Source organism: Ornithorhynchus anatinus, chromosome 16 (genome assembly GCF_004115215.2).
Source record: "Ornithorhynchus anatinus isolate Pmale09 chromosome 16, mOrnAna1.pri.v4, whole genome shotgun sequence".
NCBI lineage: Eukaryota > Metazoa > Chordata > Mammalia > Monotremata > Ornithorhynchidae > Ornithorhynchus > Ornithorhynchus anatinus.
In genome coordinates this window covers 43,094,881-43,216,776 of record NC_041743.1, presented here as the reverse complement: position 1 = coordinate 43,216,776, position 121,896 = coordinate 43,094,881, and the positions used below count along the sequence as shown (strand labels likewise).

Below are 121,896 nucleotides of genomic sequence, written 5' to 3'. Positions count from 1 at the left end.
GGAGGGGCGCCTTCCTCTTCAACGGGCCGATTATTTGGCCAGCGCCCATCCCCTCCCAGACAGTAGGCCTTACATTCCCAAATCCAGGTTTGGGACCCCTCCCTCCACATCCCACGTGGGCCCAGGCACCGAGCCGCCACACACCCCACAACGCGTACGTCTCCTCGCGCTCGGAAACTAAAAACTTTCCCGGCCGACGTGAATGGAGGCGAACGCAGAGTCCTCAACCAACACAGAGAAAGGGCCGTTTAAGACTAAGTTGGGACCCAAGGTTAGCGCAGCTATAGTGGGGAAGATGAGGGAGAGGAGAATGAGGGGACACCCGGTGATAAATGAATGAAACCCTCACGCACCCGGGGCCCGAGGGCGGGCGGCTCATTCTCTCTTGGTGTGCTCGAAGACCCGGTAGGGAGCCGCAGAGACGCCTCTGGAGCTGTGCTCCTCCTGCCTGACCGGCAGCGTGGCCGGGGTGTAGATCTCAGAGACGTTGTCGTTGCTCTCCAGAGCGCCGTAGGAAAAAGAAGATTTCAGGTCGGGCTGGACCGTCATTCCTTTGTCGTGCATATTCTGCATCCCTGGAAGAAAAATCCATGTTTTCAAAAAGGGGAGGAGGCGAGGAGAGTTCGAGAGGGGGAGGAGGTATAGAGGGCGGAGGGGAGAGAGATCTCCTCCGTCTGGCTCCCACCTGACAGAGCATCATCATCCTCATCATAATAATAGTAATAATAATTGTGGTATTTGTTAAGCGCTTACTATGTGCCAGGCACTATACTAAGCACTGGGATGGATACAAACAAGTCAGGTTGGACACAATCCCTAGCCCACGTGGGGCTCACAGTCTCAATCCCCATTTTAAAGATGAGGTAAGTGAGGCCCAGAGAAGCGAAGCGACTTGTCCAAGGTCACTCAGCCGATAAGCTGCTTAGGAACAAATCGTGGGCATTGTCAATTTCCTGAGTTCTCTGGCTTCGGAAGGGAAGACCCACAGATACGCTCCGGAAACGAGGCTGCTTAGCAACGGGGTTTCGGTGCGCCGGTCGGCCGGAGTCGATGCATCGGCTGGCCGTCGGCACGGTGCGATCGCATCGGGATTACCCTTCCCTTGCTCTCCCGCGATCAAATCTGGGGTGGACTTGGATTAGAGATAATCTCTCCCTGCCATCATAGTGAATACTTGAGCATCAGTCCACAGGTATTTACAACCACCTGGACCAGTTAGAGCATTAACAGCATTTATTGACCATCCACTGGATGCAACCCACTTGTGAAAGGACATCGGCACCTCTGTCCATGGTGATTTTCAACCTTTGCTCTTTAAGCACTTGTTTTTTTTTCACCCATCCACCATCTGTGGGTCCCTCTAAGAGTCCCTCTGGATTGTAAGCTCCTTGTGGGGAGGGATCAGTTCTACCAACTCATAGTAATAATAGTGGTATTTTTTTAAGAGCTTACTATGTGCCAGGCACTGTCTAAGCGCTGGGGTAGATAGGAGCCAATCGGGTTGGCCACAGTAGTCCCTGTCGCACACGGGGCTCCTAGTCTTAATCCCCGTTTTACAGATGAGGTAACTGAGGCCCAGAGAAGTGAACTGACTTGCCCAAAGTCACCCAGCAGACTAGTGGCAGAGCCGGAATTAGAACTCAGGTCTTTCTGACTCCCAGGGCCGTGCTCTATCCACTGAGCCATGCTGCTTCTCGTGGTTAAGGCAGTATGAATGGGAAGTCCACATCTAGAGTAGGAAATGTATCACATTCTCCCTGCTCTGTTTAGCACGTGAAAGAAAACAGAAAAAATACCACCAAACCTCTCCAGTACAGTACCGATACGCAGGTTTTTATAGGCGAGGGCTCTCCTTTTAGGTGGAAAGAACAGAGAGCCAGAAGGTGACATCAGACTTTTGGGATTTTTAATATTACCCGGCATAGCATCCATGGAAATGTAGGGCTCGAATGGGATGGACTTTTTCCTGTTCCGGGTGATTAGGAAGACGCCTACGAAAGCAATGAGGCACCTGAGAAAAGAAGATAAGTGTGAAGACGGTGGCAGGGGTAGGGAGAGAGTGAGGAGACCAGGCCCTTGAAGCAAGATGGTGCACTGAGCCCTCTAAATCTAAATGCATCCACCTCCACATCTAACAGAAACTCCTTACCACCGGCATGAAAACACTCAATCACCTTGCCCCCTCCTACCTCACCTCACTACTTTCTTATTACAACACACCCCACACTTCGTTCCCCCAATGCCAACCTACTCACTGTCCCTCGATCTCGTCTCTCTCGCCGCCGACCTCTCGCCCACATCCTGCCTCTGGCCCTGAACGCCCTCGCTCTTCATATCTGACAATCACTCTCCCCCTCTTTAAAGCCTCCTTGAAGGCATATCTCTTCCAAGAGGCTTTCCCTACGTCCTCTTTTCCTCTTCCCCTCTCTTTTATGTCGCCTGACCTGCTCCCTTTATTCATCCCCTCTTCCCAGCCCCACAACACCCATGTACATAGCCATAATTTTATTTACATTAGCATCTGTCTCCCCATCTCGACTGCAAGCTCATCGTGGGCAGGAAATGGATCTGTTATATTGTACTCTCCCAAGTGCTTTGTAAGACTGTGAGCGCCATGTGGGACAGGGACTATGTCCGACCTGACTACCGTCTATCTACCCCAGCTCTTAGATCAGCGTGTGGCACATAGTAAGCGCTTAACAAATACCATCATTATTAGTATTACGGTGCTCTGCACCCAGGAAGCGCTCAATAAACACAAATAGGTGTTGCTTGGAAGGTGAAATTGGCACAATCGGAAGGGATGAGAAGTGGGAACGTGACTAGACAGCCGGCGTGTCCCTAATCAGCAGGGAGCAGGGCGGCAGGTTGGATAATGACGGTGGGCGCAGTGTTCTACTCTCCAGTTTGGCCCAGACACTCATCGGAATAAATCAGCCTTTCCCTTGACACGGCTAATCCGCTTTTTGTTTTCTTCCCAGCCCTGGCATCTTGCCGCTGTCGGATGGAGACTGGCAGCGGGACTAATCGGCATCGGCCTCGCCGGGCCCTGTGGTCTGGAGGCATAAGTGGATAAAACGTTCTCGCCTGGATGTCAAGTGCTCCCCTAAGAGGAGGCACATTCCCAGTTCTCCGTGGCCTTGCTGGCCCCCTGGAAGAGGAGAACTGCCTTGGGCGGATTCTTTTTATTTGTCCAGAAAGGCTGTGGAATCCAGCCCGAACCAGAAGCTGTAGATGAGCCTACCGGGCAGGGAATGTGTCTATTATATTGTTCTGTTGTACTTTCCCAAGTAATAATAATATTGGTATTTGTTAAGCGCTTACTATGTGCAGAGCACTGTTCTAAGCACTGGGGTAGATACAGGGTAATCAGGTTGTCCGACGTGAGGCTCACAGTTAATCCCCATTTTACAGATGAGGTAACTGAGGCACAGAGAAGTGACTTGCCCACAGTCACACAGCTGACAAGTGGCAGAGCCGGGAGTCGAACCCATGACCTCTGACTCCGAAGCCCAGGCTCTTTCCACCGAGCCCGCTGTTTCCCAGCAGGTGGTAGGTAGAACAGTGCTCTGCACACAGGAAGCGCTCAATAAATACAACTAACTGACAGGAGCCACCGGCTCTGGGTTGGCCACTGCTCCCTCACCCTTCTGGTTGCCTCTGATTTCACAGGCCCAAGGCCTGATGCTGATCGCCTGATGCTGGGACCCGTCTCCCAGAAACTCCTGGGGCAACTGGGCATACGTTCAGTAACTTTTCCCCAGGACGGGGGCGTAGAAGGACTCCTGGATTGTCAGGAAGCAGATTGGCCACTCTCACTCCCTCCTGGATCATCCTTTCTTCATCTCCCCTCCCATCCCCACAGCGCTTAAGTCCGTATCAGTCATTTATTTATTTCTATTAATGTCTGTCTCCCCCTCTACACTGCAAGCTCAACGTGGGCAGGGAACGTGTCTGTTTACTGTTCTAGTGACCTCTCCCAAGCGCTTAGTACAGTGCTCTGTCCACAGTAAGCGCTCAATAAATACAACCGAACGAATGAAACAGTCCTTGCGGGTGGAGAATGTGGGCAGCCCGTACTCACCCTAGGGCAAACATGCAGATGTGGAGAACGTCTTCACCCATGAAATCCAAGTAAAACGTTGCTCCTGAGTCACAGAACAAGCAAAAATAGGTTGCAGCTTCTCCCGACTTTCATTTTCCAGGTCACTTGGGGTTGAGCTAATCTTCCCTCACCACCTCACGCAATATCATGCCAAAACCCAAGGACTGTGACTGACAGACCATAAAGAGGGACGCAGCCAAACTCTAATTTATTCTTTTTTGGCCCCGTGCTGTCCTCCCTTCTTTGCTGGAGTTGAATAACTGTCACGGACAATTGGGATTTAGTATTTCCGGAGCAGGCCGGGGTCGAGGGAGACGGTAAGCGGACAGACTGGGCGATAACCAGATCCCAGAGGAGAGGACGTCTTATGATTGAGGAGTCCGAAGCGGAAGGCAGGACCCTAGCACAACGAGTGCCGACCCGGAGGATGGAGATGATGGGCAGACGGTTAGGGCCGGGAGAGAATTAAGTGGGAGAGATTATTATTATGCTGGTATTTGTATCGCTATTGGAGAGATGAGGGGCCGTGGCTCTGGTGACCGGCCCTGCTGGGAGACCAGCACTCAGGGACTGGAGATTTTTCAGCAAGCTCCTTATGTGCAGGGAACGGCGTCTGCTAATTCTGTTGTACTGTCATCTCCCAAGAGCTTAGAACAGTGCTCTGAACACAGTAAGCGTTTGATAAATACAACCAACCGTCTGCAGTTAGGCTGCCCTGGATGTGGGGGTGTTGTGTGTGAGGCTGCTAGTTCACGCCAAAGACTTTAGAAAAGAATCCCCCCGCTCACCGCCCACCGTTCCGGCCCCCGAGCCTTTATTCTCAGGAAAGGTCATTTTGGTGGTTGGTGCCTTCGGCAGTTGGTGGAGGAAAAGCATCGTTGGGAGAAGGGGCAGAGAGCGGAAGTCTAAGGATGCGGCTAAGGGTCGGAACTTCGAAACGATTCTGAAATATCTCGCTTGGGCCGGATGGGCGGAGAGAGGCACAAAAGGTGCAGCTTGGCTTAGGGCTAGACTCTAGTTTCCTCATCTGTCTGCTCTGTGCAACCTTAGGTGAGTCCCATCGCCTCACTGGGCCTCGGTTCCCTTCCTGGAAAAATGGAGATTCAATCCCTGTTCTCCCCCTACTGAGACTGTAAATCCCATGTGGGACTTGATGGTCTTATATCTATGGTCTTGTATCTACCCCAGTGCTTAGCAGAGTACTTGGCACATAAGCGTTGTCCCGGAGATAACGATGATCATAATCATGGTATTTGTTAGCCGTCCGCTTTGTGCCAGGCACTGTATCAAGCGCTGGAGTGGATACAAGCAAATCGGGTTGGACACGGTCCCTGCCCACGTGGGGCTCACAGTCTCAATCCCCATTTTCCAGATGAGCTAACTGAGGCCCAGAGAAGTGAAACGTTCACAATCTTCATCCCCATTTTCCAGATGAGGTCCCTGAGGGCCAGAGAAGTGAACTGCCTGGCCCATCGCCACACAGCAGACAAGTGGCGGAGCTGGGATTAGAACCTGTGACCTCCTGACTCCCAGGCCTGTGCTCTATCCACTCCGCCATGCCGCTTCTAAAACAGACCCACCCCGATCAACCCCCAGATCAGCAAGCTTACCGGCTGTGATGGCAACCGTCGTAGACAGGATATAGCCCACGCTGGCAATGAGGGAGGTGTCGTACAGCTGCGATGCTTGATTTAAAAACCTGCGACCGAACGAAAAACACGTGTCAGTTCCCGCGGGGACAGGTTAAGTTCAGTTAACGTTAAAACCCAGCTGACTTGAGGTAAACAGTCTATAGAAGGCCAAGACGTGCTATAGCTGAAGCACGGAGTTGGACAGAAACGACAGAAGCAGCGTGGCCTGGTGGACAGCGCAGGGGCCTGGGAGTCAAAAGCCCTGGGTTCTAATCCTGGCTCCTCCACTTGTCTACTCTGTGAACTTGGGAGTCACTTCACTTTTCCGTACCTCAGTTATCACATCTGTCAAATGGGGACGGAGACTGTGAGCCCCACATGGGACAGGGACTGTCCCCAACTCGATTTGCTTGTAGTCACCCCTGTGCTTAGTACAGCACCTGCACATAGTAAGCGCTTAACAAACGCCATTATTATTATTAATAAAATAGGCATAAAGAGTGGGCGCCCCACGAGCAACCTGATTAGCTCGTATCTAGCGTTTAGAACAGTTTGATACAAAGTGAACACTTAAATACCATCGCCATTATTATTATTATTGAAACTTCCTTCCCCCCCGCAATTCTCTGCTGCTTCATGCTCGCCCCTGGCGCTCTGAGAGGCACCGAAGCGCGTCTTGAACGTACACAACTCCACAGGTGGGCCCGGCGGGGCGAGGATACTAACTTACGCGGCCTGATAGACGGCTGTCGCGATCATGCATACGAGCATCACGTAGAAGATGGGGTAGTCCAGCTGGAAGTTGCCCTGTATTGATAAGGCCAGCATCCCTGCTACTGCTTTCACAGTCACCACCGTCATGGAACCTGGGGATCATTCACACGGGTGGGTTGGAATCATTAACACGGTCTCTGCCCCACGTGGGGCTCACGGTCTCAGTCCCCATTTTCCAGATAAGCTAACTGAGGCACAGCCAGTCAGCGGCCGCCATTTTTTTCTTTTTTTATTTAAATGGTATTTGTGAACCGCTTACTATGTACCAGTTATTGTTCTAAGCGCTGGGGCCCTGTGAAGCTCTTACTAAGCATTGTTCTAAGCACTGGAGGAGATGCAAAGTAACCTTGTTGGACGCAGTCCACGGCCCACAGGGGGTTCATGATCTTAATCCCCATTTTAGAGATGAGGGAACTGAAGCACAGACAAGAAGTGAAGTGACTGGCCCAAGTACACAGAGCAGACAAGTGGCAGAGCTGGAATTAGAACCCAGGTCCTTCTGACACCCAAGCCCGGGCTCTATCCACTACATCAGCCCCTCGATACCTGAGAATTTCTGGCTCGCCCTCCATAGCTCCATTCCCTTAAATATGTAAAGCACGGGCCTGGGATGCAGAGGACCTGGGTTCTAATCCCGGTTCCACCGCTTGCCTGCTGTGTGACCTTGGGTAAGTCACTTCATTTCCCTGGGCCTCAGTGACCTCATCTGGAAAATGGAGATTAAGACTGTGAGCCCCATGTGGAACATGGACTGTGTCCAACCTGATTAACTTGTTTCTCCCCCATTCATTCAATCGTATTTATTGAGCATTTACTGTGTGCAGAGCACTGTACTAAGCGCTTGGAAGGTACAATGCTTAGTACAATGCCTGACATATAGTAAGCACTTAAATACCATTTAAAATCCGCTAAGGAATTGAAACACAAGTCAAACATTCTTTCCACGGGAAGGAGACAGAGGAAGAAGGAGAAAATAGGGAAGAAGGGGGACTTGAAAGTCCTCTCCCTTCCCCTGAAGGATTTTGGGAACAACAAGAAAAGTTGGGAGCTGCCAGCTTCCTGCTGTTCTTCTGGATCTTATTTCCAACTGGGGAGGGGGCAGGAATGAGGAAGTAGAGCGGGGAATCGGGAACCACAGTGCACCTTTCTGTCTCTCTCCAAGGGAGAAACCCGACCCGCTGCAGAAAAGAGATACCAAGTCAATGGTTCTGGGGACTCAGTCCACCCTTGCCTGAACTAGGAGAATAATTCTCAGATCATTGATCCCGTGACCTGAGAATTTATGTCTGTATAATGATCTGTGTGTATCTGTCGTTTATTTACATATTTGAAATTTTTATTGTCTGTCTCCCCCTCTAGTCTGAAAGCTCATTGTGGACAGGGAATGTGTCTGTTTACTGTTGTATTGTCTTCTCTCAAGTGCTTAATAGAGTGCTCTGCACACAATAAGCACTCAATAAATAGGAATCCATTGACTGACTGACCAACTGTGGCCTAGTGGATAGAGCACAGGCCTGAAAGCCAGAGGACCTGGGTTCTAATCCCTTCTCTGCTGCTGCCTGCAGTGTGTCCTTGGGCTTCTCTGGGCCTCAGTTCCCTCATCTATAAAATGGGGATTAAGACTGAGCACCATGCGCCACAGCCTGTGTCCAACCTGGTTCCTTCCATCTACCCAGTATTTAGGACAGTGCCTAGCTCATAGTGCTTAAGAAATACCATTAAAAAAAAAAAGAAATAAGTAGGGCTCTGGGGGTCGGCTGAAATCCTAGGATGTGTTTTTTTAATGAAAAAATAACTTTCATAAGAGTGTTTTAATTAGCACAACATTTCTAGCAGTTGGTAGACAATCAAAAGAAAACACATTGCCCATTATCCCAATAGGCTATCAACAAACTAGACTGGCACGTATTTAGGCTATTTGTTGCCTGCTGGCAGAGTTAAAGCTTTCTTTAGGAACACATGACGCTTCCAGCAGCCTCCTCCAGAGTACATAAATGCACGCTGGGGTGGAGGTGCGTCTGTTTCATTTAGGAGTCTGTCCTCCCTTTTGATGCCTAAAAGGAAATAAAAATGGGGGTAGATTTGTCCTTTGAATCGGCTGCTGAATTGCATCCAAGTCCTGGAGATTTTTCCATGGAAATATTAAGGGTTTAATTAGTGTGATTAGCAATTCAATAAAAAGGAAGAACTTGACAGTTCTATAAAAGCTTACTAGCTGGGGCTGGAGGAGGGGGATGAAGGAAGTCCAATCTGAACTAGTGAAAAGTCTAGACTTTTTTAAAATTCTGCTTATAAAAGAAACATTTAGGCCTCAGTTCTCTCATTTGCAAAATGGGGATTCGATCCCTGTTCTCCCTTCTACTTACACAGTGAGCCCAATGTGGGACCTGATTATCTTGTATCTACCCCAGCGCCTAGTACAGTGCTTGGCATATAGAAGCACTTAACAAATACCCCTGTTATTCCTCTTCTTTTTGTAATACACCGAGGCCAACATCAGAGGAAAAGGGAAAATTGTCAATACCGAAAGTCCCAGGCCCTCTCTCTCTGGTAATATATACGGTTCCTGTCCAGGGTCTAACGAACAGAACCGTAACAAAACTTCAATTTCTCTTAGCCTGATGAAAAAATTCCCCCGATCGATAATGCAGCCTCTGGAATTCCACACTTACCTAGTAAGGCTACCAGAAGAAGAATCACCACAATGTAGTTTATGTTTTTCTCCTTGTAGAAGTACAGGAGTAGACAGAACACAATGATCTCTATGAGCTGAAACACAGCAATCAGTCAGTCAAGAGGAGAAGCAGCGTGGTCTAGTGGATAGAGCATGGGCTTGGGAGTCAAGGGTCCTGAGTTCTAATCCCAGTCCTGCCACTTGTCTGCTGTGTGACGTTGGGGAAGTCGCTTCACTTCTCGGGGCCTCAGTTACCTCACCTGTAAAATGGGGATCAGGAGTGTGAGCCCCATAAGGGACATGGACTGTGTCCAACCCAATTATCTTGCTTCTACCCCATCACTTAGTTCAGTGCCTGGCACATAGTAAGCGCTTAAATAGCACTTCGCTTCTCTGGGCCTCAGCGACCTCATCTGTAAAAAGGGGATTAAGACTGTGAGCCTGACGTGAGAGAGCCCGATTACCTTGTATCTACCCCAGAGTCCTGCACATAGTAAGCGCTCAACAAATACGACCGACTGGCAAACAATTCTCAGGATGTGTGTGGGGGTGGTACAGGAGCCGCAAAATAAATCAGAGCCTCCATTTTCAGACAAAATTCTACCCCCGTGGGCGTTTCCTAAGCCAAACATGGTGGCTCGTCTTACCACGTACAGAAGGAAGGGCCAGCTCACTAGGTGCTTGGTGATGTTGTCTCCCGTCATCTTCTCATGACTGTTGGGCCCGAACGTTATCAGTAGGTAAGTGCCCACGATGGCCAAGCCGCAGCCTACAAACGATAAGACATAACGCCCTGTGGGGAAACCAAGCACGGGAAACAGAAGACCGGGATGAGTAGAAGCAAGGGTGGGGTACGGTTTGGTCAAACAAGGCGACGATGGCTAGTGGATGGAGCGCGGGCCTGGACGTCAGAAGGACCTGGGTTCTATGTCCAGCTGTGCTACCTGTGAGAGTTACTTCATTTCTCTGGGCCTCAGTTAACTCATCGGGAAAATGGGGATTAAAACTGTGAGCCCCATGTGGGACATAGACTGTGTCTAACCAGATTAGCTTGTAACCACCCCAGACCTTGACCCATAGTAAGCACTTAAATGCCATTATTATGATTATTGTTCCTCACAAAACTTGTTGGGTGGCTGGCCTGCACTCCACAGGAAAGGGAATAAATACAGAAGCAATGTGGCCTAGTGGTCTAGTCTAGTTAGAAGACCTGGATTCTAATCCCAGCTCCTCCATTTGTCAGCTTTATGACGGCATGTCGCTTCACTTCTCTAGGCCTCAGCTACCGCATCTGTAAAATGGGGATTAAATCCACCTTCCCCCAATTTAGGATACGAACTCCATGTGGGACAGGGACTGTGTCCAATCTATCTTGTATCTACCCCAGTGCTTAGTACAAGGCTTGACACAAAGCAAACGCTTAGAAAATACCATTTAAAAAAAAATTGGAATTTCAGACTGGTTTGTTGGGAATGGTTCCAGGTTTTCCAAGAAATTGTCAATCTAAATGTCAAGATCAAAAGAGGTGAATAGAGAAGTGCAGCCTAGTGGCAAGGGGTCTTGGGAGTAAGAAGGCCCTGGGTTCTAATCCCGATTCTGCCACTTGTGTGCTGTGTGACCTTGGACATGTTACTTAAATTCTCTGTGCCTCAGTTCCCTCACCTGCCAAATGGGGATTAAGACCAGGAGCCCCTTGTGGAACAGGGACTGTGTCCAACCCGATTACCTTGCATCAACCCCATTACCTGGCACGTATAAAGCGCTTAACAAATACCTTAAAACAAACAAAAAGACAGAAGCAGGTGGGGGTGAGAAGGAAGGGTGAGTCAAGTGTCCGGGTGGACACCTCCCTTCCGATTTTCTGGCGGCCCGGGGTGATTCTGACTGCTAGCCCTGGGATGTGGTGTCATGAGGACTGCCATCTTCGATCGGAGGGAGTTGGAGAGAATTTGTGGGGCCGACCTAGAGGTTAACGTGCTGCTCTGGGGGTGTTTTCTGGGTGGGCGGTTGTAAGCATACTGTCGGCAGGGAATGTGTCTGTTATATTGTACTCTCCTAAGCTTCCCAATCGGATGCCCCCGATTTCCTCATTACCTCTCGATGTGACACCTTGTCTGCGTCACCTGCCCCACTGATGGGCACAGATGCTTGGTTTCCGGATTTTAACCGGGTGGATGCTAGCCAAGGGCAAAGGGAATTGTTTGGGGAAGCTTGGACTATGGAACGTAAAACTGTGGAGTGAGAAAACTTACTCAAGAAGTCTTTGGGTTTCCATTTTTCCTTAATGAATATTATTCCGATGATGGCGCTGGCTGGAAAAGGAGACACAGGGAAAAGAGAAATGATGAATCTTCGATCAGCTAGACCAGGTCTCCCATCGTCTACTTCATATCAGATAATGACTCTCCCTCACCTTCAAAGCCTTAGTGAAGGCCCATCTCCTCCAAGAGGCCTTCCCTGACTAAGCCCCCATTTCCTCTTCCCCTACTCCCTTCTGCGTCGTCCTTGCACTCGGATTTGCTCCCTTTATTCACCCCTCCCTCAGCCCCTCATGTTCATATCCATAACTTTATTTATATTAATGCCTGTCTCCCCCTAAACTGTAAGCCCGTTGTGGGCAGAGGATGTCTACCTACTCTCTTACATTGAACTTTCCCTAGTGCTTAGTACAGTAGTCTGCACCCAGGAAGCAACTAAGCTTGTATTTGGCACTCTCCCAAGTGCTTAGTACAGTGCTTAGCACACAGCAAGCGTTCAATAAATACGACTGACTAGTTGGTCGATCTACTCGATGTATTTGGTTATTTCAGGGTCTTTTCTGACCGTTCCTAATCCCCAAAACAGCTAACATCTCAACGTGTCTGCTAATTCTGTTGTACTGTACTCTCCCAAGTGTTTAGTACAGTGCTCTGCACGTAAGCAGCACTCAATAAATATCACAGATTAAGAAGAAAGGGGGTTGTGAGAGGGAAAGTTCTCCATTCTCTGCTCACAATCCTCTCTCTCACCTCCCCTTCTCTATGCTCTTTCCTCTCTCCCACCTCTTCATTTACACTCATGCTTACTAGCAACACAGAATTAATATGCGAAGCAATGTGGCCTAGCGGAAATAACACGGGCCTGGGAGTCAGAGGACCTGGGTTCTAACACTGGCTTTGCCTCTTGCCTCCTGTAAGGGCAAGTGGCTTCTTTTCTCTGTGCCTCAGTTCCCGCATCTCTAAAATGGGGGTTCAATACCTGTTCTCCCTTCTACCTAGACTGTGAGCCCTACATGGGACCTGATTATCTCATATCTTCCCCAGTGCTTCACACACTGGGGAATAGTATGGCACATATTAAGCATCTAAATACAATAATTGTTATTATTAATAATAATAATCAGCTCTGCCACTTGTCTCCTCTGTGACCTTGGGCAAGTCACTTCACTTCTCCAGGCCTCTATTTCCTCATCTGCAAGTGGTGATTCAATCCCTGTTATCCCTATGAGCCTGATGAGGGAGATGGACGACGTCTGCCCTGATTATCTGGTGTCTACCCCACAGCTTAGTATAAAGTAAGCGCTTAACGTGTACCACATTACTGTTATTAATATTACTGCCCTATTGCAACCTAATTTGCCTCAGGACTCTGCAATTTTTACCTCTTATATGACATAACTGACAGGACCAAACTATGAGAAGCAGTGTGACCTAGTGGAAAGAGCCTGGGCCTGCGAGTCAGAAAACCCGGGTTCTAATCCCAGCTCTGCCAAATGCTTCTGGGTGACCCTGGGTAAGTCACTTCACTTCTGTGTCTCTGTTCTCTCTCCTGCTTAGACTGCAACCCCCATTCAGGACAGGGACCTTGTCCAACCTAATATACTGGTGCTCAGAACAGTATTTAACACAGTAGGTGCTAAACAAATACAGTTTTTAAAAGAAAAATTAAAATTCCCAAAAGTCGCTCCCCTAAGCACTGAGCTTTTGCGTATGGAGTTTGTTGATCTTACCTATCACAGACACGGCGCTGAGGGGCACGATCAGAGAGAGTGGAGCAAAAGCATAGGAGGAAAAAACTCCCACCTCCCCTAGCAGCATCAAAAATAGGCCAAACCACCATGTTTTAGTTCTGAAGTATGCCCGGGGATCTTTGGAACCTGCTAGTCGGATATGACTGTACTTCTGAAAAGTAAAATAAAACGACAGACAGTAAGAACCTGCCAGTGGATATGACTGTACATCTGAAAAGTAAAATAAAATGACAGACAGTAAGAACCTGCTAGTGGATATGACTGTACTTCTGAAAAGTAAAACACAACAATACACTCTAAGAACCTGCCCGTGGGATATGACTGTACTTCTACGGTCAGTCGATCGTATTTATTGAGTGCTTACCCTGTGCAGAGCCCTGTACCTAGCATTTGGGAGAGTACAACCATATAACACACATTTCCTGCCCACAAAGAGCTCACGGTCTAGAAAGTAAAACAATACACAATAAGGAATGTCCAGTTGGATATAACTATACTTCTGAAAAGTAAAATAAAATAGATAGGAGAGACCTGTCAGATATGAATGTACTTTTGAAAAGCAAAACAAAAGACTGTAAGAACCTGCCTGTCGGATACGACTGGACTTCTTTAGAATAAAACTGTAAACTCCTTGAGGGCAAGGATCATGTCTATAATTTTACTATATTGTACTTTCCCAAGCGCTTAGTACGGGGGTCTTTTCAAGGAAGAGCTCAACTAATAACCCTACTTATGAAGTGAGAAACCCAACTACAGCCTTAGCCCTTAAGTATCGTATTCCTTATTCGTATTTATAAGTTTTACATATTTGGATAGTTAACGATCGATTCGGCTGTTTAATCCTTGTTCTTTCTCCTGCTCCTATCATCTGTAAATGACTTTCGTCTCTCTGGAATCCCTACTTGATCATGAGCTCCTGGTGGGCAGAGAATGAACATCTTACTTTTGCTATAATCATCTCCTCTAGACTGTAAGCTCCTCGTGGGCAGGGGATGTGTGCTCTTGCAAACTTTTAGTGCACACTATAAGCGCTTAATAAATACCACCGATTGACTGATTAATCAAGTGCTTTGCATTCAGTAGGGACTCATTAAGTATTAGCATGGTGTAGTGGAGAGAGGTGGATAGCGGGAGTCAGAAGGTCATGGGTTCTAATCCTGGCTCTGCCACTTGTCTGCTATGTGACCTTGGGGCAAATCACTTCACTTCTCTGGGCCCCGGTACTTCATCTGGAAAATGGTGACTGAGACTGTGAGACCAACATGGGACAGGGCCGGTGACCAATACAACTTGCTTACAAGTACACATAGTGCTTAAAAAATCCCATAATTTTTTTTTTTAACGTTTGATTGAGAAAAGTCACCGGCCAGTTTAAACATTAAAAGGAACTATGTACTTATGACCACTTAAAAAAAAAACCATAATCAAACATGCACCTGATGTTTGAGAAAACTGCATTCTAGAAACAATCCCCAAGCCAGTTGAACCGGCTCCCTCGTTGTGCAGTGCCCAGAAAGGAAACAAAGTGGCAGGAGGGACTTTACGGACACCGGGAAGGTTTGAGTAGGGTGGGTGTAGTACGCGGTCCTTCAGATGTCATTTCCTAACAAAGGAATCCCAATGATATTACAATCCTCAGCGTTTTCCTTCTGCATTCATTTTCCTTTTAAGAGAAGCAGGGTGGCTCAGTGGACAGAGCACGAGTCTGGGAGTCTGAAGGGCCTGGGTTCTAATCCCGGCTCTGCGACGTCTGCTGTGTGACCTTGGGCAAGTCACTTCCCTGGGCCTGTTACCTCATATGTTAATATGGGGATTAAGAGTGTGAGCCCAATGTGGGACAGGGACCGCGTCCAACCTGACTGACTTGTATCTACTCCAGTGCTTAGAACAGCGCTTGGCACATGTAAGCACTTAACAAGTACTATAATTATTTTTATTACACCACAGACAGCTTTAATTTCGAACAGGAGTAAAAGGAGGTCCCAGTGAAGTTGAAGGGCATTAGCCCTAGAGACTCTGTAGATTCCCGGCTTTTTCTATTGGTCCTGCATTTTAAATTCCTGTGGCTTGTTTCCAGCTCTTCAGAGACTAATTCCGGCAACTCTGCTCTACTGAAGGGACATGACTGCTGAAGGGGAAAGGTCGTCAGTCACTGCTTTATGATGTACAGATCAGGAGGGCCAGTCTACTTTAAAAAGCACGGGCCCACTTTTCATTTAAAGCACAGGGGCGAAAAGGAGGCAGGCATCGTAGGGGAGAAGGAGTCAGGGAGGGGACGGGCTTCGAAAAGCCAACAGGCTCTAAAGCCACCAGCTTGGATCTTCTCAGACCTGACTGGAAGTCCTCAGGTCTCCTCAGAGAGCTGGGCTGAGGTTGGGAGGCCGGATCAAGAGGACTTAATTCCGATCCTTGCGGTTGGCAACTACGGGTCTAGCAGAACCAAGGGGGCACTGGGCAATCAGGCCACTCAAGTGGCAACAGCGGGGAGGATGGAACAGTTCGGTCTCGGAGGCATCGGAGGCTGGCCACGACTCACCTGGAGATTGAGCGCGATGCTGACGACGAGATGTCCAAAAATGGCCAGGAGGGCACCGATCAAGTTTTCCTGCAGAGACAGTAAAATATTCGTTCGTGTTTATTGAGCGCTTACTGTGTGCTCAGCACTCTAAGCGCTTGGGAGAGTACAATTTAAAAATAAACGGACACATTCCCTGCCCCCAGCGAGCAAGGATGAGACTGACTTTTGTTGACGGAGGCTTTCCGGAGAGCCCTCTGAGAAAAAGAATATTCCGTCACACCCATGGCTCTTAATTCCGCATCAAACCTGGAGTATTTCCAAGAGAAGTCGCGTGGTCTGGTGGACAGAGCACGGGCCTCTTGGAGTCAGAAGAACCCGGGTTCTAATGCTGGCTCTGCCACTTGTCTACTGTGTGACCTTGGAGAAGTCATTTCATTACTCTGGGCCTCGGTTACTTCATCTGTAAAATGGGGATTAAGACTCTGAGCCAACCTGATTAGCTTGCATCTACCCCATCACTTAGTAAGGCACTTGACACAAAGTAAGTGCCTTAAATACAAAAATAAATTAAAAATTATAAAAAAATTCCAGAAACACTGCATTAGCCTAAATTTACATTCTAATGCTTACCGATCCAGTTGGAAATTAAGAACACTGTCATTCTAAACACAATGAGTTTTCCCTGTAGATGGTAAGCTCCCTCTGGGGACTAATTCCCCTTATATTTTAATCTACAGAAAACAAAAGGTGTCAAACTAGTAAGAAAAGTACTTTCAATTCCTTGCTCTAATTGAAGGATTCTGTAATATAGATAATTGAAAATAATGTACGTTTTTTTGTTTGGTTTTACAGGGTCACAATGATTCTACAAGTATCACAGGGCAAGCTGTGGAGTCCTAGACCTGTGCCTTTTTGCTTGAGAGAGGTCATTTTTATTGTCCATCTTTAATAATAATAATGATAATAATAACTGAACTAAAGGGCTCAAATACTCACCAACTGGCCACTGCCTGATTAATTTTTCGGCCCCCTACCAGCCCCCTGCTCACCGGTAATAATTCCACCAGTTTAACGCAGATTTAACGTTGCTAAATTGGAGCGGGCATTTGTTTAAGACAGCTGACTTCCTGTTTGGAGCCACTGAACCAGCTCCAGATGGGGTCTGCTGTAAATTGAAGGGGTTTCCCCTCCTGCCTTGTTTTTCCCAGCGCTTAGTACAATGCTCTGTAAGTCCTTAATATTTGCTTTGTTGCTGTTTTATGGCACTTGTTAAGGGATTATTATCCAACCCAAGCACTGCACTACACGCTGGGGTGGATGCAACTTTTGGGAAGCTGGGCCCACAGGAAATGCTCAATAAATAGCATTGATGAATTAATGAATGCAAGTGGCAAGGCTGAAAGGAAACGTAAGCAATGGCCAAAATCCTTGGCTTGGGAAAAAGATTTGGTAATTCAACCTGTATAAAATCTCTTAGGCAGACTAAACCAAGAGGGTAAAAAAAAGTCATACGTTAATGCTTAGCCTAAGAGACACCATAAACTGGTACCAGAAAGAGATTCTGTCCTACATGAATACCTTGAATCTACCCCAGCGCTTAGCCCAGTGCTTGACACAGAGTAAGCACTTAAATTCATTCATTCAATCACTTAAATTCATTCATTCAATCGTGTGCTTACTGTGTGCAGAGCACTGTACTAATAACGTTGGTATTTGTTAAGCGCTTACTATGTGCAGAGCACTGTTCTAAGCGCTGGGGTAGACACAGGGGCATCAGGTTGTCCCACGTGGGGCTCACAGTCTTCATCCCCATTTTACAGATGAGGTAACTGAGGCACAGCGAAATGAAGTGACTTGCCCACAGTCACACAGCTGACACGTGGCAGAGCCAGGATTCGAACCCATGACCTCTGACTCCAAAGCCCGGGCTCTTTCCACTGAGCCACGCTGCTTCTCAATACTAACTGCATGGCAAGTAAAATTCAGCAACAAAGAGAGACCATCCCTGCCCACAACGGGCTCACAGTCTAGAAGGCGGGAGACCGACATCAAAACAAGTAAACAGGCACCAATAGCATGAATATAAATAGAATTATAGATATGTATGCATCACCATAATAATGCTAATATTATTACTTTCCAAGGGACTCCTACTGTAGGTGAGGTTAATAATTCATCAGTTTCATTTCTACTGACAGCCAAACTGATCCATCCCCCTAATAACTTCTTTCATTATCCAACAAGTGATCGTGCGTAATAAGCATATATAAAAGTTGCCCCCTCTCATCCGTGGATTTCAAAGGATTGCCTAAACATTAATTATGCTTCACAATTATGCCTTGTGAAATGGTGATTTTTCTGGTTTCATAAACGTAGAGGGGTAGGTGCAAAGAGGAGGGGCTTGGCCAGGCTCATACGGCAGAAGAGAACAAGAGTAGGAACCCCAAGAATTCAGTTTCTGATAACCTCAATACCAACCAGAGGAAAACCAGGCACTTGCTCTTCCTCCAAAATTAGGGACCTATTTAGTTTGAGTTTTCAGTAACCCCTCATGAAAATATATATATATATATATTTTCCAAAATAACTTACAATTTAGAGGGACTGTACCTACCTCTCTGCCTCAGACTATGAGTCCTATTTGGAACACAGACTTGATCCAGTCTGATCATCTTGGATTCATTCATTCAGTAGTATTTGAGTGCTTTCTGGGTGCACAACACTGTACTAAGCTTTTAGAGTTTTGGATCTACCCCAGTGCTTAGCGCAGTGTTTGGCACGGAATATGCACTTTTCAACACCATTATTATTACTACTAATAACCATCATGGAATTTAAGCGCTTACTATGCGTCAAGCACTGCTGTAAGCACTGGGGTAGATACAAGGTGACCAGATTGGACCGAGTCCCTATCCCACTTGGGGCTCACAGCCTTAAACCTCATTTGACAGATGAGGGAACTGACGCCCAGAGAAGTGAAGTGACTTGCCCAAGGTCACACAGCAGACACGTGGCAGAGCCGGGATTAGAATCCAAGCCCTCTGACTCCCCAGCCCAATCTCTCGCCACTAGGCCACACTGCTTCCCACACAGAATTACTCTTATTCTCATTTTAAGAGCAGGGTAGATGAGCTTCCCCGAGACGGGGGAACTTTTCCATTCCGTCTCTAAACTCGGATCATGTTCTCCCAGGATCACGAGACTGAGGTTTTGGCCAAGACTTATCCGTTGTCCTCCGGCTTGGAAATTGAGCAGCTGCTCAAAGGCACGCTAGGGGACAGCGAGGAAACAGTAACTGTGACTTGCTTATCTCGAGGTGTCTCTAGGCCAACTGGCCTCACTTTCAGGGTCAACAAGCCTTTATTAAAGGCATCATAAGAGCTGCCCAAACCCGGGGAAACGAGAAACTGAGGTGGAACTTGGGAGACAGAGCTCCAGTTTTACCACGGACTCGCTGGGCTGGGCTGCTCATGGCCAATTGCTGCCTCTCTGTGACCCCTTCGGTCCTCTCCAGGAAAGGGAAGGATGATTCCGTCTCGTTTCCAAGCACCTCAGGGACTTTTTGAGGAGACTCATGGAGCCCTCGGAAGTCTCGGGAACAAAGCTGCTATGTCAATTCAGTCCTCCTGGTTGACTGAAAATCCTTTTTTGGCTTTTCTTCCTCCACAAAGTCACCTCTTTACTATTTCTCCTGAGGGAAATGCCCCGAAAGAAATTCCCAGGCTGGGCTCCAAATGCCCCAAACGAGATTCCCAAGATGGGCTCCAATTGCCGCCTTGGATGTCATAGGGAGAGAGAAAATAAATCCTAATCTCTAAGCTAAACAAACCCTGAGAGGCCACCAGGCTTCTGAAGATTCCCCCTTAAGGACTGTTTCAGTGTGGCCCAGTGAAAAGAACACAGGCCTAGGAGTCAGAAGACCTGGGTTCTAATTCCGGCTCTGCCACTTGCCTGCGGTCTCACCTTGGGCAAGTCATTTCACTTCTCTCGGCCTCAGTTCCCTCATCTGGAAAATGGGAATTAAGATTGTGAGTTCCATGTAGGGCAGGGACTGTGTCCAACCTGATTAGCTTGTATCTACCCTGAGCTTAGAACGGTGCCTGGCACATAGTAAGCACTAAAATACCACGATGATGATGGTGATGATGATTATCAGGGCTCAGAACAGAATTGGCTTGGAGTCCAGTGACTCAGCACAGTGTCCAGGAAGCCAGAAGGTAGACACTTAGGCCCAGAGCGAGCACATCCTGATCATGAAAAAAAACACCCAAACATACAGTGGATCAAAGAACCTGCTACTAGAATAAATCTTATAATAATAATATTTATATATCATACCCAACATACCCAAGCTATGGTTGAGGTGGACATACATTAGGTAGACTGAACACAGACTTGGTCCTACACTGGGTTTGCAGTTTAAGAGAGGGAGGAAAGGCATGTTACCCCCACTTTGGAGGTATTTTATCCCCAAGATCACACAGCAGGGATGGGGCACACTAGGGATTAAAACCTGGATTTCCCACCTCCCAGTGCCACGAGAATTCTACTACCCCAAGCTGAGATACCGTCCCCCGTCAACCCACTCCTGGGCTTGGGAGGCAGAGGACATGGGTTCTAATCCCGCCTCCACCACTTGTCTGCTGTATGACCTTGGGCAAGTCACTTCACTTCTCGGCACCTCAGTTACCTCATCTGTAAAATGGGGATTAAGAATGTGAGCCCCGTGTGGGACAACCTGATTACCTTGTATCTACCCCAGCGCTTAGAACGGTGCTTGGCACATAGTAAGCGCTTAACAAATACCATTATTATTATGTGGTACCTGTGGCAACCACACAACTGCCGGAATAACGGGTTTAAAACAAGTCCTTGCCTTGTACGAGAAGGAAATCTCGTTCACGGTAATGGCGGTGGTGGAGGGCGGAAGTTGGATCTGGAAATCCGGGCCGTTTGCTCCTTCCATTGCAGCCTATCCACGCATTTCCTTCCGGCTCTCCCCGATGACTGGGACGGCTTTGGGGGCCGGAGACTTAAGCGGGACAGATACCGGAGGACATCTTCTTAGGGGATTTTCACCTCTTCTGGGCAGTCCACCTTCTGGCCTGAAGGGAAATCCAAAGGAAACTGGGCAGAAATCCGTCGGCTGGTCTGCCCACCTCCTCTGCCCGCCCGATAGGGACGGCTTCGGTCGCTTCGGTCAGCAGGACGGCCTCCGTAAGCCGCTCTGTACTACTCGAGATGCTCTAGGAAAAGAGGACATTATTATTATTATTACATTTTTTATTTTTATGGTATTTGTTAAGCACTTACTATGTACCAGGCACTGTTCTGAGCACTAGGGGAGATACAAGGTAATCAGGTTGTTCCACATGGGGCTCACAGTCGTAATTCCCATTTTACAGATGAGGTAACTGAGGCCCAGAGAAGTGAAGTGACTTGCCCAAGGTCACACAGCAGACGAGTGCCGGATCCGGGACTAGAACCCAGGTCCTAACTCCCAGGTCCGGGTTCCATGTGCCAAGCACTGGGGTAGGTCAAAGATAACCAGGTCAGACACAGTCCCGGTCCCATCCGGGGCTCTCAGTGTAAGGAGGAGGGAGAAGAGCCATTGAGTCCCCATTTTACAGTTGGGAAATCGAGGCCCAGAGAGCTTGAGCGACTTGCCCAAGGTCACACAGCAGACAACTGGGAGAGCAGAGATCACAACTAGGTGCTCCGACTTCCAGGCCCGGGGCTCCTTCCCACTAAGCCACACTGTTCCATTAAAAAGGCTGGCACCTGGAAAACAGCCTTAGCCTCTTGTATTCAAGGACAGTGTTCTATTTAAACCAGGTCCAATTTCAGATGGCACAGGAGACAAGCATACATTAGCCTGCCATTAAAGTACATTAAGCGCTCAATAAATACCATTACTCTGTCTGCATCGCTCCTTCATTGGCAGATGCTTGGCCCAACCTCCCATTTTCCTAATTCCTTGCTTCTCTGCATTCAAAATCCAACTTCGATGCTTCCTCCACCAAGTCTTTCTCTCTCTCTTTTTTTTTTTTTTTTTTACAGTGCCTAAGGAGCTCACTATGCGCCAGGCACTAAACTAAGCACCGGGGTAGGTATTAGATAATCGGGTTGGACACAGTCCCTGTCATTCATTCAATAGTATTTATTGAGCGCCTACTATGTGCAGAGCACTGTACTAAGCGCTTGGAATGGACAAATCGGTAACAGATAGAGACAGTCCCTGCCCTTTGACGGGCTTACAGTCTAATCGGGGGAGACGGACAGACAAGAACAATAGCAATAAATAGAATCAAGGGGACGGAGAAGCAGCGTGGCTCAGTGGAAAGAGCCCGGGCTTTGGAGTCAGAGGTCATGGGTTCGAATCCCGGCTCTGCCACTTGTCAGCTGTGTGACTGTGGGCAAGTCACCTCACGTCTCTGTGCCTCAGTTCCCTCATCTGTAAAATGGGGATGAAGACTGTGAGCCCCACGTGGGACAACCTGATGACCCTGTGTCTACCCCAGCGCTTAGAACAGTGCTCTGCACATAGTAAGCGCTTAACAAATACCAACATTATTATGTCCCAATGTCACAGTCTAAATCCCCATTTTACAGATGAGGGAACTGAGGCCCCGAGAAGTAAAGTGACTTGCTCAAGGTCCCCCGGCAGACAAGTGACAGGGTAGGATTAGAACACAGCTCTTTCGGACTCCCAGGCCCGGGCTCTCCTAGGCCATTCTGCTTCGTTAAGCCACCTGCCCTTTCCTGGGATCTCAAAGCACTTTACCAACCCTAATGGGAACTAAGAGGAAGGGAACCATTTTGCCAAGGGAGGTGCTGTGAAGTCCTGATCACACATAGCTAGAAGATGAAATCACCTTTCTCCTGGGCCTCACCCTCTTGGTTATCCCTCCCGTAGCCTTTAGCCTCTGCAAGGTTACATTTCCCCCCTCCACTTAGCTATGTGTCATACACTGTTCTAAGCACTGGGGTAGATACAAGCTAATCAGGTTGGACACATCTCTGCCCCCCATGGGACTCTCAGTCTCAAATCCCCATTTTACAGATGAGGGAACTGGGGCACAGGGAAGGGAAGTGACTCACCCAAGGTCACACAGCAGACAAGGGGCCGAGCCGGCATTAGAACCCAAGTCCTTCTGCCTCCCGGGCCCAGGCTCTACCCACTAGGCCATGCAGTTTCTCAAGGTTCAATCCCCTGTTGCAGTAGGTAGGCTCGGGCAATTAACTGGTCAACTGGATTTATTGAGCGCATACTGTGTGAAGAAGACTGTACTGAGCACCTGGGAGAGTGCAACCCAGTACAACATATATATTCCCTGCCCACAAAGAGCTTCCAATCTAGGGTGCCCCAGGTCCAGAACTCAGTGTTTGGAGAAGACAGACATTAGCAGCAGAGTCGTTAGTTATGCAAAGGTGGAGCCCAAATTCTCCTTTCCCCTCTTCACATGAAGAGGGATAAATGAGGGATTTCATTGGACAATCAAAGAGTTATCCTATTTCACTTCCTGGTTGGGGGGGAAAAGAGGGAGACCAGGCATCATCCTTTAGCATGACCCCTCTCCCCCCAACAAACACACACACAGGGGAAACACAATCTGTGGCCCATCTTTTGCAAAGGTGGCTGGATTTAAGGAAGGAAATGAGAAATGCAACAGAGAGGGCTCAGAGTGCATGAACTCTCTGCCCCTCCAAAGCTAAATAAATCAGGAAATAAATGATTTTTTCATGCAATCCCCCCATTTAAGGCTTCAGATCTACTCACCAGCCGCTCTCTTCCTTTGCACCTTGGGTTAAAGCTGCAGGGCAATGATGGGGACTTAGTTGGGATGCAGAGCTCAGGAAAACCTGGCTCATTTCGTCCCCCTAACAAGTCAGGGGCGGATAAGCCTGATTGCAGGGCTGGGCTCCCCGGCCGCCTTTGCGGGGCTCTGATTTGACAGCTGACCTGTCACTCAGGGAAATCCACGACGCCATTGGCTAAATCTCCAAAGGCCCGGAGAGCCTCCCCGTCCTATTGGCTGAACCTGGACAAGCTTGGTTGACGCGCGAGGCTTGGGGAGGAGGAACTAGTGACCTCTAGTGGCCGCCGCAAAGGACTGTCTGAATAAATGGGTTTTGCTGGAAAAGCTCAGCTAAGGCACAAACACCAAGAGGACAGGTTTTTTTCCCAAAAAATCCCATTTAAAATGGTATTTGTTAAGCGCTTTCTATGTGCCGAGCGCCAGGATAAAGTAATCAGGTTGAACACAGTCCTTGTCCCATAGGAGGTTCATAGCTTTAATCCCTTCTCTGCCCCTTGTCAGCTGTGTGGCTGTGGGCAAGTCACTTCCCTCTTCTGTGCCTCAGTGACCTCATCTGTAAAATGGGGATTAAGACTGGGAGCCTCAGGTGGGACAACCTGATTACCCTGTATCTACCCCAGTTCTGCACATAGTAAGCGCTTAACAAATACCAAGATTATTATTATTAATCCCCATTTTACAGATGAGAGAACTGAGGCTTTAATACCCATTTTACAGAGGAGGGAACTGAGGCGCAGAGAATAATAATTGTGGAATTTGTTAAGCGCTTTCTATGCACCAGACACTGGACTATGCGCTGGGATAAAAACAAGATAATCAGGCTGGACATAGTCCCTGTCCCACATAGGGCTCACAGTCTTAATCCCCATTTTACAGATGAGGTAACTGAGGCACAGAAAACCAAAATGACATGCCCAAGGTCACACAGTAGTGAAGTGACTCCCCCAAGGTCACACAGCAGACAAGTGAAGGATCAGGATTAGAACCCAGGTCCTTCTGACTCCCAGGCCCGGGCTCTAGTCGCGAGGGAAGACTGCCTGGACGGTTTCCTCTGAAATGAGTTGCGTTTTGAGACGGCGGCCTCCACGTTCGGCTTGCAAAACCGGGGGCACAACAAGAGTGGAATATTGCCATTACCCACTTGGATGTTATGGGGAAACAACTTTTCTCTACCACCCTAATTCGTTCTCTTTATTTCAAGTTCAAACCCGTGTGATGCCAAGGTCTTGTGAGTTTGATCAACCTGGGCCGAATCCTCCTGGGAGAGATTGTTAGCACCTGTGGGATTTCACCCTGGTAAATGAGTGAGAGCTTTCTCAAGGGACTTTCTGGATCCCCGCCTAGCAGATATAAAAAGGGAAGCGGTATAAATAGAAGCAGAAGTCTTTACGAAAGTTACTTCCGTGGGTAGGGGAAGCTTTTCTCGGGCTTCGTGTGCCCGTGGTCTATTTTTGCGGTTCGTTCTGGGTGACGTCGTGTCTGGATGGTCGCCGCTCTTGAATTACAGCATCTCAATCCATTGAAAAAATAAAATGACGATTAAGTTTGTTGGGAAATGTGAGTGAGGAACTGTCTCTCAGCTGGAAGGGAGATTCTGAAATCTATTGAGAAGCAGCATGGCTTAGTGGAAAGAGCCCGGGCTTGGGAGTCAGAGGTCAAGGGTTCTAATCCCGACTCTGTCACTTGTCTGCTGTGTGACCTTGGGCAAGTCACTTCACTTCCCTGTGCCTCAGTTACCTCATCTGTCAAAATGGGGATTAAAAAATGTGAGCCCCATATGGGACAATCTGACTACCCTGTATCTACCCCAGAGCTTAGAACAGTGCTCTGCACATAGTAAGTGCTTAACAAATACCATAACTACTGGGGAAGCAGCGTGGCTCAGTGGAAAGAGCCTGGGCTTCGGAGTCAGAGGTCATGGGTTGGACTCCTAGCTCTGCCACTTGTCAGCTATGTGATTGTGGGCAAGTCACTTAACTTCTCTGTACCTCAGTTACCTCAACTGTAAAATGGGAATTGACTGTGAGCCTCACGTGGGACAACCTGATGATCCTGTATCTCCCCCACTGCTTAGAACAGTGCTCTGCACAAAGTAAGCGCTTAACAAATACCAACATTATTATTATTATTATTATTGCTGGGAAAGGAACCAGTCATTCACGCATTCAGTTGTATTTATTTAGTGTTTATTGTATACAACAATAAACACATTCCCTGCCCACAACACGCTTACAGGCTAGAGAGGGGAAGAGACAGCCCTGAAAAGAAATACATAAACTACAGATATGGACATTAGTGCTTTGGGGTTGGGAGGGGGGATAAACAAAGGGAACAAGTCAGGGTGTCACGGAAGGGAATGAGAGAAGGGGAAAGGGGGGCTTAGTCAGGAAGGCCTCTTGGAGGAGATGGGCTTTCACTAAGGCGTTGAAGTGGGGCAGAGTAATTGTCTGCGCGATTTGAGGAGGGAGGGCGTCGCAGGCCAGAGGCAGGACGGCGGCGGCAAGATGTACGAGATCAAGGCACAGTGAGAAGGTTAGCATTAGAGGAGTGAAGTGTGCGGGCTGGGTTGTAGTAGCCCAGCCTCCTAAAATCCCATATCTGGCTCTAGGCCCATACGTGGTTTACTTACGCATGCTAGCCTGAGGGAAAAACCTATCGGAATTTTTTTTCCAGGCATCAAATAAAAGTAAACAGTAAGGCTTCCTTTCAGAAGAACCCCCAAGGTTAAGAGAACTTCAGTCTCTTGGCCTCCGTGACATCAGCTCTGTATATGATGCAACTAAACCTATGAGTTTCCTTCCACGTTGTGGTTCAAATTAAAATCTAGCCCGCGGGTTCTCCCTGGACTCTGGACCAAGGACAGGTTGAGGGGGTCTGGTGATCTTTGAGGATGACGGATATAGGTCGGGGGATGGGAGGACTTGTCCCCTCACCGACCCGGATCTGGTTTACCCATGGAGTATTAAAGTGAATCCTCAGGGGATCTTGGCCGAGAGACTCCTTAAGCGGCCCAGGTGTTGCTGAGTTCAGTCGCTCTCTGGATCATATTTCAGCTTACTACGTGCCGAGCGCTTGGAAGAATACGATAGAACAATATAGCAGGCACATTCCCTGCTCCAAACAAGCTTGTAGTCTAGAGGAGGGGACACTCATTAATATAAATAATTTACGGATATGTACACGAGTGCTTTAGGCCTGGGGAGGGGAGGGGAGTTGAATAAAGGGAGCAAGTCGGCAGAAGGGAGTGGAAGAAAAGGAAATGAGGGCTTCGGCAGGGAAGGCCTCTTGGAAGAACTGTGGTTTCAATAAGGCTTTCAAGGTGGGGAGAGTCACTGTCGGCAGGTTGCTGTCTGCCAATTCCTCAAGAATCTCCCATGGTTGCCCACCCACCTCTACAGAAACTCCGTACTATCAGCTTTAAAGCACTCGATTTGTTTGCCCCCCTGCTACCTCACCTCACTCATCTCCTACCCCACCTCACTCATCTCCTACCCCAAACCCAGCCCGCTCACTCCGCTCCTCTAATGCCAACCTGCTCACTGTACCTCCATCTTGTCTATCTCGCCTCTGATCCCTTTCCCCCATCCTCCCCCTAGCCTGGAACTCCATTCCCCCCTAAGAACACCACTCTTCCCCCATCTTCAAAGGTAACACCTCCTCCAAGAGGCCTCCCGGATTAAGCCCTCTTTTCCCCGGCTCCCTCTGCATCATCTCAGTGCTCTCTGCACATAGTAAGCACTCAATAAAAACTATTGAATGAATCTGTGACCTTTGGGCATTTGATAGTCACCCCTCCCTCAACTCCCCAGTACATAATAATTATTATTATGGTACTTGTTAAGTGCTTACTATGTGCCAAGCACTGCTCTAAGCATTGGGGTAGATACAAGTTAATCAATTTGGATATAGTCCCTGTCCCACATGGGGCTCAAGCTCTTAATCTCCATTTTACAGATGAGGTAACTGAAGCCCAGAGAAGTTAAGTGACTTGTCTAAGACCACACAGCAGTCATGAGGCAGACATGTCTATATCTGCATATTATGTCTCTATCTGTTATTTATTTATTTATATGAATGTCTGTCTCCCTGTCTAGACTGTGAGCTCATTGTGGGGAGGAAAGTGTCTGTTTCTTGTTCTTTTGTACTCTCCCAAGTGCTTAATATGGTGCTTTGCACACACTAAGCGCTCAATAAATACGATCTGAATGACTGGGGCCCAGCTGGGTTTAGAACTCAGGTCCTTCCGACACCCAGGCCCATGCTCTCTCCACTCAGCCAGGCTGATATCTCCAAGTCATACCTTATAAATGATTTAAGCCCATCATTGGGCAGGGATTGCCTCTATTTGTGGCCGAATTGTACATTCCAAGCGCTTAGTACATGCTCTGCACATAGTAAGCGCTCAATAAATACTACTGAATGAATTAATCTGTTTCCCCCTCTAGACTGTAAACTCACCGGGGGCAGGGAATAAGTATGCTGACTGCTGAACTGTACTCTCCCCACCGCTTAGTACAGTGCTCTGCACATCGTAATTGCTCCATCAATACCACTGATTGATTGCAAAGAGGAAATCAGGCATGAACATTACCAAACAAGCTGCTTAAATAGCTCAGCATTTTGAAACCAGCTCTTTAGGGCCTTCTTCCCCGGATACCAACCGGCTCCTTCGCTGGCATTTGAAACGCTTCCTGCGATTGGTCGGCTCCCCTCACCCCAGAGAAACGGCCTCTCCCATTGGCGGAGACGGAAAGCGGCGGCCCGCCGTTGCCTTAGCAACCCTATGTCGCCTCTCGGGTTCTGCCCCCCTCCCGTTGCCAGGTAAGATGCTGCTCGGGTCCTGGGCGGGGGGGATGAGGATGGGGGAGCGGGGAGGAGGACCCAGGAACCCCCTTCTCCCCCTGAGGACCCTCCCGAGACCCCCAGCTGCCCCTGAGAGACTTTCAAGGGTTATTTGGTCTAAGCCACTACCGCAAAACTGGAGTTTCCTTCTTATAATCAATCAGTGGCATTTTTTTGAAGAGTTTACTACGTGCAGAGCACTGAACTAAGTGCTTGGGAGAGTACAACGCAGCACCCGCTAGCCCTGAAGATGCTCTGCAGGCAGTAAGCGCTTAGTAAATACGATTGAAATGCAAGCGAATGAAAGTATGATCTACTTTAAGGTCACATTTTCCAGAATTTTTCAGGCCTAGTCCAAGTCTTTCATGCTGCAGTTTATGCCCATTTTCCAGACAGGGCTGAATATTGACAAAACCAAACCAAAAAACCTGCCAAGTATTAGACGCTCCTTGCCACTTTACCACCCGAGGTGCTGTTTGTCTCCCCAAATCTCCCCAGATCCAGCAGAACATAGTTCATCCAACTATTAAAGACCTAAAATCTCCAACTCCTCTAGAAAGCCTTCCCTGTTTAATTATTAAAATTATTATTATCGTATTTGTTAAGCACTACTGTGTGTCAGGGACTGATCTAAGTGCTGGGGTAGTTTCATTCATTCATTTGTATTTATTGATTGCTTACTGTGTGCAAACCATAATTAGTATTATTATTCTACAGGGCTCCCAGATTAAGAGGGAGGGAGACCAGATATCTTATCCCCATTTTGCAGATGAGCACTCCAAGGCTTAGGGTCACAAAGCAGGCCAATGGCGGAGCTAGGGACTAGAACAACAAATAATAATAATGATAATATTAATTAAGTGCTTGCTATGCTCCAAGGACTGTTCTACGCACTGGGGTAGATACAAGTTGATCAGGTTGGACACAGTCCTTGCCCCATGTGGGGCTCACAGTCTTCATCCCTGTTTTACAGATGAGGTAACTGAGCCCCAGAGAATGAAGTGGCTTGCCCAAGGTCACACAGCAGACTCCTGGCGGAGCCGAGATTAGAACCCAGGTCCTTCTGACTCCTGGGCCTGTGCCCCATCCACTAAGCCATGCTGCTTCTCAATGTTATTTCTCAAGCACTGAACTAAGAACTCGAGAGAGTACAATACAGTAGAGAAGATGGACACTTTCTCAACTGGATTATCGTTCACTTGTGTAAGCGCCCATGGGAAAGTTCATTCATTCAGTGATACTTTTTGAGGGCTCACTGTGTGCAGAGCACCACATTAAGCGCTTGGGAGAGTACACTACAACAATAAACAGACGCATTCCATGCCCACCACCAGTTTACAGTCTGGAGGAAAGTTGGAAGAATGAACTAGGATTTATACATTTCCTCCAAGCTCCTCAGGTTCAAAAGTAGGAGCCAAGAACTGTTGCGTCTCCAGTTGGAAGAACACCCTATTTTGATCTTTCAGGTAGTCCTGAGAAGAAAAAAAAATGCCTAGAGGCACTTTCAACAGACGAACGGAACGGTTAGCTCCTGGGCAACATGGACAACTTCCTGCTAAGTGGAAATGCCCCAAGAAGACAGACCAGTAAGAACAGGAAACCAAAGAAAGGTGCGGTCCGTTTTAGTCATCATTCCTCTTGGGGAGAAGGAGAAAGCTTCAGACTGGTATCCATTTCGGGCAGTGGGGGTGACTCGCTAGGAAAGACACCAAGCTCTGGGTCAGCGTCGGTAAACCTTTGGGGTTAAGCCACATTGGAAGTTGGAAAAGTTCTCATTCCCCTAATGGAAAGAGCCCGGGCCTGGGAGTCGGAGACCTGGGTCCTAATCCCGGCTCCGCCACTTGCCTCCTGTGTGATTTTGGGCCGGTTGCTTCACTTCTCTGTGCCTCGGTTTTCTCATCTGTAAAATGGGGATTTAATTAATACCTGTTCTCCTTCCTACATAGACTGTGAGCCCCACATGGGACAGGGACTGTGTCCGATCTGATTATCTTATGTTTACCTCAGCAGTTAGGACAGTGCTTGCACATAGGAAGTGTGTAACTAACTAATACTGTTATTATTATTGTTATTAATAGTAGTAGTGGATTTATCCATCACTGAAAAAAGAGACAACCAAGTCTAAATTGGTTTCCTCAGCCAGTATTTTCTTGAGGACCTCTTCCAGATGTCTGAAATCAATTTGATTGAATTATGCTATGTATTAGCACCATATACGCTCAGTGCTAAGGTGGATTCAAGATGATCAAATCAGACATAGTCTCTTCCCTACTCAGGTCTCACAATATCTTCTCCCCACTTTACAGATGAGGAAACTGAGGCCCCTATTTGAACTATGGTTTTATACCTAGGCAGAGTATGATACATACCTGCATTAGAGCATCCCCTGTAAATAAAATGGCTGATAAAAACTGAAGGCTTGAAAAATGGCCAGCCAGATTAATGGCTGAAACACCATTTTATGTCATTCTTCAGCTCTGCCAGTGGAATACAGTTCTCCTTCCCACCTAAAGTTCTTCTTTTAAATGCTAATTTTTAGGCACTTACTATGTGCCAGGCATTGTTCTCAGCACTGGGGTAGATGAAAGACCATCAAGTTGGGCAAGACGCTCATAATCTAAACTGGAGGGAGGAGGATTTAATCTCCATTTTACATTTGAGGTAACAGAGACCCAGAGAAGTGAGGTGACTTGCCCAAGATCACACAGCGGACAAGTGGTGATCACTTCACCACTTGTCTGCTGAAGCCAGGTTTAGAACCCAGGTCCTCTGACTCCCAGGCCTGTGCTCTTTCCACTAGACCACGCTGCTTCTCTTCATGTTTATCCTTATTGTGGCTGTGCTTTGTTCCCAGAATTTTAAATATTTATACAGTGTAAGTAAAAGTCAAGTCTAGATGCTGATACAATCTGGATATCCGAGTTTTCCGAAGTGCAGAATCTGGATAACTGAGTTTTTACTATATTTAGCGTAAATTCTGATGATAAAAACCTACTTTTCTCATGCCCCTCCGTTGAATTCTTTGTTCCTTTTTAAATTTAGGTATCACCTGCTCGCGTCCACCGGTGCCTTCTGACAATAGCAAATCGAAGAATTTAGTGACTCCAAATTCAGAAAGAAAAGGATTTAATTGTCAAGCCAAAAGATTCCAGTATGTCCAGGTAAAGAATTTTTAGTTTGTTAAGAACACAAGAGGGCAGTGTAATATTGCAATAGTTTATGTAAGCTTGCACTGTGCTGGTGTTCATATATATATATGTATAAAAATATATATATTCATTTATTCAATCGTATTTATTGAGCGCTTACTGTGTGCAGAGCACTGTACTAAGCCCTTGGAAAGTACAATTCAGCAACAAATAGCGATCATCCCTGCCCACAACGGCCTCACAGTCTAGAAGGAGGGAGACGGACATGAAAACAAGTAAACAGGCAGCAGAAGCATCATTATGAATAGAATTAGAGATAGATAAACATCATTAATAAATAGAATTATAGATACGTAAGTATATGCACAAGTGCTGTGGGGCAGGGTTGGGGTAGAGCAAAGGGAGCGAGCCGGGGCGATGGGGAGGGGGAGCAGAGGAAAAGGGGGGCTTCATTTGGGAAGACCTCCTGGAGGAGGTGAGCTCTCTCATTAGGGCTTTGAAGGGGGAGAAGCGTGATCGTTTGGCTGATTTGAGGAGGGAGGACTTTCCAGGCCAGAGGTAGGACGTGGGCCGGGGGTCGACGGCGGGACAGGCGAGAAGGAGGCCCAGTGAGAATAATTGAAGTTGGAAAGTTCACCTAAGCTGAAAGAAAATAATCATTGTCACTGAACCCTTAGTGGTGGTTACACCACAATTGTGCAAAACAACTTAATGAAAATCTGGTCTTAGAAGTGGTCAGTTAAGGCTCTTGTGGCTCAAAGGCAGCATGGCCCAGTAATGATAATCATAATAATTGGGATATTTGTTTTTTTATGGTATTTGCTAAGCACTTATATGATCCAGGCACTGAATTAAGCACTGGGGTAGATACAAAGTAATCAGGTTGGACACAGTCCATATCCCACGTGGGGCTCACAGTCTTCATCCCCATTTGTTCTTGTCTGTCTCCCCCGATTAGACTGTAAGCCGATCAAAGGGCAGGGACTGTCTCTATCTGTTACCAGTTGGTACATTCCAAGCGCTTAGTACAGTGCTCTGCACATAATAAGCACTCAATAAATACTATTGAATGAATGAATGAATTTTACAGGGGAGGTAGCTGAGGGACAAAGAAGTGAAAAGACTTGCCCAGGGTCTCACACAGCAGACACGTGGCGGAGCTGGGATTAGAGCCCAGGTCCTCGGACTCGCAGGCCCGGGCTGTTTCCAAAGGCCAGGAGGGCAGGAAGCCAAACCACAAAGGCCTCCCTGGGTCAGAGAGGAAGAGTTCTGAATTTTCCCAAGGTCAAAGTAGCTGCCTCATAGGTAAGAGGTCAACCTGCATCGCCCTCGCATTTTGTTATGAGCAGGGAATGTGTCTGCTAATTCTGTTGTATTGTCTTCTCCCAAGCACTTAGTAGAGTGCTCTGCATATAGTAAGCGCTCAAAACATACCATTGATTGGCTGACCGATTGCACTTGATTTGCACCCTCCCTCTGCCCCATATCGGTAATTTATTTATTTTTTATTAATGTCCGTCTCTCCCTCTAGAGTGTAAACTCAAGGTGGGCGGGGAATGAAGAGAATAGCCAACTCTGTTATATTGTCCTGTCCCAAGTGCTTAGCCCAATGCTCTGCACACAGTAAGCGCTCAATACGTACCACCGAATGGCTGAATGAATGAGAGCAGAGACCCCTCTTGTCCCCTCCTACCCGCTAACCTTCCCCGTATGGTTTTATTTCTCCATCGCCAATCTCCCCAAATCGCATCCTGTTCACTCATTAACCCCGGCGAAACCCTAGACTATCTCGGCAGAGATGGAGACGACAGAGATAACCGTTGGCTTCCCTGACCTGAGTCAACCGTGTCGGACGGGGGGGCCTAGCGTCCGCCCCGTGGGTCAGCGAGCCGGGCCAGAATAGCAGAGGGGGGTGATGGACGCGGAAGGTGCTGGTTCTCTCCAGCCTGAACTCTGCCCTCCAGTCACAGTCATATTTTTATGTATGTGTGTGTGAGAGTGAGAGAGAAAGAGAGGGAGAAAAAGAGAGATAGAGAGTTGGGTTTTCTCAAGGACAGTATGCAAAATGTGCCCATTTTCACTCATTCCTTTCGATTCAGACTGGGACCATTTTTTCACCCAATGTCTCATGATACTAGTACTCCTAATAATAATAATAATCATTGTGGCTCTTGAATAATAATAATGACAACAATAATGTTTGTGGTGTTTTTTCAGTGCTTACTATGTGCGAAGCACAGTAAATAAAATAAATAACGATGATATTTGTTAAGCGCTTACTATGTGCCAAGCACTGTTCGAAGTAGTGGGGTAGATACAAGGTGATCAGGTTGTCCCACGTGGGGCTCACGGTCTTCATCCCCATTTTACAGATGAGGTAACTGAGGCACAGAGAAGTGAAGTGGCTTGCCCAAGGTCACACAGCTAAGTGGCAGAGGCGGGATTAGAACCCACATCCGCTGACTCCCAAGCACGGTCTCTTTCCACTAAGGCATGCTGCTTCTCGAGCGCCGATACAAGATAATGTGGTCCTACATGGGGGGCTCACTTTCTAAGTGGGGGGAGCACAGGTTTCAAATCCCCATTTTGCAGATGGGGGAACTGAGGCCCAGTGAAGTGACTTGCTCAAGGTCACGCAGCAGACAAGTGGCAGAGCTGGGGTTAGAACCCAGGTCCTCTAATACCCAGGCCTGGGCTGTTTCCACTAGGTCACCCTGCCCCTTTCTGGGATTCCCTCATTGGTCATTCTCGTTCTCCTTCCAGGAGGCTGACCTCTGACCTATCTTATGGAAAATCCTGCGGGTAGCATGGCCTAGTGGAAAGAGTCCGGGCCTGGGAGTCAGGGGCCCTGGGTTCTAGTCCCAGCTCCTCCATATGTCTGCCGCGTGACCTTAGGCAAGTCACTTCACATCTCTGGGCCTCAGTTCCCTCATCTGTAAAAGGGGGATGATGACCGTGACCGTATCCGGTCTCGATTCTCCTGTAGCATTTAGTACGTGCCTGGAACAATGTAAATGCTTAACAAGTACCATTTATGAATCAAATGCAGGACTGGAAGTCAGGAAACTGAGTCCTCATCCCAGCTCTGCCACTGATTAGCTGTGTGACCTTTGGCAAGCCACTTAACCTCTCTAAGCCTCCGTTTTCTAAGCCTCAAAATGGGGACATTTTGCCGATTTCGACCGCTCTCCTTACCTTTTAGTACGTGAGCCCCGTGTGGGACAGAGGGTGCGTTTGATCCAATCGACTCTTTCGGCCCCAGCGCTTCACGTGTTGTATTGGAACGTAGCAAGCGCTTAAAACCCAGAAATGTCAACCAATCAATCAGTACTGTACTAAGAGTTTGGGAGAGTCCGAAACTCCAGAGGAGGTATAAATGATCTCTGCCCACGTGGAGCTTACGGATCAGAGGGGGAGACGGACCTTCGATGAAATTAAAGATAGGGGAAATGAAGGAGTAGAGGCCTGTTGTTGAGCAAATCGGCTGGATAATTGCTCAGCCCTCATCCACTTCACCAGGGCCAAGCAGCCGGAGCCAATAAGCCTCTTGTTGCAAGACTTACAATTACTTGTTTAAGGAAATGAGTCTCATCAATAGACCTCATTCTAGTTTCCCCGGCTGCCCCCTCAGGGCTCTCTTCTGCCCTTCACTTCTGGCAGCCTCACCCATTTTGAACAAAAAATGGGGTTTTCTCACTGGACTCACAGCTGCTGGCTCTCCCCATCACCTGTGCACACAGGTGTGGAAAAGCAGCAGGAGGGCACAAGGACTGCAGAGAGGGGGCGAGGAATGGGGCGAGGGGTGAAAAGGACTGAATTTGGGATGGAAATCTACCTTCATGGCTTTTAGAGAGGTTAGTCCGGGGCCAGTCAAGCAGGCTCGATGTTTTCTTGTGACCTCCCATTTCCTGCACAATTTCTCCACTGGATTAGCCTCAAACAAGCTCCGCTTCATCCTCAGACCCGATTTCACTTTATTTATGCCTTTAGCCTTTCGGAAAACCCCTGGGCTGAATAAAATGTTAAACTGGAAGATCTCTGATGGCAGAGTGACACCTTTTGTCGATCCATCGATCGTATTTATTGAATGCTTACTGGGTGCAGAGCACTGTGCTTGGGAGAGTTTAATAATAATTATGGTATTTGCTAAGCGCTAATTACGTGCCAGGCACTGTACTAAGTGCTGGGGGGGGCGTTACAAGCAGTTTGTGTTGGACACAGTCCCTGTCCCATGTGGGGCTCACAGTCTCAATTTTGGTATTCGGCAAGCGCTGACTATGTGCCAGGCCCGGTACTAAGCGCTGGGATAGATACAAGCAAATCGCATCAGAAACAGTCCCTGGTCCACCTGGGATTCACAGTCTCGAGTCCCATTTTACAGATGAAACCAGAGTCAAAGGAACTCTTCATCATTCAATCAATAGTATTTACTGAGCGCTTACTATGTGCAGATCACTGTACTAAGCGCTTGGAATGTACAAATCGGCAACAGATACAGTCCATGCCCTTTGATGGGTTTACAGTCTAATCGGGGGAGACAGGCAGACAAGAACAGTGGCAATAAATAGAGTCAAGGGGAAGAACATCTCATAAAAGCAATGGCAAATAAATAGAATCAGGGTGATGTACATCTCATTAAACAAAATAAACAAAATAAATAGGGTGATGAAGATATATACAGTTGAGCAGACGAGTACAGTGCTGAGGGGAGGGGACGGGAGAGGGGGAGGAGAGGGAAAGGGGGGAGAAGAGGGTTTAACTGTGGAGAGGTGAAGGGGGAGGGTAGAGGGAGCAGAGGGAAAAAGGGGGGAGCTCAGTCTGGGAAGGCCTCTTGGAGGAGGTGAGCTTTGAGTAGGGATTTGAAAAGGGGAAGAGAATTAGATTGACGGAGGTGAGGAGGGAGGGCGTTCCAGGACCGCGGGAGGACGTGGCCCAGGGGTCAACGGCGGGATAGGCGAGACCGAGGGACGGCGAGGAGGTGGGCGGCAGAGGAGCGGAGCGTGCGGGGTGGGCGGTAGAAAGAGAGAAGGGAGGAGAGGTAGGAAGGGGCAAGGTGATGGAGAACCTTGAAGCCTAGAGTGAGGCCTTGAAGCCTAGAGTGAGGACTAGGTTGCTGGGGGTGTCTCATTATGTCCCCACGCCTTTTTAAAATTAGATCATATTAGAAGCAGAAGTCCCCAAAACTTTCCCAATGTCTCACTTCCTGTCTGTCTGTATCTCTTGAGTTTCTCTCTGTCTCAATTTGGTTCTCTCCGGCTCTGCTCTTTCTCGGTTCTCTCGGGCTGGGTTATCTCTTGGTTCTCTCAGGCTCTGCTGTCTGCAGTCTGCTTCCTCTTTCAGTTCTCTCAGGCTGCGCTGTGGTGTCTCTTCTTCAGACTGGTTCTCTCTGACAGTTCTCTCAGGTGGTGATGTCTCTCTGCCTCCGTCCGGTTCTCTCTGGCCCTGCTGTCTCCCAGTTCTCTTAGGCGGTGCTGTCTCTGCCTCAGGCTAGTTATCTCTGCCTCTGCTGTCTCTCAGTTCTCTCAGGCTGCAGTGTCTCTCTGCCCGTTTGGTTCTCTCAGGCTCTTTCGTCTCTGCCTCAGACTGGTTATCTCTGGCACTGCTGTCTCTCAGTTCTCTCAGGCTGGGCTCTCTTCCTCAGTCTGGTTCTCTCATCTTCTGCTGTCTCTCTGGGTCAGGCTACTTATCTCTGACTCTGCTGTCTCTCGATTCTCTCAGGTTGTGCTGTCTCTCTGCCTCAGTTTGGTTCTCTCTGGTTCTGCTGTCTCTGGGTTCTCTCAGGCTGGGCTGTCTATAATGATAATAATAATGATAATAATAATAATGTTGGTATTTGTTAAGCACTTACTATGTGCAGAGCACTGTTTTAAGCGCTGGGGAAGATACAGGGTAATCAGGTTGTCCCTCGTGAGGCTCACAGTCTTAATCCCCATTTTACAGATGAGGGAACTGAGGCACAGAGAAGTTAAGTGACTTGCCCACAGTCACACAGCTGACAAGTGGCGGAGCTGGGAATCGAACCCATTACCTCTGACTCCCAAGCCCGAGCTCTTTCCACTGAGCCTCGCTGCTAGGCACTGTACTCGGGGCTGGGGTGAAAACAAGCCAACTGAATTGGTTGCAGTACCTGTGAGTTGGATGCAGTTCCTGTCCCACATGGGGCTCACAGTTTTAATCCCCTTTACCAAATGAGGTAACTGAGGCAAAGAAAAGTGAAGTGACTAGCCCCAGGTCACAGAGCTGACACGTGGAAGAGCCAGGATTAGAACTCAGCTCCTTCTGACTCCCAGGCCAGTGCACTATCCACTAGACCATGTTTTCTGTGGTCCCGCTGTCTCGGTTCTCTCGGGTTGTACTATCTCTGCTTCAGTCTGAGCTCTGCTGTTCTCGGTTCTCTCGGGCTCCGCCGTCTTTCTGCCTCCGACTCTCTATCTCTGCTGATCGTGGTAGCCGCCATGCCAGCCGAAAGCCCTCCACCGGCCACCTGGGCCACAGATGAGAAAATCCCTACTCTAGAGCTATTCACCTGTTCGTCTAAGACCCCCAGCAGCCCTCTCCAGATAGAGTTTTGAACTCTTGATCCGCAGGTGAGACACACTTGATTTTATGGCCAACCCAGAAGGCGGCCGCCTCATTTTCCTCCGGACTCCTCCCGCCGTGTCAGCCCCACATTAAACTCTCAGTGTCGTCGGAGGCTGAAGGGCCACTCCTGGTCAATCCCTGGGAGTTCTTAGGACACGGCCTTCCCTCCTTCCTTCCCTGCTTCCCTTCCCCTCTCCCTCCCCTCAGACCCAACCCATGACTTCGGCGCGGCCGATTCTCCCCAGAGCCAGAGTTCCAAACCCTACTGCACGTGGCCGATCGGCCATCAATCCGAGCGGCGGCCTTTACCCTTGAGTTGCCCTTCTGTCCGGAAACGACGCCGCTGACGGCCCACCGGCATCCGCGAGCGTTAGTGTTACGGAGGCGGGGAACCATTTTAGTCTCGAGAACCGAAACGGGAGCCATTTTGGCCTTGACGGTAGTCGGGCTTTTTTCCTGGCCCCTTGCCATTCGGGTGAGCCGGGCTTTTAGGCACCAGAGATGAGGAATGGAAACAACCCGTGAGTTGTTTCTGTAGCCGTGGTGATGGTTTGTGCTGAGCCAGCTCACAAGTCTCCCTGAACGGAGTGCCCACACCCAGGAGTTCGAGTCCCGGATTCTATTCCCGAATGTGCCACCCACTCCCTCCTGTGCGACCTTGGGCAAATCATTTAACCTAGCCAGGCTTGAACCTTCCCATCTGTAAAATGGAGATAATTATACACACCCGCACCCTGCCTTTTAGGCACGCTCAGTAGGTCAAGTGGATGGAAGGAAAATGAAATTCTCTGAGCTCTTTGGCAGAAATAAAGTGATGATGGTGTTGTTAGGTCACTGTAAGAAGCAGCAAGGCCTAATGGAAAGAACAGGGGGGTGGGAGTCAGGAGATGTGGGTTCTAATTCCGGCTCCACCACTGGCCTGCTGCGTGACCCTGGCACTTAACCACTCTGGCCTCAGTTTCCTCATCTGTACAATGGAGATGAAATCCTCCTCCCTCTAACCTAGATTGTGAGCCTCGCCTGGGACAGGGAAATAATTATGGTATCTGTGAAGCGCTTATTACAAGCCACGCTCTATATTTAGTGCTGGGGTAGATATGAGCAAATGGGGTTGGTCACGGTCCCTATCCCACATGGGGTTCACAGTCTTAATCCCCATTTTACAGGTGAGGGAACTGAGGCACAGAGAAGTGAAGCGACTTGCGTAAAGTCACACAGCAGGCAAATGGTGGAACGGGGATTCGAAACCGGGTCTTTCTGACTCCCGGGTCCTGGCTCTATCCACTATGCCACACAAAACCCAAGAGGAAAGCTGAATCAAGTGGGCTGCAAGGAGTGCAAATAATTCTCGCTGCCTCCACAGTGCCCTTAGTCCCAGAAGACCCCCCAGAAAATGCAGGCTTTCAGGAACCCCGAGCTTTCCCCTCCGAAGAGCTTGAAGTCCGCACTAGGGGAATGGTGGGAAAATCACGCCCGCCCCTCTAGACTGTAAATTTGTTGTGGGCAGGAAATGTGTCTCTTCAGTTGTTGTTTCGTACTCTCCCAACCCCTTAGTATAGTGCTCTGCACACAGGAAGCGCTCAATAAATGCAACTGAATGAATCCCAGCATCCGGTTGGTCCACCCAGGGCCTTGGGGTCCTGGGCAGAGCAAAGCCCGGGGAAGCCGAAAGCATTTTCCTCACAGCGTGTTCCCTCTCCTCCTCAGGACGAAAACCCAGGCCCCGGCTCTTACGACGTCGTTCACCGATCGCCCGAGTTCAATAGCGTCTCGCTGTCAAAGAAAGGAACGGGTTCTTTTCCTTCCTTGGTAAGAGGGGGCTTCATTCCTCTTCAGAGAGAAGCAGCATGGCTTAGTGGAAAAAGCGTGGGCTTGGAAGTCACGAAAAAGGGCTTTGCACGCAGTAAATGTTAAATAAATAACATCGATTGATTGATTCCAGCTCAAGACCACTTTGAAATTCAAAGGGGGCAGAAAATCCCAAAGATAAACCCCCCAAAACTTTTTATTTCTTTTAAAAGCCTGTGGTTCCTTCCATTTTCCTGAGCACCAGCCACTCCGGGAAGACCCTCAAGCAATTTTTCCAGTTTCACAGGGGGATCAGATCTGAAGCCACTACTGAATAATAATTATTGTGGTTTTCGTCAAGCGCTTACTACGTGCCAGGCACTGTACTAAGCGCTGGGGCGGATCCGAGCACATCGGGTTGGACACAGTCCCTGTCCCATTACCGAGCTGCTGCCTCTTGGGGTTGGCACCGCAAGTTGGCAGAGCGAAATTGCTCAAGGCCCAACCCGGCCTCGATCTGGGGTGAACTCCCCTGGATTGGGTGCCTGGGTGAACTCGGCCCGAGTTCAGGACCTGGGATGGGTCAGTCAAGGTGGGGGCCACACCCCGCCAGAGGCTCCGCGCTGGCGAAACGGCTCGGGACCGGCCCCGCCGCAGAAAGCAGGCCGGGAGCGCCCGTGTCAGCACGCCTTGGCACCGTGGTCAGAGGCAGAGCCCTAATCCAGGACTCTCTGGAGGCTCTCCCCGTGACCTTGACCCCTTCCTCTCCAGGGCCCCAGTCACCTCGCTCCCGCCCTTCTCCCCCTCGAGATGTGGGGCGAATGCTCCCGGCAGGGATTGAAATGGGCTGGAACATTGCTCGCTCGCTTAGTGCTCCGGCGACGGTGTGGAGCCTGGGCACTTCCCGCCGTCCCCTGAGGGATTTCTCTTGCCCATCATGGCACTGCCCGATCCCTCTCGGGGCTCCCAGCCCTCGGCCCAAAGTCACCCTCCCACCGACCTCTTTCTAACCTCTGGGGCCAGCGCTTTCACCATTTCTTCTCCGGAAGGAGTTCCAGGTCCAGGTTTCGGCGGGGAAGGAGGATGGAGATTCACTTAATAATGATGGTATTCGTTAAGCCCTTACTATGTGCCAAGCACTGTTCTAAGAGCTGAGGGAGATACAAGGTCATCAGGTTGTCCCTTGTGGGGCTCCCAGTCTTCATCCCCATTTTACAGATGAGGGAACTGCGGCCCAGAGAAGTGAAGTGAGTTGCACACGGCCCACAGATGGCGGAGTCAGCATTCGAACTCACGACCTCTGACTCCCAAGCCCAGGCTCTTTCCACTGAGCCACAGGGCTTCTCCAGCTGCCAGTTGTCGCACTGGTTACGTCCTCTACACCAAGTAGCACCTCTACAACCAGCACAGAGAGCCAACCGAAGAGCGTTTAGTACAATGTCCAGCTCCTAGGAATAGAGAAGAAGCACAGTGGAGTGGATAGAGCACGGGCCTGGGAGTCAGATGACGTGGGTTCTAATCCCAGCTCTCCCACTTATCTGCTGTGTGACCTTGGGCAAGTCACTTCACTTCTCTGGGCTTCAGTTACCTCCTCTCAAAATGGGGATTAGAGAAGAAGCACGGTGGAGCGGATAGAGCAGGGTCCCAGGAGTCAGATGATGATAATAATAATAATGTTGGTATTTGTTAAGCGCTTACTATGTGCAGAGCACTGTTCTAAGCGCTGGGGTAGATACAGGGTAATCAGGTTGTCTACGGGCTTTGGAGTCAGGGCTCATGAGTTCGAATCCCAGCTCTGCCACTTGTCGGCTGTGTGACTGTGGGCAAGTCACTTAACTTCTCTGTGCCTCAGTTCCCTCATCTGTAAAAGGGGGATTAAGACTGGGAGCCCCACGTGGGACAACCTGATTCCCCTATGTCTACCCCAGCGCTTAGAACAGTGCTCGGCACATAGTAAGCGCTTAACAAATACCAACAACAACAGAACCCAGGTCCTTCTGACTCCCAGGCCTGTGCTCTAGCCACTCGGCCACACTGCCTGCCGCGTAATAGGCGCGTTACAAATACCATTTAAAAAAAACAAAGCAAGGACTCTGAGAAATCTGGCTGGGCGACAAGAAGGGAAGAAATGTGGTCAGTTCTGGTCCTCTCTTTCCCTTGCAGTGCTTTCCCAACACCTGCCAGGGGTTCTCTGTTTTCACCACAGTTCTCTATTTAGTAGTATCAGTCAATCAACCAGTGAACAGTGGTATTTAGCACTTACTGTGTGCAGAACACTGTACTAAGCGCTTGGGAAAGTTCAACACGACAGAGTTGGTAGATGCGATCCCGGTCCACAAAGCGCTTATAATCTACAGGGTTAGTAGTGGTAACTTTGTTTACTGAGAGCCTACTTTTTTATGGTGTTTGTTAAGCACTTACTATGTACCGAGCACTGTACTAAGCGCTGAGGTAGATACGATATAATCAGGCTGGGCACAGTCCGTGTCCCACATGGGGCTCAGAGCTTTAATCTCTATTTTACAGATGAGGTAACTGAGGCCCAGAGAAGTGAAGTGACTTGCCCAAGGTCACCCAGCAGACGGATGGTAGAGCCAGGATTAGAACCTGGGTCCTTATTAATAATAATAGCGGTACTAAGTGCTTATGATGTGCCAAGCACTGTTCTAAGGGCTGGGGTAGATACAGGGTAATCAGGTTGGACACGGTCCCTGTCCTACATGGAGCTCAAGTCTCAATCCTCATTTTTACAGATGAGGTAACTGAGGCCCAGAGAAGCGAAGTGACTTGCCCAAGAGCAGACATGTGGCAGAGCGAGGATTAGAACCCAGATCCTCCGATTCCCGGGCCCACGGTCTATCCTTGTAGGCCACGTTGCTGCTCTCGGTTACCTCACAAATCCAGTAGAGGAAAGAACTTGACCGTCGGATAGGCTCAAGAGAGCCGTGATCTGGACCAGGCCAGGGACCGGGCAGGCTTCGTCCCCGTCCCCCTTTCCCCTACTGAATTTCCACCGTCCCGCTCGGAGGGCAGGGCCCGGCGGGATCGGCCGAGGATCCTCCGGGGATTGATGACGCCGTGGGAGCCCCCGCGGTTCAGCGTGCCAGGATCGCTATCGCTCTCAGATATCCTGCCGTACAACCATGGGGGATTTTTGTTTTATCGCCTCCGATACTTGCCATAGTCTCTTAGGGTAAAGAGATGTTATCGCCCAGTTTCTGTGGCTTTTGCCCCCGATCGTTTGGCAAACACTGATTTTGTTTGTTTTTGACCCGCCGATGGTGCGCTGGGGCTTCCTGGACTGGTGGGAACTGGTCGGCTGAAACGGAGCAAGAAATCCCTTGGGGGTACGGGGAAACGGTAATTAACGGGGAGTGGGGGACCCCCGGGGACAAAAGCCTCCCGAAGCCTGAACTAGACTTGGTGTCTGGGGAGTCCGAGGTCGTTACCTCTTTGATCTGGCAAGTAATAATAATAATAATTGTGGTACTCGTTAAGTGCTTACTACGTGCCAGGTACTGTACTGAGCACTTGGGGTGGATACGAGCAAATCAGGTTGGACACCGTCCCTAACTCTTAAAAAGCAAACGGGCCTGGCCTAGTGACAAGAGCCGGGACTCAGAGGATCTGGGTTCTAAACCCGGTTTCCCCACTCATTCATTCATTCAATCGTATTTATTAAGCGCTTACTGTGTGCAGAGAACTGTACCAAGCGCTTGGGAAAGTACAATACAGTAATAAAAAGTGACATTCCCTGCCCACAACGAGCTCACAGTCTCGAGGCGGGGGGGAGACAGACATCAATACGAATAAATGAAATTACAGATCGATACATCAGTGCTGTGGGGCTGGAAGTGGGAGAAGAGGAAAGAGAACAAGTCAGGGTGACATAGAAGGGAGTGGAAGATGAGGAAAACGGTGGGGCTTAGTCAGGGAAGGCCTCTTGGAGGAGACGGGCTTTCAATAAGGCTTTGAACGGGGACGGGGAGGAAGAGTAATTGTCGGATTTGAGGAGGGAAGTTGCTTTGTAACCTTGGGTAAGTCATTTCACCGCTCTGTGCCTCCTTTTCCTCAACTGTACAGTGGGATTTAATGTGTGTTCTCTCTTCCATTCTAAAGATGAGGACGCGGAATTATTTTCTTTCTCTCTCCCTAGGGGGCCCGCATCTCCATCTACAAAGTCCCCAAATTTCCTGCTGCCAACGCTTACAGTCTCCCATCGGGCTTAATTTCCAAGTGTGACTTCAGCAACGCCTATTCCAGCATGTTCCAGCTGCCCTTCTGTGTGAAAGTCCCCAAACTTCCCACTCCGGCTCCCAACCAATACAACGTAAGAGAAAAGGGGGTGCGGGAAGGACCGTGACATTCATTCATTGTTGTCTTCATTGAGCGCTTACCGCGTGCAGAACACTGTACTGTGCGCCTGGGAGAGTACAGTACACGGTAAACAGACACATTCCCTGCCCATAGCGAGCCCTCGACAGAAATGTCATGGAGCCAGGATTAAAACCCAGGTCCTCTGATTCCCAGGCCCGTGTTCTATCCACTAGGCCACGCTGCTTCTCAGCACTAGGAAGAGAACAACAGAGTTGGTAGACGTAATCCTTACCCTCCAGGAGCTGACAATCTACGGTGTGCAGAGCACTGTAGTAAGCGCTTGGGAGAGAATAACAGCTTTAGTAGACCCGATCCTGCTCTCAAGGAGCTGTCAGTTGAGCAGGGAACCTGGAGTATTCAAAGTGTTGGCCTTGGGACATTTTCCTTCTTCTTCCTTGGGGAGATTTTCCCAGCCACAGCAAAATCTCCCAGCGAGAAGCAACATGGCCTAGTGGATAGAGCACGGGCCTGGGAGTCAGAAGTTCCTGGGTCCTAATGCTGACCGTTTCTCTGCCGGGTGACCTTGGCACAGTCACTTCACTTCTCTGGGCCTCAGCTACCTCATCTGGAAAGTCTGTGAGCCCCAAGTGGGACATAGACGGTGTCCAACTTAATTAACGTGTATCTACCCCAGAGCTTAATAGAGTGTCTGGTAGTAAATGCTTAACAAATACCATTAAAAAAACCCCTTTTCTTTGTCTTAGTTCCCTCATTTGTAAAAATGGGGATTAAGACTGTGAGCCCCACATGGGACAACCTGATTACCTTATATCTACCCCAGCACTTAGAACAGTGCTTGGCACATAGTAAACATTGAACGAATACCATGGTTATTATTATTATTACAGGGCCTGGCACATAGTAAAAGCTTAACAAATACCATAAAAAGTATTTACGAAAAGGGATCTGGTCTTGCCAGCGTTTGAAAAATGCTATTTTTTTTTTCCTCCAGGGCCCACCGGCCTGCCGGGAAAATAAAAGAAAAGAAAAGAAAACGTGTTTAGTCTGCCTACAGCTCTCCTCAGTCTAAGGAAACAATAGCCAGACTGCAGGAGAGGGTGAAAATATGATAATCCTGTTAGTCACACTGTGCATAGGGTTCTTTACCATCTTTCTTTCCATTTGCATACCATGATCGCTCCCATATTCTAATCCCTCTCTTTGTTACCTTATTATTACCTCCAATTTTGTGCAGGGGCATCCCCTCCCCCTCGGTCCAGTAATTAGCCCGGACCATCTGATCTCTTTGTCTGGCCGGGCCGGCGTGGAGTCGGGCCATCAGGGCTTCGGGGAAGAGTGAATCGCACCCTTGGAGGAAACGCAGAAATCAAAATTCCATCAGCATTTCTCGAGCAATATTTCTGAAGCGAGCGACGGGTCGGGAAACAAAAAACCGCCCCGGCGAGTGGTTTCCGCGGGGCGATTAAATCCCTTCGGATGCCATTCTCGGGGGCATTTTTATCGAGTCCTTTATCTCCAGATGAGGGGCCCGTGGAGGGCTAGCGTGAGAACTATTTCTGATTTGGCTATAGCGGAAAGTACGTCTCGGGGTGGGGTGGTCAATCAATCGATGGATCAATGGTATTTATTAAAGAGTCTTATCATTTCGAAGCACGGCAAACATCCTTGGCAATCCAGAACGTCTAAAGGTCGGGCGGAGAACGAGAAGAAGCGAAGCAACTTGGCCTGGTGGCTAGAGCACGGGCCGGGGAGTAAGAAGGACCTGGGTTCTAGCGCCAGCTCCGTCACGTGTCCGCTGCGTGACCTGGGGCAAGTCACTTCTCTGGGCCTCGGTTACCTCATCTGAAAAATAGGAATTAAGACTGTGAGCCCCATGTGGGACATGGAGTGTGTCCAACCTGATTACGCTCTATCTACCCCAGTGCTTAGAAGAGTGCCTGGCACATAGTAAACACTTAACAAATACCATAATTAAAAACAAAAAACCTAAAGAAAAGAAGAGGCAAGTCAGTGTTTGCCACTGTGAACCCAGTTAATTATAACTGTAGTTCTTGGAAAGCCCTTACTCTGTGCCAAGCACTGTTCTAAGCGCTGGGGTACATACAAGGTAATCAGATTGTCCCACGTGGGGCTCACAGTCTTCATCCCCATTTTACAGACGAGGTCACTGAGGCAACCTGATTAGGGTATAAGATAATCAGGTTGGACATAGTCCCTGTCCCTCATGGGGCTCACGGTCAAAGTAGGAGAGAGTAGGATCGAATCTCCATTTTACGGTTGAGGAAACGGGGGTGCGGAGAAGTGCAGTGACTTGCCCAAGGTCACCCAGCAGACGAGCGGTGGAGTCGGGATGGAAACCCAGGCCTTATGACGCCCAGGCCTGTGCCCTCTTCACTAGACCGTGCTCTTCTGTAGCAGTCGGAGAGTGCCCGATCTGTTTGATGAGTATGGTAATAAAGATATTTATTGAGCGCTCAGTGGATGCAGTGCACTATACTGAGGGCTTGGGAAAGGGCAACAGAGGAGGAGACGGTGCTTCCTGACCACAAGGAGCTTCCACTCCTCTGCAGAATATCCCTCCAGAGTCTCCATCCTTATGGAAGAGAAGCAGTGTGGCCTAATGGAAAGAGTTCAGCCCCGGGAGTCAGAGGATCTGGATTCTAATCTGGGCTGCGCCACTTGCCTGCTGTGTGATCTCGGGCGAGTCACTTGACTTCTCTGGGCCTCAGTTCCCTCATCTGTAAATTAGGGATTAAGACTATGAGCCCCATGTGGGACAGGGACTGTCCAGCCTGACCAGCTTGTACCTCCCCCAGCGCTCGGTACAGTGCCCGGCACCTAGTAAGCGCTTAATAAATTCCACAGTCATCGTTATGATTGTGTGGGTGGCCCCCAGGGCTGCTACCAGCCTGCTCGGCAGCAAACCCAGCGAGGATTTCCCTCCCCACAGGCCTCTCTGTCCTTCTGCAAGCAACAGAACAACGTCAGTGCCCGGGCCGTGTTTTTGTCCAAGACCCAGAGAGGATTGAAGGAAGGTACAGAAAGAGCTCCGGCCCCAGGTAAGGAAAGGCTGGGGGACCCGGGGTCTCGGGGATGGAGGCTGGTAAGCCCCCCATCTCCTGGGCGGTGGCTTCGGTGGTCCTTCTGGGTGAGCGCAGGGGTGCCGCCTCTCCTCTCAATAGTCAGCAGCGTGGCTCAGTGGAAAGAGCCCGGGCTTCGAATCCCGGCTCTGCCACTTGTCAGCTGTGTGACGGTGGGCAAGTCACTTCACTTCTCTGGGCCTCAGTGACCTCATCTGTAAAATGGGGATGAAGACTGTGAGCCTCACGTGGGACAACCTGATTACCCTGTATCTACCCCAGCGCTTAGAACGGTGCTCTGCACATAGTAAGCGCTTAACAAATACCAACGTTATTATCATGACGATGGTCAAGCGTTCAGTACAGTGCTCTGCACATAGTAAAATGGGGATTAAAACTGCGAGCCCCACATAGGACAGGGACTGTGTCCACATTGCCTTGATTCTATTTAGTCGCCATTGTTTTTACGAGACGTTCTTCCCCTCGACTCTATTCATCGCCATCGTCCTCGTCTGTCCGTCTCCCCCGATTAGACCGTAAGCCCGTCAGACGGCAGGGACCGTCTCTTTCTGTTGCCGACTTGTTCATTCCAAGCGCTTAGTACAGTGCTCTGCACGTAGTAAGCGCTCAATAAATACTGTTGAATGAATGAATGAACCCCATTTGCTTAGTACAGTGCCTGGCCCGTAGTAAGCGCTTAAATACCACAATTATTATTATTATAGTAAGCGGTCAAAAAATACCTTTTTATCCAGGATCTACTAGATGCCCAATACTGTGCTAAGCACTGAGTAGCTGCCAGATAATCAGATCAGACCCAGTCCCTGTCCCCTACAGGGCACACAGTTTAAGAGGGAGAACAGGTATTTTCTCTCCATTTTCTCTTTTTCTCTCTAGAAAAAGCACTCTTCTAAGCGCTGGGGTAGATACAAGGTAATCAGGTTGTCCCACGTGGGGCTCACAGTCTTAGTCCCCATTTTACAGATGAGGTAACTGAGGCACAGAGAAGTTACCTGGCTTGCCCAGGGTCACACAGCAGACAGGTGGCAGAGCTGAGATTAGAACCCAGGTCCTCTGACTCCCAAGCCTGGGCTCTTCCCACTAAGCTGCACCGCTTCTCTGATCTCTGAATCGATTCTTGAAGGGGGCACTCATAAATACATTCATTCATTCAGTCGTATTTATTGAACAGTTACTGTGTGCAAAGCACTGTACTTAGCGTTCGGGACAGTACGAGCGCTTACTATGTGCACAAACGTGCAGAAGCTCATAGTACGGTGCTCTGCAAGCCCTAAGCGCTGAATAAATACGACTGAACGAATACAATATAACAGTAAAGAGACACATTCCCTGCCCACAGGGAACTTGCTCATAATCATAAGCATAATAACTTTGGTCTTGATTGAGCACTTACTATGGGTCAGACACTATATTAAGCGCTGGAGTATTTACAAGATAAGCAGGTTGGACGCGGCCCATGTCCCACGGAAGACTCACAGGGAGGGAGATCAGGTACTGGATCCCCGTGAGAGAAGCAGAGTTGCTTAGTGGAAAGAACCCGGGCCTGGGAGTCAGAGGTTGTGGGTTCTAATCCCGACTCCATTTATCAGCTGGGTGACTTTGGGTGAGTCACTTCTCTGGGCCTCAGTTCCCTCATCTGTGAAATGGGGATGAAGACTGTGAGCCCCACGTGGGACAGCCTGATTACCTTGTATCCATCCCAGCGCTTGGCACATAGTAAGCGCTTAACAAATACCATCATCATCATCATCCCCATCACCATACAGATGAAGTAACTTGGGCCCAGAGAATTGAAGTGACTTGCCCAAGAACACGGAGCAGGCAGGCTTCAGAGCGAGGATTAGAACCCGGGTCCTCTACCTCCCAGGTCCTGACTCCTTCCATTAAGCCACGCTGCTCATGCCTGCATCTAGAAGAACATCTCCATATTATATTGTTATATTGTCCTCTCCCAAGCATTTAGTACAGTGCTCTGCACACAGAGCGTGACTGACTGAGTGATCATATTGATCCTGCCTAGATCAGTCAGGATTATTTCCTCGGGCAAACGTGACTTATCCAAGTTCTCCCTGCCCGACAGTTCATTCGTTCATTCGGTTGTATTTATTGAGCGTTTAATGTGTGCAGAGCACTGTACTAGGCGCTTGGGAGAGTACAACACAATAAACAGGCACATTCCCTGCCTAAAACAAGCTTACAGTCTAGGGGACTTTATCTACGTTCCTCTCACTTATAGTAACATCATATACCAAGCGCCTGCACTGAATGCGGAGCACTGTACTGACCGCTTGGGAAAACACAACCGGAGCATAATCAGTCATATTTAGAAGACACGTTCCCCGCCCTCAAGGAGTTTACACTCCAATTAAAAGCCGTGTTAACGAATCTTGATTCTATTGCTATTGTTTTTGTCCGTCCGTCTCCCCCGATTAGACCGCAAGCCCGTCAAAGGGCAGGGACTGTCTCTATCTGTTACCGATTTGTACATCCCAAGCGCTCAGTACAGTGCTCTGCACATAGTAGGCGCTGAATAAATACTACTGAATAAATCGAATGAATCGGAACCAACCCGGCTGAGAAACCTCCCTCTTCTCGGTATTTTCCTCTTTAGGTTCTTATGAGATCAATGAGTCGCTGGTGACGGAGTCGCCCAAGACGCTGAAATCTTTTTTCCAATCCAGGACGAGACGGGAATTCAAGGTGGCTTCCCTCAGCCCGGGGCCAGCAGCCTATTGCCCCAGCGGCCCTCTTCAGGCCCCGAGAAGGGCCCCTGGCCTGTGAGTCCCTCTTGAATCACCCGTGGGGGTCGGGGAGGGTCGGGGCGGGGGGGCCATGCCAGCGCCCAGCGAAGACCCCTCCTGGCGAGAGGCTTCGCCCCTTCCTGCGGGTATCCGCTCTGTGCGGTCACTTCACGATATCAGGATGATGTTCGTGATGGAGTTTCCCCTCCACTGCTGGCTTGATAGCTGACTCCTGAACAATTTAGAAAAGATTATTATTAGTAGTAATAATAATAATAATGATGGTACTTGTTAAGCGCTTACTGTGTGCCAAGTACTGTTCTAAGCACTGGGGTAATAGTAATAATAATGTTGGCATTTGTTAAGCGCTTACTATATGTTGGGGTAGATTCAGGGTCATCAGGTTGCCCCTCGTGAGGCTCACAGTCTCCATCCCCATTTTACAGATGTGGGAACTGAGGCACAGAGAAGTTAAGTGACTTGCCTACGGTCACACCGCTGACAAGGGGCAGAGTTGAGATTCGAACCCAGGACCTCTGACTCCCAGGTTGTCCCACGTGGGGCTCCCAGTCTTCATCCCCATTTTACAGATGAGGGAACTGAGGCCCAGAGAAGTGAAGCGACTTGCCCAAAGTCACACAGCTGACAAGTGGCAGAGCTGGGCTTAGAACCCACGACCTCTGACTCCCAAGCCCGTGTTCTCTCCACTAGGCCACGCCGCTTCTCATTAGTAATGATTCTCATATTATTATCGTTATTCTTATTAGCGGTATATTTGCTCAGCGCTTACTGTGTGTCAAGCACCGTGTTAAGCCCAAGGTACAAGATAATCAGGTCGGACGCAGTCCCGGCCTCACCTGGGGCTCGCAGTCGAAGGGGAAAAGGGAAAACAGGTGTTTAAAACCCATTTTACAGATGAGGAAACCGAGGCCCAGAGAAGTCAAGTGGCTTGGTGAGGTCACACAGCAGGCGAGTCCCACTCGAGTAGGGGTTTTCTTCTGACATCGACGACCGGTGGCTAACGAGGGCCGCGTATCCCACCAGGAGACCTTGCCAGATAAGTGCCAGGGTCGCTCAGAATGTCAACTCCGACACCTTGATAGCCCTGTGGCTGGGCAGCGTTGGACTGAGCGGTGAGCCCGGCCTGGGACTCCTATTTGCCTTTCATAATTCATTTTTTTTTTTTAAATGGGGTTCGGTGAGCCCTTGTTATTCAATCATATTTATTGAGCGCTAACTGTGTGCAGAGCACTGTATTAAGCGCTAGGAAAGTACAAGGCAGCGATAAAGGGAGACAATCCCCGCCCACAACGGGCTTGCAGTCTATTAGGTGTCAAACACTGTTCTAAACCATTCAGGTTAGACACAGTCCCTGTCCCACATGGAGCTCATAGTCAAGTAGGAAGTAGAAGGACCTGGGTTCTAATCCCGGCTCTGCCACGTCTGCTGTGCGACCTTGGGCGAGTCACTTCACTTCTCCGGGCCTCGGTTCCGTCATCCGTAAAACGGGGGTTAAGACAGTGAGTCCCGTGTGGAACAGGGACTGTGTCCGTCCTGATTAACTTGTAGCTACCCCAGTGCTTAGAACAGTGCTTGGCACATAACAAGCGCTTAATAAGTAATAATAATAATAATGTTGGTATTTGTTAAGCGCTTACTATGTGCCGAGCACTGTTCTAAGCGCTGGGGTAGACATAGGGGAATCAGGTTGTCCCACGTGGGGCTCACAGTCTTCATCCCCATTTTACAGATGAGGTAACTGAGGCTCCGAGAAGTTAAGTGACTTGCCCAAAGTCACACAGCTGACAAGTGGCCGAGCTGGGATTCGAACCCATGACCTCTGACTCCAAAGCCCATGCTCTTTCCACTGAGCCATGCTGCTTCTCTGATTACCGTGATTATTATCGATTGGCAGAGCAGTTGGCAGAGTTAGGGTTAGAACCCAGGTCCTCTGAGTCCCAGGCCCGTGCTCTTTCCACGGGAAAACTTTGGCGGAGACGTCCACTCCCCCCGGACTCCCGCGCGGTAGGCCGAGCTGCCGGATCGTGCGGACGCCTGAGTCCTCGGGCTCCCGGAGAGGTAGCACGTGGGGTTTCTGGGGCAGGCGGGATCGCCCTCTCCCCGTGAGTCACCGTCACCGAGAGCGTTTACTAGCTTCCAAGAGGTCTTAAGAGGAGGGCTGGACCGGCCTCTTGGGTTTCCTCCCCTCGAAGACTTCACCCTCCGTCACACCGGTGACTCAGTGATCCAGGCGGGCCGGGCGGAGGGTTTGGGGAGCTCCAGATGGGCTCCCGCGGTGATGTTGCCTCACACTCTCTGGCGAGGAGACCGAGCCCTGCCTTCCTACGCCATCCCCCGTGCTACTTCCTGGAGTCTCATCAACCATCAGGCCGCTCGGACCCGAAAGCCCTGGCCGGGCCGCTGACCACACCTCCGGCCGACCCCCCTCACACCCTCCACGGAGTCCTTGGCTCGATACGGGGTGCGGCTGTCTGACCCATCCCTATTTTCATTCATCATTCGGTCGTATTTATTGAGCAGCGACTGTGGGCAGAGCTCTGTACTAAGCGCTCGGGAGAGCCCGATACAACGATAAACAGACGCATCCCCTGCCCACGGCCAGCTTACGGTCTAGGGGGGAACGCCGCAGGCTGGTCCGGCTGAGAGGAGCCCCGGAATCCTGAGGTTGCCAGGGTTTCCCGGGAAGGCCGGGAGGGGCCATTTATGGAGCGCTTACTGTGTGCAAAGCACTGTACTAAGTACAAGGAAACCCTGCCGGGCCTTTGGATCTCAAAGTGCCTCAGTCTTCTCCCCACCCCACATCTCTCCCTTGAGGCCTGTGGACAGGGTTTGTGGTTGGTGCTAGAAACTGGGGGTGGGGAGGAATCATCCCAGTGTACAATATAACAGACACATTCCCTGCCCACAACGAGCTTGCAGCCTAGAGAATAATAATAATGGGATTTATTAAGCGCTTACTATGTGCCGGGGACTGTCCTGAGCGCCGGGGTAGATACGAGGTAATCGGGTTGGGCACGCGTGGGGTTCACAGTCTCGATCCCCATTTGACGGATGAGGCAACCGAGGCCCAGACAAGCGACGTGACTTGCCCAAAGTCACAGAGCAGACAAGTGGCAGAGCTGGGATTAGAACCCATGATCTTCTGACTCACCGGCCCGGGCTATAGCCACCGGGCCACACAGCTTCTCTGGGCTCAGACCCAAGGCCCCGGGGCCGTGACCGTCAGAGGAGGGGACCCCTCCCCCCCCACCAAAAAAAAACCTGTCACCGGGTGCTGACACGCAGCCCGGCTTCTCGTTCCCCATCCAGGAGGAAGCACAGGCTGAATTTCTCCGCACCGGCCCTGGCTCTGCCGCCCCAGCCCCCTCTGCCCGGGCCCGGCCAGTACGAGATCGTGGACTTCTCCGGGCCCCCGAAGCAGGACATCTCCAGCGCCGTTTTCGTCTCTGGCACCAGGCGCTGGGCAGGGCCTCCGGGCCGGGGCACCATCCCCGGACCAGGTGAGAGGACGATCGTAGACACAAGCTCAGTGGGGAAACCGAGTCCAGAGGGAAAGCGTGTCCAACCCGATTTGTATTCACCCCAGCGCTTAGTACAGTGCCCGGCACATAGTAAGCCCTTATAAATACCACTATCATTGTTATTCATTCAATAGTATTTATTTCATTCATTCAATAGTATTTATTGAGCGCTCACTATGTGCAGAGCACTGTACTAAGCGCTTGGAATGGACAAATCGGCAACAGATAGAGATAGTCCCTGCCCACTGACGGGCTCACAGTCTAATAGCGTGATTGTTATTAAAGCAGCCCTCATCCCGCGCGGCCCAAGGGGAGGAACCCCGGGTTCCGGTCCCCGCTCGGCAACCGCCCAGCCCGGTGACCTTGGGCAAGTCACTCGATCGTTGTGACACGTTGGCTGAGTGCCTCCTGAGGACGAGGCGCCACGCTAAGCGTTTGGGAAAGTACAACACGGAGAAGTGATGTGTTTCCTGTCCACGAGGCGTTTATACTCTACCTCGTATTCCTCGTGTAAAATGGAGATACAGTACCCGTTCTCCCTATTTCACAGGTTGACAGCCCGGAGTCTGGTCTGGTGATCTCACAGCTACTCCAGTGCTCGGCGCAGAGCGAGCGCTTAAGAAATACCAGAGTTATTATTTTCTAACCGTGCCGGCCCGGCCGAGAGCGCGGCTGCCCAAACTGATCGGGGGAGTGAACTGATTTCATAGATTCGGGGCCTGGGCGGGGGGAGAAAATGTCAATGTCCGGCTGGAGGACAGGCTTATCCATCAATCGGTCAGACATTTTTACAGAGGATTTACAGGGAGAAGAGCACTGAACTGAGCGCTTGGGGGGGAGCCCAAAGGGAGTTGGTAGACCCAAGCTATGGGGTTTCGGGTTGTGGGATTTTTCCATAGCCGATTACGTATGTGCGCGTGTGCCTGTGTGCGTGCCGGCAAGAAACGATTGCACTAGCACATCGAGGCTTTTACAGTGGGCGTGAAATCAAAGCGTCCTTTTGTTCACCCACCAGCTCCCACCATCCTGCTCAAACCCCAAGTTGGCATGGCAGGTAGCCGAAAGGGTGGAAGGAGGGCAGGAGCAGGACCGAAATGGTCTTGGAGGCCAGGGGCAGGTGGCAACCACTTCCCCCGGGCCCTTTCCTCTCCTCCCATGCACACGTAATCTCACCCCCACACAAACACACCCACATAACCCGCACACGCACGGGCCCACCCGCCCTCACGGAAGAGGCTTTGGACACGCTCCGGCCCAGGTGTCGAGGGAGGACCGGGGGCGGATCCGAAACTCGGTCAGTCCCACGTCGGGCCCGTCGCCCGGAGAAAAGAGCCGGTGTCCCAGGCTCGTTCCCACCCGGGAATGTGGGCGTCAGAGTTTGGGATCCCCTGATGCCGTGCTCTGGGCAGGAGCCTCCGACCCCCGGTTCAGTCAGTCGGTCAGTAGGTTGTATTTAATGAACGCTTACTGTGTGCAGAGCACCGTGCTTAGCATTTGGGAGAGGACAGTATAGCAATATATCAGGCACATTCCCTGCCCACAACTAGCTTAAAGTCTAGAGGAGGAGGTTACAGTCTACTACATCTAGTCCTGGCCTTCAGACAGGCGTTTCCTGGGAAGTAGGATCAGTGAGGGGACAAGGTGGGAAGGGTGACCTCACCCTTCCAAAAGACCCCCGTGTGGCTCCAGAAGAGGAGGGAGCCCCACTGCCGGGATGACTAGCACAGGAGAAACAGCGTGGCTCAGAGGACGGAGCGCGGGCCTGGGAGTCAGAAGGACGTGGGTTCTAATCCCACCTCCGCCACATGTCCGCTGTGTGACCTCGGCCCAGTCGCTTAACTTCTCCGCACCTCAGTTACCTCATCTGTAAATGGGGATGAAGACTGTGAGCCCCATCTGGGACAGGGACTGTGTCCAACCTGATGACCTTGTATCTACCCCAGCGCTTAGAAGAGTGCTTGGCACGTGGTAAGCACTTAAGTGCCACAATCATTGTTATTATTTTCATTATTATCCCCCACAAGCCAGTCGGGGGCCGCAGGGACCATGGGGGCAGGAGAGAGGGTTCAGGGGGGACCCAGACCAGGCCAGGACCGGCTGCGGTGACTCCGTGATGGGGCCGCGTGCCGGGGAGATGAATGCCGCGCTCTCGCCAGCCAACGTCAGGAAGGCCAGAGTCTTTCAGCTCGAGCCCAAGCCCCACGGGGAGGCCAGAGGAGGCAGGAACGGGCCTCAGTTGCTCCCAGAGGGCAGGGCGTGCCAGCCGGGGAAAGCTCAGTCGCCAGCTGCAGAGAAACTAACGTCCGCTTTTCTGTTCTGAATCCGAGAGACAGACGACAGGCAGACAGAGCCACCTCTGGGAATCCTCCTAGGTTTCCCCACCCACCTCGGGCAGCCATCTGAGATCTCAGAATCCCCCGGGTCGCCTTCTCTGGTCAGATCTCTCGAGTCCAGCCGTAGTGTAGGGAAAAGCCCGGGTCCACCCACCCCATCATCCCTCAGCTCCCGTCACCCTTGCCCTCAAGGAGCTGGTTTATCTGTAAATTATTTCCGTGTCTGTCACCCACCCCCCAAAAACTGGAAGCTCCTTGAGGTCGGGGGTTGTGTCTACTCACTCTACTGTCCTCTGCCAAGTGCTTAAGTCCAGTGCTCTGAACACGTAGGCGCTCAGTCAATACCATCGATGGAGCGACTGTGAGCTCTTGAGCGCCCTGCCAACTCTCCTGTCCTTTCCCAAGGGCTTGGAACAGTGCTCTGCACAAAGTAGGGGCTCAATCCATTTCGTCGATCGACTGATCGCTAATGGGGGAGGCAGAGACGTACCGTGACGAAGCAGAGAAGCTGCGAGGTCTAATGGTTAGAGCACGTGCCCGGAAGTCAGAAGGACCTGGGTTCTATTCCCAGCTCCGCCGCTCGTCTGCCGCGTGATCTCGGACAAGTCGTTTAACCTCAGCGTGGCCTAGTGGTTAACAATAATAATAATCATAAAGGTATTATTAAGAGCTTACTATGTGCCAAGCACCGTTCTAAGCGCTGGGGTAGATACAAGGTAATTAGGTTGTCCTGTGCGGGGCTCGCGGTCTTAATTCCCATTTCACAGATGAGGTCACTGAGGCCCAGAAAAGTGAAGTGACTTGCCCAGGGTCACACAGCAGACAAGCGGCGGAGTCGGGATTAGAACCCATGACCTTCTGACCCCCAGGCCCGTGCTCTATCCACTTCACCTTGCTAGGAGTCAGAAGGACCCGGCTTCTAATCCCAGCTCTGCCACTTGTCTTCTGTGTGATCTCGGTCAAGTCATTTAACGTCTCTGTGCCTCAGTTACCTCAACTGTAAAAATGGGGTTTAAGACCGTTAACTCTATGTGGGATAGGGACCGTCCAACCTGATTAGCTTGTGTCTACCCCATTGCTTAGTACAGTGCCTGACAACTAGGAAGCGCCTAACAAATACCCTTATCATCACAGTGATTCAGGATCAGGGTTCCGGTCTCTAAATCCTGGAATTCTGTCTTTGCAGCGTATTACAGCCCCGAGAGGCTGGGAAAGCAGTCCTTCCTTTACAACACCGACAGCAAGTGGATTCCGGTTCTGTAGCCACGGCCTCCAGGCCCAGCGGAGCCCCAGGACCCCCCCATCCCTAAACCTGTGGAGACCCTCCACCCCCACCTCTCCTCCCATCCCGCCCCGCCAATTCCAGAGGGAGACGTAGACCCATCCCATCTGGTGCTCCCACCAGATCTCCAGGCCTGGCTCTGGGCTCGCCAACCGGAAAACGATCGGTCTCCCCCAGGTTTTCCTCCCACGGGGAGCATTCGGGGAGACTCACTGGATAACTCCGTCAAGGTTTCGTCTCAACGCCCCTCCCTCCACATGTGCTGAACCCATTGCCACCTCCCCAACATCCGGCCCACAGAGGAAATCGTCACCCGATCTTTGGGATCCCCGGGCCTGCCGGAGCCGGGTGGGCCCTCGAGGACCACTCCCCCCGGGCGCCCGGGCCGGGAGGATCCCACCGTCCCGCGGACCAAGGACGGAGGCCGCTCAGCACCTCGGGCCAGAGAAGATCGGGAGGTCGGAGACAAACCGGATCGAGGAAACGTTCGATTCTCCCGGCCCAGGAGCCCAGACAGACCAAGGTTTCCCCGACCCCTGGGACATTCCACTAACGGGATACGGGACCTGGAGCGGACAGAATTTGAATCCAGTGGGACCTGAAGCTGGAAGGCCCTAGAGCCAGCGGGGCTCGGAGCCAGAGGGACCTAGAGCTAGCAGAACGCAGAGCCGACGGGAGGACGTTTTCCGTTCCGCAGCCCCCGGCCCCGCACTTCGGCCTCGCCGTCACCCAACGGCAAAGCCGCCCGAGGTCGTCGACGGATCACCCCGGCGCTATAACGCAGGCGGTCGGCCCTCCCGCCCCTGCCTCCCTGCCGCTACGGGGGCCCCAACGGGCCGAGACCCACCGGAGCCAGGGGGTGTAGTTCTGGGAAGGGCTTAGTGCAATTACCAGGTTAACTCCTCGAAAACACAAGTGGGCTCATACTTTCACATGACCTCTGACCCGCCCAGACAGACTGCTCCATCACCCCCGCGACTGACCCTAATCTTCAAAAGGTGTCGAGGCGCTCCAGGTTAAAAGTCAGAAATGCTCGGGCGCGCTTGTCGGCCGTGTTTTACACAATCCTTAACGCACCTTAACGCGGTGATTTCCGCCGCGGGAAACGAACCCGTTCGAAACCAGCGGGGAACCAGCCCGGTGAAGACCCTCCCCCGGGAGGGAGTTTATCACAACCGGACGGTCAGAGAAAACATTCCTCCGTCCCCTCAGCCCACGGCTCCATGCAGCCCGGGACCGACGCCTTAGGCTCTTCAGGTGAAAACCCTCCCTTCCGGCCTGCCAGATGGACCCCTCAGATCTGACCCGACTCCCGCCTTCCTCCTCAGCATCCTGACACAGATATCAGAACTATTTACCTCATTAAACCGAATTTTCTATGCCGACGAATGATTTGTCCTCTCTGGGTCTTTCCAAAATAGAACTGAATTTGAAGCGATCAGAGGAGTACCGCTTGGGAATGGGTAAAACTCCTCCTCCTCGACTCCCCCGGGCCGCTCGGACGGGGAAACCGGGCTTTCGTCTCCTGAAAACGTCCAGCCGCTGGGCTGACCCCATCCGAGACACCGCCGGGGGGGGGCCTCGGCCTCGGCGGGTTCGGGGCGATCGTCGAGAAAACCAAAACGGGCGACCTCCGGGCTGCCGTACGTAGGGACTGTGGGAGGCGAAAGGTCAGGCTTAGGTTAGGGTTACGCCCGAGGGAGGGTGGCCAACGTCCCATCGAAGAGTGCCTCCCCTTGAGGTCTCGGGCGAGAGCTGTTACAATCCCAGAGCCCAGAACATTCAGATACGGGACCAGCGAGTCGAACGTATTTATTGAGCGCTTCCTCTGGGCGGAGCACTGTACTGAGCACTTGGGAGAGTACAGTGGAGCAGTGTAACAGACACATTCTCAGTCCACAACGAGCTCGCGGTCTAGAGGACCAGACTAGCCTGCCCGTTACTTAGTAAGCACTTACTATGTGTCAAGCAAGTAAGCGGGCCAGGAGCTCAGCACATAACAAAGCCCGCGCTGACGATTTTTCTACACTGGCCCCGATTGACAGCCCAAGTGACCGCGGCCCAGGTCAGTTGCCCCTTGAACCACGGCAGCTCCGGTAAGGTCTGAGTTCCTGGCGATCAGATCGCCCAGTCGGCCCGCTGGCCAAAGCAAACGGATCAAGGTTGGGAGCTGTACAGAGTCAAACCTTTATTACTAAATAAGAATATACAAAAAAAAAACCAAAAACAACAGTTTAAAAAATAATACACTGAGAAATGTGAAACAGCACATTTTTTGAAATGATAAAAATGTAACCGTGTAAAATATAAAATGTGGCATATTTGTACAATATATATCTATATATATATATATAATATAAAAGGAATCACAAATAAGAAATGTATAAAACAGTGACGTGGTACAATCAGAGTCCTGGTTTTAGAGCTATTTTCAGCGTTGTTGGCAGCAGTGTGGGTCCGCGGAGGGGTGTGTGGGTACGTGTTTGTCTGGGTGTGTGGGCGGATTTGTGTGTACGTGTCTGAGGGTGTGTGTGTAGGAGCGGGGGCCTGGTTAGGCAACCTTAGGTTTCCAACGTCGTCCCCTTCTCTGGAAAATGGCGCTTTCCACCAGCGTTTCCCTCAGAGCCGGCTGCTGTCGACGTCTCTGCCCGAAGCGGCTGAGAAGCCCCCCGCCCGGAGCCAAGACAAACGACGGCGGAACAAAAGCCGAACCAAAGCGTCCAGCCGTCGGTCCGGGAGGCGGCAGCGGACGTGGACCGGCTCTCGCCGACGGGCACGGCGACCGGGCCGCGAAGGGAAGGGGGGGGCACATCTCCGTCGCCGGAGCAACCGGATAATCCCACCGAAACCTGCAGCGAGGCCGAAGTCCGACGTCGGCCGAGTCTCGGAAGTACTTCGTGATTCGCCGAGCGCCTCCTCCGGGGGAACGCGTTCAAGTAACGGCAGTGAGGCAGTGAGGCGTGGAGCGAGGTTGGGTTCGGTTTGCTGTCGCTTCGGCGGCCGAGGGGGGACCGAGGGGACCCTCCGGCCGAGTGACGTTCGGGCCTACAGCTCCTTGAGGATGATCTGGATTTGGCTGCCCGATTCGGCCATGTCTAGCAAGAAGGCCATGTGGTTGCTGTAATGCTGGATTATGTTGTTGTCCATGTTGACCAGGATCCTGGAAGAGAATATATGACGGCATCCGTTAGGGGTTTCCCGTGTGTCGAGCACTGTTCCAAGCGCTGGGGTAGATACGAGATCATCAGGTTGGGCGGAGTCCCTGTCCCACATGGGGCTCACGGTCCTAATCCCCATTTTACAGAGGAGGGGACTGAGGCCCAGAGAACCGACTTGCCCGAGGTGGCACAGCAGACGAACGGAGGGGCCGGGATTAGAACCCGGGTCCTTCCGACTCCCAGGCCCGTGCTCCATCCGCTAGGCCACGCGACGGAGCACCTTCCTGCCGACCTCGGGCCGCCCTGAACCAGAGCTCGGGCGTTGACCCGAAAGCTACTGACGTTTCTGGAAACTTCCCCAACGACAGCGGTCTCCCACCGGCCGGGGCGGGTCCGCGCCTGCCTCGCTTTGGACCGACGGGCGTCCCTCCCGCCGGCCCCCCGTCACCGTGGGCCCGGCCACGCCGGGACTCTCCCGCACCCCCGAAGGGGCTCGGCCGAGGGGAGCGGGGGGTGATTTCAGGCCGGAAGTCCTCACCCTCCCCCATCCGTGGTTCGGCGGGAGGCTGAGCTGTGTCACCGAGGTGTGTCCCCGAGCCCGGCGTTGCACAACCAGGGAGCCCGGCAGACTGAGGCGACAAACCGAAACTTTGATCCCGCACCCTCCCTGGGTCCTTCAGTCAGTCAGTTGTATTTACTGAGCCATCCCAAGTGGGAAATGCCCACCTGCCCCCTCCGGGTACAGAGAGCGGTGGCCGGCACCTGAGAGGAAGGGCTAGTCCTGGAAGGGGACCCCGACTTGTTCATTCATTCAGTGGTAGTTACTGAGCGCTTACTGTGCGCAGAGCACCGTACTAAGCTTTTGGGAGAGTACAACAGAACAGTAAACATTCCCTGCCCACAGTGAGCTTACGGTCTAGCAGGGGAGACAGACATTAATAGAAATAAATGACAGATAGGGACAGAAGTGGTGCGGGGCTGGGAGGGGGGCAAGAATAAAGGGAGCAAGTCAGGGTGACGCAGAAGGGAGTGGAAGAAGAGGAAGGGGGGGGGCTTAGTCAGGGAAGGCCTCTTGGAGGAGATGGGCCTTCAATAAGGCTTCGAAGGGGGAGGGAATAATTGTCGGTTGGCCGGGAGCACTGGAGGAAACTCGGCCTTCTGACCCAGGCGGCTCTGGCTTTATTTCTGCCTCCCGCTGGAGTGCCAGAGACCCAGCTGAACGCCACCTTGTGCTCCCAGCCTTTCTTCCCCTCTCCCTATTGACAGCACGCCCCCCACAACCTCTCCCGAGAGGCCGAGGAACCTGACGAGAACGACTCGGGGCCTCCTCACTTGGCATCTCCGAGGGCGAAGGGGGCAGAGCGGGAGGGAATAGACTGGGACGGGGACGGTGTCCAACCTGATTCACTTGTATCTGCTCCGGGGCTTAGAACGGTTCTGTTGCCGACTTGTTCATTCCAAGCGCTTAGTACAGTGCTCTGCACATAGTAAGCGCTCAATAAATACTATTGAATGAATGAATGAATGCTTGACACATAGTAAGCGCTTAACAAATACCTTAAATAGAGTTAGAGGCAGCGTCAGTGTGGGTCGATGGACGGGAGCTGGCCGGTGCACCAAGACTCTGCCGGCAGAGTCCATTTGGTCTGGGAGCCAGGACAACTACGGTCGTTCAATCATTCAATCCTATTTATCGAGCGCTTACTGCGTGCAGAGCACTGTTCTGAGCTCTTGGGAAAGTACACTACAACAACGAACAGTGACGTTCACGGGCCTGGGAGTCAGAATCCCGGCTCTGCCACTTGCCTGCTGTGTGAACTTGGGCAAATCACTTCGCTTCTCTGGGCCTCAGTTCCCTCACCTGTAAAATGGGGGTTGAGACTGTGAGCCCCACGTGGGACAGGGACTGTGTCCAACCCGATTTCCCGGTATCCATCCCAGGGCTTAGTACGGTGCCTGGCACACAGTAAGGGTTTAACAAACGCCACAATCCTGTTGGGGTTTGGTGCCCGCTCCCTGCGCAGAGGGGCCTCTTGTCCTGTGTTGGGAGCAGGGAGCAGCGAGTCCGGCCAGGTGGTTCCTGATGGCTTGTGGCTTCCTCTCGTCCACCCGTCACCACTCGCTCGGCCCCCGTCCCAGGGAGGTAGACGCTCGACCTCCCGAGAGCCCCCTCTGTGCCCCCTCTTGGATGCAGGGAAGTGGAATTATTAATTATCATCACGGTACTTAAGTGCTTATCGTGTGCCAAGCGCTGTTCTAAGTGCTGGGGTATCCTACAAGTTAATCAGGTTAGGCACAGTCCCTGTCCCACATGAGGCTCAGAGTCTTAATCCCCATTCTACAGATGAGGTCACTGAGGCCAGAGAAGTTTAGTGACTTGCCCAAGGTCACGCAGCAGACACGTGGCGTGGCCTTCGGACTCGCAGGCCCGGGCTCTATCCACTAAGCCACGCCGCTTAGTGGAGGAGGAGGTGGCTGCCGTCTGGGTGAATCCCGCCGCAGCCCGGGGGACCCCGGGCTTGCCTGGCCGCCCCCCCGGGGGCCCCGAGAAGCCGGGGTGGGGACAGATCCGCTGTCACCAAACCGACAGCCCCGCAGAATGCCTGACCCGGTGCTTCTGCCAACGCTATTCTTCTATCTGTCTCGCTCCCCATTAAAAGCCTGGCCGCCCGCCAGCAAAAACAATGTATTAGTTAATCTTTCAAGCACTCACTGATGCCTGCAAAGCTGATTGTATCTGCCTTTGTCCAGAGGACTCTCTGTAGAGGTTTATGAAAATAAACCCCGGCAGTTGATTAGAATTTCCTGTTCATCAGATTAAAAGCGAATCGGGGCCCAAGCAAGGACGGGGCCAAGAGCTGGATCCTCCTGGCCAGCGGGCGTTTGGGAAAGTTCTCGATGAGCTCATCCGAAACGATCCACCCACCGAAGTTCTGACGAACGTACCGGGAGCGTTTCTACCTCGGGAAGGGACCGTTCGCGAGAAGCCAGCTCACCCCAGCGTGGCCGGGACGGCCCGGAGAGTCGATTTGTTCAACTCTCGCCCGTTTGTAATAATGATGTTAGTAACGATGACGGTATACGGTAAGCGCTTACTACGTGACAGGCTCTGTCCTAAGCGCCGGGCTGGATACGAGCAAATCGAGTTGGACACAGTCCTTGTCCCGTGGGGGGCTCACCGTCTCAATCCCCATTTGACAGACGAGGGAACTGAGGTCCAGAGAAGGGAAGTGACTTGGCCACGGTCGCACGGCGGACAAGTGGCGGAGCTGGGATTAGAACCCATGACCTTCTGACTCCCAGGCCCCCGTGCTATCCACCGCGCTGCTTCCCCTCTGGGTTGGGGAAACCGGAGCCCAGACGGCGGGCGATGGGTTGAAGCGAGACCCCGCCACTCCCTCTAGGCCGTAAGCTCTCTGTGGGCGGGGAACGTGTCTGTTACATAAGTATATTGGACTCTCCCAAGCGCCTAGTACAGCGCCCTGCACACAGTAAACGCTTAATAAATACAACTGACAGACTGACTGACACTCACCGGGGCTGACACCATGGCTAAGCCCCTCTCCAAGAATCCGCCTCGCCCCCCCACCACCCTACCTCGGCTAAAGGAAGAGTAGTCATATTTATTAAGCACACACTGCGTGCAGAGCACTGGACCGAGCGCTGGGAAAGAGTCCCCAGGTGGGAATCAGATCCGTACCCCCAGCCCTCAAAGGGCTCAAAGATCTACGAGGAGCAAACTCTGGCCGGTCGGGGGAGTAGGCCGGCACAAGGCGGTCGGAGCGGGAGAGGCAGAAGCAGGAAGTCAAGGGAGGGTATGTCAGGCCGGGCCTGTCGGGACAAAGCCGAGATTTGCATTCGGCCGGGTTTCTAAGTCAGCCTCAGTGGGCATGTCGGCCCAGGCTGACGCGAAACCGAAACTTCACGGCAAACCCAGCCCCACGAGGATCTCTTCCCAGAGGCCACTTCAGAGAGAGCCGGGCCGGGCCAGTCCGACTTTCGGCCCCGGGCCCGTTCGGAGCCTCCGCCCCCGCCGAGATCGCCCCCGGCCGGGGCTCTGCCGAGCCTCTGAGAGAGAAAAACCCCCGGACGATAGCCGGAGGACAAATTCTTGAGGCCCTCCCGGAGCGATTAATAAGTGAAGGAGTAGATGGTAGCGTCTCGATGCCCCGCGAGAGAGGGATTCGGCGAGCCCGATCTCAGTTTCAGGCCGTCGTCGCTTCAGAGCGGGCAGGTCTTTCGGCCCGTCTGGAAGGCCGTTGGTATTATTTACCGATAATTGCTCCTAAGCGATAATTACCAAATCAGCGATCCCTCTGTAAACGGCTCCGAATTAGGGCTTAGCGGCCGGTGGCCGCCGCTTTCCACCTCAAGCGGAGGGATTAGGAGGAAGCTGCTTTGAGGTGGCTCGAGATGGGCTTTGGCTGAGGGGAGGCGGGCTGGGCCCCAGACCTTAGTCACCGGGCCTGACCCCGGCCCGGGAGGCCGGGAACCAGGCAGGGGAGACCGGGCCCCGGCTGGGCCCCGGGGCGGGTACCTGGGGGGAGGGAGGGGGCTGGACCAGATGGAAGCCCGTCTCCTCTGCCAACAGGGAAGAGAGGGAGTTGACGGGGTCTGGTCTCATTGACGCTAATCTCCCAGGTATGTGGGCCAGACACCCCCCGATGGGTATAAATTTACAGGTTATGGGGCGGGGGGGGGGGGGCGGCGTCACCCTGCTCTGTGACGGTTGATACAGCAGGTAGTGAGGTGCGAAAGGGGAGCCGGGCCAACCTATGGTCGGACTGGCTCAGGGGTTTCTGGGAAACTCTTCAGAGGAAGGGGCCAGGATGGAGTCTCATTTTTGTTTTTTAAATGGTATTTATGAAGCGCTCACTATGCGCCACGCACCGTACTAAGCACTGGGATAAATACAAGCCCATCGGGTTGGACGCAGTCTCTTCCACGTGGGAATCACAGCCTACGGCCACATTTTGTACATGAGAGAACTGAGGCGCAGAGAAGCGAAGTGACTGGTCCGAGGTCACAAGGCAGACAAGGGGCAGAGGCAGGATGAGGACCCAGGTCCTTCTGACTCCCTGGCCCCTGCTCCATCCATTAGGCGAGGCTGCTTTCCTCTCTCCTGCACCCGGGGCTCGGTCTTTCAAAATGGACTTCGGCCCAGAGAGAGCGGCTTGACCTTCCAGCCCCACTACCTCTCACTGGGGACCCCCCAACAATCCCAGGGGAGGGGAGGCAGAGATCCCGCTCCACCTGACCTTCCCAATCACTCCAACCCCTGGAGTACTTGAGCTGGAGATGGCCAGTTTATATTTCCACTCATTCCCACGCTGCCTCCTGCCCTTGGTTCTCACACCTTTGGGTCACCGTGTTTGTCTGCCCGAGAAGCAGCGTGGCCTAGTGGGTGGAGCACAGGCCCGGGAGTCAGAAGGACCTGGGTTCCGATCTCGGCTCCGCCGCTTGTCTTCCGTGTGACCTTGGACAAGTCACTTCACTTCTCTGAGCCCCAGTTCCCCTCATCTGTAAAATGGGAAGTGAGACTGTGAGCCCCAGGTGGGAAATAGACCGTGTCCGAACTGATCAGCTTGTATCTACCCCAGCGCTTAGTAGAGTGCTTGGGCACACGGTAAGCGCTTAACAAATACCGCAGCCAGTGCTCAATAAATATGGCAGAATGGAGACCCGAATGCTGGGGAAATGGGGAACTGAGGCATGAATGTCCCAGGGGATTCTAGGACAGGCCAGGAACCACCGCTAACTAGAGGGTGTCCAGAATGGGGGATGTGGGAACCCGCACTCCCTTGGTTCATACTGACCCATCTGTGTGGGTCTGGCCCGGCCCTCGAGGGGTCCGAGCACCATCCCCGCCCACCAGACCCCGCCGGAGAGGCAGAAGCTAACCTTCTCACTGGCCCTCCATCTCCCCTATCTCACTGCTGATCCCTCGCCCACGTCCTCCCTCTGGCCCGGAACGCCCTCCCTCCTCAAGTCCGACGGACGATGACTCTCCCCACACTTCAAAGCCTTATCGAAGGCCCACCTCCTCCAAGAGGCCTTCCCTGACTAAGCCCCCTTTCCTCTTCTCCCACTCCCTCTGCGTCACCCTGATTTGCTCCCTTTATTCCCCCAACCCAGCCCCACGGCACTCATGTCCATATCTGTCATGTATTTCTTTATACTGATGTCTGTCTCTCCCTCTAGACTGTAAGCTTGTCGCGCACAAGGAATGTCTGTTTACTGTTTCGCTGTACTCTCCCAAACGCTTAGTACAGTGTTCTGTACACTGAAAACGCTCAGTAAATACGACTGACTGACTGACTGAGCCAGCAAAGGCAGCACAGAGCCCCTCCAAGGCAAAGACGTTTGTATCCAGGCCGTCCTCACGTGCGCTAAGGCTTTAAGATCCCGTTCAAGTGTGGGTGGCTGGAGGGGGCCACGTCTCGGGAAGGGGGACCCGGGGGTCGCAACCGCCCCCTCGTTCCGCTCGCTGGCTCAGTCGCTACTCACCCTCGCTTGCACTTCTTGTAGACCTTGCAGATGCTTTCTTCGGGCAGGCCGTATTTTTCCGAGATCTGCGGGAGACCGGAGTAAGGTGAATCCCTTGTAGACCGTAAGCTCCTTGTGGTCAGCTCACTTGTCCCCCAACTCCCTTGTATTTTCCCAAGCGCTGAGTACAGTGCTCCGCACACGGTGAGCATTTAATAAATACCACTGATTGATCGATTACGTAGGAGGGTTTTCATTCATTCAATCGATCTACTGAGTCCTTAACGGCGTGCAGAATACTGTACTAAGCGCTTGGGAGAGTACAGTAGAATAGTAAACGGACCCATTCCCTGCCCACAGCGAGCTTACGGTCTAGAGGGGGAGACAGACAGTAATAGAAATAGAGAAATTAAATCACAGATAAGTGCTGTGGGGCTGGGTGGCTTCCGGCCCCCCCGGCTGCCAGGTGGGTTGTTTGGGGGAGACTTTAGAAAGTGGCTTCTGTGGCCGAGGGGTCTTCGAGCCCAGGTCCGTGCCCCTCCGTCCCCTCAGCTGACGCGTCCAGCCCCCCCTCCCCGGAGCCCATTTCCCCAGCCAGGGCCCGGGCGACACTCCGAGGCCTTCGGCTTTGAGTTTTCCTTTTGGGGGGGAATCCAAGGAAATGCCGAAACCGGTTCCCGAAGCCAACAAAGGCAGAAGTCTGTCATAAAGCGGCCATCAGATTATGGAGGATTTACGGTGTGTGCTTTGGAGAGGGGAGCCACTTATCGGCCCGGCGATACCATCGCAGAGCCCCGCCGCGGGGGTTCCTCCGACAGGATGGGGCCCAGACTCCGGCCCCCGACTACGGGGGAGCCGGGAGACACTGGGCCGCTCCCGATACCATCGCAAGGAGGATGCTTTTTTCTTTCACGGGGGGGGACATGGATGCATTTGGCTGAGAGGAAGGGTGAGGGCGGGAAGCCCCGGGCCTACAGAGAGAGGAGTCTGGCCCATCTCCCAGTTCTTCCCCACAGTCGGTTAGCTACTCTGGGCCAAACACTGCGCTGAGCGCCGGGGCTAGTGGCGGCTGTGACCGGGCGGAGAGAGACACTTACTGCGTTCCTCAGTCCCTTCAGGTCTGGGGTCTTCAGCATGAGGGCATCGAACACCTCCTCCGTCTCCCTCCGGACGTACAGTAGCACTGGAAAGGAAACCCAGGAGGGTCGGAACAGGTTGTTGGGGTGGGGAAACTGAGGCAGAAGCTGAGGAGCGCAGGGATGCTATGAGGGAGCCCTGTTGGGGCCAGAAAGGAGGGCGGGGGTTACTCCGTCGCTGGTGTCCGCTTCAGGGTAGGACCAGTCACCTCGTCCAACCTGATTTGATTGTATCCACCCCAATGCTTAGTACAGTGCCTGGCACATAGTAAGCGCTTAACAAATACCACTATTCTCTATGCCTCAATCACCTCATCTGTAAAATGGGGATTTAGAGTGCGACCCCCACGTGAGACAGGGACTGTGTCCAATCTGATTAACTTGTATCTGCCCCAGATCTTAGCACAGTGCTTGACGCATAGTAAGCACTTCCTAGTGGCAGGAGCCCGCGCTTGGGAGTCAGGGGTCGAGGGTTCTAATCCTGCCTCCACCGGTTGTCTGCTGTGTGACCTTGGGCAAGTCACTTAACTTCTCTGTGCCTCAGTGACCTCATCTGGAAGAGGGAGATTAAAAGACTGCGAGCCCCGCGTGGGACAACCCGATTACCTTGTATCTACCCTGGCGCTTAGAACAGTGCTTGGCACAGAGTAAGTGCTTAACAGATACCATTATTGTTATTATTACTCTTGCTATTACTACTATCATCGTCCGCTCAACTGTATATATTTTCATTACCCTATTTATTTTGTTAATGAGATGTACATCGCCTTGATTCTATTTATTTGCTATTGTTTTAATGAGATGTTCATCCCCTTGATTCTATTTATTGCTACTGTTCTCGTCTGTCCGTCTCCCCCGATCAGACTGTTAGCCCGTCAAAGGGCAGGGACTATATCTGTTGCCGATTTGTACATTCCAAGAGCTTGGTACAGTGCTCTGCACACAGTAAGCGCCCAACAGATACTATTGAATGAATGAATATCATCACTGTCGCTGCTGCTCCTACTATTCGATGGTATTTATTGAGCGCTTACTGTGGGCAGAGCACTTGGGAGAGGACAACAGAACAAGACAGAGACACATTCCCTGCCCGCAGCGTGCTTACAGTCTATTATACAGCTCTTATGACCCAACTATTTCTATTACCACCCCGCTGAAGCTTCATCTTGCTACCGACCAGAGTGACCCTACCCTACGTTCCGCTCTTTCCCGTCCCTGCATCCTGTTCCGGCTCACCCCAGGCGCCAGACGCATCATACCGGCACCACCAAAGAGGAGGCCCTCAACGCTACTCAAGAAGACCGGACGACGTCTTCTGCACCCCTTTCTGCCCCCTGGGTCCGGCGGGGAGAGGACCAGCTGAGAACCATTCGTTCGATCCCATTTATTGAGCGTTTACTTGGTGCAAAGCACTGCTCTAAGCGCTTGGGAGAGTACAGTATAAAATCAGACACATTCCCTGCCCATAACGAGCTCACGGCCTAGAGGGGGAGGCAGACATTATCTTGATGATGTTGTCTTGTTTTGGTTTTGTTCCGTTGGGCTTTGCTGTGTGTCTCCCCCGTTTAGACTGTGAGCCCGTCACTGGGCAGGGATGGTCTCTACCTGTTGCCGAATTGTACATTCGAAGCGCTCAGTACGGTGCTGTGCACATAGTACGCGCTCAATAAATATTATTGAATGAATGAAGAAAGAGATAAATAAATTACAGATATAAACAGATAGGTGCTGTGGGGAAGGGAGGGAGGATGAATGAAGGAGCAAGTATAAGCGGTGCAGGAAGAGAGTGGGAGAAGAGGAGAGGAGGGTTCAGTCAGGGAAGGCTTCCTGGAGGAGAAGGGTGGTTAGACTGATGGCACCCTCCCACCGCCACCAAGTCCCCAGAGAGCGGGGGCGGCAGGGGCCGGGGGGGGCAGGGGTGGGGCGGTGGGACGCTCACCTCTCTGAGGGTCGTCTTCCTTGACCTGCTTGGCAGGCAGAGGGTCGAACTCATCCGAGAAGGAGGCACTGCCTCGTTTCAGCGACAACCTGAAGGAGGGGAGCAAAGGCGGCCGGGAGGTTAGAGCGCAGGAGAGATGCTCATTCATAAAGCCCCAGGGCCGGCCCTTAGTCCACGTGCAATTGTACCCGGTGGGCGCTCAATAAATGCCACCCGTGACTAGGATGATGACTGTGGGGAAGGAAGCCTAAGTCTCTCGCCTGACTCCAAAGGATCCAGGCCTCATCCTCCCCGCTCCCCGAGGGTTGGGGTAGGTCACAGCCGGCCGGGTGGCCGCCCCGCCTGGGTCCTGCGATGGAAACCTGCCCCGCCCTAAGGGTGGGGAAGACTGAAGAGCACAAGAGGAAAGGCCCTGGATTGGGATGGGAGGGGTGTTAACTGGATCTCCTCTTTCCTCTCAGAGACTGACCCAGTGGCAGAAAGAAATGACTGCCGTGAACCCGGGGGAAGCAGCATGACTCAGTGGTTAGAACCCGGACCTGGGAGTCAGAAGGACCTGGGTTCTAATCCCGACTCTGCCAAACGTCTCCTGTGTGACCTCGGCTAAGTCACTTTGCATCTCAGTTACCTCACCTGTAAAATGGGGATTAAGAGTGCGAGCCCCGGGTGGGACAGGGACTGTGTCCAACCTGATTAATTGATATCCACCCCAGTGCTTAGAACACTGGTTGGCACATAGTAAGTGCTTAACGAGTGCAATGATAATAATATTAACCCCACTATCCGGTGGCCTATCAGAGGATCGCAGGGAGGCGGGCAGCGAGTGGTAGCTAATATCTTTCCAGGGTCCTGGCTGGTAGACTGAAAGCTCCTCTTCATCAGGGATTGTATCTACCGACTCTACTATATTGTAATAATGTTGGTATTTGTTAAGCGCTTACTATGTGCCGAGCACTGCTCTAAGCGCTGGGGGAGATACAGGGTAATCAGGTCGTCCCACGTGAGGCTCACAGTTAATCCCCATTTTACAGATGAGATAACTGAGGCACCGAGAAGTTAAGTGACTTGCCCACAGTCACACAGCTGACAGGTGGCAGAGCAGGGATTCGAACTCATGACCTCTGACTCCCAAGCCCGTGCTCTTTCCACTGAGCCACGCTGCTTCTTGTACTTTCCCAAGCGCTTCGAACAGTGCTCTGCACACAATAAGCTCTCAGTCAATACCGGTGATGGATTGGTTGACTGTGAATAATTATAACGGTTATTTCTTAAGCACTTACTATATGCCAAGGCACTGTACTAGGCGCTGGGGCAGACACAAGGTAATGGGGTCAGGCACAATCCCTGCTCACACGGGGGCTCACATTATAAGGGGAAGAGAGTAGAGGTATCGAATCGCCATTTTACAGGTGAGGAAACTGAGGTCCGTTGAAGCGAGTCCCCCGTGGTCACCCGGCAGGCAATCTAAAGAGCCATCTAGGGGACCGGCCTTTGGTTCTTTTTTTATTAGACGTTGTCTCGCCGGGGATTAGCCGCCTTTTCATATAAAACCAGCCTATAAAAACCGGAGGGAGTTAAAACGAGGAGGGCGACTCTCGGCCCCGGCCCCGAGTTTGGGCAGCACGGTCCAGCCCCCGGCCATACTTCCGGGCACGGGGAGCACCCCGCCCGGGATTAGCTTGTAACCGGACACGTGTCCCGGGCTGGGGGTGAGCCGGGTGGGGGGCAACCGGGGGTGGGGGGCGCCGGGAGGGAGGGGGGGAGAGTCTGAAAGGAGAGAAGTTGATCTTTTCATACCTGTTTGCGCTGTTGGGAGCAGCAGGAGGCAGGGCCTGAAAGAGGGAAGAAAAAGGAATTTTCAGTCCATTTGGTTCCAAGACTCTGCCCCGGGCTCCTGGGATATTCAGTCAGTCAGTCATATTTCATTCATTCATTCAATCATTTATTGAGTGCTTACTGTGTGCAGAGCGCTGTACTAAGCGCTCTTGGGAGACTATAATATAAGAATATAACAGATACATTCCTATCCACAGTGAGTTTACAGTTTAGGGAGGGTGAAAGACATGAATAGAAATAAATTAAAGACAGATACGGACATAAGTGCTGTGGGGTTGGATGGGGGGGATGAATAAAGGGAGTAAGTCAGGGTGACACGGAAGGAAGTGGGAGGAGAGGAAAGGAGGGCTTAGTCCGGGAAGGCCTCTTGAAGGAAATAACGCTTTGAAGGTAGGGACAGTAGTTGTCGGATCTGAGGAGGGAGGTGATTTATTAAACTCTTACTGGGTGCAGAGCACTTGGCAGAGTACAATACAACAATAAACAGGCACATTGCCTGCCCACAACGAGCTTACGGTCTAGAGGGGGAGATTCTCCTCCCTGGACGCCCCATCCTTCCCTCACAGGCCCTAGCTGGGTGGGCGGACTACCCGGCCGGGCCAACAGGCAGTGTTGCGGGTTGAGATGCCAGTGTCCACTCCTCTCCGGGAATGGCTAGAGGCTAAAGGGCTTGGTGGGTGGAGGGTCCATGAGAAAACCTCCCTATTCCTCACAGTCCCCATTTCCCACTCCGCTCCACCCTCAATCTCTCCCTCTTTTAAAGGTTCCGCCATCTCCTCAGGATGGGCAGGAATAGGGATTAGAACACCAGTAATTATTATGAGCTTTTGATTAACCGAGGGAATGGGGTTGGGGGGCGGGCATGGCCCAGATAAAACAGGACAATGGATAATATAAAGTGGGAAGACCCACCTCCAGGAGAAAAGGTGAGGCAGCCCTGGGTCAAAGGGACGGCAAAAAGGTCCCCGTCGAAGGGGTGCTAATGGTGAGAGAAGGTCAATGGGAAGGCAGGTACCCGGCTGGTGAAAGTTTAGAAATCTGTTGCCCATAATCCACAAAGTAGATAATCGGGAGTTGACTGTATTGGCATACGTATAGGGCTCCGTGCCTAAATGCCTGTTAATAAAAGCCCTCTCACGAATAAATAATCCGGTGGCAATTTCCCTGAGCCGTGGAGATTAGCTCTCAATCCCACAATTGAGGCTTAGCAGAATGGCCTGGGCCTCACTGAGTCAGCCAGTCAGTCGTATTTAGTGAGTGCGTACTCTGTGCAGAGCACTGTACCGAGCGCTTTGGAGAGTACAGTGTAACGATACAACAGACACACTCCCCGTCCACAACGAGTTTACAGTTTAGAAGGCAAAGGTCATGCTGTCTACGCCTAGCGAAAGTTCCCAAGAGACCACTGTAGTGCTCCATCCAGGGTGGGTGCTTAGTACAGCGCTCTTCCGAAACTAAAGACCCAGTACAGCGCTCTGCACAGTGTAGGCTCCCAGTCAAGTGCTCTGTCTGGGAAGGTGCCCATTACAGTGCTCTGCCCAGGGTAGGCACGCGGTACAGTTCTCTGCCCAGCGAAGGTTCTCAGAAAATACTGGAAATGAAGATGATCTGATGCCCAGAAGGATGGAGGTGAGAACTTTCCTAGGATGCACGGACTCTGAAGGAAGCTAGGCTTTCTTAACAAGGGGAAGTGGAGGGAACAGGGGGATCTTTCTGAGTCTCTTCCCAGTATTCCAGAGACAGACTTCCTCTCCCTCACTCTCTGCTTCCAGAGGTAGGTTGACCTCCTCTCACTGGGTCTTGTGGGGTTTCCTCCCCTCTCCCCCCCGCCCCATTTCATTCATTCCTTCAATCGATTCCCAAGCCGTGACCCCAGGCTGGCGGGCTGGCCCCGTACCCACCCCTGTGGTCCGCTGAAGGCCGGAGAAGTGGACGTTGGGGATGAAGAGGACAGGCTGGGTCTCGAGGTCGGCCTCAGGCCGCAGGTAGGTGGTCTCGTTGCCCCGGAAACCTGCCAGCAGGCAGCCCTTCAGCCCTGTGAGAGGAAACCGGACCCCCACATTGAAGAGATGGACCTGTATCCCTCCCACTGGGGCTCTTCGGCCCTCCTTCCCGGCCCACCGCGGGGCCCAACACCCCCCGGTCCCCACAAGGCACACTCAAGGCTCATCTTCTTTGAGATAGAGTCCTGGAGACCCCATTCCTGAGCCCCCCCCTCAATCTCCAAGCCCCCAATCCGAGGTGAGTCAGCCTAGTGTCCCCGAGGCTCACACTGACCGTTGTGGTTGGTGTCTGGACACTTGGCTTTCCTTCTGAACTGCTTGCGTTCGTCATCTCGCATCTTCCTCTCTGCTCCCTGTTTGGGGAAAACGAGTCATGAGTCTTGAGTCAATCAATCAATCGTACTGATAGAGCCCCTACTGTGTGCAGAGCTCTGCACTTTGCACTTGGGAGAGTACAGTAGAGTTATTGGACATGCCCAACCCTCAAAGGGTTTATAATCTAATGGGGGAGACAGACTTTTTTTAATGGTATTTGTTAAATGCTTATTCTTCATCAAGCACTGTTCCAAGCACTGAGGTAAATACAAATAAATCAGGAGCGCAGCTGTATGAGGGAATTAAGATCCAATTTAAAGGCCCAAGAAGGTCCCTCCCCTTGCTCTCTCCTCCCCCCCCCCCGACCCCGCTACTGAGAAGCCTCCGGAACCTGACAGTCGGTAAGTCCCACAATCAGCACAGAGCTGTGCAGATCCGAAGAACAACAGAGTTAGAAGGAAGAGGGAGGAGAGGCTCCGGGGGGCGATGGCAGGAGGGGTGAATCGGGGAAAGCTTCCTGAAGGAGGTGGCCGAAGGCTGCGATCTGAATGAGGCGGGGCGGGGGGCGGAAAGAGGTGAGGCCAGGCGGGCCGGGGCAGGGCCTCTGGCTGACTCATGCGTTCGGGATGGCGAGACCCAGGCCCAGGCCTGTAGGAGGAAGACGGCTCAGAGAGAGGATGGAGCTGTTTGTTTTCCCAGCCAGTGTTTGGAACCTGTTAGCACGTTGAAAACGCCCCCCTCGCTCTGCTTTCTTCTTTCCCAGAGTAAGACCAGGAAGCGGGAGAATAGCCCCAGTGGGAGCCCTGACCGCCCCCACCTGTGGGAGGGATTTTTCCCTCCTCTTGTCCCGGTTTCACTGAAAAAAACAAAACGGAAAAAAAGCCCCGTCCATTGGTCCAGGGAGAGGCCCAGGGTGTTTCCTCCAGGGGGGAGTTGAAAGGCAACTCCCAGAGAGGAAGCAGCAGCGGGGTTTAGTGGAAAGAGCCCGAGCTTGGGAGTCAGAGGTCGTGGGTTCTAATCCCGGCTCTGCCACTTGACAGCTGTGTGACTTGGTGCCTCCGTCAGATGGGGATGAAGACCGTGAGCCCCATTTGAGACAAGCTGATTACCTTGTATCTGCCCCAGTGCTCAGAACGGTGTTTGGCACATAGTAAGCGCTTAACAAATACCAACATTATTATTATTATTACCATCAAGCGCGGTATCAGACTGGCTGAGTACAGGCTGTGGGAACTTTCTGCTCTGTGGGCAAGGTGCTTCGACACATCTGGACTTCCACATCATATGGGTAAAGAGAAGGAGGGGGGTGGAGAGAGGGAAGGAGAAAGAGAAAGAAAGGGAGAGACCGGGAGGGAGAGTGGAAGGAAGGGAGAAATGGAGAGAGGAAAAGAAAGAGGGGAGGAGGGAGGGAGAGGAAGAGAGAGAGGTGTCCCCTTCCATGCTGGTTGGGGAAAGAAACTGGTTTAGGGAGCAGCGGATGGGAAGAGATTGGGGAGTGACAAACACTCAGCTCCCAGCTGACGATAGCTCAATCAATCAGTGATACTGATTGATCACCTGCTGAGGATGAAGCTTCTGAGGGAACAGAAGCAGGACCCATGGACAAGTCAAGGATCAAACGCGAGGTAACCGGGAGGGAGCAGAGGAGGTAAACGGAAGGACAGTTAGCCCGTGGCTGGTCGGGGAAGGGAACGTGATTTGCCACATCTCCGTCTTTACGGGGGAAGGAAGGGTGCCGAATTCTCAGAATCTTGGCCTCCCTTCAGTCAGGGCCAGAGAAATGATCGGGGAGACCAGTTGCCCCCTGGAAATTTAGAGTCCACCAGTTGATCTCCTGCCAGCTCGTCCCTCCCCGCACCTTCTTTCTCGTACTGTCGAGGGCTGGGGGCTCCCAAGGGGAGGCCGGGGAGAGAGTCAGTCGTATTTACTGAACGCTTATTGTGGGTAAGCAGCGGGGCCTAGCGGATAAGCAAGGGCCCGAGAGTCAGAAAGACATGGGTTCTAATCCCTGTTCTGTCCCTCGTCTATTGTGTGACACTGGGCGGATCACTTCACTTCTCCGGGCCTCAGTTCCCTCATTTGTAAAATGGGGATTAAGACCGGGAGCCCCATGTGGGAAAGGGACCGTATCCAACCTGATCACCTTGTATCTCCCCCAGCGTTTAGAACAGTGCTTGTCACACAGTAAGGGCTTAAAAGATAGCACAGTTATTATGATTATTACTGAGCGCTTGGGAAAGGACAGTGTAAGAGACACATTCCCTGCCCACAGTGAGCTGACGGTCTAGAGGGTCAGTAGGCCCCACGGGGCTACCTTATCGCAGAAGATCTTGATCTGGCAGACGGCCCGGTGTACCAGCTGGCCAACCCCGGGCCCGCAGTCGTAGGTGTCGATCTGGAGGTTGAGCGGAACTCCTTTCACTCCTTTCTGAGACGAGAAGTCCGTGCTCAGGCAGTTGACACCGATGAACACCTGGGTGAGAGATGGGGATGGGAGATGATAATAATAAATAATTAATAATTATGGCATTTGTGAATAATACATATATTATGGTATTTATTAAGCGCTTACTATGTGCTAGGCTCTCTACAAAGCTCTGGGGTGGATACAAGCGAATCAGGTTGGACGCAGTTCCTGTCCCTTGTGGGGCTCACAATCAGCCCTGTTCTAAGCACTGGGGTAAATCCAAGATTAGATCAGACACAAACCCTGTCCCACATAGGACTCAGTCTAAGTAGGAGGGAGAACAGGTATTTCATCCCTATTTTACAGTTGAGGAAACTGAGACCCAGAGAAGTGAAGTGACTTGCCCAAGGTCATACAAGAGGCACGTGGCAAAACCAGGATTCGAACCCGTGTCCTCTGACTCCTAGGCCCAGGCTCTGGGAGAAGCAGCACGGCCTAGCGGAAAGAGCACGGGCCCGGGAGTCAGACGACCTGGGTTGTGATCTCGGCTCCACCACTTCCCTGCTGCGTGACCTCGGTCAAGTAACTTCACTTCTCTGTGCCTCAGTTCCCTCATCTGCCAATGAGGGATTCGATACCTGTCGTCCCTCCTTTTAAAAATGTGAGCTCCGTGTGGGAACTGATTATCTCGTATCTACCCCAGTACTTCGTATAGTGCTTGGCACATAGTAAGCACTTAACAAACGCGACAACGATGAGGATGATTTCCGCTAGGCCACACTACAGAGTTGGGGGCCCAGCTGGGCTGGGCGAGGAGCTGTTTCCTTTCCCCTCAGCGAGCGAGTCCCTCGGGGAGGAGACGGAAGGGGAGGACAGGGCAGGGCCCTGCGGGGAAGGTCAGGGGGTGCTTGGAGAAGCTAGTCACGGTGAGAGAACACAAAATCCCCTTGTCCCACCCCCTGTCCCCTTTCTCCGTCCCCTCCCCGGCCCCGCTGGGCAGGGGACCTCCAGGGCTTGTGGCATGCTCAGGCCTGGCTCTTTCCCACGCCCACTGGGCTAGGCTTCCGGGAACCGTGGCCCACGAGTCCGGCAGGCTCTGGCACGTACAGGAAACAGATGAGCGGCTCTGGACCCCTCCTCCAGCCTCCTCCGGGCAACCCTCCGGCCCCATCACTTGTCTGCTGTGTGACCTAGAGTGAGTCACTTCACTTCTTTGTGCCTCAGTTTCCTCAACTGTAAAATGGGGATTCGGATCCTGTTCTCCCTCCCACTTAGCCTAGGAGCCCTATGTAGGACAGGGACTGTGTAAGACCTGATTATCTTGTATCGACCCCAGCGCTCAGGACAGTGCTTGACACCTAATAAGCGCTTAATAAATGAAAACCAAAACGAACCAAAAGCCTCTAACCAGGTATTTGTTAAGTCCTTATTATGTGCCAGACTCTGTACCAAGTGCTGGTGTAGATACAAGTTGTTCAGCTGGACACAGTCCCTGTCCCATAATAACAATAATAATTATTATGGTATTTATTAAGCACTTACTATGTGCCAAGCACTTTTCTAAGCACCAGGGTAGATACGAGGCAATCAGGTTGGACACAGTCCCTGATCCATATGAAAATAAAATAAATTGTGGCATTTGTTAAGCGCTTACTATGTGCAAAGCACTGTTCTAAGTGCTGGGGGATACAAGGTGATCAGGTTGTCCCACGTGGGGCTCACAGTTTTAATCCCCATTTGGCAGATGAGGTAACTGAGGCACAGAGAAGTTAAGTGACTCGCCCAAGGTCACACAGCTGACTAGCAGCGGAGCGGGGATATGGGGCTCACAGTCTCAATCCCCATCTTTCAGAGGAGGTAACTGAGGCCCAGAAAAGTTAAGCGACTTCTTAAGTCAAGGTCACGTAGCGGACAAGTGGCGGATCTGGGATTAGAACCCACGACCTCTGACTCCCAAGCCCGGGCTCTTGCCACTAGGCCATGCTGCATCTCTCATAGCCCTTCGTGTATATCATCTTATTTTCATTTATTTGGTTTATATATATATATACATTTGATGATGCACCGGATTTACTTATTCGGACAATATATATTTATTCGTATCGTCTATTATTCACTGAGCGATTTCATCCTATTCCTGCCCAGAGGCGCTCCCAGCTGCCCCCGGGAGGTTTCCTGAATGCCCCATTTTTCCTTTCAGTCAAAAAGAGGAGCCCACCCCGCCTCATTCCAGGAGAAAAAACTTCATTTAAGCAGAAGGAAGAAGTTTCTGACTGTTGAGAAGTCTCCTTAAGGAGACTGTGGGGTTGTGAAGGTCGTTAAGAAAACATCAGGCAGCCACCTACCATGGGGGGGGGGGGGGCTGGACCAGATGACCTCCAGAGGCCCTTTGGCCCTCCAGAGTCCCAGCTTTTGGAGTTCGATGATATCGAGACCCACCGGTCGTCCCGCTGAAAATCCCAGCCCCGAGCTCCCTGGCTCCGGAGGGCCATTTTCTTAAATCGAGCAATTATCGAACACTACTGTGGCCCAGGGCACCATGGGAGGGATGATCAGACCCAAATCCCTGCCGTGTTCCCAGGGTCCCAATCCCTCCACCCCTCCCCGGCCTCTCCGGGACCCTCTGAGGGCGGCCCCCGGGGGCCGCTCACCTGAGTTTGGGGGAGGGAGGCCCGCCCTGCCAGCCCCGGGTCAGACATGCCGATCATACCTGCTAGTGCCACTGACTGCCTGCCTGCCGGGCCTCAGAGGGGCCTGTTAACATCTCTGGGTCGTAAAAGGCCCAAGAGGCCCCGGGGCTTAAGCGGTCTGTGAGAAAATCCCAGCCGAAACCCAGGCTAAAAAGTCCCACGGGGCCAGGCCCGGGTGGCTCGGCCTGCCCCAGCCCGGGAAACAAAGCCCGGGGAGGGCGGGAAGCCCAGGGCTTTACACCGGCATTTATTTGTTTGAATAAAGGGCCCCTCAGACGCCCCAAGACTTTGCCACTCCTTTAAGCTCCGCTCGGAGAAACGGTTTCGGCCTCCCAGTGGGCCGTGGAATCCGAAAACGCCCCCCCCCCCCGCCGACATGACGTGGCCCCTTCGGGACCGGGGACCGGGGGGCCCGAAGGCTGAGGAAGCCAGCTCTGACGTCCTTCTCGTCGACCCCCTACCCCGCCGGCCTCCCCGTTCACTCGTTCGGTCGTATTTATTGAGCGCTTACTGTGTGCAGGGCACTGTACTAGGCTCTTTCCACCGGGACCCGTCTCTCTCTTCCCCTCCATCTCCATCCCCGGGGGTCCCTCTTCTCGCCCCTGAGGAACTAACCTTGGCTTCCTCGTGGACGTTCCACACGAAGGACAAGGCGTTGTAGGCCACTTCCTCGATGTTCTGGACCGTATTAAAGTTCTCTTTGCAGTCCGCTGAAACCGTCGGGAGCCGGGGTTATTGGTAATGATAATGATGATACTAGTAATTGTGGTACTTGTGAGGCGCTTACTATGTTCCCTGCATCGTACCAAGTGCTGAGATAGATGCAAGCTAATCCATATCACAGAGCTCACGGTCTTAAGCTCCATTTTACAGATGAGGCAACTGAGGCCCAGAGAAGTGAAGTGACTTCCCCAAGGTCACGCGGCTGGGATTAGAACCCATGACCTTCTGACTCCCAGGCCTGTGCCGGATCCACTACGTCGAGGGGTAACCGCGGCGGGGGCTCGGGACCAATCACAGAGTCTCATCCCCGGCCCCACGGTCCCGCCCATCGGGCCAGAGATCTCTCCTGCATCCCGGGCTTCAAGATGGGGAAACTGAGGCACCGCTCAGGCCCGCTCATTAGGTGAGTCACAAGTCACGGTGGGAAAGCGAGCGGGAGTCTCGGGACTCGCCCAGAGCTCCAGGGAGTAGGCACTCTGTGATGCGTCTTAAACAATAGTCAAGGTTTCCAAACCGATCAGCCCTTCTAATACCCCATCGCATCCGGGGAAGAGTTCCTCAAACCTTCGTGTCAGGCAAGCAGGTTAGGGGAGATGAGTTAATGATGGCATTTAAGCACTTACTATGTGCAAAGCCCTGTTCTAAGCACTGGGGTGGAGACAGGGCGATCAGTTGTCCCACGTGAGGCTCACAGTCTTAAGCTCCAGGTTACAGATGAGGTAACTGAGGCACGGAGAAGTGAAGTGACTTGCCCAAAGTCACACAGCTGACAAGCGGCAGAGCCGGGATTCGAACCCATGTCCTCTGACTCCCAAGCCCGGGCTCTTTCCACTGAGCCATGCTGCTTCTCTGATAAAATCCCTCACCGGGGCTGTTTATCGTACCTCGTTTATCCCCAAACCATTCACTAGGGACCGAGGCCCATTTTAATCAACAGATAACAATAATAATTGTGGTATTACATAAGCCCTTCCTATGTGCCAGCCACTAAATTAAGCACTGGAATAGATGCAAGGGGCTCACGGTCTTAATTCCCATTTTACAGATGAGGTAACCGAGTCACGGAGAAGTGCGGCGACTTGTCCAGGGTCACACAGCAGACTAGTGGCAGAGCCGGGATTAAAACCCGGGTCCTTCTGACTCCCAGGCCCGTACTCTATCCACTAGGCCACACCGGTTGGGCTGGGACGGGCGGAGGGGAGAGGGAGTTGGGATGGGGAGAAGCTCTCCCCAGGAAAGGGGGAGTGGGGAGAGGGAGAGTGTTTAGAGGAGGCGAGGGGTTAGGGGCTACTCACCCACGTCGATGACCCGCTGCTTGGCGGTGGGTTGGCGGGAGTGCCAGTGTTTCCAGAACCGTAGCTGCTCCACCGGAATCTTTTCGTTGTCGAAGACGATCATGACCACACTCTGGAAGGACCCCCGCCCCGGCACCCGACCCCCGGTGGCCCGGTTAGGGTTAATGGGTTCCAACCCCGAGGCTGCCCGGCCCACCCCCGCCAATCCATCCCCACCCCCAGGGGCGAGAGAGGGGGAACCTAGGATTGTCCACTCCCAGCTTCCTCTGCCCCCCTCCCGGTTTCCAGTAGCTTCCAGCGTTGACCTGGCGAGCGTCGGGCTTCAGCTCCCTTGCCTCACCGTCAGCCCGCCCGCGGCCCCGGGCACGCGCTATGCGGGGGTGGAGTCCCCATTTAAAATTTTTTTTTTAATGGCATCTGTCAAGTGCTTACTAGGTGCCCGGCACCGTTCTAAGCGCCGGGGTAGAGACGAGATAATAGGTTGGACACGGTCCCGTGTCCCACGTGGGGCTCAAAGTCTTCATCCACCTTTTTTCAGATGGGGGAACCGAGGCCCAGAGGAGCCAAGTGACTTGCCCGAGGTCACACAGCGGACAAGTGGCGGACCCGGGATTGGAAACCTTGACCTTCTGACTCCCGGGCCTATGCTCTAACCACTACACCTTATGTTCTCTATCCGCTAGGCCACGCTGCTTCTCTGGGACTCCAGGGGCCCAGGTGGCCGCCGGGCCCTCCGTCCCGGGATCTCTGGCAACCGCCCGCCCCGACACCCCGCCCCCCCCGCCCGCCACCTCCCGCGGAGGAGCCGTTACCTTCACTCTGTCTGACGATAAGTGGAGGCCCCGTCCGGCCCCCGGTGTCCGCAGGGTGACCGGGTAGAACTGGCCTTTGTTGAGGTAGGCCATGGGCGAGTCCCCCGACTTGATGTGGATGGCTTTGGGGGAGCCCAGGGTGTATTCAAAGTCACTGTGGGAAGGAGAGGGAGGCGGCGGGGGGAGAGTTAGGGGTCCCCGGGGGGAGGCTTCCCGCACAGATGCTCCCCAGACCGTGTTCCATTGACGTCTCCCTCCCCCCCACCGGGGCCGGAAGGTCGTTGCGGGCAGGGAACCTGTCGGCTAATTGTTGTATTGTCCTCTCCCAAGTGCTTAGCTCAGTGCTCTGCACACAGGAAGCGCTCAATAAATATGATAGAATGAACGGATGATTGAATGAATTTAGCCTGCTGGGCTTGAGGCGGACGGAGGGGGGAGCCCCCCGGCCCCTGAGATGGAGCCCCCCTTGCCACCCTGCGACTGGCTCATCTGCTCCACGGGCACAGAGCGGGTGGCACCCCCCTCTAGACTATAAGCTCACTGTGGACAGGGAATGTGTCATTGGGACTCTCCCATGCGCTTAGTACAGCACTATGCACACAGTAAGCACCCAAATGCGATCGAATGAATGAATGAATGAATGAATGAATGAATGAATGAATGAATGAGCCCTGGCTCTTAGCCTCTAGCCCCAGCTCCAGCCCCCAGCCCCTGGCTACCAGTTGCCAGCCCCAAATTCCAGCCCAGAAGGAACACGGGGCCTGCCACGGTCCCACTCTCCCAACCCCTAAAGACCACGTCGCTGGCCAAGACCCCCGAAACCTCCCCTTCCGTGACATTTGCTTTCACGCTCTCGCCCCGGTAGAGTGGCCCATTTCAGTTACCCGCCCTCCTCGGTTACGCTGTCGGCTCCGGGAGGGCAGGAGCTGTGTCCTTAATTACATCCTGCTCCCCGGCACCCAGTACAGTGCTCACTCCCCAGTGGGCCCTCAATAAGTGCAACCGATCGACCGATCGTCTCCGTTACCTCTTCGTGCTGGGGTAATCCTCGGGGCAAGGGGTCTCGCTGGAGGCTTTCAGGATGTCTGGGAAGAGGAGCGGCTGAAAGGGAGCATGAGGAGAGAGTGGAGGGCTTGCAAGCTTAGGATAGCTAGGGGACAAGGTGGCCCCCGCCCTAATAATTAATAATAATTTCGGTACTTGTTAAGCACTGTAATGATAGTAATAGTAATCGCTGTGGCATTCGTTAAGTGCTTACTAAGTGGCAGGCGCTATTCTAAACACTGGGGTAGGTACGAGGTCGTCGGGTCGGACACGGTCCCTGTCTCACGTCTTGATCCCCATTTTGCAGATGAAGTAACTGAGGCCCGGAAAAGTTTAGTGACTTGCTCAAGGTCACACAGCAGACACGTGGCAGAGCCGGGATTCGAGCCCACGTCCTCTGACTCCCAGGCCCGGGCTCTTTCCTCTAGACCACGCTAAACACTGAGAAGCAGCGTGGCTCAGTGGAAAGAGCACGGGCTTTGGAGTCAGAGGTCACGGGTTCGAATCCCAGCTCGGCCACTTGGCAGCTGACTGTGGGCAAGTCACTTCACTTGTCGGTGCCTCAGTTACCTCATCTGTAAAATGGGGGTTAAGACGGTGAGCCCCACGTGGGACAACCCGATTCCCCTGTGTCTACCCCAGCGCTTAGAACGGTGCTCGGCACATAGTAAGCGCTTAACAAATACCAACGTTATTATTATAGGTAGATACAGTTCCTGTCCCCCACGGGGCTCACAGACTACGGGGGAGGAAGGATGGATAGTTTATCTTCATTTTACAGAAGAGGAAACCGAGGCACAGAGAGGCGGCGGAGCCGGGACGAGAACCCTGGTCCTCCGATTCCCAGGCCGTTTTCTTGCCGCTGGACCCCACTGCTTCTCTGGTGATGGAGTCACTGGAGATCTATTCATTCATTCATTCAATAGTATTTATTGAGCGCTTACTATGTACAGAGCACTGTACTATGCGGTTGGAACATACAATTCTGCCCCACTCCACCTTAGTCACAGCCACCGGAAACGGTGAGGGGGCCTGGGTCAGGATCCCTGAGTATCTGGGAGAGATGTAATATGGCTTAGCGGCAAGAGCCCGGGCTTGGGAGTCAGAGGTCGTGGGTTCTAATCCCGGCCCCGCCGCTCGTCAGCTGTGTGACTTCGGGCAAATCACTTGGCTTCTCTGCCCCTCAGTTACCTCATCTGTAAAGTGGGGATTAAGACCGTGAGCCCCACCTGGGACAACCTGATCACCTTTATCTCCCCAGTGCTTAGAACAGCGCTTGGCGCATAGTAAGCGCTGAAGAAATGCCATCATTATCACTGTTAGTAGTAGTGATAAATGCGATCGACTGAGAGGGCTTCGAGCCACTGGTGTGGAGGTGAATCTGCCCACGGTCCCGACCGACAGAGCAGGGCACCGCTCGGCGCCCCCCGGCCTCCCACCGCGCGTCTTCCCCGCTCGGGCCGGGCCCCCAGGCCCGGGCCGACCGGGGGGGCTCACCTCCTGGGGGTCCTCCTTGAAGGTGGTGTCGGGCTGCCAGCGTGGCTGGGCCTGGGCCATGTGCACGGCCTCGAACAGAGAGTTGAGGGAGCCGCCGTCGTACATGTCTCCGGCGGCGGGGAGCAGGTAGCTCTCCGAGGCCGCCGGGCTGGCCTCCAGCTTGCTGGGCCCCGGGGGCAGGAGGGCCGGCTTGCTCGGGACGGGGCCCCCGGCCTCCAGGCTCATCAGGCCGCCGCTCTTCTTGCCCCCGTCCGTCGCGTCCGGGTAGTCGTGGGCGCCGGAGACGGAGACGGTCTCGCTCAGGAACTTCATGAGGTGGGCGGGGCTGTCCAGGGGCCCGGGCTCCGGCTCGTACTCCATCCCGGGGAAATGCCTGGGGGGAGACGGACGAGGCGGCCTTGGCTCCCTCCCCCACCCCCGGATTTGCCGGTGGGAAAACCGGGGCATCGAGCGGAGGAATTTATTATTTCTATTAATGTCTATCTCCCCCTCTAGACTCTAAGCTCACCGTGCGTCCGTCGATTGTCCCGTCGTACTCTCCCAAGTGCTTAGTAGAGTGCTTTGCACACACTGAGCGCTCAATAGATATGATTGAATGAACGTATGAACGAAAGGAAAGGCCTACAGGCCCAGGAAGGTACACACCTACTAATGGTGCAGAGCTATCGGCTCCTTGAGGGCAGGGATTATATCTTGTCCACAAATTCTACTGTATTCTCCCAAGTTCTCAGCACAGTGCTCTGCCCACAGTAGACTGGACGCTCCAAGAGGACAAGGATCATTTCTACCGACTCTATTGTCCTCTCCCAAAGGTGTGGTAATAACGTTGGTATTTGTTAAGCGCTTACAAGGTGCAGAGCACTGTTCTAAGCGCTGGAGGAGATACAGGGTAATCAGGTTGTCCCATGCGAGGCTCACAGTTAATCGCCCATTTTACAGATGAGGGATCTGAGGCACAGAGAAGTGAAGTGACTCGCCCACAGTCACACAGCTGACCAGTGGCGGAGCCGGGATTCGAACCCATGACCTCTGGCTCCCAGTCCCGGGCTCTTTCCACTGAGCCACGCCGCTTCTCTACACTACAGCGCTCTCCACTCAGTAGGAGCTCAGTCAGTAGCCGCCGTCGACCCCCGGCCCACCTCCCGCCTCTGGCCTGGAACGCCCTCCCTCCTCAATTCCACCGAACGATCACTCTTCCCCCTTCAAAGCCCTACTGAGGTCTCACCTCCTCCAAGAGGCCTTCCCGGATTAAGTCCTCCCGTTTCCTCAGCTCCCCCTCGCTTCCGCCTCACCTCGATTCACTCCTTTGCTCTCCCCACTCTCCCCGCCCCACAGCACTTATGTATATATGTATATATCTGTAATTCTATTTATTTCTATCAATGTCTCTTGTTTTGATGTCTGTTTCTCCCCTTGAAGACTTTAAGCCCGGTGTGGGCAGGGATTGTCTCTCTTTATTGCTGAATTGTACTTTCCAAGCACTTAGTACGGAGCTCTGCACACAGTAAGCGCTCAATAAAATGATCGAATGAATTTTTTTAATGGTATTTGTGAAGCGCTTATTCTGTGCTGAGCACTGTTCTTTCTTTCAATCGTATTTATTGAGCTCTTACTGTGTGCAGAGCACTGTACTAAGCACCGGGGTAGATGAGAGAATCAGGTTGAACACGCACCCTGTTCCACGTGGGGTTCACCGTCCAAGTAGGAGGGAAAACGGGTATCAAATCCCCATTTTGCAGTTGAGGAAACTGAGGCCCAGGAAAGGCGTGATTTGCCCCATATCCCACAGCAGGCACGGTGTAGTGGATAGAGCGCGGGTCGTGGATTCTAATCCCGACTCTGCCACTTATCCGCTGTGTGTCCTTGGGCAAGTCACTTCACTTCTCTGTGCCTCAGTGACCTCATCTGTAAAACGGGGAGACTGTGAGTCCCACGTGGGACAGGGCAGCGTCCAACCCGATTCACGTGTATCCACCCAAGTGCTTAATACAGTGCTTGGCACATAGTAAGCGCTTTACAAATACCATTATTATTATTATTTTTGTTATTATGCGGCAGCGTCGGAATTAGAAGCCAACTCCTGCGTGATTGATTGGGTTCCTGAGGGGCAAAGGGAGGTGGCAACTGGAATCCCCAGACCGCTCAGCCACCTGAAAGACCCCCTGCAAGATGGCCACGTCTCCTAGCCATGCTGCCACGAGGCAGGGCCGGAGCTGGGGTCGGGGAGAAGCAACCAGACGGAAAACGGAGTCAGAGCCTGTGGGGAAGAGGCGGGGGGGGGGTCGGGAACCCACCTCCGCCCCAGACCCGCCGTGCCCCAAGGGGTCTGTGGGGTCGGGAGAGGGAACAGGCAGTCCGGGGAAGTGGAACGGCACATCCGGGGGGAAACTGGGGGGGAGGGAAAGCGAAAACGAACGGCTCAGAAGGAGATGGGCAGGGGCGATGGTCAAGGTACACAGAGTCCAGAAAGAGCTAGTGGATCCCATTACTTTCTGGGGAGGGAGGAGGGACGGGGGCAATCACAGAGGGGAAGGAGGTACAAGGGCTCCTGGACCCGTTAAGGTCTGGAGAGTTCTGACTCTCTGGGGGACACCGGACAAGAGGTATTTGAGGTGAGGGGGTGATTCTCATTCATTCATTCAATCGTATTTATCGAGAGCTTACTGTCTGCAAATCGCTGTACTAAGCCCTTGGGAGAGCGTGGTACAACAACAAACATTCCCTGCCCACAGTGAGCTCACGGTCTCGAGGGGGAGAGAGACATTAGTAGAAATACATGAATAAATAAATGACAGATATATAGATAAGCGCTGTGGGTCTGGGAGGGGGGTGAATGAAGGGAGAAAATCAGGGTGATGCAGAAGGGGGAGGGAGAAGAAAAGAAGGCTTCTTGGAGGAGCCGGGCCTTCAATAAGGCTTTGAAACGGGAGAGAGAAATGATCCGTCTGATATGAGGAGGGAGGGCGTTCCAAGCCAGAGGTAGATGCGGGAGAGAGGTCCGCGGCGAGATAGATGAGGTCGAGGTACAGTGAGAGGTCCAAATTCGGGCTTGGAGACCGTCTGCCAGTGACGGTGGGAGGGAGGTGGGAGCCAAGGAACCAGGAAGGGGAGGGTAGAAGGGGCTGAGGTGGTGGGGATTGGGAGGTGATTTCTTGCCTCTCACCTCTTTCCTAGGTCATTCCTTCCTCCACTGCCTGAGGACAGGATCCTCTTCTCTTTCGGGACCTGCAGGAGTATAGAGCCCACAGTTTCTGTTTTATTACCATATTCGTTAAATGCTATTACTAAACACTGGGGTAGCACAAGGTAATCAGGTTGGACACAGTCCCTGTCCCACATGGGGCTCACCGTCTTCATCTCCATTTTACAGATGAGGTAACTGAGGTCCGGAGACGTTAAGCGACATCGTTAACTACCCAGTCCTCCCCGGGACGGATGGTACAGTTGCCTATGTGTGGTAATAACAACATCAGTAATAAAAAAGGTATTCGTAAAGCACTTACTATATGCCAAGCACTGTGCTGGAATAGAATACAATACAATCAGACCAGTCACAGTTGCTTGTCTCATAGGATTCAGAGTCTAAGTGGGAGACAGAATAGGTATTGAATTCCCATTCTGTAGATGAGGAAGCTGAGGCCCCGAGAAGTGAAGTGACTTGCCCTGGGTCCCACAGCAGGAAAATCATGTACCAGGAAGACGCCTCCCTGGTAGTTCCGCCTGACATGTGGCTGATTCCCTCTCAGATCTCTGTTCTTACTCCTCCCACCCTCTATAAATATTTTGTCCGTTCATCTTCCGTATTAGAATGAAGGCTCCTCTGTGGGAAGGAAACGTGTGTTTGGTTTCTACTGAGCCCTCCTAAGCTTTGCCATTCGGTTGGTGCTTGATCAAATACCGTTATTATTATTATCATTATTATTATCATTCAATCGGTCATCTTTATTGTGCACTGACGGTGTGCAGGACCCTGTACTAAGCATTTGGGAGAGTACAAACAATATAACAGACACATTCCCTGCCTGTAACGAGCTTACAGGCTAGAGGGGGAGACAGATATTAATATAAATAAATTATGGATATGGACAAAAGTGCTGTGGGGCTGGGGGGGCGGTGAATAAAAGGAGCAAATCAGGGCGACGCAGAAGAGACTGAGAGAAGAGGAAAGGAAGACTTAGTCAGGGAAGGCCTCTTGGAAGAGATGGGCCTTCAGTAAGGCTTTACAGACAGGGAGAGTCACTGTGTGTCAGATATGAAAGTCGAGGGCGTTCCAGGCCAGAGGCAGGACATGGGCGAGAGGTCGGCGGCGAGATAGACAAGATCGAGGTACAGCAAACAGGTCGGCATTAGAGGAGTGAAGTGTGCGGCCTGGGTTGTGGTAGGAGGTTAGAGACGAGAGGTAGAAGGGGGCAAGTCGACTGAGTATTTTAAAGCCAACGGTAAGGAGTTTCTGTTTGCCGCGGAGGTGGATGGGCGTCCACCGGAGGTCTTGAGGAATTGGGGAAACATGGACTGAGCATTTTTGTAGAAAAATGATTCGGGCAGCAGAGTGAAAGATGGACCGGAGAGGGGAGAGACAGGAGGCAGGGAGATCAGCAAGGAGGCTGATACGGTAATCAACAGTAATATTATTATTTTTCTTAAACACTCACCATGTGACAAGCACCGTTCTAAGCACTGGGGTAGATGCAAGTTATTCAGGTCGGACACGGTTCCTGTCCCACAAGGGGCTCACAGTCTAAGTAGGAGGGAAAGCAGGTATCGAATCCTCCTTTTACAGTCGAGGAAACTGAAACCCAGAGACGTGAAGTGACTTGCCGAAGGCCAAACAGCACAGAAGGGGTCAAGCCGGAATTAATAATAATAATGATAATGTTGGTATTTGTTAAGCGCTTACTACGTGCCAAGCACTGTTCTAAGCGCTGGGTAGATTCAAGGTCATCAGGTTGTCCCACGTAAGGCTCACGGTCTTCATCCCCATTTTCCAGATGAGGTAACTGAGGCCCAGAGAAGTGAAGTGACTTGCCCAAGATCACACAGCTGACAAGCGGTGGAGCCAGGATTAGAACCCATGACCTCTGCCTCTCAAGCCCGGGCTCTTTCCACTAGGCCAAGCAGCTTCTCTCTACCGATTACTGTTGCTCTCACTTCTACTACTATTACTATCTCCAACCTGCCTACCCCAGTGCTTAGCACATAGTAAACGCTCAGTAAATACCCCATCCGACTGCCAGACTGAGTCCCCAAGAGCCCATTAGACTGTAAGACGCTTTATGAGGCGGGAAATGTCTACCGATTCTATTGAATCGTACTCTCCCAAGCGCTTAGTACAGCAACTTCGCACCCAGTCAGCGCTCGGTAAATACCATCCATCGACGGGGTTGAGGCCGTACCATGTAGTAATCATAGAGGAGGCTCAGGGCGGCGACGCTGTCGTCGTCCCCGTTGACTCTCATCATGGCCTTCGTGGCGGCGGTCAAGGGATTTTCCAAATAGTTTTTCCACGCCTCATCCTCGCTGGTGTAGGGACATTTCTGGAAGCTCACGGGGTCGTTCTTCAGCAGCCGGAAGGACCTAAAACTGGGAAGGAGAGGGGAATGAGGCTCCGGGCTTGTCCAGGAGCGAGGTAGCCGGGAGGGAGATTCGCCGGCCCACCCGCCCGAAGGGGGAAGCCTCTCGGATTAAAATAACCTGTCACGCCGTCACCAGAACTCTACCAAACCCTCTCTGCTCTCATACCCCAAAGCAGAAAGAAAGTGGAGGGAGATTTTTCCACGAGGAGGACGGCTGCTTCCATATCCCTGACCACAAGGCACTTACGCTCAATCGATGGTATTTACTGAGCTCTAACCGTGTGCAGAACACTGTACTAAGCGCTTGTACAGTAGAGTCGGTAGACGTGATCCCTGCCTTCAGTAAGCTTACCGTCTGGTGGTAGAGTTATTCACCCTACCCCCAGGCCCACAGAACTTATTTTAATATCGCTAAACTCTCCCATTTCCCCTCTCTCTAATTTATTTTAATTTCTGTCTCCCCCCCGTAGACTGTGAGCTACCTGTGGGCAGAAAACGTGTCCATCGTCCGTCAGTCGATCGTTGGTATTTACCGAGTGCTTGGAAGAGTTCAAAATAAGAATTGGTTGACACGTTCCCTTCCCACAATGAGCGTACAGTCTACTATATCGTTCTCTTCCGGGTGCCTAGTACAGTACACAGCGCGAGCTCAATAAATACCATCGGTTGACTGATTCAAGTCTACTTTTCTCTTCTTCTTCTTTCTTCACGGTATTTGTTAAGCGCTCACTATGTGCCGGGCACTGTACTAAGCACTGGGGTAGATACGAGCGAATGGGGTTGGACACAGTCCATGTCGCGCAAGGGGCTCAGAGTCTTAATCCTCATTTTACAGACGAGGTAACTGAGGCAAGGAGAAGTGAAGTGACTCTCCCAAGGTCACACGGCCGACGGGTGGTGGAGCCGGAATCAGAACCCAGGTCCTCCTTACTCCCGGGTCCTGGCTCTATCCACTAGATCATGCTGCTTCTCTACTTTTTGTGCCCGGGGCTGTCTGGCGGGGCAAACCAGTGAGATGTGGGGAGGCCCAGGGACCCTCTGGGCTAAAGTTTTGGGGGGCAGAATTGGGGGCCCACCCGGAGACGGAGGGGGAGTCCCTCAGGGGGCGAAGGTAGGGCTCGGGGAGCACCGACACGGGGTGCCAGCCCACGCCAGCCTGGGAGGTCGGGGCGGGGCTCTTCCGGTCGGCCCCGGGGAGTCGGGCGTTTGGCACGGAGTCGCGGCTGTCAGCGGGACAAGAGAAATGATAGAAACGTCCCGGTCGTTCCGGGCTAGGAGAGGGAGGAGGCCCCGGGGTTCCTGCTGCCCTAAATCAAGCGTTCTGACGGCGGTTCAGCCGCGGCCGGGCCGGAGGGCGAGGGTGGGCCGGGGGACGGTGACGGGCCTCGCCCGCCACCCGCTTCGCTCAACTGCCAGCCGGGCAGTGACGTCGACCGGCGGCTGGGCCAAGGGAAGACTTCTTCCTACATCGTCCTGACTTGCCCCCTTTATTCATCGCCCTCCTTCCCAGCCCCACAGGCACTTAAGGGCACAGAGAACCAGCGTGGCCCAGTAGATAGAGCCGGGCCTGAGAGTCGGAAGGTCGTGCGTCCTAATTCAGGCTCCTCCACTTGTCTGCTGGGTGACCTTGGGCCGGTCACTTGACTTCTCTGTGCCTCAGTTCCCTCATCTGTGAAATGGGGATGAAGACTGTGAGCCCCCCGTGGGACGGCGACTGTGTCAGCCCGATCTGCTTAACAACAAATAGCTCAGTGCCTGGCACGTAGTAAGGGCTTAACAATTACCGCAGTTATTATTGTTGTGGGCAGGGAATGTGTCCGTTTATTGTTATGTCGTACTCATCCAAGCGCTTAATACAGTGTGCTGCGTTCATGCTATTGATGCCTACCTACTTGGTCTTTTTCGTTTTGTTGTCCGTCTCCCCGTGGGAGACTGTGGGCCCGTTGTTGCGTAGGGATTGTCTCTATTCATTGCCGAATTAGACTTTCCAAGCGCTTAGTACAGAGCTCTGCACGCAGCAAGCGCTCAATATATGCGACTGACAATGAATCGCTCAATCATTCAATCGTATTTATTGCGCACTTACTGCGTGCAGAGCACTGTACTAAGCATTTGGGAGGGGACAATATAATAAACGGACACATTCCCTGCCCACAACGAGCTTACAGTCTAGAGGGGGAGACTGACATTAACAGAAATGAAAAAATTACAGATGTGTCCAGTAAGCGCTTAACAAATACCGTTATTATTATCATTATAAAGCTCATTCAACAAATACCACAATTCTTATTCTTATCTTTCCCCCTTAACCCCTGGAGATTGAGCGAGGCTCACCTGAGGGACACGGGATCAGAAACGGTGACGGACTGTATTTTCATGGACAAAGAGTGCAAGTGGGAGAGGGATTTTTCCCTCTCTAATACACGCATACTAATGGATCAATCTCCCTGTGGACAGCATGTCTATGAACTGAAGGACACCCCCCCCCCTCCCCCAATTAACTCCCCCAGGCTCCCAAAGGAGTCTGGGATCATTTTCTGGGCCGATCCCTGTGCCCCCTGCCCGGACCCAAGCCCAGAGTTGATCATTCAGTAATAATAATAATAACAACAATAATAAATAATGTTATCTGTTAAGCACTTACTACGTGCCAAGCACTGTTCTAAGGTCTGGGGTAGATACAAGGCAATCAAGGTGGACACAGTCCACGTCCCACATAATAATAATTATGGTGTTTGTTAAGTGCTTACTTTGTGCCAAGCACTGTTCTAAGCGTTGGGGTAGATACAAGGTAATCAGGTTGACCCACCTGGGGCTCACAGTCTCAATCCCCATTTTACAGACAAGGTAACTGAGGCACAGAGAAGTCAAGTGACTTGCCCAAAGTCTCACAGCTGATAAGTGGCGGAGTCGGCATTCGAACCCATGACCTCTGACCCCCCAAGCCCAGGCTCTTTCCACTAAGCCACGCTGCACATGGGACTCACAGTCTTAATCTCCATTTTACAGAGGAGGAAACTGAGGCCCAGAGAAGTGAAGTGACTTACCCGAGCTCACACAGCAGATAAGTGGCAGAAGCGGGATTAAAACCCACATCCTCTGACTCTCAAGCCCGTGCTCTTGCCCCTAGGCCATGCTGCTTAATACAGTGGTCGGCCCACAGTAAGCGCTCGATAAATACCACTGACTGATTGACCGATTGATTTGTCGCTCCAGGAATGGAAGTTTGGCAGGAAGAGTTTCCTCCAGGCGGCTCCTCTCTCTCCGAACGGTGTGTTTCTGGGGCGGGCACGGGGCTGGGTGACTCAGGTTTCACCCCTCTCAGCTCTCTCTCGGTGACGGGGTTATTTCATCTTGTTCGGGCAGGAAACCTGCCCCCATCTCGGGCCCGGCCTTTAAGATACAACTCCAGGGAAGGGACTCAGCACCGCGGCCAAGCCTGCACGCGGCGAGCGCTCAGTGAATACCGATTCGTGGTATTTATTGAGTTCTTACCGTGCAGAGTGCCGTACTGACGATAAATGCAGCTGATTGGGAATAGCGATCCGCAAACAGTGGGTGCTCAGTAAATGTCAGAATGATCGATGGATTCCCCCGGCGGGGAGAGGCCTGCGCCTGCGGACCACACCCCGTGCTTTCGGCGAACGAGCCTCCGAACGAAGAACCGATCTAGACCTGCCCGACCGGGCCGTCCCGGGAGGGATCCTCCGACACCATCGTCGGATCCGGCGGTTTTCCCCGGGCTGGGTCCGCTCCCGGAATCCCACACTTCCCGCCCCTCCGTGCCGCCCGTGGCGACAGCCGGCCCCATCCGGGTGGCTTGGGGCTGGATCTGTCCCCTTCTGTGACCGCGCGGCACGAGGGCCCGGCTCCCCCCGCCCCGGTGTCCGCACGGACCCCGTCCGGAGGAGGGGCCGGGACCGTCGGTTCTTTTCCGGGTTTGACGTCCGACGTGGGCTGACCCTAGAGTGTCCACTGTCAGTTTCAATCCAGGATGCCCCATTTTTCTTACGGTACCGCTTAGGCGCTTCCTCTGTGCCGGCTAGTCTTCTAAGCGCCGGGGTAGATACGAGATAATCCGAGTGGACACGGTCCCTGTCCCACACGGGGCTCACGCTCTTAATCGTCAGAAGCGGCGTGGCTCGGTGGAAAGGGCGTGGGCTTGGGAGTCAGACGTCATGGGTTCGAATCCCGGCTCTGCCACTCGGCAGCTGTGTGACTGTGGGCGAGTCACTTCACTTCTCTGGGCCTCAGTTACCTCATCTGTAAAATGGGGATTAACTGTGAGCCTCACGTGGGACAACCTGAAGACCCTGTATCTCCCCCAGTGCTTAGAACAGTGCTCTGCCCATAGTAAGCGCTTAACCGATACCAACATCATCATTATTATTATTGTTAATCCCCATTTTCCAATCCATTCTCTAAGGCCCAGAGAAGTGAAGGGACTTGTCCCAGTTTACACAGCAGACACGGGGCAGAGCCGGGATTAGAACGCGGATCCTTCTGACTCCCAGAGCCGGGCTCAATGCACTAGGCCACGCCGCTTCCCTTTGCCAACCACCCCCGCCCCTGACCGTCTGGAACTCTCTGTACCCGAGTTACTTCCCTCCCATCTCATTCCTTACGCACAAAACACGTGGTGGACATTCTGCTGTTGCATCCCGACACCCCGTACACCTGACGCCGGCGTCTGCCCGTCATTTCTGTCCTGCCCTTCTCCCCTTTCGACCGCAAGCGCCTCGAGGACAGCAAAGACGTGCTCTACCACTGGGGTTTACTCTCCCGAGCTCTCGGCCCGGCGTTCCTTGCTCAGAAGGTAAATGCGGCGACCGATCGGCTGGCATGAGGATGGTGACGACGGCGGGGCCGGTGATGATGGTGACGATGGTGGCGATGATGATGATGGGGCAGACCGGCTGAAAATCGGACCAAGGACACTCTAGCTGCCCCCTCTTTCCCTCCTTCCCTCCGATGGGGGCCCGGGGTGCCGTCCCTTCCTCCTCAGCGGCGGCACCATCCGCTGGAAACTAACCCCGGCGCGACGTGGAAACGGGTCAACCGGCCGGGGGGGTTAGGGGCGGTCAAGTGGAAAACACACCTGCGTTGCTTGCTTAGAACAGTGCTTGGTACGTAGTAAGCGCTAAACAGATACCGTAAATAATATTGTTAGTATTTCCCTTTCTCTTTCCTTCCCCTTTCGTTGAGCTGCGGCTATTGATCGTAACGTGTCTTTTTCGCTTTTCCTCCCCCCGCCGGGTGACCGGCTCCGCTCCCACATCCAGCTTCCTCTCCCAGGAACTAACAGGCGTCTGTCCGACGATCGTTCACTGGGGGGCCGGGACCGGGAGGGAACTTTGTGCCCCGCAAGAGGGAAGCGGCTGCCAGAACGTCTCTGGCTGGAGATGTCAGCCCCCAGGAGCCCTGGGCCTGGAGCCAGGAGGCCCCGGGCCCGCTGCCAGGCCTTCCTGGGCCTGTGCCAGGCGCAGCGTGCCAGACTGGCTGCGTGCCTCCGAGCAACACCACCGGCCCGGCCCGCTGTGTAGCCCGTCTCCCGCCCCTTCCACCCGCTGGTGACTGCCCCAGGGTCTGCCCAGAGCTCGGTTGGGGACGGGTGGGCCGGTAGTGCTTGAGGCAGGCCGGCCTGGAGACCCTACCGGAAATGGGTATCCAGAATAATAATAATAATAATAATAATAGCATCCGTTAAGCTCTTACTAGGTGCCGGGCACTGTACTAGGCTCTGGGGTGGCTACAAACAGATCGGGTGGACGCAGTCCTTGTCCCACATGGGGCTCACACTCTTAATCCCCATTTTCCAGGTGAGATAACTGAGGCCCAGGAAGTGAAGTGATTTGCCCAAGGTCACACAGCAGACGTGTGGCGGAGCCAAGATTGGAACCCGGACCCTTCTACCTCCTACTTGACGATGAGCCCCATGTGGGACAGGGACTGGGTCTGACCTGAATGGCTTAGAATAGTGTTTGACAAACAAATAAAAAGAGCTTACCGTATTCCATTTTTTAAAAAACCGAACAAACGCTGAAAGGCAAACGGGAGTCCCAGGCCTGGCTCACTGCTCAGTCCAAAGCTGCCCAGCCCAGCCACGGGGCTATAAAGGTGTCGGAGTTGACATACTGAGCAACCCTGGAATTTACTTGGCAAGTTCTCCTGGTGGGATACGCAGACCTCATTAGCCACGGGGAGTCGGCGTCGAAAAGAAGACCCTACTCAAGTGGGACTCACCTGCTGTGTGACTTCACCAAGCCTCTTAACATCTCTGGGCCTCGGTTTCCTCGGCTGTAAAATGGGGGTCAAATACCTGTTTTCCTTTCCCCCTTAGACTGTGAGCCCCAGGTGAGTCAGGGACTGGCAGCTAGCACAGTGCTTGACGCACAGTAATCACTGAACAAAAATACCACTGATAAGAATAATGGTAATAATAACAGTAATTTTTTTCTAAATTGTTGAGGAGTCAGCTATTACCCCAGCAGTGGAGGGGAAATTCCATCATCAACATCGTCGTGCTATCACGGTCGTGATCATCATCACCATCATCATCATTAGTCCAGGAGTACTTGGCTTTCTTCCACCCACCGGGATTATCCTAGTTCGCGTTCCTCAAAATTCACCCAATCGGGAGGAAACTCGGACCTTCCGGGAAACCAAGGTTTCCTCCTAGGACTGTCGCGCATTTGCTGGGCATCTGGGGCCAAATCTCTCAACCTCTCTGGGCCTCTCTGAGGAGTGACCTTTGGTGGGGAGGTGGAGGTGGGGCATCAGAGCGCTTTGAGATCCTCCGATAAAAGAATCCCAGCATCCTCGGCAGTTATCAGAGCGATAGCAAGATGAGTCACCTGCAGGCTAGAGTGGACCTGCCGGGAGGGCCACTATCTAGCCTTTCCAACGCGTCCGTGTCTCACGCGAATTAATCATCTGTAATTCTCTAATTACCCAGCTAAATCATATTCCTCTCCCTTTTAAAAGTGTCTTCTCTTTTTTTTTTTAGTGGTACTTGTGAAGCGCTTACTCTGACCCAGGCACTGTTCTAAGCCCTGGGGTAGATACAAGCTAATCGGGTTGGGTAACGTCCATGACCCACGTGGGGCTCACAGTCTCAATCCCCACTTTCCAGATGAGGTAACTGAGGCACAGAGACGTGACTTGCCCAAGGTCATAGAGCAGTCAAATGGCGGAGATGGGATTTGAACCCGTGACCTTCTAACTTCCAGGCCCATGGTCTTTCCACTTGGCAAGCACTTGGGAAACTACAATATAATAGAGCTGGTGGATGTAATCCCTGCCCACAAGGAGCTTTTGGTCTACAGGAAGAGTGTACAGTCTACAGTCCCCATCAACCGGTCAGTCGGTGGTATTTACTGAGCGTCTACGGTGTACAGAGTAGCGTAGGGGCAGGTTGACCTGGCGGCAAGAGTAAGATGCCTGACAGTCAGGAGACCTGGGTTCCTGACCTGGCTCCACCACTTCATTCATGCCTGCATTCATTCAGTCATATATTGAGCGCTTACTGTGTGCAGAGGACTGTACTAAGCGCTTGGGAAAGTACAACACTTGCCTGTTGGTTCTCAGTTCCCTCTAGAAAATGGGGATTCAATACCTGTTCTTGGGCTGACAGCCCCAGGTAGAGCTGGGACTAAGTCCAACCCCATTAATTTGTATCTACCCCAGAGCTTAGTACAGCGCTTGACACGTAGTAAGAGTTTAACCAATACCATAATTAATTACAAAGCGCGTGGGAGAGTAAAATAGAATTAGTAAACGTGGGCCCTGCCCTCACAAAGCTTCCATTCTAGCCGGGGAGACAGACACTAGAATAATGATCGGAAAGCAGGAAGAAGAAGGATTATATATATGATATTTAAAATCTCGTATTTAAATGTAATATAAATATACTATACTATTTGTATTTAGAGATGCATAAGTTGGTACTTGAGGAGTAGGGTGTGTAAGATAAAAATAGTGATAACTGTGGTATTTGTTAAGGTGGGTACCTAAGGACTACCGCAGTGCTCGGCTCAGTGCTCTGCACACGGATGGCATTCGGTAAAGACCATTATTTGATTGGTTGGCAGACGGTCCCCCGTCTCCTCCCTACGCCCATGGAGAGTTCTCAGACTGGTCACCGGTCAACCCCAACACAACTGGGTCCCAGCTAGACTGTAAGCTCCTTGTGGACGGGGGAGACGCCTCCCGAATCCGTTACACCGTACTCTCCCCAACGCTCTGTACAGCGCTCTGCACACGGTAAGCGCTGCGTAAATGCCACTGACCGATCGATCGATCGATCGGCCCGGGGTTGGGGCCCTCCGGTGCCCGAGGAGACACCCCTGTAAATCACGGCCGTGGTTAGGAATTCTATTCAGAAGCCAAGAACCTTGGAAAATATCTATGGCTGCCGGTATGGTTAGCATTTCGTGTGCTTTACAGCCAGGACTTAATGATGGCTTTTAACTTTTCATTCACCAGGAGCGTAACTCAACTTTTAATAACACACCTTGTGCATGACAAAAATTTGCTTCTGGCAATCATGGTTTCGACCACAAAACCACAACGGGGCGGAGTTCGGGGTTAACTCTTTCAAGGCTCCAGGCGGCCTGGAGTGTCGGATGCTATTTTGAGACCAGATAGGCTGCTGAAAGACGCTCGCTGGTCTCTGCAATGCTGCCTTGTGCTTCCTGGATATGGGCCTTCTCCTCACCCCCCATCTTCTCCTTCTTCCTCCTCCTCCTTCTTTCTCTCCCTCCTCCTCTTCCTCCTCCTGTTCTCTTCCTCTTCTGCCTTCTCTTTTGTTCCCACCTCTTTTCCCTTTTCTTGGCCTCCTCTCTTCTTTCTCAACTGTCTTCTCTTCCTCCTCTCTCCTCTTCCTCCTGTTCTCTTCCTCTTCTTGCAACTCCTCTTTTTCTTTTCCACTTCCTCTTTTCCCTTTTCTTCTTCTCCTTTCTTCGCCCTCAACTTCCTTTCTCCTCTTCTTCCTCCTCCTCTCCCCCCTCCCTTCCCCCTCCTGTTCTCTTCCTCTTCTGCCTCCTCCTCTCCCTCCTCTTTTTCTTTCCCACCTCCTCTTTTCCCTTTCTCCTTTCTTCCTCCTCCTCTCTCCCTCCTCTTCCCCTCCTGTTCTCTTCCTCTTCTGCCTCATCTTCTCCCTCCTCCTTTTCTTTCCCGCCTCCTCTTTTCCCTTTCTCCTTTCTTCGCCCTCAACTTCCTTTCTCCTCTTCTTCCTCCTCCTCTCTCCCTCCTCTTCCCCCTCCCGTTCCCTTCCTCTTCTGCCTCCTCCTCTCCCTCCTCTTTTTCTTTCACTCCTCCTCTTTTCCCTCTCCTTCCCCCCTACTTCCTCAACTTCCTTTCTTCTCCTCTTCCCCCTCCCGTTCTCTTCCTCTTCTGCCTACTCCTCTTTTTTCTCCCTTCTCTTTTCCAGGTTCCTTCTCCTCCTCTCTTCTTCCTCAACTTCTTCTTTCTTCTCCTCTCTTCCTCCTCCTCCTCGTCCCCTCGTCCCCTCAGGAAGGTGGCTCCTGTCAGGGCCTTTATGGGACTGGAGGAAGGAGGGAATTCTGGTCGTCTGGTCTCTGGGGGCACGCGGGACTCCCGTTTATCCCTGGCGGAGCCTCCGCCCCCAGGATTGGCCACACACATTCTCTGCCCGTTATCCCGGCTCTGCCACCTGTCCGCTTCGTGACCTTGGGCAAATCATTTAACTTCTCCGGTCTTCAGCTACCTCATCGGTAAAATGGGGAGTGAGACTGTGAACCCTATATGGGACAGGGACTTTGTCCAACCCAAGTTGTCTGCGTCCACCCCAGCACTTAGAGCCGTGCCTGGCACGGACTAAGAGCTTAACAAATACCACAGCTATTATTATTATTATTAAGGGAGGGAGCAGGCGCTTCTCCCGATCCCCAGAGGCTACGAGGGGAGAGTGGGGCCTCTGGGTGCGGCGGTCTCAGATCAACAGCTCGGTGCAACAGCTCAAACCATCGATGAATCGATGACACTTATCGAATGCTTACTACGTGCAGAGCACGGTACTGAGCGCTCGGGAGAGTACACTACCAAAGAGTTAAGAAACACGTTCCCCGCCCAGAAGGAGCTCGGCACGACAATTCGGTGCCCAACAGTTCGGGGCCCGGAGGTTGGTCCGGGCCCACCGCAGGCCGGAGTTCTCTACGGGCTGGTGGGCCAGCGGAGGGGGTGGGCCGGCGAGCGGGCCCCCGCGGGGAAGCGGCGGCTGCGGGCATCGGAGCCGGGCTGTGGCCCCCAGGGGCGGAGGGGCAGGGATGGATTTCATTCATCCCCGAGCTGGAGCGAAACCACATGAAAGTCGCCGACGGCTGCCATTCTCCCATGTGCATTGTCGGGGACGCGCCTAGCCCGCTTCCCCAGCGTTTCCCAGCGTTTCCCAAGCCTCAGGGCTTCAGCCGGAGAGAACTTGGGGGATGTAGGTCCTGGCCCTCTCTCTATCCCTTTTTCCCCTCCTCCTCCGTCTCTCCCTCCCCCGGAGAACAGACCCAGCCCGCCCAGCTTCCCTCCGGGGCCCGGGCTTCCCCTGAGGCTCTGAGGAGAGCCCCCGGAACGGCCTGGGGAAACGTTGCTCTTCCCTGGGCTCCTCTGGCTTCCACAGCCCTAGGCCCCACTCCCCTGGGGGACCTTAAAGTGTGCTCTTAATAATAATGATGATGATGGTATTTGTTAGGCGCTTACTATGTCCCAAGCACTGTTCTAAGCACTGGGGTAGAGACGAGGTCATCAGGTTGGACACAGTCCCTGTCCCACATAATAATTAATAATAATGATAACTATAGTATTTGCTAAGTGCTTTCTACGTGCCAGGCACTGTACTAAGCCCTGGGGTGGATACAAGCAAGTCGGGTTGGACATAGTCCCTGTCCCACCTGGGCCTCACAATCTTAATCGTCGTTTTACAGATGAGGAAACCGAGGCGCAGAGAAGTGAAGCGACTCGCCCAAGGTCACACAGCAGACAAGGGGCAGGGACGGGATTAGAAGCCAGGACCTCTGACTCTCAAGCCCTTGTTCCTGCTGCTTCTCTTCTACTACGGCGGCTTCGGATTATGAGCCTTACTCCCCTCCTCCTCCACCCGTCCCCCCCCCAGTACACACACACACACACACACACCTGAAAAATTACCGACCTACATGGCACACACGCACCTGACTTACACCAACATATATGCACATACGGCATATTCACACACACACACACACAACGTAGACCGATATACACACACACACACACGGCATACTCACAGAGACACGCGTGACTTACACACAGACACACACCCAACGTGCACATAGATATAGACACATACTCAGATGCTGCACACACGAGACACACACACGAAATACACACACAGGCACACACACAACACATTCTCTCACACACAGACACACACGGTACATTCACAGACACACGCAGGCTATACCCACAGATTCACACACACGCCTTCTCCCCCAGGCTTCTGGGGGGAGGGGAGGGGCAGTTTTTACTCGAAGCCCCAGCTCCCCTCGAAACCATCACGACTAAATCTCCGATCCTTTGGAAGGGCTGACTCCCCGCCTGAGTCACGGGGAAAACCGCGCTGCCGCCTGCGAGAAAGAAGACTCCGAATCTGCTTTCACGTCTAGCCCGGGGAGAATGAGCCAGTCAAGAGACTCAGCAGATCTGTGGCGGATCCTCCTGGCTTCCAACTGGACATTTATCCTACTGGGCAGAGCCGGGGGCCCAGGGAAAGTCGAAGATTCCTGATGGACGTAGTAATGATAATAATAACGATGGCATTTGTCGAGCGCTTACTGTGTGCCAGGCACCGTTCTGAGCGCCGGAGTAGATACAAGGTAATCAGCTTGGACACAGTCCCTGTCCCACGTGGGGCTCACAGTCTCAATCCCCATTTTACAGATGAGGGAACAGAGAAGTGACTTCTCCAAAAGTCACACAGCAGATTAGTGGCGGAGTCGGGATTAGAACCCAGGGCCTTCCGACTCCCATTATCCACCACTCCGTGCTGCTTCTCCATATAATGGCATTTAACGTAAGGGGAGGACTCCACCGAACCCGTTTAATTAAAGGAGCACTGTGAGTCGCCGCTCAAATCGTCATCACTTGTATCTGTACCTTTCGAGCACTTGATGCTCACCCCCCACTCAGCCCCACAGCATTCATGTCCGTATCTGTGATTTCGTTTTGTATATTCATGTCCGTCTCCCCCTCTAGACCGCAAGGGAACGCGTCTACCGATTTTGTTTTTATCAAGCTCTCCCAAGAGCTCAGTAGAGTCCTCTGCACACAGTAAGCGCTCAAAAAATGCCATCGATTGAATCAACCTCATCATCCTCACCATTCAAGAGGGTGGGTTTAAAATCCAGGACCTCCAAAAGCAGAAGCAGAAGCAGAAGCTCATCTTCGTCCCCCAGATCCAGACCACGAAACCTTCACCCAAAGGTCAAAAATAGATCCACCCCCTCCCCGCCCCCAACCGGTCTCCCCGCAATTTCCCCCTTTCAGTTTTCAAAAAGCTCCACCGTCCCCGAGGGAGAAATGGTGTTTCTGCTTCACTGTTGCTTTGAGAGAAAGATTTCTTCCTCTCCGTTTCCCTCCCTTCCTCCTTGGAGGATCGCTCCCTTTAGGCTGAATGGAGATTTCACCCCCGCTGGAGGCAAAGACACAATGAGCGAATTTTCAATTCCACAGAGCAACGTTTTCTCCTGTGTGCCTGCCCAAACGCACGCGCTCCCACACCCAGACACATACGCACACATATTCAACACACTCACAGAAAGACATACACACACGACCCACCCGCAGACAGACGTACAGAAACGCGCAGACACACATGCATTCATGCACGCAGACACCGGCCCCACAGACGCGCACGCAGACGCGCAGTTAACACAGACTCGCAAGACATACACCCACTCACACGCAGACCCACCAGCACCACCCCCTGCCCCGGCCCGGAGGTTCTGCCCCACGGTGCTGGACCATTCCTACACCTCCATTTCGTGTTCCGGTCCTGCCCCTCCAACCCCTTCTAGGGGCTGTGGGAAGGGAGAGGAAACCGAGGGACACTTCCAGGCTCGTTCCGAGCGGCCTCTGGATTTGCAGATGGCCGGCTCCCCCAGGATCCCCCGTCTCCCCCAAGCTCTCACGGGTTCTAGCAGGCTCTTGCATGCTCCCCCAGCCTCCCCAAGGCTCTCATAGTCTCCTCCAGTCTCCCCCGGGCTCCCCCAGGCTTTTCCCAGGCTCTCTCGGGCTCTTACACGCACCCCCAGCCTCCCCCGGTCTCCCCCAGGTTTTTCCCAGGCTCTCTCAGGGTCTTACATGCTTCCCCAGTCTCCCCCCAAGCTCCCCCAGGCTCTCTGAGTCTCCCCTAGGCCCCCTCAGTCTCCCCCAGGCTCTTACCTGCTCCCCCAGTCTTCCCCAGGCTCCCTCAGGCTTCCCCCCCCGGGCTCCCCGAGATCCCCCCAGCCGAGTGCTGACCCCAGGACTCCGGGGGGAAGAACCTTCAGACAGAGGACAGAACCACCCCAAGATGCAGAAGTCTGCAGGAAGAGATCTCGGGCCCAGGGGAGCCGGACCAAGGATTCCCACTTAGGAAGGGACACGTCGGCTCAGCCCCTGCCCCCCCGCCTCCTCAGCGAAGCATCCAAAGAAATCCCCCCCGCTTCCCCGATCCCCTCATCCCCTTCTTCCCGATCCAGCAGAAGAAACTCATCTTAAAAAAGAGACCATCTCCTCCTTCGTTTCCCAGCTCCATCCTCGGGGCCGAGAAAAAATTCTCCTGTCTGAACTCTGCCTCGAGTGGCTCACTTTGCTTGAGATCCAGAAAAGAGCTCAGAGCATTTTTATTTATTTTATTTTTTTTTTCCCATAGAGACAAACTCTCTCTCCCCGGCCCGGGAGCGAGACCTGTCCCAGCACGCAGACCGAGAGAGAGAGATTTTCATTTTCCCTTTCAGACGCCCGGGAGAGAATCTCGGGTTGCCGGACAACCTCCCCGACCCTTCGACCCTCTTCGAAACCCAGGGTTTCTCAACGTTTACTTACTCGAGTTCGTTCGACATGATGGTCCCGGTTTTCCCAATCTCCCCGAAGACGGTCAGAGAATCCGGTGACCTCTCTCTCTTAATTCCTGCCTGACACAGACATGGCCTGTGGAGTGAAGTGTTTGATTTATGTTGAGGTTTGTGTATAGGTATTTTGCTGACAGGTAGGGTTCCCCGCAGTTCAGACGCTGATTGGTTGAGGAGACAGGTGTCCAGAGACAGGTACATCTAAACAGGTGCAGGTGTTAACTCCTTGTGGGCTGGCCCCTGGAGAAGTCGGTCGGCCCTTGGGCGGAGGAGCCGAGGACTGGGATTTGTAAACTCCTTCTGTCTCTAGCGGGAGGGTCTGGTGGAAAGCGCCCGGGCCTGGGAGTCAGAAGGACCCGGGTTCTAATCCCGGCTCCGCCACCTGTCTGCTCCGTGCACTTCACTTCCCTGGGCCTCGGTCGTCTCATCTGAAAAATGGACATTAAGACCGAGCACCCCATGGGACGGGGAGTGTGTCCCACCGGGTTAGTTTGCATCTAGCCCAGCATTTAGTACAGTGTCCGGAACAACAAAGTGCCTAACACCATTTTTTAAAAAAACGGACATTTTCTTTTCACTCCTTGCTCGAATCGCTTAGGTCCGGATGGCTCTCCTGGGCCCCTGTCCCCTCACCGCCAGATTCCCATTTCAGGGAGTTCGTTGAAGGTTGTGTTTCTCCAAAGGCTGGGTGTGGGGCTGGAGGCGAGGGCAGGGGCCATTTTTTCAATAAAGGGAATTTTAGACAGATTGTCGCTTGGCTCTCACCATTTCCTCCTCCGTAGACACGGACAGGGTTTCCCCAAACCGATAACATTTACGCTTTCCTCGTCGGGGAAGCAGCGTGTCTAACGAGGAGAAGCAGCGTGGCTCAGTGGAAAGAGCCCGGGCTTGGGAGTCAGAGGGCGTGGGTTCTAATCCCAACGCCGCCACTTGTCTGCTGGGTGACCTGGGGCAAGTCACTTCCCTTCTCTGGGCCTCAGTTCCCTCATCTGTAAAATGGGGATGGAGACTGTGAGCCCCCCGTGGGTCGACCTGATTACCTTGTATCTACCCCAGGGCTTAGAACGGTGTTTGGCACACAGTAAGCGCTTAACCAATAGCATTATTATTATTATCACCTACACACACACCTCAGAATCCACCTCTACCTATCCGGTGCTTTCAGGACAGGTAGGCTGATAACCTAAGTGCTCATTACAGTGCTCTGCACAGAGGAAGCATTCAGTAAATATCACTGATGGATTGACTGAGTGCCCGGGATTTTGCTCCAACGGGTCGAGGGGAGGGGGAAGGAAATCTGGGAGAGCCAGCTCCGTGCCCCGTTTTCTCCTCAAAAGAGCAGCCGCTCTTACCTCTTACATCGTAATTACGTCTCACGCCCAGATTTTCAGTCTCCCCTTCCTAGACCACAGGCTCCTCAAGGGCAGGGATCTTGTCTATTTTACTCTCCCGACGTCCCCTCTGATTATAACCACCCAGCGCCAGACCGTAAGCTACTTGTGGGCAGGAGATGTACCTTCTAAATCTATTAGAGCATCCCCTTCCAAGCACTTAATAGGGTGCTCCGTACACAGTCAGCGCTTAAAAAAATACGAATGGCTTGCTTTGGCCAGGGACCCGTGTCTGTTTATAGTTGTGCTCTCCCAAGCGCTTAGTAGAGTGCTCTGCGCACAGGAAGCGCTCAGTAAATGTGTAAGAATGAGTGACGGATTGGAACAGCACCCCGTGCGGAGAAGCGGCACGGTTTGGTGGGGAGAGCGCGGGCCCCAGAGTCGGGAGAACCCGGCTTCTAATCCTGGCTCCGCTACGTGCCCGCTGTGTGACCTTGGGTAAGTCGCTTCCCTGGGCCTCAGTACCTCATCTGTAAAATGGGGCTGAAGACCGGGAGCCCCGTGTGGGGCGAGGACCGTGTCCAGCCCGATCAGTTTGTATCTACCCCAGCGCTCAGTAATAAGCGCTTAACGAAGACGTTAAGCAGGCAGTAGGGGTTCCGTCGGGGCCACCGAGGGATCGAACGGAGTCCCGGGGCCGCGGCTTCTCCGTGACTCCGGACGGGTGACCGGCCTAGCGTCTCCTTCCCGGGTCCCACCCAGACAACCGTCACCCCGGAGTCACCCGGTTGTCCCGGCCCTCGGCCCGGCGAAAACACTGATGCAACGAAAGGAGGAAAACTCTCCGAGTCTCCCGCTGCTCTTTTCCCAGGCGGAGTTTCTGTCAGCCGTGTCGCAACGGACAGGTGAAGAGCTGAGCGGGTGAGTCACCGGGGCCCGGGTTTGGAGAGGTGGATGGGATTCCGGGAGACGTGTCGGCACAGGTCGAACATTTTTATTATTATTATTATTTTTTTTTTAATCTTCCCTCTCCCTCTATCGCTGTGTCCTGCCTCTTTAATCTCCCCGGCCCATCTGCACACATCAGCAGAGGCATGTAATAAGGAGGTGAGAAGGTTTAACAGGAGTTGAATTTTCTAGCGAAGAAGGGTCCACTCCGAGCAACGGGGGTGACCGAGGCGCAGCCCGTGGGGCCGATGGGGCCGGGGATTCGGCTCTACCCGGAATCCTCGGCCTCTCGGCCGCACCACGGGAGGCTCCTAGGTCATACGGTCGGGCGAGCTTGGGGTTTAGGGAAACAGTGACCGGGTTTCGCTCGTGCTCCGGGCCCGCTTCCGGGTAGGGCAGGGATGGCTCGGTCACGGAAGGGCCGGCTTCCCTCGCCTCGCTCATTCCCTCCCCCGCTTCCCCCACAACCACCAGCCCCGCCACTCCCTCCCCGATCAGTTCAGGCTTCGGCTCCCTGGAGCAGCGGGGCTCGGGGGAGATCCGACGGTGAAGGACATTCCCAGTTGCGGAATCTTTCCCGTCTGCGCTCTGCTCTCCTTGTCTGACCCCCTCGGCCCAGATGGAGATGCGGGTCCGAAGCCCTCAGCTTCCCCAGTCATCGCGACATTTGTTAAGCGCTTACTCCACGCCAGGTAATAATGTCGGTATCTGTTAAGCGCTTCCTATGTGCAGAGCACTGTTCTAAGCGCTGGGGGAGATACCAGGTCATCGGGTTGTCCCACGTGAGGCTCACAGTCTTCATCCCCATTTTACAGATGAGGGAACCGAGGCACCGAGAAGTGAAGTGACTTGCCCACACTCAGCTGACGAGCGGCAGAGCCGGGACTCGAACCCATGACCTCCGACTACCAAGCCCGGGCTCGTTCCACTGAGCCACGCTGCTTCTCTAGGTACCGTCCTAAGCGCTGGAGGTGGATGCAAGTAAATCGGGTTGGACACCGTCTCTGTCCCATGCGGGGCTCACGTTTTACAGAGGAGGGAACCGAGGCCCGCAGAAGTGGAGGAGTGCCTCGCCCAAGGTCACACGGCAGACAAACGGTGGAGCTGGGATTAGAACCCAGGTCCTTCTGACTCCCAGCAGCGTGCTGCTCATCGCGGGGCGTTCCGGCCCGCGGCCGCTATCCCACCAGCTTCCGACAGCCGGAGGAGGGAGGCTGCGATCCTTTCCCAGGGTGGTGGCCCAGCGCCCAGAGCGGGGCATATTCTGAAGCCTCCGGGGCTCTTGCCGGGACTAGGAGTCCCAGTAGCCCACGAGGACAGTCGTGTGCCATCCTCACCTCCCCTTAAGGCCTGACTGGCTTTCTGGCTTGGCCGGGGATGGAAGTTAAGCCGGTGAGCGTGGGGATAGGGCGGGGACGGGTCATTCATTCATTCAATCACATTTATTGAGCGCTTACGGGGCTCAGAGCACTGTACTAAGCGCTTGGGAGAGGACAACGGAACAGTTCGTTCAATCACATTTATTGAGCGGGGAAGCAGCGTGGCTTGGGAGCCGGAGGTCATGGGTTCGAATCCCGGCGCTGCCACTCGTCAGCCGTGTGACCGTGGGCGAGTCACTTCACTTCTCTGGGCCTCAGTTACCTCATCTGTAAAATGGGGATTAACTGTGAGCCTCCCGTGGGACGACCTGATTACCCTGTATCTACCCCGGCGCTTAGAACAGTGCTCTGCACATAGTAAGCGCTTAACAAATACCAACATTGTGATTTCTGTGTGCAGAGTGCTGTACTAAGCGCTTGGGAGAGTGCCACACAACAACAATAAGAATAATAACTGTGGTGTTCGTTAAGCGCTTACTATGTGCCAAACTCCGGGCTGAATCTAAGCCAGTCGGGTTGGACGCAGTCCCTGTCCCACGGAGGGCTCACACGCTCAATCCCCCTTTTACAGAAGAGGTAACTGAGGCCCACTGAAGTGAAGCAGCACAGAGCAGACAAGCGGTGGAGGCAGGATTAGAACCCGGGACCCTCTGACAATAAGCAGACACGTTTCTTGCCCACGGTGAGCTTACGGTCCAGAGGAGGGGGAGACGGATGATAGTGGGACGGGTCACAGGAGCTCTGGTACTTGAGCTGCCAGTCTCCTCGGCATCACCCGTGGGCACCTCTTCCGCTTCCGAGGATAACTTCCCACTTGGCAGGCGCAGCGGAAGAGCCAGCCGCGAGGCCGAGAGGAGCGGGAATCTCCGCAGCTGGGGTCAGAGCCCGGCTGACTAACTGGGAGCCTCGGGGCCCGCCCTTCCGTCTCTGGCTCTTCGGAGCGGCTTGGGGCCACGGCCCAGGGAAGCCGCCCGGCTTGCCGCATTCCCATGGGAGTGGCCCCGATTCCCAGATCCGCAGCCGGAGGCGGAGGGCTCGGGCACGGTGATGGGTGCCCGTGTGCGGGGGGTTCTGGGTCAGGCCTACGCCAGGCGACCGAGCTGCCGGCAGAAGCCCCCAGCCCCACCGGTCACATTCGTTCAGTCATTCGATAGTATTTATTGAGCGCTTACTATGTGCAGAGCACTGCACTAAGCGCTTGGGATGTACAATCGGGCAACAGGTAGAGACCGTCCCTCCAGGATGCACTTAAGGCGGGCCTCACAGTTTAGCCAGACCACCGAGGGTCAAACACTTCATAATAATCAATAATAATAAAATTGTGGTACTTGTTAAGCACTTACTATGTGTCTGGGACCGGACGTAAGCGCGTTGTGGGCGGGGAAGATCCCTGTTAAATCATCCTAATTCCCACTTCCAAGAGTTTAGTACAGTGCTCTGCACACAGTAAGCGCTGGGGAACTACGACTGATCAAGGGCTTAGGGAGAAGTTGGGTCCCCGTCCCACCCGGGGCTCACAGTCTTAATCCCCGTTTTGCAGATGAGGAAACTGAGGCCCGGAGAAGTGAAGTGACTTGCCCAAGGTCACACAGGAGGCGAGGGGCGGAGCCGGGATTAGAACCCAGATTCCTCTGACTCCCAAGCCCGAGATCTACCCACTAGGCCGTGCTGCTTCTACTTAGCAACGCCTCGTGTGGTCTGAACCCGGCACCGCCGTGAGTCTTGAAACTTACCCTCTCCGGGCCTCACTTTTCCTACCTGTAAAATGGGGGAATTATGAATGACCGAAGGAGCATCATCAGGACTCTGACCCTGGATCCCCTGAAGAAACTTAAAGCCTCTGCCTCCACTCTGAAGGACACGAGGAAGCTTAAGTAAAGGGCTTGGGCTCCAGAGGGGATCCTTTGCTACCAACTCTGTTTTATTATACTCTCCCAAGCGCTTATTACAGAGCTCTGCACATAGTAAGCACTCAGAAAATACCACTGATTGATTGATATGCTCCCACTGCTGTCCTTCCCCAACCACGCTTTAACCAAGCGCTCAGTACAGTGTTCAAGCGCCTAGTACGGTGCTGTGCACACAGTGAGGACTCGATAAATGCGGCTGATTGAATGGATCTCTAGATTGTAGCGCCTCCATTTCAGTGCAAGTGCCTCGCGAGCAGAGATCGTGTCTTACCCACTCTACTGTATCCTATTCTCCCAAGCGCTTAGAACAGTGCTCTGCGCACGGTTATCACTCAATAAATAGTAATGACGGTATTTGTTAAGCGCTTACTAGGTGCCGAGCGCTGTTCTAAGCGCTGGGGCAGATGCAGGGTAATCAGGTTGTCCCACGTGGGGCTCACACTTAATCTCCATTTTAGAGATGAGGGAACTGAGGCACAGAGGAGTTTAAATGACTGGCCCCGGGTAACCCAGCAGACAGGTGGCGGAGGCGGGATTAGAACCCAGGGCCCGTGACTCCCAAGCCCGTGGTCTTTCCACGAAGCCACGGTGCTCTTCTAAATACCACTGATGGATTGATTGATCGGTTAATCGGTGAGATGGTGGCCTCTGTTGAGCACCTACTGAGTGCGTTAGGAGTGTGGAAAAACTGGTTACAAGTGTTGGGGAGAGTACAAGAGTAGCGCGACACAAACCTCCTGCCCTGAGGTAGCTTACAATCTAACTGGAGCGACAGATACTTAGCCATGGTACTTTTAAAGTGCTTACTGTGCGCTAAGCACTGTCCTAAGCACCGGAGTAGATACGAGATAATCAGGTCCGACACAGTCCCCCGTCCCCCACGATGCTCACATTCTATAAGGGAGGGAGAACGGGTCCTGAGTCCCCATTGTGCAGATGAGGAAGTTGAGGCACAGAGACATACAGTGACTTGCCCAAGGTCACACAGTAAACTAGTGGCAGAGCCGGGATTAGAAACCAGGTCCTCTTACTCCCGAAGCCCATGGTTTTGCCCCGAGGCCACGCTGCTTCTTCATCCATCTACTGAGAGGGAGAAGAAGGAAAAAGTCGATAGGACTAGCAGTTCATGCCTAAGTAATTGTTTTACGACGGTGGCCCCCCCGGTCCGTCCCTTCCAAGGAGTGACTTTATAGAAAGAAGCCGCAGTCGAATCGCTCAAGATGGAACTGGTGTCGACCAGCCCGGGGCAAGCTCCTAAAGAGCAGTTTTTAAACCTCGCTGGGAGAGAGGGCGACCACCAGAGAGAACAGAAAAAGAGCCGGGTCTCTGGGATCACACAGGGCTCACGGTCTTAATTGCCATTTTACAGACGAGGGAACGGAGGCACAGAGAAGTGAAGTGACTCGCCCGAGAACACACAGCACTTAAGTGGCAGAGTTGGAATTAGAACCCAAGTCAGTCAGTGGTATTTATTGAGCGCTTTCTGTGCAGAGCATTGTACTAAGTGCTCGGGAGAGGACAATATAACAAGATAACAGACGCATCCCCTGCCCATGACGAGCTTACAGTCTAGAGGGGGAGACAGACGTTAATAGAAATAAATAAATGAGAGATATGGACACAAGTGCTCTGGGGCTGGGAGGGGGGGATGAATCAAGGGAGCGAGTCGGGGTGACGCAGAAGGGAGCGGAAGAAGAGGAAAGGAGGGCTTAGTCAGGGAAGGCCTCTTGGAGGAGGTGGGCCTTCGATAAGGCTTTGAAGGGGAGCAGAATAATCGCCCGTCGAATATGAGGGGGGAGGGCGTTCCGGAGCAGAAGCAAGGAGGTGGACGAGAGGTCAGCGGCGAGATAGACGAGATGGAAGTACGGCGAGAAGGTTAGCCTTAGAGGAGCCCAGTACGTGGATGTTCTGACTCCCAGGCCCGTGCTCTGTCCCCTGTGCCCCAGTGCCAACTGATCGGGGCGATGCTTAATGCTTAGCACAGGGACTGGCAGGCAGGAAGCCTTTAGTAAATAACACAATTGCCCGGGACAGTCTGTGCTCAGATTCGAGGGAGGAAGGATTGGACTCTAATCCCTAAAGCTGACAGCTTTCATTGTGGATGTCCTTCTTTTCTTAATGGAATTCATTAAGTGCTTACTATGTGTCAAACACTGTTCTAAGTGCTGGGGTAGGAACAAGATAATTAGGTCAGATCCAGTTCCTGTCCCACATGAAGCTCATAGTCTAAGTAGGAGGGAGAACAGGTATTTAATCCCCATTTTGCAGTTGTCCTTGTGCGGTTCCCCTGTTTTCAGGCGGGAGAATCGATCAGTGGTATTTTTTGAGCGCTTACTAGATGTTTGGGAGAGTTTAGAAGAGGTGCTTACAGTCTAGAGGGAGCTTATAGTCTAGAGAGAGGAATTAACAGTTTAGAGGGAGTTTATAGAGAACATAAGGTTGTGTCTCTTCCTAGGATTTTGACTTTGATTGTTGTTCTACGGCTTTCTTGGAAGAACAATGTGTTAGTTACCCTACTGATGGGAGAGTAGAAATTTCCCTGTAATAACTCATAAAGGATCTCTCTTCTTGAATGTATCCAAAGCGGTGTTGGACTTGGGTACTCATTTTTACCTATCCCTACCACTTCTGTAAAGATATTTTTCAACTGTGCATTCAGTTAGAAGCAGCATGGCCTAGTGGAAAGAGCAGGAGTCAGAGGACCTGGGTTCTAATCTAGGCTCCGCCACTCGTCTGCCGTGTGACCTTGGGCAAGAAACTTCACTCCTCTATGCCTCTGTCACCTTAACTGTGAAATGGGGATGAAGACTGTGAGTCCCAGGCTGGTCAAGGCCTGTATTCAACCTGATTAGCTTGTAATAATAATAATACTGTTGGTATTTGTTAAGCGCTTACTATGTGCAGAGCACTCTTCTAAGTGCTGGGGTAGACACAGGGGAATCAGGTTGTCCCACGTGGGGCTTACAGTCTTAATCCCCATTTTACAGATGAGGGAACTGAGGCACAGAGAAGTTAAGTGACTTGCCCACAGTCACACAGCTGACAAGTGGCAAAGTCGGGATTCGAACCCATGACCTCTGACTCCAAAGCCCGTGCTCTGTCCACTGAGCCACTCTGTACCTACCCCACCGCTTAATACAGTGCCTAGCACATAGTAAACGCTTAGCAGATACCATAAAAAGCCTAAAAGTCTATTTGTCAGTAGTTTTTGTGTCTGTTGGAGTGTACAGGGAACAGTCTCCTGCTGTGTGACCTTGGGCCAGTCACTTAATTTCTCTGTGCTTCAATTACCTCAACTATAAAATGGGGATCAAGACTACGAGCCCCCATGAGGGACCTGGACTGTGTCCAATCTGATAAGCTCGTATCTACCCCAATGTTTAGTAATACTAAAAATGATGGTATTTGTTAAGCGCTTACTATGTGCAAAGCACTGTTCTAATTGGGGCACATAGCACGTAACTAATACCGTTAGAAAAGGCTCTCTGTCTGTGTTCCCCATTTTGAGCTCCTTGGAAACAGAACGTATCTTGGTTCTGTCGCATTCAGCCACATACTCGGCCCAGTGTCTTCCATTCGGTAATAATTATGGTCTTTTGTAAGCGTTCACCATATTCCAAGAACCGGAAAAGATACGAGATCATCAGATTGGACATAGTCCCTGTCCCGCACGGAGCTTGAAATCTCAGTGGGAGGGAGAGTAGGTTTCCCTAGCCCCACTTCACAGATGATGAAACCGAGCCCCAGAGTAGTTAAGTGACTTGCCCAAGGTCACAACGCAGGTCAGTGGCGGGGGTAGAATTAGAATACAGATCTCCCAGCTCTCAGGCCCATTCTCTATTCCACCAGGCCCCTCTGCTTCTCTGAAGATTGTTGTTGTCTGACGCTGGCTGCCGAGTCGTGTCCGACCCGTAGCGACGCCACGGACGCGTCTCTCCCAGAGCGCCCCGCTTCCATCTGCGATCGCTCTGGTAGCGTATCCGCTGAGTTTTCTTGGTAAAAATACGGAAAGCGGTTTACCATCGCCTCCTTCCGCGCGGTGAACGGGTCTCTGCCCTCGACTCCCTCCCGTGCCGCTGCTGCCCAGCACTGGGGAGTTTTGATTTGTAGCGGATCGCCTTCCTCTCACGAACCACTGCCCAAGCTAGGAATGGAACGGTTAGGCCGCTGCTTGACTCGCCCTCCTGTAGTCGAGACTGGTAGAGTACCGGAAGCGCTCATTAAATACCGTGGACCGACCGGTTGATTGATCTTGATTAACCGAAAACCCCACCGCCCGGAGAAGAAATGGCCAGGCGCTTCTCCCCTCCGAAACCTTTCCAAAAACCTCTTGCAGGAAACCTAAGGCAGGAAGAGATCTGGAGGGGTCACCTAATCCATCCCTCTGCCTTCAGGCAGGACCGGACCTCTCAGAAGATTTAGGTTTCCGGGGAGGAGCAGAATTCGACCAGAGCACCTGCCAGGGTTACGAAAGTCCGAAAGGCCCAGGGTAACACATCTGGGAGTGCTGTCCCAACCAAAGCCTTGAACACTGACCACCTGACAGCCAAGCGGAATGAATTAGTTTGTGGCGGGACCTGGGAGGGGACGGGTATTTTCCCTGCAGCAATGGGATGTCTTGATCTGTTGAACTCCGGCTCTGATAAAGCTTGTAAAGCATTCTCCACTTTCTGGGAAAAAAAGTTTTTTTTTTCCAAATGACCTTTGATCCCCAGCCCCGTTGTCTAGAAATCACACCCAGCGGGAGACAGATTCTCGGAAGCTAGGAGGACCCCCCTACTTATGAATCTTGGCCAAAGCAGTGTCCCACTGGGCTATTATCTTCTGTTTTTACCTGGAGGGGAGCGGGGTGGGGGGTGGGAGTTTATAGGAAAATGTCTGTTGTCTTCAGCTAGTTCTACCAGTTTTTTTTTTTTCCATGGTAAATGATTTGGTCTGCAAACACCTGACCAACCCTTTTTGTGTGTGACAAATTCCCCTTTCAATAAAATAACCTTCTCTCGCCCGACGGTACTGACTGCGGAGGGTTTGCGAAGCAGGTGATTCGGCGGCGGTGGAGGGGATGAGAAAGATGACCCCGTAGACTTAAAACTCTGAATCGTCCCTAGACCCGGTCCACACCTGTCGTCCGTCCCCGTCCGACTTCGGGGTTGGCTGAGGTGGGGATTCAAAGGGAATTCAGAGATTCAGAGAAGCAGCCTGGCCTAAGGAAGGAGCGCCGGCCTGGGAGTCAGAAGGCCCTGGGTTCTAATCCCCGCTCCGTCACCTGTGTGCTGTGTGATCTTGGTGGAATCGCTTCACTTCTCTGGGCCTCAGTTATCTCGTCTGTAAAGTGGGGATTAAGACTGTGAGCCCCATGGGGAGCAGGGACCGTGTCCAACCTGATTAGCTTGTATCTACCCCAGTGCCTGGCACCTAGTGAAAACACTTAACAAATACCGTAAAAGAAGAGGACCGAGCCCTCTCGCAAAGGCTTAATGTCGTGCTCTGCGCACGGCAAGTGCTCAGAAAATACCACCGATCGAATGACTGTGCAGGAAATGATGACGATGACCCAGTTCACACAGCCAATCCTCGTGTCAGGCAGTGGGCAGTTTCAATCAAAATTGTATTGAAATCAAAGCACACGCACACGCAGACCCTTGATTTTAAAGTAGTTGGGGGCGAATCTAGATCGGATCAGCTCTAGAGAAGTTTCTCATCATAATAATAATGTTGGTATTTGTTAAGTGCTTACTACGCGCAGAGCACTGTTCTAAGCGCTGGGGTAGATACAGGGTCATCGGGTTGTCCCACGTGAGGCTCGCAGTTAATCCCCATTTTACTGATGAAGTAACTGAGGCCCAGAGAAGTAAAGTGACTTGCCCACAGTCACACGGCTGACAAGTGGCAGAGCAGGGATTCGAACCCATGACTTCTGACTCCAAAGCCCAGGCTCTTTCCACTGAGCCACGCCGCTTCCTTCTCACCATACTGTACGTCGGAGACACCGGATTATAGGATCGCTAGCTTGTGTGGCCGGCGACGGCACTCCAATAAAACCCGATCCCGGGTGATCCATGATCCTAGCCTACACGTGCCATTTTGGGGTCGTCTGCTCATATCTAGAGTATTTCTCTGAGGTCCCCTGGACACCCACCCCTGTACTTTCCTCCAGAGTCTTGAAATTCCCTCCCCGGATCTGTGTGCACTCAGGTGCTGCGTCAAAATCACAGAATTTGGAGGCAGGAGCCGGTGGGTAGGGAGACTGGATGCTAAACATTCTAAAACTCGGAGCCTGAAGGTGTCTGATCGATTGCCAGAGCGGAATTAGACTAATTTAAAACTAGACGACGGGCAACCCCATTTCCAGCAGAGGAATGGGGGAACTGGGAGTCAGAAAAAGGTAGGTTCTAATCCCGGCAATGCCACTTCAGACAGTCTATCGTATTTATTGAGCACTTACTAGGTGCAGAGCACTGAACTAAGCGTACAGTACAGCAATAAAAAGACCCATTCCCTGTCCACCTCGAGCTTACGGTCTAGAGGGGGAGAAAGACATTAATATAAGTAAATTGTCTGTTGTGTGACCTTGTACAAATCACTTGACTTCTCTGGGCCTCAGTTTCCTCATCTGTAAAATGGGGATTAAGACTGTGAGCCCCATGTGAAACATGGACTGTGTCCAACCTGATTACTTTCTACCCACCCCAGCTCTCAGAACAGTGCCTGGCACATAGAAAGCGCTTAACAGATATCATTAAAAAAAAACCAAAAAATTCTTCCAGTCTCCATTTTTAAAAATCACCGGGGCTAAAATGATCCGACTATTTCTCCTCTGGCCAAGAGGACATAATTGTACAGTAACTCCAGCTCCCTGGTTTCTCAATCCACTTCCACCTCCCCTCCCGGCCTTGCGAACCCTCCTCTCCGGCGCTGTGAAAACCCAGGATGTTTGCTAAATTCCTGCAAATAGTTTTCATGCTGGAAGAGTTCTGCTGTCCGTCCCCTCACACGGCAACCCTGAAGGAAGAAAAGCAAATGAATCAGATAAATGCTCGCTGCAGCTGTTTTGGTGGTTTCCTATCTTATCTGGAAAAAGGTTAGATTTCCAGAAACTTCTTCTTTTCTTTTTTCCCCTCCGCCGATCAGCGCGATCGTCGGGGGCTTTTGGTCGGATCCCCAGTTGCCCGTTCTAGAGTGAAGAAGAACGCCGTAGCGTCCCATGGCCAGAGGCAGGGAGGTAGAGACAGCGTACGCAGCCCAACAATGATGCTGGGAAAATCCAAGCTGAATTTGGGGTTGGGAGACACTGGTTTTTGCTGCAGGCGAGGAAAACTATCCCCGTCGGCTTCTTGGCAGGACTTAGCAACTCTTCTCTCTGTGGGTTTTCTGGGATAGGCGTGCGCTGCTGTCTTAGGACGGGAGACCAACTCCTGATCGTTGTCTCCTACAGACAATTAGTCTTCGATCGATCAATCAGTCAATTAATCGGTGGCATTGATTGGTTGATTAGTCAATGGCATGGAGCTCCCGCTAAGTCCTGAGCCCCGAAGCACTGTACTAAGCACTTGGGAGAGCAAGAGGAGCAGAAAAATGGCCTCCCTCCCGCGATCCATCAACCAATGGCATTTATTGAGCGCTCGCCGGGTGAAGAGCACCGTACTAAGCGTCTGGGAGCGTCTAGTATAACAGAGTTGGGCGACTCGTTCCCTGCTCATAACGAATTTACAGTCTAGATGTAGAGACAGATAGAAATAGAAATAGATGAATTACGGAGGTGGACATAAGCGCTGTGGGGTTGAGGGTGGGGTGAATATCAAGTGCTTAAAAGGCACAGATCCAAGGTGACACAGGAGTGGGAGGAAGAGGGAAAATGAGGGATTAAGGCTGTGAGCCCCAAGCGGGACGGGGACCGTGTCCCTCCTGATTAGCTTTATCTACTGCAGTGCTTGGCACATAGTAAGCGCTGAACAAATCCTCTTAAGGAAAAAAAAAGGGGGGGAGAGCATCCTTTTGCTCAAGGTATACAAAGAATGCAAGAGAAGCAGTGTGGTTCAGTGGCAAGAGCCCGGGCTTGGAAGTCAGCGGTCGTGGGTTCGAATCCCAGCTCTGCCACTTATCAGCTGGGTGAATTTGAGCAAGTCACTTCATTTCTCTGTGCCTCAGTTACCTCAGATGGAGATTAAGAGACTGGGAGCCCCACGTGGGACAACCTGATTACCTTGTATTTACCCCAGTGCTTAGAACAGTGCTTGGCACGTAATGAGCGTGTAACAAATACCACTATTTTTATTATTACAAGAAGTATGAAGTACACATCCCCTCAAGCCCCACAGTGCTGCATCCTGGCTCCTGGAGGAGAGGGGGAGTGTTGTGTCTCTGACCTCCTTGCCCCCCACCCCTCCGGGGAACAAAGACGAAACAGAGGCAGGGCAGGGGAGGGAGGAAACTCAGAGGTGCTGGGGGAGGGGTTCGCAGAATAGCCACGGAGCGGCGTGACCCACAGGAAAGAGCCCAGGGCTGGGAGGCAGAAGACCCGGGTTCTAATCCTGGCTCGGCCACTTGCCTCTTGTGAGACCTTGGACAAGTCACTTGACTTCTCCGAACCCCAGTTTCCTCAACTGTAAAATAGGGATGCCGTAGCTGTTCTTCCTCCTATTTAGATTACGAGTGGGGAGGGATCTGAGTGGGATTAACCTGCATCCACCCCAGGGCTTAGAACAGCGCTCGATGCGTAGTAAACGCTTAACGAATCTCATCATCACCCTACAGAGAAGTTTGAGCTCTTTGGGAGACAGGTGCTAGAGAAATGCCTAGCCAGACCAAACTGTGGTCACGCTACTTTCTCCAATTACTTCTTTTGTCAAGCTACTCTGTCATCTAAACTTTAAACTCGAACGGCCCCTGCCAGGAGGAAAACGTTTGCTGAAATCTAGCCCGGACCTGTCCTTTCCAAACTTCATTCGGTGCCAGTCAGGAAGGACTGTGGCCTTATATTAATGCAGAATCCCGGGAGTCCCGTGCCCTGATTTTCGAGGCCGTGAGGTCCCTGGGGGCCAAAGACCGTGTCTAGTTCTCAGCCGTGCGCTCTCTCCCAGCACTCACTACAGTGTCCGCAACCAGGAAGTGCTTAATCAATACTATCGCGAGCCTGGAAGTCAGGAGGTCATGGGTTCTAATCCCGCTCTTCCTGTCTGCTGTGCGGCCTTGGGCAAGTCACTTCACTTCTCTGTGCCTCAGTTACCTCATCTGTAATGCGAGGATAAGAAAAATCATAATAATAATGGGATTTGTTAAGCGCTTACTATGTGCCAAGCATTGGTCTAAGCACTGGGGGAGATACAAGGTAACCAGCTTGTCCCACGTGGGGCTCACAGTCTTAATCCCCATTTCACCGATGAGGGAACTGAAGCACAGAGAAGTGAAGTGGCTTGTCCAAGGGCAAACAGCAGATAAGTGGCGGAGCTGGGATTAGAACCCACATCCTCTGACTCCCAAGCCCGCGCTCTTTCCACTAAGCCACGCTGCTTCTCTTCTTCACAGGATTGAGACTGTGAGCCCCTCATGGGACAGGGACTGTGTCCAACCCGATTTGCTTATCCATCCCAGCACTCAGTACAAGGTCTGGCACATAGTAAGCGCTTAAATACCAGAAATATTATTATTATTATTACTAACCCACTCGGATTTTCAGTTTGAATAAATCATCTCTTTGGTTCATTATTCATTCACTCAATCGTATTTATTGAGCGCTTACTGTGTGCAAAGCACTGTACTAAGCTCTTAGAAAGTACAGTGCAGCAAAAAGAGAGACAATCCCTGCCCACAACGGGCTCACAGTCTAGAAGGGGAGAGACAGGCATCAAAACAAGTAAACAGGCATCAATAGCATCAGTATAAATGAATAGAATTATAGATATATATATATACATCAAAACAAGTAAACAGGCATTAATATAAATAAATAGAATTATAGACGTACATATATACACAAGTGCCGTGGAGCGGGTGTCGGGGATAGAGCAAAGGGGGTGAGTTGGGACAATGGGGAGGAGAGGGGGAGCTGAGGAAAAGGGGGCTCATTAGCGTATGCCCCCCAAATCCTTCTCTGATCTTTCCAAACCCGTGCCAGTTCTTTTACCAGGACCCTCCGTGAATCCCTTCTCAAGTCCTGGAGCGGCCTAGTTAGGAAAGAGCCCGGGCCTGGGAGTCAGAGAACCTGGGTTTTAATCCCGCCTCTGCCACTTGTCGGCTGCGTGACCTTGGGCAAGTCACTTGGCTCCCCTCTGCCTCTGTTAGCCCATCTATAAAATGAGACTTCAAGCCTCAAACTCCATGTGGGACAGGGACGGAATCCAACCTTGATTAGCTTGTATGTATCCTAGTGCCTAGTACGGTGCCTGGCATATAGTAAGCGCTTCACAGATACCACTAAAAAAAATCCTCACAGGCTCTTTTCAAGCATTTGCGAGCCAGAATCAAATCCCCTGTGTCATCCCTTTTCTGAACTCCATACGCCCAGTTCCACCAAACTTTCCACCTCAGACAATCCTTCTAATCTCTCACACAAGCCTCCTTTTGGGAGGTTATATAATCTCCTTAGAGCTTTCCTCCCTTCTTTAGCCCTCCCCTCGGCCCATGGCACTAGAAGGCAGGGCCCCAGCGAGCACAGAGACACAGAGAGACGGAGAGACAGGGAGAGAGAAGCTTCGGGGTTAGGGTTAGGATCTTCCTCAAACGGAGTGTTTTGCAACGTCAGGGGTGAGGAAGGTTCATGGTAACATCTCATGTTGGCAGTGACCAAGCGTCACCTGACTGCCACCCGCCCCTGCCCCCCCAGGGGTGGAGGAGCCACAGGATGCAGGAGCGGGAGGGGGCCTTTGGTTTTTTTCCCATCCTGTGGGAAATGCCTAACGTCCCCCGTTTCAAAATCGGCTTTCAGGACTAATCGCTCAAAAATGTCATTCAACTCCCGGTCGTCTTCTTGTCTTCTTGATCTCCTAGAGCTGGTCCTTCCTCGCTATCCCCGCCCTCCCCCCACCTTTGCCCCATCCCCCACTTAAAAAAAAAAAGTTAGGCCATGGCCAAGCCTTCTTGGCTAATTAAGAGTGAGTCAAATCGTTCTTGAGGAAGATAAATTTCAACCCGAAGCCTCTGTAACTGAGGGGGAGGACCACAGGGTCCCTCCCAGCCTCGCCTAAAGGCCTTGCTCAATCCACACTGCCGCCGAGGTGAAGTCTGAGCTGAAGAAGAAGGAGAAGAAGGCCTCAGTAGGAGAAAGGGCCCCTCGGCCTGCTCCCGTGCTCTGCCCTCCAGCTGTTTTTTTGTTGTTTTAACTGGAGGTAACTGGTAAATTTTTCTCCACATACCCCTCCTGGGAACTGTGGTGCCGTCTAATCCCCGAACCCTGACACTATAAACCAAAGCCAACAGAAACCAAACATTTTATGACTGTGGAAACACAACAGATAATCTGTGCGAGGATTTCCGTGACAGCCATCACTGGAGTATAGAGGCAAGGCGGGAGGAGGGCGGATGAGAGAGCTACAGAATCAAACTCGTGTGACAGAAAGGCAAGAATTTTTTCTCCTCAGCGAAGGATTTCAGGCGTGGGCTGAAGAGGGACGGGGACAGGGGGAAAACGTGGCTAGAAACGCCCGGATTTCTCGGTCAGAAGAGGACCAGGCACAGAGCTTTCTTCTTCTAATTTTCAAAAAGAGATCATTTCGACATATTCGGTTTTTAAAACCGAGGGGATCTGGCTTCTTTAGGGGCCCCGGGTAAATTATTAATTCCTGCAGAATAAACCCCTTCCTCGGGGAGCCCGAAGAGAGATAGAGCTGATTAGGCACACCTTCACCGTGGCTTATTAAAAAGATAAACTCCTCCGACTCCTGTTTTTAAGCGTGCCTGTTAAAGAGCAGGGACCCGAGATGAAAAGGAAGGCGGTGTGGCTGAATCAGCACTTTGGATCCACTCGGCTTGTGACCCACTTTATTAAGCGTGCCAGCCTGCATGTCAACCTGGACACGGTACAAATGACTTTGGGGTTTTTTGCTCGTTTCTCTGTTGGTTTGGTTTAGGTTTGCTTGTTTGTCAGG

General features: G+C 52.2%; 3 protein-coding genes and 1 long non-coding RNA gene across 9 annotated transcripts in view; 1 reads left to right on the top strand and 3 right to left on the bottom strand.

The window, feature by feature from the left end:
- Nucleotides 1-220: 220 nt before the first annotated feature.
- Nucleotides 221-28,212, bottom strand: NIPAL3 (NIPA like domain containing 3). Of its 3 annotated transcripts, none has more exons than XM_029081504.2 (12): nucleotides 28,123-28,212; nucleotides 20,588-20,957; nucleotides 15,730-15,798; nucleotides 13,173-13,344; nucleotides 11,437-11,496; nucleotides 9,832-9,977; nucleotides 9,183-9,279; nucleotides 6,467-6,602; nucleotides 5,716-5,804; nucleotides 4,085-4,148; nucleotides 1,917-2,011; nucleotides 221-575 (listed from the first exon to the last, which is right to left on the bottom strand). In XM_029081504.2, exons 2-12 carry the CDS (start codon nucleotides 20,675-20,677, stop codon nucleotides 376-378), a joined length of 1,218 nt encoding a protein of 405 aa, XP_028937337.1. In that variant the 5' UTR covers nucleotides 20,678-20,957; nucleotides 28,123-28,212; the 3' UTR covers nucleotides 221-375. The 3 variants fall into 3 exon arrangements, with proteins under 3 accessions (XP_028937337.1, XP_028937336.1, XP_028937338.1); XM_029081503.2 differs by lacking the exon at nucleotides 28,123-28,212 and adding an exon at nucleotides 23,492-23,606; XM_029081505.2 differs by lacking the exon at nucleotides 28,123-28,212 and adding an exon at nucleotides 23,492-23,606 and having other exon boundaries at nucleotides 9,832-9,953.
- Nucleotides 28,213-28,319: 107 nt separating this feature from the next.
- Nucleotides 28,320-58,618, top strand: STPG1 (sperm tail PG-rich repeat containing 1). 4 transcript variants are annotated; one of them, XM_007667945.3, is made up of 9 exons: nucleotides 28,320-28,352; nucleotides 29,840-29,983; nucleotides 31,416-31,534; nucleotides 39,812-39,913; nucleotides 44,049-44,222; nucleotides 47,181-47,289; nucleotides 49,943-50,108; nucleotides 53,403-53,593; nucleotides 57,134-58,618. In XM_007667945.3, the coding sequence occupies exons 2-9, from the start codon at nucleotides 29,914-29,916 to the stop codon at nucleotides 57,208-57,210; spliced, it is 1,008 nt and encodes a 335-aa protein (XP_007666135.1). In that variant the 5' UTR covers nucleotides 28,320-28,352; nucleotides 29,840-29,913; the 3' UTR covers nucleotides 57,211-58,618. The 4 variants fall into 4 exon arrangements, with proteins under 4 accessions (XP_007666135.1, XP_028936241.1, XP_007666136.1 ...); XM_029080408.1 differs by having other exon boundaries at nucleotides 53,379-53,593; XM_029080409.2 differs by lacking the exon at nucleotides 28,320-28,352 and adding an exon at nucleotides 29,523-29,576 and having other exon boundaries at nucleotides 53,379-53,593.
- Nucleotides 58,619-59,390: 772 nt separating this feature from the next.
- GRHL3 (grainyhead like transcription factor 3) lies at nucleotides 59,391-90,232 on the bottom strand. Its single transcript, XM_029080240.2, has 15 exons — nucleotides 89,964-90,232; nucleotides 87,734-87,795; nucleotides 84,571-84,943; nucleotides 83,057-83,130; nucleotides 82,030-82,183; nucleotides 81,218-81,329; nucleotides 79,815-79,909; nucleotides 76,417-76,575; nucleotides 74,062-74,140; nucleotides 73,686-73,819; nucleotides 71,746-71,780; nucleotides 69,949-70,037; nucleotides 67,971-68,056; nucleotides 66,895-66,959; nucleotides 59,391-60,389 (listed from the first exon to the last, which is right to left on the bottom strand). Exons 1-15 carry the CDS (start codon nucleotides 90,027-90,029, stop codon nucleotides 60,275-60,277), a joined length of 1,698 nt encoding a protein of 565 aa, XP_028936073.1. The 5' UTR covers nucleotides 90,030-90,232; the 3' UTR covers nucleotides 59,391-60,274.
- A 26,339-nt stretch (nucleotides 90,233-116,571) lies between these two features.
- Nucleotides 116,572-121,896, bottom strand: part of LOC114817150 — a 15,550-nt gene continuing 10,225 nt past the window's right edge. The window contains exon 3 of the long non-coding RNA XR_003764998.2: nucleotides 116,572-116,815. This is a non-coding gene — a long non-coding RNA (uncharacterized LOC114817150). The remainder of the gene's footprint in view (nucleotides 116,816-121,896) is intronic.

Excerpts from the sequence above, each read along its gene's own strand:
- NIPAL3 (XM_029081504.2), bottom strand. The coding sequence starts at position 20,677 with ATGGAAGGAGCAAACGGCCCGGATTTCCAGATCCAACTTCCGCCCTCC. Across the intron at positions 13,345-15,729 it reads GCATCGCGCTCAATCTCCAG|AAGTACAGTCATATCCGACT; the intron begins GTGAGTCGTGGC and ends TTTACTTTTCAG. Across the intron at positions 4,149-5,715 it reads GACGGTTGCCATCACAGCCG|GAGCAACGTTTTACTTGGAT; the intron begins GTAAGCTTGCTG and ends TCTGTGACTCAG.
- STPG1 (XM_029080408.1), top strand. The coding sequence starts at position 29,914 with ATGGACAACTTCCTGCTAAGTGGAAATGCCCCAAGAAGACAGACCAGT. Across the intron at positions 31,535-39,811 it reads AAAGATTCCAGTATGTCCAG|GACGAAAACCCAGGCCCCGG; the intron begins GTAAAGAATTTT and ends TCTCCTCCTCAG. Across the intron at positions 47,290-49,942 it reads AGAAAGAGCTCCGGCCCCAG|GTTCTTATGAGATCAATGAG; the intron begins GTAAGGAAAGGC and ends TTTCCTCTTTAG.
- GRHL3 (XM_029080240.2), bottom strand. The coding sequence starts at position 90,029 with ATGATGAGAGTCAACGGGGACGACGACAGCGTCGCCGCCCTGAGCCTC. Across the intron at positions 76,576-79,814 it reads ACGTCCACGAGGAAGCCAAG|GTGTTCATCGGTGTCAACTG; the intron begins GTTAGTTCCTCA and ends TCTCTCACCCAG. Across the intron at positions 68,057-69,948 it reads GGAAGACGACCCTCAGAGAG|TGCTACTGTACGTCCGGAGG; the intron begins GTGAGCGTCCCA and ends TTTCCTTTCCAG.